Genomic DNA, 142,246 nt, shown 5'->3' on the forward strand with positions numbered 1-142,246 from the left:
CTTTGCTGCTCTAATTGGTTGATAAAATGAACTTTACGCTTTAAAATATATATTTATAAGACAGGTGTTTTTCAGGTGTTTTTAAATTTCCTCTTTGTCTTGCGCATGCGTGAACTCAGCAGGACCGTTGTCATGACAACCAGCGTGTACCGGAAAGTCAAAACTCAAATCTGACTCCTGACAGCTAAAGTTTTACCCTCTGAACACCTCAGCGACGTTAAAGCTAAGCTGCTTTTGTACTCTTATGGATCCAGGTGAGTTATTTTCAGTGAGGATAAGCCCACCCGGTTAAAATGCTGTCGACCTGCCAAGGTGCTGCGGCAGCTCCGAGGGGGCGAAGGGGTGCGGAGCCGGGGGCAGGGAGGCCAAGCAGCGGGCACAGAGGAGCTGAAAGCGGCCAAGAGAGACGACGACGCCCCGGTGTTCAGGAGTGGCCCGACGGCTCCAGGTATGAGGGAGACTTTGTGGACGGGTTCAAACACGGCAGAGGAAAGTACACCTGGAGAAATGGAGAGGTAATGTGAAATTAGCATGAACATGATAGGTGATCAGGCAAAAAAAGAGGCCTTTTTCCAGTTTAGGCTAGCTTAGCAGGCTACTGTTGTGCTGTCAAAAGTCAATAATAGTGAGATTGCTCTGTTATTGTATGTCCTGTGTGAATGGCAGAAAGCTCTTACATAAAACATGATAACATTTTTTTACTGTTTCAGTTTAAGTTAAATAAAGCAAGTGACTGTTTGATTTCTCTGTCTGCTCCTTTGTGCAGTACTATGAGGGCTCCTTCTACAGAGACTACAGACATGGGGAGGGACTGTACTGCTGGCCCACGGGCCACAAATTCACTGGCAAGTTCTACCTAAACAGAAAGGAGGGATATGGACAACAGCTATTCCCTGACGGAGCCTCTTTTCAGGTACGCTGAATGGATGGTAGGTGGTTTCAGCATATAAGTGAATAGCATTGAACCTCTCCCCTTCTCTCAGGGTTTGTACCACTCTGACCAGAGGTTTGGTCCAGGTGTGGTTAGTTATCCAGATGGGCGTCAGGATGTAGGTGTGTGGCTCGGGGAGCGCCTGCTAAGGCTCTGTACTTCTGTAGAGGAGGGCTTTAGCCTGAAGACTTTTCCTGATTATGCTGCCTACATGGACCCAGCGGCCATCACAGATTCCCTGACTCAGGTACGTGAAGACCACTGTCTTACCTACACGTGAATCCGTGTGCCAGGCTGAAACATCTTTCATTTTCATACATGTATATGGTTCAAAATGATAAACACTTTTGTAATCCCAGCCTCAACAAGGTCTGACCCAGCCACACGTATGTAAAACAAGCTAATAAAACTACCCCAAACCATCTCTATAAGACACTGAATCAGTGTATTAGTTGTTTTCTAATGCTTCACAATCCCTGTGCTGGATAATACTGTATAAGCAAAGTATTGTTGTACCAGGAAGTAGAACCTATAAAATATAGTGTGTTAATGCTCACAAATTAAGTAAATTATGTCACTAAAAATGTATAAAAAGATTCTTGACTGACCTCTCTTCTCCTTATCAGCCTCCCACTAGTGGTCCACAGACGGAGACCAGGATAGACTCTGAGGTAAAGTACTGCAATAAAGAATAACTGCTTGATATTTGTGTCTTAACACAAACCATATTAATTCCCCGTCGTCCTCAGGTGGATACAGACAGAGATCTGCTCACAGATGAGAACTTTATTCTTCCTACTGGCATTGAGAGTTACTCGACAGATGGTGACCACTTGCCACTGCCCCCTGGCCGAAGAAGAGCATTGGATCAACTCTTTTATGGTGACCTGTGGGAAGCAGACGCTCATCTGCACCAAGGCTATGAGCGAGACCCACTCTCCAGCCTGCCCTTACAGGCCCGCGTACAGGCTCACATACACAAGCACAGGTCAGACATAAATCCAAAAAGTGCTGTTGGAGTAAATGACAAACACGTCATGGACAGATGTGACTGCAAACTGTTTTACCAATATGTATTTTGTGTGTGTGTCTCAGACTACAGGCTGACAATGTGGGCTGGGACGTGGCAGCTGTTCTCTCTTTGAACAGGGAAAGTTTTGGTCTTAAAGGGCCTTTGGAAGTCAGTTCAGAGTTGTTGATCCAGCACGCCTCTCGAGGGGAACTGCAGGCTGTGTCACAGATCCTCCAGACTGGTTTGGTCCACCCTGATGTGGCGGATTCACAGGGACACACTGCACTAATCGCTGCCACAGTAATACATTAATAATATTATTTTGCTCATTACTTATTGATTCAGTTCTTCATTTATTTGTTCTTTGATAGATAGCCAACCCATGTTTTAAATGGATTTAATTAACAGTGGATAAGAAATATTCAACAGATAAATTCAACAGTTACAAGAAAACAAAAAGATTAGTTAATGAATTATTCTGAGGTTGTGTGTTTGTATCTTTGATTGTTTTCTGTTTGTTTTGTTTTTTCTTCCTGTCAGATAAACTGCCATAATGATGTGATCCAGCTGTTGTTGGATTTGGGTGCCGATATTGACAAGTTGAACTGTGAAGGCATGTCTGCCCTGGCTGTGTGTCATGTCCTCTACTACCCTTTTCAGTGTCTGCACACCACTTTGGCTCAGCCACCTGCCAAAACTCAAGTAAGATTTTACGCAATGTAGTTTTTCCTGTGTTTTATCATCTCCTCCATATCTGTACTTGACATGTATGAAACTCAACTCAAATGAAACAGCTTGCCCTGCAATGTGCCATCAGGTTTTGACATCTCCATCTGCATATGGGAACAGTTCCCAGATCAGCCAAGTGGACGTCACTACAGGCACACCCCAGTGTAACAACAGACCTCAGACCTCGAACTCAACCGTGAGCAACCAGACCACCCAGAGCCACCTCTCTGACCAGTAGGAGTGTAACTCATATCACTGCTGTCTCTCACATATTCCCCAGAAACTGTATATATTCTGTATCCTGGTCTGCACAGCTGATCATTCCCACTTATATGAATTGAGGCAAAGCAAACTCAATGATAATGGTCTTGCAAATGTAATATTTCTAGATTTGTCGCTTCCTGTAGCACACTTTAATCTGCTATGAAGTGTAAACAAGCTGATATATTTATTTAAGTTCCCTATTTATTGTGCTATTTTCAGGACAGCAGAAGAACTGACAGAGCACATCTTACATCGCAGCAGTGAAGTGTCCAATGACAGGGAACTCAGCACCGACACCCCTGCAGACACTGAACACCTAGAAGAGGAGGAGGAGAGAAAACATGAAGACGGAGAAGGAGGGGAAGAAGATCGCAAGGACACAGAAGGAGAGGATACGTTTAGAGAGACAGAAGAAAGGAGCAAAAGGGAGGATGAGAAAGAGAGCAAATGGGAGGATAGAGAGGCCGAGAGCAGATGTGATCAAATGCAGGAAGATGGAGAAAGGGAGGGGAAGGGGAAGGAAAGAGATGAGGAAGATGTTGAGAAGAGAGTCAGGGATGCCCATGAAGAGCGGGGAAGAAAGGATGTGCCTGGTGTGGAGCGCTCCATTCAGGTGTTGGACGGTCACATTGCAGTGGGCACCGTACAGTGGAAGGAATGTCGAGGTATTGTTCAGGTATGAAGCACAGAGATCCCATCCTATAAATGCTTTGATCAGTTGGTACTTTGAACTCACTGTGTACTGTGTCTGCAGCCGGGCAAAGACAAAGAAGTGACCCAAAAACCAGCCTTTGACTCTGCCTGCTCCGTCAGCAGCTATAACATCCAGGTGACAGAGGAAGTCATGCAGCGCTCAGCAGAAGCTCTGAGTCGTGCAGGGATCCCTCAGCACTCTGACACGCAGGAGACTGTACGCAAAATGGCTGCCATGAAAACTGAGTCAGTTCTGTTTCCCTCTCTTTTACTGTGCTGTTTTTATGTCCTGATGACACCGCTTTTGCATGTTTCATTTCTGTTTAATGTCTATGTGCTGTGTCTGAGCAGACACCGTGTTCGTTTGAGCACCCTGAAGCTGCTATTGGAACGAGGAGCTGACCCCAACTTGTCCAGGGTCCCCATGCCTGTCCTCTTTTTAGCCATTATGGCAGCTGACACTGAGGCCGTCAGGAGGCTGCTGCTGAGTGGAGCTCGCACTGACATCCCCCTTCCACCTGAGGTAAGAAATACACGTATGTCGAGCCACAGAGAAAACAAATGAGTGAAAGCTCAAAACCCAAACACACAATAATCCATAAACACACAAAAAACAAAAAGTGAGAGGATCTTTTGCACCCCGCCCTCCCTCTCATAACCCATCATCCATCATTTCCATGAACTATAATGATCCCCTCAACCTCTCATGCCTTCTGTAGAGGAGAGGCCTGTATCCTCTGCATGTAGCTGTAGCACTGCCGGGTCCAGCAGGTCCCAGAATCACAGAGTTGCTGCTGCACGCCGTCACTGATCCGGACGCACAGGCATGTGATGAGAACGAGATTTATGAACCGGACAAGGTGTGTGTGTGTTTTCCTTTAAGCTTTTAAAGTTGTTAGTAGTATTATTGCTAAGGTGAACTGGCAAGAAAAGAGCTTCAGCCTGACTGTTTCTTTACAGATGCCCATGGAGGCCCAGGACCCTCTGAGCACCAAGAAGAACCCACATCTCAAGGAAGGAGGCCGAACGGCGCTGCACGTGGCCTGCCAGAGAGACAGTGACTTCCAGGTTAGTACATACTGTGTATGCAGACACTCACACCATCACAGATGACACACAATGCTGGATAACTTCAAATCTGCAGCATGATCCACGCATGAGAACTGGTCATGTTTAATTTATTAACCCAGTGTCCCATGATGACATGTTAGACACATACACTCTGCAAATACCACATACATATACACTCCTTGTAGACCCCAACATATTTGTTGTATTTATTATATTATGATTACTGAAGTTGTGACCATATAACTTTAATTTATTCCATAAAATATAGTTTTTATATTAATATTTGATTTGGTAGATATGATGTGTTTTTTTTTTGCAGAATGCCAGTAAGGTGGTAGCCCTCCTGCTCTCCCACAGAGCCAGCACAGACTTCCTGTGGAGTGGACACTCACCGCTCTCCCTGGCTATAGCAAGTGGGAATGGCCTGGTGAACCCCCCTCCTATGCACACACACACACACACACACACACACACACACACACACACACACACACACACACTTGTTTATATCCTCACTTTGCCCTGAACGTGTTCCTTTTCCCGGCCCAGGCAGTGGAGGAGCTGTTGAACGGAGGTGCAAATCCCAACATCCCTCTCGGCCGCAGGGTGGGCAGCGCCCTCTGTGCCCTCGCCAACATCAACTACCACTTAGGTGGCAACAGAGCTAAGCTGGTACACACACAGACACACACACACACACACACACACACACCTATAGTCATATATATAGATGAAAATGTCTGACAGATTGCATCCATCTTAAAGGCATCCTGCAGAGAGAAATCTTAATTCCATTATACATGAAAACATCAGAAAAATAAAATAAGCTCCTGCAGGTTTTCAGCACATACAGTTAATTTATTTAATTTATTTCTTCACTTTCAAATTGAAGCCATCTAATAAACTGAAAGCTGTGACAATTTTCAGTTTAGCTGTTTAGCTGTATAACTGTGCTCTTGGTGGCTTCAGAAGAGTCCCATTCAGTTTAACTCAAAAACCATTACTGAGGTGGTTTTATCCCTCAGTGTTACAGTTTTTCTGTTGTTTGTACTGGGATCTCCACTTACTATGTTGAGTCATTTGAAAACATCAGGTTGATGTGTGTGTGTGTGTGTGTGTGTGTGTGTGTGTGTGTGTGTGTGTGTGTGTGTGTGTCTTTGTTGTAGTTGGACATGTTAGCCAAGGCCGGTGCCGACATCCTGATGCCAGTCATGGTGGGTGATGTAGTGGGAACTGCAGTCGACTATGCACACTACTCCTTCAAGCAGGTAACACAGCAGCGGTGAAACCACTGCACACCTTTCAGTCAAATACAAAAGCTTGGCCACAAATCATGTTTTTCTCAACATCACAAGGATTGAACTGTGGTTCTCTCTGAAGCCACAGTTGACGGTAGAGTTGTGCTGGACTGCATTATATTTTCAGGCGTTTCTCTTATTTTGTATATTCTGTATCTCAACAGCTGTGACTGATTTGAATCAACTCCCCTCTGACACATTTACTGCATCATTTCATCTGATTATCTGTCTGTATGTCATATGTTACTATCTAGGATGTGCGTGTTGCCAACACTCCCTTCCATGCTCTAAACATGCACGAGAGGGAAACATTCAAAGCACGGCGCCAGCTGCTGAGCATGATGGGAGATCTGCTCAGACGGACTGCTGGGAGGGAGAGAGAGAATTTAGAGAGTGAACAACAGCTCACATTGAATAGTCAGTACAATGTATTTGTATTTTTTGATGGGCAGAAATTCTGTTTTTGAGTACGGATGTAAATCTTAGTGTGTGTGTGTGTCTGTCCTGTGTTGCAGGTACCAGTAGCACAGGTGCCATATCCTCAAACATGCCCCTCCCCACCTCTGAAAGTCACAGGTACACACACAAATTCATATAAGACACCTGCACATTGTCTCTTTTCTTTTTCTGCTCCCTGTCATTTTAACTTGTGCTTTCTCCAGCTCAGAATCAAATTTCAGTGAAAATAATCAAACATGAATCTTCCACCAGCTTGATTTTTTTTCCCATCCGTGTCTGTATGTGTGATTTTTTTCTTAGAGGACAGGTGTTAAAGTTCTGCTATCACTGCGGTCGCTCTGTGTCCGTGAAGCTGACCGCTTGTAGCCGCTGCCACAAAGTATTCTACTGCTCCAGGAGCTGCAAACTGAAAGCATGGGATGAAAGGCACAAGGAGGAGTGTGTGCGGGTGTCAGGTGGGAGTCAGGCCCTCTAGCTGCAACCCAGAAAACCCAAACAGCACCAGTCCCCATTCTCTTCCCCCGGAGCGCTGAGGCTCAGATCACTACATAAGCTTTAAATAAAATGACAATGTGTAACTTTGTCATAATGTTTTGGATCTGTGATATCAGATAACGTTACTTTGGATAAAAACTGATGATGTGCAATATCAGGAAAATACAAATGAAGTTTTGTCTTCCGGACGAACAGAGCGTGTAAATACTTTGTCTATCTGTCTCTCTCAATCCAGCATCTGCTGATGGCATCCAGAAGAGTGTTGTGTTTAAATCCCAAAGAGGCCCCAAGCCCTTGACTGCCATGTTGAAATCCAAAACAGCCCCAAGGCCCCTGAGTGTCAAGTTGAAATCCCACAGAGTGTCCAAGCCCTTGAGCATGGCAGAGAAGGTCTTGGAGAGCCAAGTCAATCTAAAGGAAAACTACAGCTGCAACTGATGGACACTAACATTTTACACACCGAGTAACTGAAGTACAACTTTATCTACCTAATATTACAATGCACTTCTTATACGTGGTTTCTTTCTCTGATTCTGAGTTTTAACTTTATATATTTTCCTGAACAGTAATGACACTATTTGTGCCATGATCACTTCTCTTACCTGCAGGTTTGCAGTCTATTATTGCTTTATAATAATAGTGTAATAATGTCTATCCCTATTTGTGCCACAAAAATATTAGAAACACTGAATGTCTGCATTTACATATTTACAAAATGAATCCAGTGGGAACCATATTTATATACCAGATGAATATATATTACCATATTTGTATCTAACACTATCTGTTGATCGTTACTTCCATAATATTTGCTGGTTGATTTTTGAATCCATAACTATGACAAAACTGGGGCAAATCTCACCTGAGTGTCCACTCACTAGTTTTTATCCAGTGCTTTTAACCGAATCTCACAGTCTTTTAGGTCCCATGCTTAAATCACGTGATGACAAACTAACGCCCGCAGAAGCAAACACTTATTACTAATGAAGACCTTGAAATGTGTTTGAGAGCTCCAGAAAAGGTTTTTAAGGCCTCCTCGAGGTAAGTTTTTTTTTTTTTTTTTTTTCAAGGTCAAGAGGGAACTTTAAAACTGAAGTTAAATATGTTATGTTTGTTTTCCTCTTTTTCATTCTGGTTTTTATTCTGGTCACTTGTATGATGGCATCTTTTTTTTTTTTTTTTGCTAACATTAGCGCATTAGCATTTAGACTGTTTTTTGTAAATGTGATGAAATGTGTCACCACTTTGCCAAGTGCCCTGTGGCTTTATTTGTCCTTCTAGAGTAGTGAGTAATTAGTCTGTCCAGTGCTTAGATTGATATATCCTGATAACAACTCTCTACATTACAGTGACATTATTTGCTGTGGATAAATATGCTATGTGAATCTTTTCTGGCACCACCATCGAGCCAAGTTTTCCACTCAGACACAACAAATATCCAACTCCAATGTACTGAGCACATTCACTCGTCACATAAGATAAGCAGAATGATGTGACATTTTCATATTTCTAATGGGAACAAGTTAAACCTGATGAGTTTCCTGTAATGGTCTTTCCTGTAGCACCACCTACAGGACAAACACTGCACGGAAATATATTTGTATTACCCTGGTTTGGATTATATCCAAGGGAGTCATGAAAAATATGACTCCATATGAGACTGCAGGCAGGTTTAAAATTTCCAGTCGCATTTTCTACAAGTTGCAGGATATAAGTACTGAATGACTTACCAAACACTGAGCTTGTGTGTGTGTGAATGAAGAGACTGATTCTAAAAGTACAACAGTGTACAACAATGTGAAAGAAGTTCAATAAAGCCTCCATTCAAAATTATACTTCAGTAAAAGTACAGATTAATTATAAGGAAATTACTTCAGGCATCAAAAGTAAATGTTCTTGTTGTGCAGAGTCCCCTGTGACTGATATATTATTATTAATGACATTATTAGACGTGCTAATACTCAAACAGCACTATGTCAGCAGCATTTCCTATAAACTACTTTGGATGTTAGGTATTTTAGTCAAGTGGTTCCTCACCGAGTGGTCGAGACCCTCCAGAGGGACACAAGAAAGGAGGAAAGAAGGGAAAACAGTGTTCTGCTCTGCAAATTTGTATTAATGTTGTTTTTTTCCACTAATCTTTGCCACTAATTTTTTTCTTTTTTGCGAAATATTGGATAAATGTTATTTAAATTTTTCTCTGTTAAGCAGCAAAGTAACTAGTTACTCTTAAATAAATGTAGTAAAGTAAGTACAGTAAGTATAATATAGTAAGTATGATACGTCTTATATGTAAAATTCAAGTAAATATCTCATTAGATTAGATCTCCATAGCAACATCATAATATGTTGGTTATGTGTACACAGTCAGGTGTGTTTAATATGATCACTATGAATGCACATGCTCAGGTGTGCACACTAATAAAAGCAGGCCTGGTTGCTGCTGGCCGCTCAGCCTTGCATCACACCCGGGTGACTCATCAGGGGGGCGGACAGCCACAGACCGGGAAACAACACGAACTCTGGCAGACAGCTGCAGCTCCAGACGTCTAAACGACATTAAACTCGAGTTTCATCGAAGGAGCAGCAGTGAGAGGAGGAGGGGAAGTCTGTTTCGGAGGTATGGGCGCGGACTTGGAGGAGCAGGAAGACGAACTGCTCGCTCTGCAAAGTATCTTCAGTTCGGAGGAGTTCGTCCGGGATGAGTCGAAGTCTTCCGGAAAGATCCGAGTGTCAGCTGACCTGCCTGCAGACTTCAATGTTGTCCTGAGAGAAGGTAAAGAGAAACATTATGTTTACCAAAGTGAAAGTACTAAAACTACAATGTAGAAATACTCCATTACCAGGAAAAGTTGTGTATCTAAAATCCTACTTAGTGAGTTGAGTGCATTTATTTTCTGGACTACTGTGAAATATTAGCAGATCTTATCCTACTGGACCTAAAATACTAATTTGAATTAAATACTTGTGAGAAATTTGAAGGGAAATGTCTCTAATCTTTAACAATGTATGATATTTTATGTGTAAGCTTGATATTCAAAGTAACTAGTAACTATAGCTGTTAAATAAATGTGGTGAAGTAATGACAACAGCATTTCTCATACTCAGGTAAAGTATGTGTATGTGCTTAGTTACATTCCACCACTGGAAGGGTGTGGCATGTTTACATAACTATGAACTATGTCTGTCTGCTTGATTTGAATGGGAAACTAAATGGAAAACACACTGTATGGGCTTTTCTGTAAGCAAAATCATTTTGGAACGTTTTTATTACAATATGATGGACATGTAATCATTTAAAAATGTCAGGAAATCCTCAAAAATATGTCACGAATGTGAGAAAAGAGTAATAGTTGAGACTAAAATAAATGGGTAAGTGTAGATTAGTTCAGTGTCAAAAACAAAGAAGTTTCTTTAAATATAGATTATTTAACACATGTACTTTGATCATGTCTCCTTATTGTTGTTAAGGTGACACGCTGAGGCAGTATGACATATCCTTCCTCCCACCTCTGCTCCTGACCTTTGAACTCCCCGAGGACTACCCGTCCTCCTCCCCTCCCTCCTTCACCCTCACCTGCAGCTGGCTGACACACACACAGGTAACCAGCAGAAGCAATGTGGGTCATTTAAAACACGATTGGTCATTTTTGCAACCTTCCAGCACGATTGAATGAAAGGGTGCAAGATTACATCAGCCTATCTTGTGTCTCCTCCCGCAGCTCTCTGCACTGGGCGCTCAGCTCACTGATCTCTACCAGGCCACTGGAGGCGCTGTGGTGCTCTTCACCTGGGTACAGTTTCTCAAAGAGGAAACCCTCGTGTTCCTGGACATCCATACTTTGCTGGAGCTCCCTTCTTATGAACGCAACGCCCAGGACACATCAAATGCTGCACTCTCAGAGCCAAATAGTGATCCACACACTCCAGAGTCAGAACCCACAGCGAGCCAAAGCTCAAATGTCTCAGATCCATGTGAATCAGACCTCTCTGCACCATCGCTGGAGGTGGAAGGAGCTGTGGTGTTAGACTCTGACCAAAATGCTGAAGCTTCAGATTCAAGAGAGGCTGAAGAGACCCTCCAAACCTCAGAGTTTAAGACAGACTACCACAATGATCTGGCAGACAAATCGAGGCATCCTCCATTCGCTCAGTCTGATCAAAGCAGCGAGGAAGCTCCCTTGAATAAAGGGAATGTTTCAGCCTCAAGCCCACTAGATCATAGTGAGCAAGGAGCTGCTTCTCTGCCAGTCCATCCCAGAGAATCCCCTCATCGTGAAGACCAAACCCTCCCTGGTCTCTCCCTAACTCCGTCACAAGCTCTCCTGTCCCAGCTCTTGATCTACGACGCAGAGCAGAAACAGAGAGAGTTTGCCACCACCGTGTTTGACTGCAGTGTGTGTTTTATGAGTTTGCTCGGCTCTGAGTGCGTGCAGTTGGCTGAGTGTGGCCACATCTTCTGCAAGGCCTGTCTCTCCGAGTTCTGTAAGCTCCAGATAACAGAGGGGAACGTCCGGGGCGTCACCTGTCCTCAGGGAGACTGCACTGCCACCCCGACACCTGCACAGGTACAGTCCTGACCCGTCTGTCTGCTCGGGGTTTTCAGGCTTTCTGATATGGGGCAAGGATACTTAAATTAGTTATTTTAGAGCTGTGCTGAAAAAATCACTTGGATCATTTAATTGTAAAAAAGTACAAATATTACATTTGAATCCATTATTAGTGCAAGCCTGCATTCAAAACTTTACTTTAGTAGAAGTACAGAAGAATTAAATGTACTCAAACTATCAAAAGTCAAAGTACTCAATATGCAGAATTGAGTTAATATTATTATATTATATCACTGGATCCTTATTGTTGATGCACTGACGTGCAAATAGCTTTTTAATGCTGCCCTCTTTTGTATGATGATGTGTTGTGTATAACAGTTTTGAATCTATTCAGTAGCTAGTTATCTATAGCTGTTCAAGTAAGTTTAATGGACCAAAAAACACCATATTTTACTCTAAAGTGTAGTAGAGGAAAAGTATAAAGTAGCATGGAATTGAAATGCTCAAATGTAATATACAGCTCTGGAAAAACTGTATAATGTTGATCCTTTTTCTTAATCTCTTAATCTGACATGCAGTTTACTCACTTTACATGTGGATGTATACACCAACCCCAAACCTCTTGCATTATAATTCAGATTAACTGAGATGATGTGTTCTTTTTTATCGCTCTTTTTATAGGTGAAGAGTCTGGTCGGAGAGGAGCTGTTCAGTCGCTATGACCGTCTCCTGCTGCAGATTACCCTGGACTGTATGGCTGGTGTGTTTCCTTTTCAGTATATTCTTGTAAAACTGACGATGTGTTCAAATCCTTCATAATTTAGAACTTCAAGAGATTAAGTCTATAGCAATTTCTCTGGGAAAGTCAAAGAATTTAGGAGTATATTATTAAATGTTATTAAAATGTATTCATATATAATATTTTATCATAAACATAAGCATAAGATTTTCAGCTCTCTATTCTAAAGCCATCTGTGAAAACAAGACAGATAAAAAAGATCATTTTTAGCACCTTCCTGTTGATAATAACTATATATATAATAATAATTGAATTTTGCATTTGGTTCATGGAAGAGTCCCTGCTCATGTGTCTTCTCATCCTCCCTCCTCGCAGACGTGGTGTACTGTCCTCGGCAATCCTGTGGTTCAGCCGTCATTCTGGAGAAGTCTAGCACCGCGGCGCTCTGCTCCGTGTGCGGCTTCGCCTTCTGCGTCACCTGCAGAAAGACCTACCATGGAGCAGATAAGTGTCCGAAAAAGAAAAACACGGTAAAACAGAAGGAAACAGACACACAGGAAGCCTACGCCGACCTGCCGCAGTCACAAGGTACACAAGCACTCAGTACGTGTGTGTGTATGTGCTTGTCTGTGTATTTTAGACTTATTTAGAGCCATAAAAGTTTTTTTTGAAAGTGGAAAATATGTACTTATACAATTGTGCATTCATGTGAAGTCACCCATGAGTTATTACAACACGGTTATGGCAGTCATCTCTTAGAAACAAGAAAAAAGTCTGAAACAAAGGAAGTGTTAAGTTGACAAATTCAGTAAGGAGTACAACAAGAAGTGTCCTGTGGATATTCTACACCTAAAGTGGACCTTGTTTTGTTTAGAAGAAAATGAAAAACAAGATATTTGTCAGTATTTAGTAGGAGGCAGAAGCAGCAGAGGGAAGATGTCCTGATTCTAAGCTTCATATCAATGTCTTGCTCTATTTTCTTTTGAGCTGTATGAAAGTTTCAACAGTTTTGGAGGATTTTAATAACACTGTAGATGAAATGTTAACAGTATTAATCTTTGGTCAACCGTCCCTCTCCTGAGTGTTCGGTGTGTGTGCATGCAGATGTGTTGCGGTGTGTATCTGAAGCAGTGCTCCTGTGTTGCTATGTGTGTCTCAGACGGGATGATGGCTCTGTGGGACGACTACGCCAGTGGCAACAAGCAGAGGCAGCTCCTCCTGGAGGACAGATACGGCCGCTGGAACCTGTTTAGCACTATGGGGGATTGTCTGAGTGAGCACTGGATAACCCACAACAGCAAGAACTGTCCTCACTGCTTCTGCAGAATAGAGGTATTTCTTTATTCAGCTGTTCACATATTCACATGAGCACCACAGGCACCTTTTTATTACAGTAAAAAGTCACAGAGCTCCTTGCATGCCTGTTACGCTTTCCTGACTGTCTGAGACCGCCGTGCTTTTCCTCACAGATATGTTGTTGTTTTTAATGTTGCAGAAGAACCGCGGATGTAACGTGATGACGTGCTCTCGGTGCAGACGTCTGTTCTGCTGGCTCTGCCTCACCAGTCTGCAATCTCATTCAAGCTCACACTTTCAGGACAGTCCCTGCGCCCAATACTCATACTAAGCAGACCTAGTCCTAGTCCGTCCAGCCACGCAGTCGACAAATTTCGCATGTTTTACACTGTGTTCATGCTAACATGCTAATGCTAACATAAACATAAGGAGAATGTGAACAATAACAATAGTTATCATCAGGTCAGTATGACACTCTAGCACTCATTCATAAAATCTCTCCATGTGTCCTACTGTGTGGTGACCAATAGAGGGCGGTAATGTCACAAGAATGACAGAAACTGCTTGGTCGCTCTCTTTGGCTGCATCAAGAAATCCATGTTACTTCAAAACAAGCTTCATCATTCACTGTAATAAAAAACAATGTAAACTGCTCTGTGACACACACAGTTGCAAAGAAAATAAAAGCAAATCTCCTGATGTGCTTTTTTCAGAACATTTTACACCAAACGCAGGCTTCCTGTCTGGTTGTGATCAGGGTACTAACTGATGATTGTTTGAGTTTTTGATTAATATACAAATTATTGTTGGATTAATTCATTAAACATTTGGTGTATTAAATCAACAAATAATTTAAAAAAAAGCCCATTATTACCATCCTTACGTTCCCAGAGCCTGTGGTAATGTCGCATACATGTCAGACAAAAAAAAACCTGGAAATGTAAAATGATGCTTTAAAAATGACTTAAATGATAAATTGAGAGTCAAAATTGTTGCCATGTACTAATTGATTAAGTGACTAAATGTTGCAGCTGGATGTCACTTTTTACACAATTTCAACTTCAACTTCCTGTAATGAAATAGTATTTTCAAAAGGGATTTTATCTCATAGCCTCCCATGAATTGCTCTACAAGAGTTTTAGTTTAGTGTGCTGCCGGAGTGTCATAAAGCTATGAGATGCTGCAAAATTGTGCAACACAATATAATTAAAGTACAATATACTGAATAAATAGATTAGAATATTATAATTAGCTCCTGAAATAACCTCGATTCACAGTATATACACATAATTAATTCCTCCTGCAGGTAGTTACTGGGCGTTTTGCATCTACTCGCAGATTGACTTCCTGTTTTTGAACCCCTCCCTCCCATCCTCCACTGTTCTGTCATAACAGTCGAACAAAGACCACTGCTGCCTTTCCCCACGCTGTCTGATCAGAAATCTACAGCTGTCTTTCATATTAAGCCAAAGAATACTGGCCCTCTCTAATGCTGTGTGTGTGTGTGGGTGTGTGTGTGGGGAAAAAACCCAGTTTCCACACAGGGGTCATCACTTCCTCATAAATGTCTAAACAACTGTTTGCCTTACTGACCCGCGGTCCCCTAGCGGGTCCTGGGGGACTGGGCATCTGTTTGAAGTTGACACGCCTCTTCAGTAGTAAATGTGAGACACAAAATAGAAATGAAATGAAAAGACACACAAAAAAAGAACAATATCAAGGGACAAAGCACCTATTACCTAACACCTGAATACACGGGGCCACAAAACAAAACAAAAAAGTGTTCATAGCCAATAAACACTGAAGCTTTATCATTTTTAACAAGTCTATGAAGTAGTGCTGTGAAAGGGCTCACTCACAGAGATAAACCTGCAGAGAGTTATCACCTGATCCTGCAGCCCGGCGCTCACCGCTCACATAGCATCATTTCCAGTGCAGCAGCTGTGGTTGTGTGTTGTTATCACCTACAATTGATTTCTTGATCCTGCACACAGGAAGGGGCTAGACTAACAGCCTTTTTTCACAGCAGAGAATTTGACATTGCACAGTAGGAAAAGCGCAGCTACAGATAGCAAAGTGATTGAGTGTGTTTACTTGCTACTGTAGCTTCATTCAGTGCTTAAAACCGAAGATAACAGGTGCTGTATTCTAAACCAGCAGCATGAATTCTGCAGAAGAGTTATCAGTGTTCAAAACTGCCATTGTAGTATGAAGTATTAATAGTAATTCAAACGCAGAAACGCTTTTAAAGTGTACCACTGACAACAGAGCATTTATGAACAAAAGGTTTTGAAGGTGAGAGCAGAAATCTCAGCTTTTATCCAGCAGCTTCGTAACTGAACATGTTGTTCTTCTAACACATTATTGCAGGTTTGAGGAAGAGAAGAACACTTAAAATAATAAGTACACCATTAGTGCCTACATATATTCATTAAAAAGTGGCAATAAAGAAGCTAGACAAACATCTAATGTGCCAGGACTCCATACCTCCACAGAAAAGAATGATCAAGTTTGTGGATAAACTAAACTAAACTTAACTTAAACTGAGGCCAGCACACCACATTTCAGGCAATCTGTTCATGAGGTTCGTGAGATATCCTGCTGACAAGCAAACAAACTACCAGGGGCACAAGCACAGCTTTCTTGGCAGAAGTAATTTCAAGAATAACGAGTAAAGCCTGGCTATCAGTGCAGTGAAAACCAGGCTATGTAGGGCATCTTCTCCCTGTGAGCCAATAACAGCATCGGCTAACAGAACGGTTATTTCCCCCGGAGCGATACGAGCCGAGCCGTGCAAGAGAACACATGAGACACACATTCAATGCAATAATCATCAACACAGCTCTGTTATTAATATCATCTGCACGTTTATTCATCTGTCAGAAAACACACTCACACACACAGCCTCAGAAATCAGTGTATCAGTCGTCCAGGCATCCATACAGTCAGTCAGTGGTGTATTGGCAACATTGTTCAGAGGCACTGAAAGTGTGCTGAGGTTTTCACAGAGGGTACAGGAGGAGATACTGTCTGGCAGGGGCGCTGCCGGGAGGTTCGGGGCCCCTGACGGTAGATGGAGGTGAGGGGTCCTGAATTCTGTCAGTGTACAAGGCTGACACAGTCTGTAGACCAGGACACACGGGCTCTTATGAGGCACACATAACCTGTACCATCTGTATGTTGTGACTGAATAACAAGATTAGAAATCAATGCAGCTGAAGCTGACAGGCACAGACAGCCATTTTCTATTCTGGAGATAGAGAAGGAGTCTGATAGCACTCTCATGTCTGTGCTCTAAGAATGGAGCTGGGGCCAGAAGGCAATTAGCTTAGTGTAGCAGAACAGCTGGAGGCAGGGGGACACAGCTGGCCTGGTTCTCTCTGGAAAGTTAAAAAAGTCTGCCTACCAGCAACTTTAAATCTTACTAATTAATTAATACTTTGTTTCTTGGTTGTTTAATTCACACACAAGCAGAAATGTGGAGATTTATTCCTGACCTTTGGAAGCACACATCTCTGACTACAACACTAAAACTCAAGGCTCCCTTACTTAGTTTCTCCTCAAGCTTATCACAGTTATCCCAAGGCCAAGAAGGAACTTCCACAATCAACTATATGTGGTTTACATGCAGTAATCAGTTCTTAGCAAACAAAAACGGGGACCAGTGACTTCCCCTTATGCTAAGCTAAGCTAATCACCTCCCATCTCCGGCTCCACTCTTAACACACCGACATGAGAGCGAGAGCATCGATCTTCTCATCTAACTCTCAGCAACAAAGTGGAGAAGCTGTCTGTGCCTTCAACAAATGCTTGTTGCAAGTTCAGGGGTACAATGTCTGGAGAAAATCAACATCGCTGGACAAGAGTTTTTTTAATGAAGACACTTCCGCATTCATTCAAACCCTCTTCAGCCCTAATTGTTGTGGGGTTGTCATAGCAACAGAGGGCTCTTACATGCCTTCATTTTAACAATGGATGGTTCTCTAATAACACGTCAGTGAGTCAATGGGTTTTTGAATGGGTATTTAGTGTGATGGTTAACAGAAGCTTATGACATTTTCATGTCGGTAAATACCCCACTCTTAAATTGTGAAGCTTTTATGTGTCTTAAAAAAGGCGGTTGCTAGACTACGGAGGTTGTCGGGGACATTACGCTGAACACAGACACTGATCTACTCACTAGTCCACCTTTACAGCCTCTAGTTTAGCTCTTGCAGACTTCTCTGACTCAAACTTTCCAACCTGTTGATTTATCTATTCATCATAATTAAAAATCTTACTTTTTTCAACTTGTGGTTTAACTTAGTGGTGGTGACAGTGAAGTCATATGACTGTGGCGTAGTTTGTTTGTTTTTTACAGCCAGATAGTGGCTTTTTACTCGTGGTGATTGCATCTATGCTTCAAAAATCATAAAGTGGTCTTCAAAGCACCATAAACTTTTGTTTGCCACAGAGTTTATTTTCTGTAATATTCCAAAATAATGCAAAATCCCGTTTTCCTTTTGCCAATGCTAAATTACCAGTTGGCCTAAAGAAAAAAAGGATATCTGTACTGCGCTCTATTCCCCACAACAGTTGGACTGAAGAATCCTTTTAGATAAACAGAAAAATGATGACCCAGTAATTTGGTTTCAGCTTTCTCCAGACACAGGACAACTAATCTGGGCACCGAAGTAAAAATCTTTTGACTACTTGTCATTTAATTTCACTGGTAATCTCTTTAAAACAATCCAAGAGCCATTCTACGTTTTGTCAAAATCAATAATTGATAATTGAAGTCATCGATAAACACCCTTTGATATAATAATTTACGTCTCACAGTGTTGCCCATCCAACCTGGTCCGGTCGGTCCAACAGTGCAACACATGGATAAACACACAGAATTATAAATAAGATACACATCCATAACAGCTTCAACTTCTCACCTTGTAAACAGTAGGATACAAATTATTAAGAGGCAAATAATGACAATGGTAGCAAAGTCTTCACTTCAGCTAAACAACATACGGTAGCATCATTTTCTTTATAAACACGTGTCTTCTTATATTCAGTGCAAAATCGTGATTCTTTCCAATGCCCTTTTGTAGAAGCAGCACAGCATACAGACATTTCCAACCATCAGAAATAAACCTCAGAAAAACATTCTTTAACAGCGTCTTCATATTTTCCCTCAATAGTAGAAACATTGCAACAGTTATTAGGTATGACTTTACTCATGCACAAAATAAACCAGATACAATTTATACGGTGCAATATGTAACACTTCTCTTTCATTTACAACGAAGCACTGAAGTTCAACTTATAAGTTATGGTGCTGAAACACATCAGCCTTCAGATAACAGCATTGGTTAATAGCAGTGAAACCAATAATTATCAGTATATTATAGTTACCAACTGTTATAGTCTAACAAGTAAACACAGTTAGAACAAAACAAACAGAAACAGTACCCCAGGTATCTGAACTATTTCAACATATTACCAGACCAAACAACAACTAAACAGTCTTTTTTTTTCTAAGCATTAATGCAATCTAATCAATTTCTGTGAACACGGAGCAAATAAAAGCGTCAGCTGCTAAAATATTAGAACCTGTTAACAGTTAATGGCTGTGTTTAGTTGCCTTTATATACCACAGCTGTGTTTTTATTTTGTTGGCTTTGGACTGCTTAGAACATGTGTGTAACCAGTGAAGATCCTTAAATGCAGGATGGTGTTTCACTGCAACACTTTCCATCCAAAAATACTCTCGTATAAAGGGAGCAGTTTATCAGTGGTTTGGTATGTTTTAGCCCATTAACTACTAATAGCGTTTGTGATTTCCAGCTATGTAATCACTTTTCAATTAGAGCCTGGTGCTTTTTAAGATTTTCTTAAATCAAGTGGGAATACCATTAGATTGACACTTTTTGAGTTGCTCCCTTTGAAACGATGTCAAAGGAATAAGTAGGATTCGGGTGAAATGTTAATTACCATTAATACTTGTAAATTTCATCTTGTGTAAATCCTCCTACACAAGGTTAGATTAAATTAAATTCTACTGTGTCGTGACTCACATAGTGGAGGACCAGTGATATTTTGTGTCCCCAGAAGAAAATACTTCTATGGTTCAGAGCAGTGGCTCCCAACCTGTGGACGATACCCTCTGCCACACAAAATAATGTTTGTTCTGTCTGGTTTTTGAAAGTCTTGTTTCACTTTTCAGAAGTACTGGACACTTTCAAATCAGACTTGTGAAAATTCTTCAGATGCATCGATGAATTAATCTGTTCAGGAGCCCAAGAGCAAGAAATTGTGAAGCCTGGCAGCCGACCTGGTAGTCACATGGTTACAGTCCTGGCCGCATAAGTCTGATATGGTTTGGATGGGGCCAGAGGCCTTTGTTGCATGTTATATTCTTCTCTCTCTCCAATTGTTTTTTCTCATTATCTGTCCAATAAGAGCAAAAAAAGCCAAATAATCTTGCAGGAAAACAAAATACCAGCTGGCCCCTGGTTGTCAGTGTCTCAGTTCATTGATTTGACAAAATAAAACTTGATGTAAAAATATGCAACATGTGAGAGCAATGGACACCTAAAAAAATTATTAAAAGGTTTTCATCTTAGGTTTTGACACGTGGCTCCTCTACAAGACAGAACCACATTAGCCAATGTGCAAAACCTGCCTTAGTTAATTTATTTTAACTGTACAAACAAGTTTTCAATTTATCAGAAAACAAAATCCAATTGACAGGCAGTGAACCTGGGCCTCTGGACTGAAAGAAACATCTAACAAGGAAAAATCAATCTTTGGTTGTCCACACTAAGACCATGATCTGTCCCACGCCACATTTTAAGGGGTCCCAAGCTGAAAGGTTTGGGAACCACTGCTTTAGAGCGTACAAATACATGGCTGTCTTTTCCCTTTAGGGTGTCTGATAGTTTCCTCATTTCCTCCGTTCCTTTGCTGTTTATTATTTCATGCATTTGCTGAGGGTGTTGAGTAGCTGCACTGGAGTGTGACTCTCATTTTAAATCCAGGAGCCTGTCAACATCATAAAAGGTTATGCTACCGATGCTTTCATGTGAGACAAAGCTTGTTATTTCTAGGAGGAGGAGGAGTGCTATTAAGAGACTGCAACTCCATCTAATGTGAAGAATGCCTGTGTCTCACCCACAGCTTTGGGTACAGCTCTGCTTTCATCAGCTCCTCTTTGTTCCTTTTTGATTAAACCATGCAGCACAGTGGGCTAATAAAACAGCCTAGCATTTTATTTTCTCGGTTCTTTTGGTCTCCCCCACTCTGGCTGTCGCTCTCACACATGTTTAAATCCCAAAACACCACAGCGCTCTGTCCTCACAGTGCTTTTCTCCTGAGCGTCCTCATGTGTGTGATCAGGTGTGTGCTTGTGCTCTAGAGACAAATGTAAGATGTGAACAGCTGCCTCTGCCACAGCGAACTGAACCAACCAGAGAGAAAACCAGGATGCTGCTTTCATTCCACTTTATATCACATCTAATCATGTGACCTCATTGGGCCTGTGACTGATTGAATTATGTGGGAGTGTGTGTGCCTGCACTGCTCGTCTGCAGGGAAAGTTGAAAAAGCAAATATTTTGAAGTGAAACTGGAAGGTTTTTCCTCCTATTTTGAACTACAGATCTGCTCTGTTCTTTTGCTGTATAGGTGGAACATGTTGACATGTGAAAATCTAGATAGAAACTGATTTTTGAGGCATTAATAAAACCTTGTTTTCTATTTAAAGAATCAACAATCTTAAAATAACTACTTAAAAGATGAGAGTTTTGTGTAAACAATAAAAATGTAGATTTTTTCTGACCCTGTCACTATCTTCTCTGAATGCAGCGGAGATCATAGCCAACGTAAGAGGCACACGACACACTTTTAGTCATTTAAGGAATGACTGTATAGCTCCAAATGCCTTGAAACTGCCTTGTACAGCTCAGCACCACTGAACTGGAACAGAAAAGCAAATAAACAGATCAAGAAAATCTAATTAGATTCCAATTAAGTAACTGAACACAACTGTTCAGGAGGGTCTTAACACTGAAAAACAGCTGGACTTGGGTCATACAGGGTGTAAAAAAGAAAAAAACAAAAAACAAAGCAGTAATAATAAGAAAAAAAAGATCTGTCTGCAAATCCAGACAAAATCCGTGTCACTCCTCTGCAGCCGATTCACACTCATTATCCCCTCTGGGCATCAAGGCTGATTTAGAAAATCAACTGATACGTCTAACAACCAGACGCATCCGTGAACTCTGCACATGTTCATTTGCAATTTGCAAACTAATTAGAAGTTTGGAGTTAAATGCTTTTGGCTGCACGCACCACTATGAGTTTCCAACGTGTTTGCACATTTCTTTCTCGCGGTGCCAGTTTGGCTGTGGTGTCGAGACAAAGATTCAGTTGGTACTCTGCCTCGAAACAAGCATGTGGCCCTCTAGCACAGTCAAAATGATGAAACTAGCAGCTTTTTACTACAGATGGATGGGACCAGAGTCACTTTACAAATGAACAAGGGCATCATCCAAAGTGGTACGGAGGGCCTACAGTGAAATCCACACACGAACATACAGTGCTGATGGGTAGACATTCAGTCAGTGCACACATTGTACAAGATTCCTGATAATTATTAAATAGATTATGAGTATTTACAATATATGCTAGGCTAACATTAACCAAAGTATGAATAGTATTCATGTCTATTGTTCTATATTTACATCTATAATGTAATTTGCGTATATTTACATAATATTTGTGTGGATTTATACAAGAGAGATGACAAAATATAGAAAAATCCAATTAATACTGTAGAATGGTTTCCACTATATTTCCAAAATGGCTAGCCAAAGCTTACTCTTTCACCTAATTCTCACTAAAGGCACAAACAAGGCTAGCCAAGGCGTAGCCGTCAGCCTGATGCACACCATAGGACCGCTAAGAGGTCGGCTAAGGCTAACAGATACACATAACACTGTTTCTACCAGACGATGTTGTTCATTGTGCTTTTGTTTTTTAAATTAGTGAATAGTGCTTTGGATTTTCTTACCTGTATCAGGTTATGAAAGTGGTTTGTTTACTCTATTGTGTGGCCCTGTGGCCCTGAAGTCCCTGCTGTGGGGCCTGTAAAAGTACCTACACACAAGAATTGAAAGACAAGTCTAAAACTAAAACTTTGTCCTCAGTGATGATTGTTTTTTCCCGAGAATGAGACTTGTTCTCCTTCCTTTTACTTCCATCAACCAGTTTCTCTCTGTTTTCCACATTTTGCATTCCCTCTAAAAGCTTGAACCCTCTTCATGTCCTTACATTACACAGTGCTCTCATACCTCCTATCCTCACTAGTCCTCTCCCTGTAACTTCAATATGCTCAAGATTTTAGTTACAATTCATATGCAATTACCAGTATTCTGAGTCACAATGCAACCCAACCACTTTCCTTGGAGGAAAGTAGAAAAATTGAATTTTTTTCGGTCAATCCACCGTTTTCTCAAGCACACGATTCCTGTTCTCAGCAAATAGCTGCAGCCTGCTTCAATATACAGAATGAATTTCAAGAGTAATACCCAGACCAAATAAATCCATCAAATCCAATTAAAGGTTCATATGGTAGAGCGTTATGTCAAATTTGAGGATTTAAGTGTTTGATCCATATATCAAATGAATTGCAACAAGATCTTGGGGCCATTAGGGCTAATCCCTTCACTAAATATGCCCCTCAAATACAGGGCTGCATCTGCTTTCCTGCACTTTGGTTTTATACCTTCTCTCTACCAATTCTGTCCCACTCCCATCTCTGTCTTTTCTCTTTTCCCCTCCCCCTCGTGTGTCTCTTAGCTGTAGCCGAGGTTCTCCATCTCGTGGCGGTATCTTAACTCGGACACTTTTGCTTTGTGCTGCTTGCTCTCCAGATGCTGCCTGAAGTCTGTCTCCTGCTCGGCTCCGCAGTTGCACATGGAGCAGTAGAACTGTCCACTGGGAGTCACACACATGGCCAAGTCCCTGGGGATGCGCTGCCTCGGTCTGGGGTTATAATACGGTCCTGGAGGGAGAAAAGGGGGAGAGACAACGGAGAAGAGAGTTAGCTACATGAGGTGGCTGATTCATAAAAGATTTATCTACCATAAAAGCTGGGCAGGAGACCTAAATATAGGAGTAATGGTAGGCAAATATTACATGTGATTATGTAACTCCATAGTACTTTTATTTTCTATTGATTCATTAATTGTATTGTATTGTAAAATGTAAGAAAATAGACAGATATTAAATTTACAATCACATAAAACAGAGAAAAGCAAAAAACTCTCACATCTGAGAAACTGGAACCAGCAAATGTTTTGCATTTTTAACCACGTGGCTCTATGGATGGTAATGTTGGTCTGTTGGTCAGACTGTCCACCAGACTGAATTATCTAAAATATTTCAAAAATCACTGGATTTAAATTTGGAACAGATACGTATGGTGTCCAGAAGATGAATCCAAATGACTTGTTGTCATGCTGTTCCCCAGACTTTTCCTCCAGCACCGCCATGAGGTTCACATTTGTGGTTTTGAGTGAAATATTGGATGGATTACCACAAAATTTGTTGCTGGTGCTCATGTTCTTCTCCAGATTAAATGTAGTGACTCTGGTATTCCCTTGACTTCTCATTTCTGATCAATACCTGCAAAACTAACTAATGTTAGCATACTAAAACGCTAAACTATGATGAACATGGCATTATACCTCCTAAACATCAACATAATATTATTGTCATTGTGAGCATAATAACATGCTGGTGTTAGCATTTAGCTAAAGACACCGATGTGCCTAAGAACAGCCTCATAGAGCCATTAGCATGTTTGTAGACTCTCAATTCCAGGACACCACACACTTCATTATAACCTGATATATCACTGATGTGTGTGACAAAGATACACAAGCGTGTACGGGGAGAAAAGCACAAAGTCATCTGGGATTACAACTGGGTGGATCATTGGAAAAAGAGTTGCTTGCTTGTGTATGTGCGTGTTAACACAGCAGAAAAACGAGAAGGAGATGAGGAGAGAGATAAAAAGACAGCGAGAAGGCAACCGCAGGAGAGAGTGCAGCTATTTTTGGGGTTTGTCCATCAAGAAAACTGATTAAATCAGCAGAGAGTTGAGGTGTGGGAGTGTGCGTGTGTGTGTGTGTGTGTGTGTGTGTGTGTGAGTGTGTAAGACAGTGCATGAGAGAGTGAGTGAGGGAGGAAGCGAACTGGCTCCTCTGTATGAGTTATCCTGCTTTAACTTGTGCTGAGGTGCTACTGGTTTTGTCTGTGGAAAGACAGGGACATAGCGAAAGAAGACAAGAAAGAGATAGTTGTTTGACGTCAGCACAAAGTCTGACGTTACCCAATCTGTATCTGTTTTCATGCGCGCACACACACACACACACACACACACTAAGGCGAAAACAGACACTCACACAAACACACAGAAAACATTTAAGAGGCTTTCAGGCTAAAAATGTTTTCTGCTAACTCTTACACCAGATGAAACACTGCTAAAATGCGTGCAACCATGTTCCCCTCAGTAATACAGTGATGCAGCTTTGTGTCAGCTTTTCCAAAACACCAGAGGAGGTCGATAAGTGGGTGCTCCAGAACGTGTAACAAATGAAATCAAATGACAAGTGCTTTGGGGGAAAAAGTCCAACATTTACAACATTATTTCTGACATTTTTTGCACAGTGTCAGCCGTTGCTATAGAGAAAAAAATACTGCCCTCAAAGGCTGCATAAAATAATGTCACTACTAGTAGAGCGTGCTTAAACAAGCCAATAAAGTGTCAAATAAATGACTTAGTTTTTCATGATACCTATTCAATAAAGAAAATGTGCTAGTTGAGCCTTATGATTTGAATGTTTAGTTTTTTCTAGTATTCACCACATCTATTCAGCCAGCTGCAGCAGTTTATTTCACTGATATATATTCAGTGGATGGAAGAAGAAAACAGATGATTTTCTCTCCCCCAGGCAGTGAACTACAGCTCAGAAAGCTGGTGAGGTTGAAGACAGCATTCTAGACAGCTAAACTGACTTACCAGTATATCTATATATATATATATATATATACATATTTATGTATACGCATATATGCAGGGGACATAATGGATTACGTCACTTTTCATGAATAAATTCTGAGCCACTACAGGGCACATTGTTGTACCCAATGCTGCACAATTATAGCGTGAACTATTAATCCTGTAGATGCAACAGGAGCTAAAAAAGAGCCAAAAGAATCAACCGGTGAAACAGTTCAATAGGATCCTGTTAGCTCAGCTGATGGGATTGTCCTTCGTTTCACCAGGAAACAACAGAAATGTGGCCACTGTCATAGTGACATGTAAAAATCATACTGTAGTCTATTTGTATTTCTGCATTTACAGTTTAATTGTACTGAATTAGAGGTTTTAACATTAAGAGTTGAAAATGAAGCTGCTGTAGGTCCACGTCAGTGAGTGCCTCTGTGGTTTTTAATCTCTCTCATGATGTCTTGTAACTGCTTTTAAACATCTCACCTGGCATGGAAGCAGGAAGCTGTGGGCTGCGGCGATTTTTCACCAGTCTGTACTCACTGCCGTCCTTTCGATTTCTTCTTGAGGCTGCCTCATTGTTGCCTTCCCTGGAAGTCAGTGGTGGAGTCAAAATCTTGAGGTGAGTTAAACACACTGTCTGACGATCTGTTTCCACAAGTTGGTGGCTACTTCAGTAATTAACAAAGCCAAAATTAGCTAAATTTAATTATTAAGATAATTTTAAACCAGACTGTTTCCTGGTTAACTTAAATCTGGAGCAAAAATACTGCAAAAATTTAAAGATCATTCACATTTATGTACATGTACATGTATTTTTCTGGGCTGCTTAATTCATTTAAGAATGGCTAAAAAAGGACAAATCTCAATCAAGCAAATACAACCCTACATAAAGATGTGACTACTGCATACTTCAAGAAGTTTCTATACATAAACCTACATGTTATTGGCGTTCTGTTGGGCCTCAGCGAGCCGTAGTTTCTTGGCGTGGTTCTTGCCCTGGTAGTGGGCCTGTGCAACTGCTGGTGAACTGAAGGAGGCGTCACACAGCTTACAATAGTCGTTCTCTGTGGCCAAGATGACCCGGGTCGCCCCTTTATACAGCGCCTGCAGACACAGGACAAAGCAAATCAGTGTTTGTGGTGAGAGGAGTTAGGGAGTAAACAGTGAGGAAGAGAAGAAAGAAATGTTTGGGTCTGGTGGGAGGAAGAAAAGGATTTCTCGCACGACTTATTTTTCAGCAGGAAAATATACACTTATTAAATGAAGAAAGAAATCACATATTTGTATTTAAGCCTGAAACAGCCGTTTTATTACTTTGACATGTTGTTAAAAGATTAGAAGAGGTTAGACAGCCTATCACTGTTACAGCCCATCATATTTACACCTTTAAGGCTTATTGTGTAGTTTCAGTCTTGAGCTGCAGGTATGAAATAGCTCTACAGAAGCTCTGCATCCTTTGCTCTACATTTTCTATTTTTGGAAGATTTCTTATACGCTCATATGTTGTACTTGATGCTTGTATAAGTGAACAATAATGTCACAAACACAAGCTGAGTAGTAACAGCGCTTCAACAATGTTATTTTGGCCACAACACAACACACATCATCATCTTTTAAGTTGATATGTTGAACTTGTTAGCAAACAGTTGCATGTTTACTCCCCCTGAAGTTACGGAGTAATATTATCATTCATTTGAAGGTGTGTTTCTGGCTGCCTGGAGAATATAACTCTCGATTCTAGTTCTCCACCAAGTCCTGGAGGAAATATCTGGCTCTTAAGTTCTTAATGTTTATTCTCTAACTGTGTCTGTCGGCTGTTTCATAGGTAGTGTGCAGAGGTTTTTTAGAGCTTTTTAACTAAAAACAGCTGCCTGCTGTGACAAAAAATGATCCTATGAGAGCAGCAAAAGTGAACAAAAACAACTAAGTTGTGGGTCAGGCAGCAAAACAATGCATATTACATTAATTACTTACAACAATTTCATTTAATTTTATCTCCTAATAGTAAATACACACACTGTCCCTTATTACTTCATCTCTCTTGTCCTTTTCTCATTGTGCTTTTGATCTTTTAGAAATAATTTTCAGTTGTAGTGAAAGTATTTTTTAGCTTTTAATTTGACCTTGGATTTTTTTTTCTTGGTAGCTTGAGTAAATGAGCAAGTATTTTTCTCTTAAACTGCAGCGACAATATGTAGAGACAGTAAATTGTTAAGTGGTGAGTGGATGATGTGAGTTTCCACTTTTCAAATAATCTGCATTTCTCTGTCACCTCCTCAAAGGGAAACAACATCAGCAGGTTGGCCACTTCAGCAGCAGAACACCCACCTCCTCAACTAAAACTGTCACATTTAGGTAGGTTGGTGCTGAGATGCTAAGTTTGGATCTGACCTGCCTGCCTGCGTCACTGTCGTTGGATCCTGAGCTGAGGGCTGTCTGGCCAGCCGCCTCGAGGACTTCTGGGATCCTTATGGCTGGAGGCTGTTGACTGCCAGCGTAGAAATTTCTTAGCTTTTTACTGTGGTTCTTCCCCTAAACAGACAGTAAAGGAGATAGAGATGTGTGTTTATGAATGTATCTTAATTTTTCACATGGTTTGTCCGTGTGGGAAAGTGGATTTCAGCTGACCTGGTAGTGAGCCTGTGCCTGCTGAGCAGAGTTGAGGGTCACGTTGCAGAGTTTACAGTACAGCGGTTTACACAGCTCCCCCAGCCCCAGAGAGTCATCCTGCTCCTCCATCCCCAGTGGAGAGCCCTCATCCTGGGGATGCTCACTGGCTGGGGCTGCCTGACCCGGGAGAGGACCCTGGACGAGGCAGGACCCCGGGGCTGGGATGATGACCGGTCCTGGGGGCCTTGGGGGGAGCTGTGAAGGGTCGGGGCCTGGAGCAGGAAGGGAGGACAGTGGGCTGGGTGGGAGGGGGAATCGCCCAGCCCTGGGTGCCACTACAGGTGGGGGAACCAGTGCTTGTGAAGGGTTCAGAGGTGGAGGCCCCAACGGTTGTGTGAGGTCCATGGTTGGAGGCACTATTGCTTGTGTGTGATCTACGGGTGGGGGCAACAATGTGTGTGGCATTGGTGGTGGTCCCAGAGGTTGAGCTGGGCCCATTGGAGGGGGGCCTAAGCTGTGTGGTGGGGGAGGCCTTAATGTGTGAGTAGCAGTCATGGGAGGGGGCCCTAGTGTCTGGGTGGGAACCATAGTTGGAGGTCCAATTGCCTGAGCAGGGGCAATAGGTGGTGGGCCGAGAGGCTGCGTAGGCGCCATTGGTGGAGGTCCCAGCTGGTGCAGAGAGTCCATGTGATGGAAAGGCTGCTGAGGATGGCTGAAGAGACTCAGAGGAGGCTTCAACATGGTCTGTGGGCCTGTGGACATCAGAGGCAATGCACATACACATGACTTTTAGACATGGACAGATGTCACAGATCATAGAAATTTCTTACAAGGAAATTCAATAACATTGCTGAGGAAGTCAGTGTTGATTCAAAAAGACGAGAGTGTAGAAATACATGAATTAATTACATGTTTATTTGGAATTCATGCCATTTACGACGTTTGAAAGTTTTTTGCACTATTTTGTAATGCAATAATAGAACATATTTAGATGTTTTCAGCTATGTTGGGCTACCACTTTGGTCCAGACTAGTCCACATCTCAACGACTATTAAACAGATTCTCATGAAAATCTTTACAGACATTTATGGTTCACAGAGGATTAATCCTCATGACTCTGATGATCTCCTGACTTTTCATTTAATTTTAGTTTGTCCGGTAAGTTAGTTTACGACCTTATACATAAAAAACTAGTGGCATTCTCATTAGTCTAATCAGCAAATGTTAGCATGCTAAAAGGATAAACTGAGATGGTGAACATGGGTAAACATAAATATCAGCATTTTAAGGTCATTGTGAGCACGTTAGCATGCTGATGTAAGTATTTAGCTCAAAGCACCACTGTGCCTGAGTACAACCTCAAAGGGTGATAGCATGGCTGTTGGCTGGCTTGTTTTTCTGCATCTTGATTTGGGTCTGCACCAAAATACAGACTGGAGAATATAAGGGCTTTGTGCATGAATGAATTGTGCCAGTATTCAATATATCAGAAAAAAAAAATTCTTTTGAGCTCATCTAAGATGGGATTAAATTTGCAGGATGAGAAAACATTAAAATTGATTGAGAATCACTTGAGGTACACATGGGTGTAACATCTTTTGACAGATTTGTCTTAAAGCAAGGAATCCAGAAAATGTACAGTCTATAAAAAGAAAGTGCTTTTCAAATGGTGCCACAAACTGTGCCCACATTGTTCGTCTTGACACCATAATTCATTGAAATCTGTAAATGTATCCTACTGACCGACAGAAAAAAAACCAAACATGAAAGAAAGTAAAGAAAAGATTATGTCACAGCAAAGATACATATGTGATTTGCTTGGATGATAGTAGTGATAACGTTTCAGATATCTCTTGAAAGATCATCAAACGGACACTGAGAAGGAACTCCAGGTCCGATGTACAGTGACACTAGGAGAAGGCATTTATTTCTGGGAGGCCTTAGGCGGGCGAGATGGGCGAATGGAAACACATTCTCGGACAGAGGAGCTTCACACTCCAGTGGGCATCAGAAAGATTAGGCTGAGCCTGCAGCGCCTGCAGTCATGCATACGGGACATTACATACACATGCATCTGTGCACACACACACACACACAAACAGTGACAGTAAACTCCTCAAGCTTCCCTGATCAGACAAGATCACAGCCTGAAGTGTGACTGCTTGAATAGGCAGATTGAGTGTGCGTGTGTGTGTGTGTGTGTGTGGTAGGAATTGGTGTGTATGTTTAAGAAAACAGACAGAAAGTGCATTATATTAGGTACTGTGTTGATTTATGTGTGGGTTTGTGCCACTGTGTGTGTGTGTGTGGGTGTGTATGTCTATATAACTACATATATTGTCAGGTCAGTAACAGGCCAACAGCTGTGTCAAAACTCACTGTGCTGGAAGCTTTTATCTGGAATCCAATTGGACGCCCAATGGCAGTGATTCATGGCCCCAAAATAACACCCCGGGTTGTTTGTGTTTCCGACTGCTGCTTGCTGTCAGTCCGTCTGTCCAGCTGCCTGTCTGTCACCTGGCCTGGCTGACCTCAGGAGAAAGTTATGCTGAACAAGGCACTGACCTTACTATAGGCCTGTCAAGTGCAAGACGACACTATGGAAGATACAGCAGAGCTGGATCCACTGCCTTTAGGTTAATCAAGTGATAGAATGCAGCAGCTGCACATAAGTAAACAGCATTGTGCATGTTGTTTATCCTGCTTATCAAGGCTTTCATATTTGCTCTTTTTCGGGAGTCTCTCAGGAGATATTCTCTGGCACCCGTAGGGAGCAGTCAAAGAAAAGCAGCTCTAAAAGAACCTCGAGCTTCATTAACAGAAAATTTTAAGAAAAAGACGTCACAGCCACACTTAAAGTGCACTGCAGAAGCATCAGCGCAGTGACAGCTTTAGTGCCAAAGATGGAGAAAAAAAAACAGGAAACACATTTGAATGTTACAAAAAACATGCAAAATTAAAATATTGCAGCAATTAAAAGGTTAAAATAAACCCAAAGGAAATCACAAAACGACAAATGTTATTAAGTATGTGCCTCAAATGTCCGTATTTCTCATGTGTGCGGTTGAAGACTTATATGTTGTTGAGTCAGACACATTCTCCACACTTTTAAAACCATCCAGACTCACATCCACCAATCAGGTTCCACATGCTGAGCATCATCATCATCAATCTCATCAGCAGCAGCCTCATGAGAACCCTTCAGCCCTGATTGACAGAGCCAGCACAGCAGGCCAGAAACCTCACTGCAGCAGCAATTATAAGCACAAGCAAAGGACGGCTGACCCTCTTTACTTGATATTATCCAGTAAGCACTTTATTCCTCCACACAACAGATGAACTACAAATGCATTTGTTGTATATCAGTTACAATGTGATGTAATCTCAAACATGTTACAGTCAGCTGTTCACCCAACACTGCCTCCTCCCCTAGTACAGTGTTTTCTCTTTGTGAGCCTGCTCTTCTTTAACTCGTGGTGATAACGACCTCATGTAAAATTACTTTCCACCATGATATCACGTAACCATTACATGCGGCTGAAAACAAAACAGGACACCTGAGAGACCAATGGTGATCAATACAATCTCATTCACCAACATGCTATTCCAAATGAATGTCGCTGAACTACCTCTTTAAGGGTACATTTCCATTGACTTTCTCTAGTGTCACACCTCTCCTGTCAATGTTGAGTCTTAAAATTCATTCAGCATTAACTCCAGTCTTAGTTTCGCTTCATTTCAGACCCTCTGTTAGACTAAACTGACAGACCTCCAACACATTTTATCTACAATCCTGACTTGAAGCTCCACACTTCCAAGGCTCAATCATTAAATTCTTAAAATATGGTCAGATGATGAAACCCTTATGGTAAACATGTTTTTTTTTGCCAATGACTCTTGTGCTTGCTGGCATTTTTTTGATCACTTTTTTGAGCACATTTGCTATTTCTAGCAGGAGAAAAAATGTTGCAGGAGTGGCTCGTAATTGACTAGATATCTTTACTCAGCCTAGGTGACAGTGCAGGAGAGTAAAATGTGCCCTTATTATCCAGGAGGAAACCCAGAAGCAGCCACAAAGACATTAATTAGTAGTTATGAGTGCGCAGAACTCTAGAGGAGCAGAAACCATAAATACTCCCCCCCTATTAGAATACAAGACAAGATCACCACTGCACATAACAAAGAAAAGCCAATACTGTGTCTCTGTTCTTTTATTTTGGATGTTATTTTTCCATAGTTTTAATAAGAGCTAGATAGGCCAAGGTCAGGTTTGTCCTCCTCCTCAGAGACCCAGATCCAGGCCTGCAAAGAACAGTCTAACAGAAGCTGCAGCACATAAGCACAGAAGTGGACCTTGCTGCAAAGTCAATATAAAACGTTATTGTTTAGCAATTGAGTTTTTAGCGAGGACACAAACAAATCTTTAAGTCGAAATCAGGCTTATGTAATATTGCTCTAAAGCACAAGGCAGCAAATGATCAGCGAACTGACAGCACAGTAATGTCCCTCATTGTATTTATGGAGAGATGTTGGACAGAAATAATGAAACTACCTCAGACGTTATTTATTAGTTCATCACTTGTCATATTTTATGGGCTTGAGTTAAGATTTCTTGGTGTGCTGGTTTTCGAACCAAGACACGAAAATCTCCTGTCCCGGAGCCTGATAATCTCATGGCCTCCACTGAGAATCTTTAAATAGGCCAAGTGTTCATTTTCTCTAGAGTTTTTCTTGACACACAGTGTTGTGACACATCAATTATGGAGAAATGAGAAGCGCATGCCTCCTCCACTTATTCCATCTGCTTCACTGGGCACCGGATGAACGCAGAAAGCAACTAATATACATCTTACTGTACTTTGCAATTTACTTATTGTGGCGTTACAGTAAGGTTTGTCATTTTAATAATTAACAGAGAGTGGGTTGTATCCTCATTTACAGACTGTGACAGTGTGACAGCGCTCATCTGGTCTATGCATGAGGCTCCTGTAACTTTATCGATTCATACTTATCCATTCCTGCTTAAAGAAAACAACAAGCACTGAACATTTAGCTTTGTTGAATAATTGATTGACTGACTATATAGAGCCCATCACATGCTACTAAAATTGCTTATTTTGGCCCACAACGAACTGAACAATCAGACAAAAAGAGAAATGCAGGCAAATCGTCAGTTTTGATTGGTTACATCTGTCAAATGTTTGATTCTTTAGAAATATTTTTATGACTGATGGTCTAAAAATGTTGCCATAAATCAAATTTTTGCCTTTTAACGTAACCCACTTTGAATCTACCTGTGCCCTATAAATAAAACTGCCATTGCCACGAAAAATGTACAGTTCAACTACAGTATTTCAGCACTGTATACATTCAACCTCCAATTAACTCCATTAACTTCCACCTGAGACTTGATGCAGGCGTTTTCAACATGACAGAGGCTGAGTGACATCTGTATGGCAGGAATATGACCAGATGAATTGATCTGTCTCAGTCCATGACACATGCTGACATCAAGTCCCTGAAACCAACAGGAAAAGCCCTTTTTTTGACAGCAGCAGTGCAGGTGCAATGAAATGAAGAACACTTACTGTGTAATCGCCACATGCCACCATCAGCTGTGCAGATCAAGCAGTGCAAAAGAGTAAAAGGGAGCAGCAGCGATTCAAATTCAGCTTCTCTGTCTTCACTTGCACTGACAGCAGACCGCCTGGCTGACTGTCATACTCCAGAGATCAAAGTGAGCATTGCATCGAGGCTGCACACTGTTTCAAATTACAGACATCAGCTCAAACCTGGAGTCTCCCTGGAGCACGGGGGCATAGAGCTCTGCTACAGTGCAGGAGACCATTAGAGTATCTACACAACCTCAGATTTTGCATCGCAGCATCCAAGCCGAGCAGAGCACCCCTCTACATGACATAATGATAGTGACAGCAGCATCAGGACAACCGGTTTCCACATCCACCTTCCTCTGTACCATCTGCACATAATCTCTGGATAGATTTTCTCCATCCCTGCACATTTAGCGCATAACACTGCTGACAGTCAGAGGGGGAGATCCTGCATGGCAAGCCTCTCCTTACCTGGCAATCGCGCAAGATAATGGCTGCTGTCACCGTAGCTGACAGGCGGCGAAGTGTAATTTCTGCAGTATTCTGCACTCTGGTAGTAAGCTGCATTCCCGTTCTTCAGCTGCAGCGCCATCATCGCAGTCACATCCCTTTGCCAACTTCTTCTCTCCAAAAAACCGGGCGGCCAGGCAGGATGACAGTCCCTACCACACGCTCACACACTGCGCCTCTCACCGGCGGGGGGGTGTTTCAGGAGGCGAGCTAAACGCGGACGGTGACAGTCAGCAGATGTGCATGTTAATCCGCCTCATGTCAACACGTTGACGACTCTGTTTTTCACATTAAAGATGTTCTCATTCGCCAAACTGGATTTTTAAAGACGCAAACCGAGCCGAGGCTCCTCCAGCATCCCTTTCCGTCTTGGTACGGTCCATTTCCGATGCCACCGCTGCTGATTTGCATGGGTGGCAATCATGACACATTGTATAAATATGTTACACCTCTGTGGTGCACTCAGTCTGCCCTGATGGAGGTTTATCAGTCCCAAATCAGCTGGGAACACAGCCGAATAAATAACATGCTCATAGTCAGTAAGGAATTTAGCCAGTGGAAATATGATGTATGATATTATTATTATTAGTATTATTATTATTAGCATGGTTATTATGATGATGGTTATCATTATTATTATTATGGTTATTATAATGATGATGAGTATCATTATTATTATTAGTAGTAGTATTAGCAGTAGTGGTAGTAGTAATAACATATGTAATTTTATATTTAACCTTTTGTAAAGTGTCTTTTAGTTTCAAGATAAGCAGTCCATAAATAAAATGTATATTATTATCATTATTATTATTAGTAGTATTTAATTATATTTCATATTACCTCTAATATTGGCATTATAAGAAACAGAAACAGAAAAAAAGTCTGTAAGTGTGTTTTGAGTTAATATATGTGTATGTATTACATATTAATGTACTATTTTTATACTGTGTGAAAGTTTTCTATTACACTTCAACATCTTTTTATTATTATGTTTATGCTCATTGTATTCCTTACTTACCTTTATATCTATGTATGATATATATAGCACATACACTGCAGCAGCTCTTCTCTCACAAGTCACTGCACTGCCTTAATCATGATTGCAGAGGTTAAATCTGTTTTTTTGAATTTCTCATTTTACTTTATGGTTAACCATTAAATGGTCATATTTCTATTTCCTTGTTTTTAGTGTGTCTGCTGTAAAGTCTGGATTTCCGTCCCTTGGTAGGATATCAATAATGTTTTCTTATCTCAACAAACTATGGGCTGCAAGTAGGTGTCACGCCCACAAACACTGAGCCATGTTTTTGGTAATTAAATATGTGTGTGATGTGGTGACATTGTGCGGTCCTATGATAATAACAATAATAATGATAATGATAGTATTTTAATTAAAAAATAGCCTGAAGTTAAGTTGCGACATGTTTACCACAAATACATCACACCCATGATTCATACACAGTTTCACTCTGTTTGTGTGTGTGTGTGTGTGTGTGTGTGTGTGTGTGTGTGTGTGTGTGTGTGTGTGTGTGTGTGTGTTAGAGGAAGGGAGGAGGGCCCCAGACAGACAGCGTGGCTGCAGTGCCGCAGAAAGACAACTTGTCCAGTCCTCCTCCTCCACCAGCACCACCACCAGCAGCAGCTGCTCAGCCGCACACAACACCCGCAGGTCGAGCCCTCCTGTCTGGACATTTCGGACACATTCACCGTCACTGTAAACCTCACAACCCACCGCACAGGAGGACTGTGTGTCGGTGCGGGGTAACGCCTGCTGCTGTCACCGATCGCGGACGCAGAGGCTCACAGGCGTCCGGTAGCAGCACTGCCTTGCCCCGGCACCCGGAGCCACCAGCCGGGGCCGCCCGTAGGGAACCGGAGGGGTCGGCTAGCTGGAAGGCACATCTCTGCGTTGACGCCAGCTTAAAGAAAAAGGGTGAGGCGTTGTGCTGAAAATGTTATGTTTTATGCCTCTCTGTTTGGTGGTGGTATGTTTTCCAACCAGGGGATGACAGGCTCAGCGTTAGCCGTTAAGCTAGCTAACGTAGTGAACTAGCTAGCGTCAACCAAGCTCAAACTGCTGGGTATCAGTCAAAACGGATGTTTGTGGGAACATTATTTGAGCTGTTTTTAAGTGATAATCCAGGTTATTTCGTTGTTACACATATAACATCACGTGGGGGAGCTCACAGTGCCCTGCAGCTGTCATCTCCAAACACCTAGCGCTAGCTAACCTGCTGTTAGCCACAGTGAATCAGGCGAGCTGCTGCTGTACATGCAGGGTGTTTATGTGTGTATGTGTGTGTGTGTGTGTGTGAGATATGTTGTTTTGGTTTTAATTCCCTCTCTTCCCAACTCATATTTCTGTGACAGCATGAAGATGGATTGAAACATGAAGGGTGGAACCGTCCCATCATCACAATAGGAGGGCTTCTCTCTAAGGTATGCTTCACAATTTCCTCTCTCTCCACCTGAATCACATGTCTGCTGTTGACTGTCCACCAGAGACATTTCATAACCAATGTTGTCTTCTTTCTTCTACACCACAGTTGAAATAGCAACGCTAATTTAGTAGATGGTGGTTTCACATCCTAACCAGCTTGCTGTGTAATGTGGTGCAACTAGCAAAACCTTGTGTGAACCACAGATATGTTGTGTGCTTAGAGACTGAGAGTATATGCTGGATCTTGCCAACCTGCTGCTGCCGGCCTGCACGATTAGTTGTGCAGTTGTGTTTCAGTATTCAAAGCAAGCTTGTGTCTAGGCCAACGTTTCCCCACTCCCCACATCCTGTGTTGTGAGGAAGCTTCCTCTTTTGTCCTAAAGTGCTTAGCTGCATCCTGATCAGGGTCACAGATCGCAGAACAGCTCAATGGGTTGTTTGTTCTAACTTTTCTGTTTTAGCTTGTTGTTGTACATAATCAGTCCTACATTTCTTTGTAAAAGAAGTTTTCTGTTTTCCTCTCTAAATTTGACCTGGGTGAACAATTGTCCATCAGCTGGAGGATAAAAGGCTGCTATCCCCTTTTTCAGTTTTATGGGGTGTTTCCACCAAACACAAGGTGAATTCTTTGCGCAAGCAAATTACATACATAGTCAATGCAGAGAAGGGAAATTGCGGCAGGCGACGTGAATGACGCAAATCAGGCAGTTTGGAGTTGAAAATATTAAAATGCTCCGGTGTCCCGCAGAGGCGACTTCAGTGAACGTATCCTGGGAGCGAGAAAGTCGGACTAGATGTTAAATTCGGAAAATGTGTGTCTGTAACTTGATTCTAGTGTCCAGTTGTACTTTTCTGTAAAGCAAGTTGGCATACACATTAGCTCCAGTTACCACAAACAGCACAAGCATTAGCTCCGGCTCACCTGTCATTGTGTTTATGATAGTAACACGAAGAAATGAAAATAATCTGGCAAGCAAACTTGTGCGAGTAAGGCGAGGCGAATATTCGCTTCGCGTTTGGTGGAAACACACCTTTATATTTGCAATAACATGAGCAGGGCAGTCCAGGCACCCTTTTTCTTAGCAGCTTCCTCCTCTTAGATGTTGTAAGATTTTTAAGTCAAAGTCAAATAAATATGCAGATTTAACAGTTGCCATTTCTGCATTTTAAGTTAAATACAGTCCCATTTGAACTATAGAAGAAAACTAAAATGTGACTAAAGTGCTCCAAATAGCCTGTAAGGAGATTTAAACCTACCAGTATGTCATGTAGTGTTCTCCCAGTTTGTCAACCCCCCAAAACATTTCCAGAGTCTGGTGCAGGGGGGCATCCTGCCAGGTGCCTTAACCACTCCATCTGATCTGGGAGCCAGGAGCAGTGTTGTTAGGTGCCTATTCTCCTGGTAAATTGAGCTGGGGGATGTGAAAGTAATATTGATATTGTAAAATGAGACAGGATATCATGCAGGATTTTCGACACAGTTAGGTGATGCAATGACCTTAACTTATTTGAGTGCTACAGCAAGTGAAATGAACAGTAAAGGCTTCTACCTGCTTGGCCATTATGTCCTTATACTGCTTGCTAATCATTTGTTTTCTCAGAGAAAGTATCCACTATCCCTAGTTAAAAAGATTAGATGGGATATTGTTCCAGTAGCTTCTTGATCCCTTCATGGAAGTGTTACTGGACTATACAGTACTGTGCTAAAGTCTTGGGCAAGTGTGAAGAAATGCTGTAAAGTAACAATGCTTTCAAAAATATGAAATTTAATTGTTTATTTTTTATTGATTTACTAAATGCAAAGTGAGAAAACTGAAGAAAAATCTAAATCAAATCAATATTTGGTGTGACCATCCTTTGCCTTCAAAACAGCATCAATTGATAACCAGTTACACCAAACAGGTGCTAATGATCATAAGTTTCATATGTAGGTTGCAACACGGTCATTAGCTGACACAGAAACAGACGTGTAGGAGGCTTAAACTGGGTGAGGAACAGCCAAACTCTGGAAGACAGTTTCATGTCACAGGTCATCATGGCAGGACTGAGCACAGCAACAAGACACAAGGTAGTTATACTGCATCAGCGAGGTCTCTCCCAGGAAAAAGATTTCAAAGCAGACTGAGGTTTCAAGATGTGCTGTTCAAGCTCTTTTGAAGAAGCACAAAGAAACGGGCGACGTAGAGGACCGTAGACGCAGTGGCAACCAAGGAAACTTAGTGCAGCAGATTAAAAAAGACACATTCTGCTTACTTCCCTTCGAAATCAGAAGATGTCCAGCAGTGCCATCAGCTCAGAACCAGCAGAAACCAGTGGGACCCAGGTACACCTATCTACTGTCTGGAGGAGTCTAGCCAGAAGTGGTCTTCATGGAAGATTCACGGCCAAAAAGCCAAACCTCTGACGTGGAAACATGGCCAAGCGACTCAACTATGCACGAAAACGTAGGAACTGGGGTGCAGAAAAATGGCAGCAGGTGCTCTGGACTGATGAGTCAAAATTTGAAATATTTGACTGCAGCTGAAGGCAGCTTGTTCACCAAAGGGCTGCAGAACGGTACAATAATGAGTGTCTGCAGGCAGCAGTGAAGCTGGTGGAGGTTCCTTGCAAGTTTGGGTCTACATTTCTGCAAATGGAGTTGGGGGTGGAGTTAATGGAGTCCTCAATGCTGAGAAATACAAGCAGACACTTATCCATCATGCAATACCATCAGGGAGGCATCTGATTGACCCCAAATTTATTCTGCGGCAGGACAACGACCCCGAACATACAGGCACTGTCATTAGGAGCTATCTTCAGTGTAAAGAACCAGGAGTCCTGGGAGTGATTGTATGGCCCCCACAGAGCCCTGATCTCAACATCATGGAGTCTGTCTAGGATTTCATGAGGAGACAGAAGGATCTGAGGCAGAATACATCCACAGAAGATCTGTGGTTAGTTCTCCAAGATGCCCTGTGGTGTTTGGAACAACCTACCTGCCAAGTTCCTTCAAAAGTGTACCTAGAAGAACTGATGCTGTTTTGAAAGCAAAGGGTGGTCACACCAAATATTGATTTGATTTAGATCTGTCTTCTGTTTGCTCACTTTGCATTTTGTAAATCGTTAGAAATAAACTATAAAGTTTAATATTTTTGAAAGCATTATTTCTTTACAGCATTTCTTCACACCTACCTAAAGTGTTTGCATGGTACTGTATGTGAGAGTGAGGAAATGCCAGGAAAGCACATGCCAGTACAGTGCTGTTTTTGGGGTTCTAGATTATTAGTACTGGCTATTTTTGTTCCAAATATCTTGTTGTACTTAGGATGTTAAGCTAATATGGTCTAGACAGCTAAAGTAATCCAGACAGAGTAGCTTCCACAATTGCAAGAAGTGTACTAATGAAGCAGGACAACAAAACGCTGCTTGTACAGCAATGAAATAATGAAAGATATTGGCTTGATAATTGTTGGTTTTCTTCTCATCCTGGTTGCATTTATGAGAACTGCTCATGGCCATAAGTTGTCGGAAGGTTAAATTAAAACTTCATGTTGTAATTTTCTAAGAACAAACACAAACACATTCTTTCCCATCACTGTGTCACAATCCGCAGTTGAGTCACTGTGTTGTTTCTGTGTTTGTGAGTGTTGGACCAGTACAATCTGTCTAAAATAGTTGTGTCAAAGATCAACATGGTCCTGCTATTGCCCAGTACAACATGAGAGAGAATTTGAATGAGTAAAAGTTGACTGACTATGATCGCACCCCCTTTTTTTATGGCTTCAAATAACTAATTAACACAAAATTTATCAGAAAAATTAACATTTGGTCGTACATGCGTGATAAGAGCTACCTTAACTGACAGAAACCATCTTTTGGAAACTTTGTACTTTGATCTTTTTTAGTTTGGCCCATGTCCCATCTGCTTACAAGGAGAAGGTGGGATTTCCAGCCACCAGGGAAGATCGATTGAGATATTTTTGCCTCACTTTTTGGGAGCTGTCATGTCGTCCATCTTTATTTACAATCTATGGTACAGATACAGTACTGAACTCTGTAATGGCTGACATCCTTTTTGTTTGGTGGGTGTGCATCACCTAATATGAATGGCCAAGTAAATTCAGAATAAAAGTTTCATGTTTCAAAAAATATAATTGCCATAAGATAGGCATATCACATCAGAGCTGTTTTTGGCCTGCGTTTGTAGAAAGACTTACTAAAAAGCTTTTGCTAAGGATGGGGAAGCTTTTCATAGTATAATCTGCTTTAAAAGCCGCATTAGTGTATATTCATCTTCTTTAAGTGAAAGCACTTAGCTAAAGTGATAAAAAGTGAATATTTAGAGAGGCTTACTTTTATTTTATCTCCCTCTACAACTACAAAGGTTGTCCTCCATAAATAAGATAAAACTTTCATGCTTTGTATTGATTAGACCCTTCTATCATAAGGTTTAGGTCTCTTTTTCTAGGCATCTATTTTACAACATACTGGTGCCGTGCTCAGCAAAAATACAACTCATGCTGCTATTTATGTGCAAGGCTGCTATAATGACATAATAGCTATTTTTAAGAAAATTACATTCAACCTGTTTCTACTACAACTACTTCTAAAAATCACGAAGGCCTTTTGTACCACTTTAATTTTTCTTTGAATTGCTGAAAAAAGCTCAGAGATGCAGGCAGTGATTAGCTGTGACTGGCAGTGTTAGATATTGTGATGTGTTGTGATTTTAGTGGGAATGGTAAAATAATATAAAATAATAAAATGATGATGATGATTTTTGTCCTGGAGTCTTCGTCAAACGAGCATGTTCCCTTACGTGATTTGTAGGCCGGGAGATTTCTGTAGCATCACAGTGCTTCATTTATAACGCGGGGTTTGTGACACATTTAACCTTTCTCTAAAAATGGATTATTTTGAGTTCAGTTATTTGATCAGTTCTACCATTTATCGCCAAAAGGTAGCTTCTTCTTTTAACTTTGCATTTAGTGTCAAATGTTAAGCAAAGAGTAGATTCACTGACCACGACTGGCAACTTCAAACGAAAGTAGTCCACGCTGAGGCAAAAGACACCAGATTTGTCATTTTCTGATTTTGAAATAACGTTGTTTAATGGAGTTTCTAAAGTCACAGGGCAGTGGCTCAGTTGGCGACACTGTGGGGTGGTTTCATGTACATCTGAACAGACGCATTACACTTTATCTAACAGACAAACTGCACCTCACGTTTCTTACCTTAACTGTCACCACTGGGGCTTAAGTTGAACACAGTCAGTCTGTGCTTTATACTATGAGGGTCAGAACTTGCTTGAAAGTGTTGTTATCTTTCAGGTTGCACTCTGCAGCTTAACTGTGTGACTAAGCTGGGAGACCGAGAGGAAGATGCCTCCCAGGCCGTCCTCAGGGGAGCTATGGGGCATCCACTTGATGCCTCCCAGGTATGACACACTGGACTCATAATGGATACGAACACATTTTAATTTTTTTTAATGGTGTATACATGTTTATAGCAATTATTTATTTATTAATTACATTTTATTGCAAATAAAAAACCTCTAAAATTCACATGCCTTTTGTATTTATTATATTATTTAGTTATTAAGTTGTTTTGTAAGATTCTTATTGAATTTTAAGACATCTTAACAGTATGCAGTGCCAAAAGAAGGCATCAACATTGTGTTATGATGCTGTGTGTGTCCGCAGGATCCTGGTGGACTGCCTGCTGCCCAATGGGATGATTCTGACCCTCGAGTGCCTCCGTGAAGCCACGCTCATCACCATCAAGCATGAGCTGTTCAAGGAGGCCAGGAAATATCCCCTCCATCACCTCCTGCAGGAGGAGACGTCCTACATCTTCGTCAGTGTTACACAGGTGAGAACTCTCAATCTCTCATTTAATATGTGGTGGGTAGAGGTGTTCATCAGAATGAATAAACTTAACGGAAATCTATTTCTGAATATTTGATGGAACGACCCCACACAGCACAGGAATTTCTGTGGTGCTGCCACAGGTGCTAATAAAAAGAAATCCTGTTCTTGACATACAGCCATGTGTTCCTGCTCCTTTGATTATTATTTGAAAACCCTGTGACCACTTCGTTGTGAATGAAAGGCTCACAGAAAGAAGTACTTCACATCTAATTTGCCTCAACAATACTGAACACTTCTTATCTTTAGGAAGTGATTCTTTGTGCTGAAAAACACACTCTACTCTGAACTCTTCCAAAACATTCAGTCTACAACAGGATTGGCTTTCATGAAAAACTAATGTGGGATAGTTTGATCACAGCCACTGTTTTTTTTTCCCTGCCTGCAGGAAGCAGAGCGGGAGGAGTTCTATGATGAGACCCGGAGGCTGTGTGACCTCCGACTCTTCCAGCCCTTCCTCAAGGTCATTGAACCAGTTGGCAACCGAGAGGAAAAAATCCTCAACAGAGAGATTGGTGAGCAGTTCTTGTGTTATTACTTTTGTGAGTTAAGACATGTTCTTGTTTAGTTTAAGATAACTATTTTCATGCTGAACTTGAACTTTGCCAGATGCTTTATTCGTACTTATTTCTAAATAGATGCTATTTTCATTAAATGGAAAAGACAAGAAATGTTACACAGCTTCTGTAAATGACTTACTTAAACATGTTAAGGTGAAGCAAACTGTAGAATATTTTGTGGCTTTATCTACAGGTCAGCCTGCTTGAACTATGTTGTTAAAGCTAATTTTCAGCATATTTTGATGCTATAGCTGAAACGGGTGTACTGAAGCTACTTAGCATTGTTTTTTTATATTACATATGATGAAAAGACTGTTTTATTGAAGCTCCAAATGGAGCAATTTAGCCAGAATGTCTTTAAAAGCCTGAAACACTTTTCTGTCTGTTGTATCAGGTTTTGCCATTGGTATGCCTGTGTGTGAGTTTGACCTTGTGAAGGACCCCGAGGTTCAGGACTTCAGGAGGAACATCCTGAATGTTTGCAAAGACTCTGTGGAGCTGAGAGATGCCAGCGGGCCCCACAGTAGAGCCCTGTATGTTTACCCACCCAATGTTGAATCCTCACAGGAACTTCCCAAACACATCTATAGCAAACTGGACAAAGGTAGGCAACACCTGTAGTCTGTTTGTTTTTTCATTGTGGGATCAAAACAGTGTCGCTCGAAAAGAAGAATAGAAGCATTTTTGGTAAAAGGAAACTAAAATCTTTTTCCTTTTGGTTTCTTTCTTTGGTTGTCTGATCAAGCCAATGATCATCATTTTTAAGACAATAAAAATAGGAACAAGGAACAAAGGAAGCATTGAAATACAACAGGGGGCAAGAAGTGAATATTTTAGCCCGTCATCAATACTTAACTTCTACTAGCCAGCTTCTACAATGGATAGGAACTACAGAAATGAGCACAGCAATCAATTAATTGATTGAAGTGACACTAGTGTGATACAGATCTATTAAAACAATACTTCTATTACAAAATACCCTGAGACCTCAGAATGATTAAAGGTGGCTTATTGTTTCCTGGAAGCTGCTTGAGTAAAATTCAATTAATTGAGTTTTTTTTTGTTTTTTCTCAGCCTATGCATCTATATGCCTATATTTTCTCTGCTTTTCTCTTTTTGTAGGTCAAATTATTGTTGTGATTTGGGTGATTGTTTCTCCAAACAATGACAAACAAAAGTACACGTTGAAGATCAATCACGACTGTGTGCCTGAACAGGTGGGGTGTATATATGTGCTAAAATGAAAATGCACTGAATTAATTAATGATCCACACTATGTACCGCCTTCGTTTTCATGTTCAGCATGATGAAACTGAAGGCTGTCACTACAGGCCTTACCGTAGTCTAATGTAGTCTGCATGTGTCTTATCCTAAAGGTTATTGCTGAGGCCATTCGCAAGAAGACACGCAGCATGCTACTGTCCCCAGAGCAGCTAAAGATGTGCGTTCAGGAATATCAGGGTAAATACATCCTCAAAGTTTGTGGCTGTGACGAGTACCTGCTGGAAAAGTACCCCATCAGCCAGTACAAGGTAAGGGACATATGATTATATAAAGATTCTAAGAAACTTAAATCTGTGAAGACTAAGAACTTAAATGGCATTAAAAAGTCTGAAAAATCATTTCTACAGAAATGAATATTTTCTCTTAATTTCAGTGACTAAACCAAACATTGCTGTCTTACATGGATAAAGGACTTAGTTTAATCACTCAAAGAGAATAAGTAGACATTTGTTTGGGGCTATTTTCCAAGTTATAAAAAGCATATGAAAATTAATAGATCAATACATATGTCAGACTCGGCAGACTTGATACATGCATATGAGCATATAGCTACAGTCTGATCCGTTTCAGATCCGTAAGTTACTGTAACCATCGTGGATTTGTCTAAACAACATCGCCTTTCAAGAAAACACTGGAACCATTTCCTCATTAGTTCATGCTCAGAGTTTCTTGAGGAATTCCTTGTGAGCCAGGTCAAAGTAGAAGGTGCACAAAGCAGTCACTCGGCAGCTGCTGGAAAATGACCAGTTGGCATCATTGATTACATTTACGCACGGTGTAACTCTAGCAGCTCCGTGTGCTTTTGTTCTAACTGTGCTCGTCTGTGTCATTCCCGCTCTCTGTCCCTCTGTCTGTAGTATATTCGTAGTTGCATCATGCTGGGCAGGATGCCAAACCTGATGCTAATGGCTAAGGACAGCTTGTACACCCAGTTGCCTACAGATAACTTTGTCATGCCATCATACTCTCGACGCATCTCCACGGCAACGTCCTATATGAATGGCGAGGCAGCTGCCAAGACACTGTGGACCATCAATGGAACTCTGCGAATACGAATCCTGTGTGCCACCTATGTTAACGTCAATATACGGGACATAGACAAGGTGGGGACAGACATCACTTACCAGGAATATACCAGTGTCTGTGTTAAACAGTCAAATTAAACCACAGATCCTTAAACTTTGATACTCCATACTTAACAGGGATGGGATGAGAAGACTAGAAATTGCATCTTATGATAATAAGTATAGTTGTGAATGGTTTTTAATGTATTTAGGTGGAGTTAAGGATTCCCATCTTTCAGTTCCCTCACTTCTTGTGGAAAGAAACACTCACTATCCAGGTCTCATTTAGACTGAGACCTTTACTAAGGGAGAGTAGTTGTGGTAGCTCATGCTGGCATCCTGTCATGAATCATTTGTGTACATGTACCCAGTCTTTACAAAACTGCCAGACAGCATGCCACCTCAGTGTAATGACTATTTAACATGACAGCTGTTGCACACTATTAACTGTGTACGTCTGAGAAAAGCTGTCCAACAGACCAATCTCTTACAAATGTTATAGTGAAGATATGTCACATTTTTATTGATGTTTTCTTTCTTTGTCTGTGTTGCATTTCGCTTCTGTTGTGTACTCATAGATATATGTGAGAACAGGCATTTACCATGGAGGTGAACAGATGTGTGACAATGTCAACACGCAGAGAGTACCGTGCTCTAACCCCAGGTAATTCTCCACCCTTGATTACAGTGCCTTTTAATTCACTACAGCACCCACAAGTGTGGGACTGTTTAGTTATAATAATACTTACTTTGCATAGTCACAAAGTGCGAATACAAACAATGTGAGAGACGGTGAAAATTGAACCCAGAGGAAAATTAATTAATGGAAATAATTACCACTTTAATTCACTTTCTCTTAATTTCACTGAAATAGTGCTTTAGACAGTTTACTCTGCTAATTTACTTTAAGCTCTCTAAGGCAGGAGGGTAAAGTTAACAGTTTAGTGCTGGCTAGTAACACTAAACTGCTGTATTACATTACATTACCCCAGCCTTGGTCTACTGTTATACCTGTGGGGAGGTAAAAGGGATTCTGTCTGTCTGTCTATATGAATGAATGTGTGGTAGAACAACCTTCATATTAAAATCATTTTGGCATTGAGGTGTCTTTTACCATGTATCACTTTCTAAATTTAATAGTTGAACGCATAGACTCCACTCAGGCCTGTACAATAGTAGTGTAGGGTTTCTGAGCATTCAGTTTCCAATCATTGGGAGCACTTTGATGTACCTCAGGTTGCACAGCTCTCTGTAGGTCCTCTATTTGGTGGTTTCCCTGTTGGCCTATATTTTTGAGATTGTCTCTGGTTCCTTTTTTGGGCCCAGTGTCAAACATTCTGTCTCTTTCATTCTTTATCTACAGGTGGAATGAGTGGCTCACCTATGATATGTACATCCCAGACATACCCCGTGCTGCCAGACTCTGCCTTTCCATCTGCTCTGTCAAGGGCAGGAAGGGAGCAAAGGAGGTAGGATCGAAAGCAGTAAAGGAAATGACTCCGCATTGCAACTTAAGTTGACAGGAAGTGGACATGCAAAAACAGGAAGTGTCTTACTGGGCTATCTGGATATCAACAACTGGAATTACTATGGAAAAGCAAAATACATTGTCCTACGGTTTCACTGAAGGAAAGTGCGTCAGAATAACATTTGAATTAAATGGTATATTTGTGAATAGTGAAAATTGCACTTTGTGATTTAAAACACACAAAGGGCACAACAAATCAAATATGTGCTCATATTAGGAAAACAACAATGATTACTTGACCCTTTAAATGCCAACAGCGGTATATATACTATATTACAGATAGGCAGACAGAGCTACAGTTGTCACGGTCTAAAGATAGCAGAGAGCAGATGACCTTCATGTGTCTAAATCTTTTAACACTGGCATGCTTACCCATCCTGGAGGGACTCATATTGTATAGGTACCTTTTGTTTGTGTGGGGGTGTGCGTTTGTGTGTCAGCATGTGCCGGTGTTGGCACATGAACCTGCCCTGCTCTATGTGTCAGTCTGTCTGAGTATACGTGTCCAAGGTGAATGGGAGCTGTGGTATCGTCTTTGGTTCTGTTTAATTACTAATCAGCCATGGGCACAGTGGTGGCAGAAAACATCAACAGAAATCCAATCACCAGAGGGGACTTTTCCATTCATGCTAGAATATGTTTCGCTCGTGCAACCCGCATTGACGGCATGTTGTGAATGGGGCTAATTGCTCTCTCTCAAATTCAAAAATTCTCTCAAAAATTCAAAGTATTTGAACCAAAGAAATAAAAAAAAAACAAAGCAAAATCAAATTTAGGCCGTAAAGTTATAACATTAGATTTTAAGTGTATTTTAAAACATATAATGCTTTTTTGATGTTATAAAAAAAAGATTTGTGTAGCATAATAATAACATATTCTAGACACTTATATCAGATTTAAAATAAAAAAGAATGTCTGTCCACTTTACTCTGTGTTTAGAAACCATACGGTGTAAAACTGCAGACACTGTGTCTGTGCTTTTTTGCACTGGGTCTGATACTTGTAACACACACCCACACTGATTGATTTTTCTTCCATCTGTCTCTGGAGGAGATGGTGGAAGAGAGAAAGAGGTGTGTGTGTGTGTGTTGTGTGTGAGAGAGAGAGAGTGTGGAGTGTATCAATGAAGGCCAGACATGGATATTGTAACAGGCACCTGGGGTGAGTCCTGTCCCATACCACGCCATGCCAGGTTGAGGTCAGGTTAGCGGATGCTCTTTCATGCCCCACCTGAATTAAAGATAAACACTTCTCTACGGCAGCCTTTTGTTCCAGCACTTACTATAAATAGATGCATTTTGACTGGCTGTCTGCAGGTAACTCTGTCTGCCTCACCATGTTGCCCTTTGTCATCTGGTTCCATCACTGCCCCTTAGTGAAGACTCACTCTGAAGATCAAGATGTTATCTTAAGCATTTCCTTCACCTTTGTCGAGGCTTACATGATAGCTTTAGTAAAATGTGTTCTGCTGTTTGAAGATTGTTTGATAACCTTTAAATCTAAAGATTACATTGTACATATTTACAAGACCATATGACTTTACTGCCCCTTGTGTCATAATCAATAATCTGATAACAGCACTCATAGAAAGGGCAAATTCAGAGTTAATTGAATATTCTGCCGGTGTTATTGCAAGGCTGTCATATACAGCACCAATGTACCACATTTCATGCCTTACCTCCTTAACCTTTCAGGATGGATACATTCAGGCATGCCATTCTAACTATTACTGTAACGGCGCTTCATCTTAAGAAATGTTTAAAAGCCCTGAAAGACAACAAAGATCAGTTATAAGGTGTTAAAATCACTATAACTGACTTAAACCTTTTTAAGACCCTATAAAACCTGTCTGGAACCTGATAATGGAAACTAATTTCTGTCGGAGCCAAACGAACACACTGAAGGGTGACTGCAGCATCTGCCAAAATGGCACTTTCTCTATCTGCCCAACCGAAAATAAAACTTAACCTATGGATTAGGGAAACACCCAGCACCCATGACCAATTGAGTTTGACCACAATGAGCAGTGTATCATCACTTTTAATGGTTTACAGGTTAAAGATTTGGAGTGAGTTTAGCTGGACTGAGCGGGCCCAAAACTGAGCTATAAACATGAACATGTGGACGTGTTGTTTGTGCTTTCACTTGGCTAAAGTACCTCTTTCATTTTTATTATAATTACTGATTATTGCCCGAGTGTGTTTTTGCTTTTAATGTGTCCTTAGCATAAGGAAACCTTACTGAGATCACATACTTCTGCACTCCGAGTCCCAGAATACTTTGGTGTTAAAAGCCTTTTTGATTCCAAATTATTCACTATCTGTGTTTGTGGCTGTTTTTCCCACAAGCTTCTCACATTGAAACAAATATTTTAATTTTTTAATTGCAATCAGTTGATCCCTCTGTCTTTCCCTACTTGTCTCTCTCCCTTTAGGAGCACTGTCCACTAGCTTGGGGTAACATCAACTTGTTTGACTACACTCACACTCTGGTGTCCAACAAGATGGCTCTGAACCTTTGGCCTGTCCCTCATGGCCTTGAAGATCTCCTCAACCCCATAGGAGTCACTGGGTCCAACCCTAATAAGGTATTCAGATTTCAGAATCTCCTCTTCAGAAGTAAAAAAGTCAAAATGTGCTCTACATGTGTGCTGTGTTTCATATATTCTGTACAGACATTGGGCATAAGAAGTAATAGGTTTCCATATTTCATTGGGAGATACTACACTGTCCACAATATGATGATATTCTTTTAATCTCTGTTGTTCAGGAAACCCCATGTCTGGAGCTGGAGTTTGACCATTTTAGTAGTCCAGTCAAATACCCAGATATGAATGCAATAGAGGATCATGCAAACTGGACCATCTCAAGGGAACTGGGGTTTAACTACAACCTCTCTGGACAGGTAATAATCTGACCACTAGACTCTAACCAGGTGGCTGGAAAGGTGGAACAACTCAGTGGGTTCATGGTTGTAAAAATGCATTATTTGTGTTAACCTAGACGCACCTCGATTGCATGTGCAGGGACCCCAGAATCCTGTGTTTTCAACCAAGCTAACTGTTTTATGCCTTCAAACTGTTTAAAGCGAGTAGGGAGGTTGCATGAGTGGCCTGGGAGTAACGCACATGAGTGGGAGCAGTGTGCACTCTTGGAGAACCAAACGAATTAAACACTATTGTACATGTGAGTGTGAAATCATACAACGAGGACTGATGCATCAAGAAACATATTAAAATACATCTTTACCTTCATATTCCCACTTAAAAAGGATATTAATTTAACAAGTAACAGAACTTAAATACTCAATTTTAAATATTTTAGGGTGTGCGAAGCCACTCAGGAAAGATGAGTTAAGTTATCAATGAAGGTGTTTGAATTTAACCTTTCATTAGATCTGTTTGTGGCTTGAGATATTTTGACATTGATTCATGAGGGCCTGATGCAAGGTGTGATTGTATCCTTGCTGTAGACATTACATGTCATGACACAAACTGCTAAATTAGTTATGATGGTGGTGTGCAAGTAATATGATCAAATATGTGTGTTATATAAGATGCCACATGTCAGGTGTTAGGCGAATATATTTTGTGTGTGTATATATATAAATATATAGATGTTGGATGTCATTGAGCTCTTTTAAAATTATTTCTGACATTTTCTGACAGTAGATTTAGATCAATAAGCGAACTAATACTTTGTTAACTGAGTTGATCCCAACAGCACAGCTATTGTTATTCATGATGGTGTTGGTGATGCTGTCTTATCAGATTTCCAGATGATGTGTGGCAGGACAGCCATGACTCCTGATGTGATGTGACATATGGTTGGAGTTACTCCGCTGTGTGGGAGGATGTGAAGAGTGGGAGACGATGTGTTAAGTTATTCATGATGTGTGTGTCAAAATGTGAGGAGTTGCCAACTCTGAATATCATCCGGCTACATTTTGACCAGAAAATAGTTTGATCGAGCACGATTCAAATCTAGATTAATATCATAATTAAACAGCCAGAAAACAGGCCTGGTTTTGTTAAGGAAGATGACAGATATATATATTATGATATGATATTCTTCAAATATTGTTTTCTTTGCTCCTGGCACAATGATGGCCAAAAGGGAGATGCTCAAAAACCAGTGCTGTATATTTTAGCATCATGTTAGCTAAAATGTTGGTGACTTTCTTATGTAAGCAAACGCACATGTAAATACAAGAGGCAGTTATGGAGGTCAGAAGAGCGATGGTCATGTCCATTTATTCCTACGATAAGTGGATAAAGTAATTATCATGACAGGTCTAGTTTTAATGTCCACTGGAGACATTTCTGAACTGGATCTGATGTTCTGAAGCCACATTTATAATATAGTTTAGAGCTGTTTTCTCAACATTTTTCATGTTTACAAGCTGAAATACGCATTTGCAGCATATTTAGATGTGGTAACATATTCTTTTTGCCGGTATTGAATATGACAACCCTTTGTTCCCTCCACACCTTCTCTGTCATGACTCATTTTGTAGTCGATCTCACAGCACAGCTCCACAGTCATGAGATGTAAATGAGAACAACTGCACTTGCTTTTCTCCTCTCCCTCACCACACAAAAAGCTTGTTTTGCTGCGTATCTGTAAAGAGACAAAGGAAATGTATCATTAAAAATGTATTTAAGTCGCTTGCTAGTAAATAGATGCATTAAAATACATTCCCAAGTGACCTTCACACTTCAGTGTCATAAACTCAATTTCTCATTTTGATAGCTATAAACGTGATTCCATATTCAAAGGTGTCCTTAGGTGAAAAAAAAAAAAGTATGGTTAAACCTTTGACCAGAGCTATGGTGGGTATGGCTGAATAAAATACATTATATTACTACAATTGGAACTTGTAAATCACAGGAATTGCAGCATAAGGACATGCTCTAATGTAGTGAGTTGTTACAGGTCCGTCAAACACTGTGTGATGCAGGAGAGCTGGACCATTCAGTGTTGATTTATTTATGAGGACAGTCTAATGTGGTTATTAAGTAATTCCTTTGTCTGTAACTTGAGTTGCTTGAAAAGCTTCCCTAACCGTAATGGGTCTTAATGGGGTCTTAATGGATTACAGTTGTTAAGGTTCCAAGCCATATTTGTTGCTTGTAATGACTGCATGGATGAACACCCAAACAGGCCAGTATTTGTCAGATTACTAGTGATGAGATATAGTAATACAAGAAAAGATGTAACAAATGGAAGTCAGTGATAAATTAAGTAATGTTGCTGGTTAATGCACTTAGTTACAGATAGTTAGAGTTAATTATAGTAGTGGTAGTGTTGTAATAATGCAGTGTTTTAAAGTGGTTTCTATTTATTGTGTTGCAGAGCAACCGTGTGGCCAGAGAGCACGCCCTGACGGAGAGCGACACTGAGCAGCTGAGACAGCTGAGTAACAGAGACCCTCTGTCAGAAATCACTGAGCAGGAGAAGTACTTCCTCTGGAGACACCGGTAACTTCCCACCCAGCAAAGTTAACACCATTATACTTTACTTTGTTACTACAATCACACTAATCCACTGTGTATAAATTCCTGTGCTGTGAAATTTAATGATGTACTGAAATAACACAAATAATGTCCAGAGCAGACTGCGTGCAAATGTTTTTTTATATATAAGAGAGCAAATAAGATCTGAGAGGTATTTGTATTTTGTTACACATGTTAATAATTTACTTATGTATTTATGTTTTTTTTTTTCTGGAGGGTCGCTCTAATTGATATGAATGCAGAAAAAGAATTTTGCCTCTGCCTGAGCCTGCTCATGCACTAGTTAATGCATAGATTGTTTACATGACTTACATGACATACTTATTGTATCATGCATGATAATTTAATAAGATAAATTTTTTTAGCCTTCTATGTAGGATGTACGTCTGCAAAAACAACTGGTTAAAGCTTAAACAGTAGTTGTCACCTTTCTCGTCCTCTGTCAGGCACTACTGCATGAACATCCCGGAGATCCTTCCCAAGATCCTTCTTGCTGTCAAATGGAACTCCAGAGATGAAGTAGCGCAGGTAATACGCCATTTTTTAAAAGCTGCATGTTATATAAACCGCATTAATGTGTACTTCAGTAAAAATGCTTACCCTAACACACACATGCTGTGTTTTGAGGTAGTTTTAGCCACATGAATGTAGCTAACAAAATCACAAACTTGCAATGTGACTGCACAGTAAATAACTTTGTTTCTTTGTGCTCTTATCATTTGTTGATTAAATATGTCTACTCAATTGTCATTCTGTGATATATCTATTGTATATATGCCTGAGTGTCCATTTATATTTCTTGGTTTGTATGTTTCCCAGATGTACTGTCTGTTGAAGGAATGGCCGTCGACCCGTCCTGAGCAGGCCATGGAGCTGCTGGACTGTAACTACCCAGACCCCATGGTCAGGACTTTTGCTGTGCGCTGCCTTGACAAATACCTGACTGATGACAAACTGTCCCAGTACCTCATCCAGCTCGTACAGGTGGGTGTTCTGAGAGTTGAAAGAATGGGGTAAAAAGGAAGACAAGTGCTATAACTCAAGTGGACTGTGGAGTGCCTCTCTCCAGCCTGAGTGGCCTTGTTTTATCTGTTGGAAAGCAGCTTTTGTTTGATGTTTTGGTGTGTTGAAGTCATTCTGGTCTGTGGTGCTTTAGATTGTATTTGCTGCTTGGTGGTCGGGGGAAATGGCTTATCTGAGCCTCCTCTCTGAATCTCCTCTTGTTCTCTTCCTCCAATCTTCCCTCCCTCTTTCTTCTCCTCTTCTAGGTATTAAAATATGAACAGTATCTTGACAATCCCCTGGCCCGTTTCCTCCTCAAAAAGGCTCTGACCAATCAAAGGATAGGACATTTCTTCTTTTGGCATCTCAAGTGAGTCACTGTCAGGAGTGCTTATTCTTCTTTTTTATTTACCTTCCATTCTCTGTCTTTCTAGAAAGCTAAAACCTCATCTTGCCTCCCTGCTTCTCACTCTCCATCTATCCCCTCTCTGTGTGGCTTCCTCACAGGTCAGAAATGCACAATAAAACGGTGAGTCAGAGGTTTGGGCTGCTGTTAGAAGCCTACTGCAGGGCCTGTGGCATGTACCTCAAACACCTGAGCCGGCAGGTAGAGGCCATGGAGAAGCTCATCAACCTCACTGACATCCTTAAACAGGAGAAGAAGGATGAGACGCAGAAGGTAATAAGGCCAAAGGCACACACGCATGCAGACAGGAAAATAATTTTTTGCAGTTTTCTTTTATGTTATCACATTTATGTCTAAATATATGCGTGTATGTGTGTTGTTGTGGTTGTGTGTGTGTCTTGTGGAGGTCCAGATGCGGTTTCTGGTGGACCAGATGAAGAGACCGGACTACATGGATGCTCTGCAGAACTTCACTTCTCCTCTCAACCCTGCGCACCAGCTGGGAAACCTGAGGTTGAAAGCAATAGTGTGCTAGTGTGTGTGTGTGTGTGTGTGTGTGTGTGTGTGTGTGTGTGTGTGTGTGTGTGTTTGTGTGTGTGTGTGGTGTGTATATGCATGAGTAAGGTTGTGGAATCAATATTGACATTGTTTAATAACTTGAATGAATTTGTGCACAGGTTAGATGAGTGCAGGATCATGTCATCAGCGAAGAGACCGTTGTGGCTAAATTGGGAGAATCCTGACATCATGTCCGAGCTGCTCTTTCAGAACAACGAGATCATCTTCAAGAACGGAGATGGTAACACACACACACACACACACACACACACACACAAATGCACACACAGCTTGTTCAACCTCGTCTTTAACTTCTGAATGTTCTGTAAACAGTTCTGAAACTTTTCTGTCCTCTGAACACACCTGCTAGAAATCAGCCTGTAACACCAAATACCACTAAAACAATATGTGCTTAAATTGATAAACATACATTTTGATACTTACCTTTAATTATTAGCTGAAATACTCATTTGATTTGGGGAAAAAAAACATTCTTCCTGATTTGTGCTACAAAGCGATGCAGCATGTTTCCTAATTCCAAACTCCAAAAGTGTAAAGTGCTGTTATGAGGCTGCAGGGCTTCTTGGTAATGGTGGTCACTATAATTGCCCCAACTCATCATTATGGCGTGTTTGTGTATAGTCTGTCAGTATGTAACTGTAACTATCTTCATTGTGTGTGTTTATATTGTAGACTTGCGGCAGGATATGCTGACTTTGCAGATTATTAAAATCATGGAGAATATTTGGCAGAATCAGGGTCTGGACCTGCGGTACTGCTCGCTCCTTCCTATTATCTCAATTTACGATTTCTCTCTCTGTATTTTACAGCTTCATTTCCTTTATTTTCTCTTTCGTGCCTGAGTGCACGTGGTTTAGAAAATCTGTTTTGTGTGCCTCCAGGATGCTTCCCTATGGCTGCCTGTCATTAGGAGACTGTGTGGGTCTCATTGAGGTGGTTCGCAGCTCTCACACCATCATGCAGATTCAGTGTAAAGGAGGCTTGAAAGGAGCCCTGCAGTTCAACTCAAACACTCTGCATCAGTGGCTCAAGGACAAGAACAAGGGCGAGATGTGAGTTCTTCTCTCCTGGTAATGTTTTCTCAGCGTCTTCGCATCATTAGACAGTATAGAGCATCCTGTGGGAGGCTAAAAGGAGTCCTTGGGAAAATCTGGTATCATTTAAAGTTGCAGCCCATTTACTTTACTCTGCTTGTAGTTGTAGTCACAGCGGATGATCTGCTTGTAGATTTTGACCGGATGCCCTTCCTGACGCAACCCTCGCCCATTTTGGTAGCCGGGACTGGGAGGGAGTCGAACCCGGGTTCCCCAGGCCGATGGCATGCGCAATTATCCACTGCGCTACTGGCCGGATGTGTGCTTTGTAATAATGATGTTCTTATTTCTTTTTAAAACAGTGGTGTCACTTGTTGCTGGGGTTTGTGTGTGTTTGTGCAGGTATGACATGGCTGTGGATCTGTTTACGAGGTCCTGCGCTGGCTACTGTGTAGCCACATTTATCCTTGGGATAGGAGACAGGCACAACAGCAACATCATGGTCAAAGATGATGGACAGGTAACTCCTATATGCACGCATAGACCGCATACTATTTTTTTATGTCAAGGGTGAGCACCTTCAAATTTTCACATGTGCAATACATTGACAGATTGAGACATGATTGACATTTAAACACATAGATGCATAACTAACCTGCACCACGTCTCGATCCTCAGCAGATCTTATGAAGGTTAAAAGAAGATCTGACTGGGTTTTAAGTGTTGTTCATTTAAAATGAGCACATTTGGGGTTTAAAGTCAGTGTGCAGCCATTACTCTTTTCACTGACGCTGATTTCCAGTAGCGTTGCACCTACGTGCGATGTGTGTATATAACTAATGCTTCTTCCTATATAAATGTTGCCCGTTTACCTCTGTAATCTTATTCGTGGATATTAATGTTAATGTAAGTTATTACTTTTTAGTTGCTCCAAGAATCTTTATAATTTCCTTGTTTTTCTTGTGTTTCAGTCATTGACATTAATTATATTAGTAAAATGGGTTGATAAATACAGAACTCAGCTCTATAAGATAACTTGGTTTTGAAAGATTGGTATCAGTTCTTTGTGTTTTGCGGTGGGTGGACAGTATATAGGATTAACCTTAGAAAAGGTTTACTTGTTGGAGACTGTTACTAAACATTGACTTCCTGCCTTCCTTCCTTTCCTCTGTGTTCTCTTCCAGTTGTTTCATATAGATTTTGGCCATTTCCTGGATCATAAGAAGAAGAAATTTGGCTACAAGAGAGAGCGAGTGCCCTTTGTTCTGACGCAGGACTTCCTCATTGTCATCAGCAAGGGTTCCCAGGAGTGTGCAAAGACCAAAGAGTTTGAGAGGTACTGCAGCATCTAACCTCGTCTTTTCTCTCCTTTTCTTTTCTGCCTGCTACCTGCGACTGTCCTTCTGTCTGTTGGTTTGTTGGCTGGTCAAACCACAAAACTTGGCTGTTCTTGTCAAATCGTGGGACAAAGCTTTGCTTATAGGTGTGTTTTTCTTGGGTTTAAATGATGACGTTGTTGTTACCATTGTAGTCAAATTGGAGAAAACACAAAATGGTTTTTATATTCACATATTCAAGTTTGAATTTATTTGGTAACAGTACAATTTTTTTTACTCCAGTAGCATTTTGCATTTTTCTTGTCTCACTTCCCTCAATTGCGCAAGTGTCCACTCAACTTGTTCCAATGACTCAAGCATGACCATCTCTTTTAGAACTATGGGATATTTTTGCACCAGTGTCTTATGATGAAATAGTAAAATAGCAGTTTGAGCAAAAATGTGAAGGAGATAGTAGTGCAATGATGCAGAGTGCAAAGATGCTAGAAAAAATATAGGATGATTATGTACAGGTTATGTTATACACATGAGGAGGGTCATTGCTCAACATAGAGCTTTATTCATCAACCTGCGGCCGCTAAACAAATTGTATAAAAATGTTTGTCTTTCTCACATTTCCATCTCCCTCCAGGTTCCAGGAGATGTGTTACAAAGCCTACCTGGCCATCCGGCAGCATGCTAACCTTTTCATCAACCTGTTCTCCATGATGCTGGGCTCTGGCATGCCTGAGCTACAGTCGTTTGACGACATCGCCTACATTAGGAAGACGCTGGCCCTGGATAAAAGTGAACAGGTAATACGGGTTTTCTCCGTGCTCATATCCAGTCTGCTCTGATCTTATTTTGGGGTCTTTTAACAGTCTCAAGCGTCACATTTGGCTTTCTGAAGTCTCTGTAAAATGATTGCATCTAATTATGTATCCCTTTTATTTTTTTCTGCTGCGTGCAGGAGGCGTTGGACTACTTTATGAAACAGATGAATGACGCTCACCATGGAGGATGGACCACCAAGATGGATTGGATATTCCACACAATTAGACAGCATGCACTAAATTGATCTCCTGCACACAAAGCAAAAAAACCCACCGGTCCCACCATGGAGTATTTACTTCTGTCGTCTCATCCACGCAGCATCAGTCCTTCAAGGAATTTCAGTTCTCCATGTTCTCCACGCGCAGCTCACTAATGATGGAAGTTTGCAGCTCGATTTCTTTAAAACACCAGCATCATTTCTATTTAAACGAGGTTCCTGTTTTTCTGCGTTATCTTGCCATTATCATCTGCCTCTTTGTGTGGTCCTGATGATGCCCTCATACCACCCTCTGCCTGTTCTCTGTCTTCAAGAGAACGTCGTCCTCATACCCTGGTGAAGATGTGCCCTACCTGGCCGATGTTTGTATCCTTGGCTGCTTTGCTTCCTCTGTTTTTTTTCCTCATCATGAACAAACTGGGTAGCCAAGGAAATTTGCTCGTGCAGGAAAAACACAAATTAGACAAAACAGTGTAAAGAAGATTTTTCTGCCAGTCTATAAATGTAGCCACAGATTAAGTTCAACTTGCTGCCCCTCTGCTGTATTAGTGCTGCACTGTGGCTCCACCCCAGAAAGGAGGTACTTGGGAGAATCTTTTTTTTTTTTTTTTTTATCTTATCACTGCTGAGAAGAAAGCGGGCACAAGGAACTGTCTAAATGATCTTAAAACAATACAAGTGCTACTCAAGTTTGTGGTACAGTGCAGGATTACTGGAGTCTGGGAGCTTCTATGATGACTACCACTGCACAGTCTGCCGCCATCTTTGTGGTTTCCTTGGTGAGGAAATTTCAAAGCTCAAAAACCGCAGAAGAGTCTCCGGGTTGTTTTGCACAGCTCCACAGTCTCCCACAGCCTCAATGAAAAAGCACTCCGCCCGTGGGAAAATTTGATGGTGGTGCAGCTTTAGACTCTTGCATAAACTTCAGGGTGATGATGCCTCTCCATCGAAAAACAGCACTTAGAAATACCAGAATAATATACAGATTTATTATGACTTTTTAAATTTATTTATGTATCTAGTTTCTTTCAGTTTCTACACAGGCAAAACCCTGACGCAGCCCTCCAGAAACACACCATGGCTTGTGTAAAGATACGTGTTTACCTTTTTGCTTCCTCCTTCTTTTTCTGACTATCATGAGTGCAACAGCTTCTTACTGAGTTTTGCTCATATTCATGAATTTAGACTGCTGATATCTTTTCTTTTTTCTTCCGTCACTTTTAAGTTGAACATCTCATTTGACCTCACCAGTAGTAGCCCAATTAGTTTTATTGTGGCTAGTTTGCAGCCCTACGTGGAATTTTAGAGATTCATTTGTTTGGGGATGCAAATTGGCGAGAGTGAAAGTGCCAGTCTCACATTTTATGAATGATGGGATCTATTTTAAGCCTCTGGTTGTCTGTTTTGACGACGCGCAGAGGCCCAGGGGAATGTCACGTCTTCCTGTTGATAAAATGCCTTGGCGTCACAGCACAACACTCCACAACACTGCTAGGCCCAACAAACTAAACAAGTTGTCGTACGCAAACCAAGACAGCACTATTAACATGAAGAGCATGAAACACTTGCTTTGACCTTCATTATGTATTGTTTGTGTGTCTCACCGCGGTAGGTGGATTAGCATGTCCCCCCATTAAAATGTCGTTAAAATGCAGACCCATAGACAAAGTGCATTTTAACTTGTTTTTAATCACACATTTGTTGGATATTTTTACCCAGAGCACCTTTCACTGAGCCCATGACCCTGGCAGCCTTCGAGCCATATTTTTCCCAACAGAGACAGAGTCTGAGTTTGAGTATGGAGCTTTTTCAACCTTTAAAAGTCACACTGTAATGGCAGTCAGAGCCACTTAAGTGAATAATTTGAAGAAATATTTAAAATGTGGTTGGATTGCATGGCTTAGCAAATACAGAGTATGGACATATGGAGCTGTGGAGGACCATTGGTCTCTACCCCCACCTCTCTCATCTGCTTTGTTAGGTCAGCAGCCAGAGGATGAGGGTGAAATGTATAAACTAGACCTCAGCTACAGGATTTGGAAATGTTAAGAGTTTTGGGGAACAGATTTACAAACTCATATCTCCTAATATTACTGTATATTGTTCTGCTTGCTGCTATGAGCCACTAGCTAACGATCAGGTGTGGTTTTATATGATGGGTGGGTTAGCACATTCACATTTCATTGGATTCGTTTGTGTAAATGCCTCCAGGTTTAAGATGAGTAAAATTTTACAGAAAGAGCAAAGGAAAGGACTTTGATATAAAATGCTAAAAAGCATTTCTGTTTCACTGTGTCTTTAAAAGCAGGCCGCAGCTGGTTTGTCTCTTGAGATGCGTAATTTTGGAATTATCTCAAAAATGATTGTTAAAAAATGTGTTTTGAACCCCGAGTGGCAGTAAATCTCTCAGCGTTGTCAGCTGAATTGAGAAGCTCTCACTCGGTGTGCTTTGCTGAGAAAAGAATGTAGTATTTTGCAAGGAAAAGGTGCCTCTGAGCAGCGTCATGAGCCCCCGACGCCTTCACATGTACCTAGAAGACATTTGGATGTGTGCATACATGTAGCTAAATTATTATCAGTATGAAACTCAATCTGCCAGGGAGAGGAAAGTCTGCACTTTGCCAGTTCAACTGTTGATTGTATTGAAAAGCCAAAGTTGTGGTCCCTTCTGATGTGGCGCATGTGTCTGATGTCATATTACTGCAGCATTAATGGCTAGAATGTATTTAATTGCTAACTTGGACCGTATGTGCACTCATCTTTTTATGTTTTTGCATCATTCATGTTTTCCCTCTATAGTCAGATGCAGTGCCACTAAACATACATTCGCTCATCAGCAGAGAGCTCCTCTCGTGTTGTCTACTCCGTGTCTTTCTTAACGTGCCATCGCTGAGGCTTGTGAAAGCTAACGCTGGGTCTGCTTCATGCAGTGAGGCATATCAGTTACAGACTTTTAAAAAGAGGAAAAAAAGAAAAAAAAAGTTGGGGTATGCACTTCAAAATTGTAGTTCTCAATGCCTTTTTGTCCCAAAGGACTCTGTAAGAAGAAAGTTAGCCTAGTATGCATGTTTCTCAAGCAGCATAACCTGTGTGTATGATGTACATTTTGAAGCAGCATTAAGCAGTATGTATGTACAGTTACATTCAAACCTCTTTTTCTATGGTAGGCTTCATGTGCGACAAACCTGTAGTGATGTTATCTTTACTATCCTTTCCCATATATCCTCTGAATTGATAATGTGTGTATGAGTGTGTTTGTGTGTGCCAATATGCATTAATTGTCTTTCTGTGCAGGTTGCAGAGCTTCATTGGCAGGCCCCAATGAAAAGCCACACTATGTACAGTATGTACTGTATGTACATGTCCATGTGTCTGTGTGTGTGATGACACTTGACTGTTGAAGTGGTGGTGTCTCTAAATGTTTTGTAAGCCTTTTTTCCCCACTGGCTGGTCTGTGCCAGAGAAGGAAAAACAAAAGTTTTTGCATCATTTGTAAGCAAACATACGAGGAGAAATGGAGAAACCTTTTTCATACATAAGTTGTAAATGTTTTACTTGAAATGTCACAAATCGGAACCACAGCTGTATTTAGTTGGTTTAAGGTTGAAATGTAGGGGTGCCGCGTCTGTTAAGTACTGACTGCGAGAGTGCGTGTGTGTATTGTAGTGCGCATAAGCATCGAAGGCTGAAACGTTGTGCGTTTGCTTGATACATGTAGTCCAAGTTATCGATGCCACAGTCCTACATTTCAGCGTGAAGACACGACTACTTTTTGAACTAATGAAGGACTAAAGTCAAAGTCAGAACGCCCAGCTCCTAAGTGATAGTTCTTCTCAGAGCACGCTTGTGTCTTTGAAAGTTCTCCTGGTCCTTAACTTTGAATTCTGCAGTAAGTGTTGCCCCAGTTTTTTCTCCTGCGAGTGAAGGCTTTAGTGGCACCCATGCTTTACCCCTCTTAACGCTCAAAAAGCTAAACATTATAAGGCCCATACTTTCAAATTTGTGTATCACAGGATCGGGTCGTCTGGCTTTGTCTGTTTTTGTTGCCAAGCCAGCTTGTCTTGACTATACGGATCAACAACCTGCAGGCCGAGTATCACGCAGCGATTCATAATCATTGCACCAGCTATGTTAATTTAAATAACTCCAGTATTTTTAAACTTGGGCCCTATTTTGCATATTTGGGGTTTGAAATGACTAGTAGGTGCAAAGACCTCTGGAATTGGTCCAGTCGCCTCAGCCGGCAGCCGAGAGCTGACAGCGACTGAGCTGCAGTGGCTGTAATGTAATCCTTCAGGGCAACGGTGCCAGATCAAAGTACGTCCACTAAAAGTGCTTGTTTTTGCTGCTGACGGGATCAGATTGTCATTCGAACTGTGTGCCAATGTTACAAAAAGGATCCCTAGAGAGACAGAGCTGTAAGATCCTTTTTGTTCAACCAGAAACAGCCACTGTTTCGAGCTATTCAACCCGACCAGACTCCATTGACGAAAACAGTGTTTTCTGCTGATACAATCATGTGATCTGAGCTACGACGGTGGACGTAATAACGTGAACAACCAGAAAACAAAATGCAATTCAATGCAATATTCATGCAGTAGATATTACTTTTGTGAAGCTAATAGTTGTTTTGATTCGAGTCTGTCAAGTCTTTATTCTGAGGTGTTTGTTTCCTTTTTGTTTACCTGATACGGGCGGTGGACACAATAATGTGAACACCTGCCTATGTGTACGTGCCCTGATGTTAATTTAATTCGGCCGCAGATCTTCATCTGTGTTTCTCTCTGCAGTTAAAAACCATCGTTCGGCTGTCCTTGTTTTAACTCGGCGTTCAAGCTCTGATACTTGCAGAAAAAAACATCAGTGTTAAAGAGCAAATATGACTGATCATTTACATTATTGATCATTTATTAGGCTTCTGAAATGTCCTAAATTCTCACTTTAAAGAGGAATGTTGACTAAATGATCTGTTTCATGTCCTTTTCTGTATGCAGTGCGCTTAAGTACATTATAGTGTGTCACTAATATATTTCTATATCACACCATGCTGTCAGAACCTTAACCTGTACTATGAATGAATGTACTACGGGCCAATGTATTGTTTTTCACAGCCTAACTGCATGAGATTGGGAAAAGATGAATATTATTCTTCTTGCTACATCTTTTTGTTGTTGTTTTTTTTTAATATCTAGTCTGCCAAGCAGCCATACAATGTTTGTAAATTAATGCCTTAAGTTTGCTCCATTTAGGAACATTTTCATCCTAACAGAAACCTGCGTTTTTATTTATGAATGTATATTGGGTTTCATTTCCGCTCCCTGGTCAGAGTAAAGGTTCGTACCGTGATTGACTGACTGACTGGTCATCTGGGTGTTCTGTGAAGATGTTCAAATAAATTTGTTAAACATTCACCCAGCTGTGTTTGCTCTTGCGCCCCTCAGCCTTCATGCAGTTAAACTGTAGACGAGACCTCCTCACGAAATCTTTATTAAATAATTAATGTAATGTGTTCTTGACGACTTAAAGTCTTGATTTTGTTGTATTTCCAGGGATTATCTAAGTTTACAAGGTGGATTCCTGAAAAGTATATTTATTGTGGGTTTTTTTTCTATTTTATCTAAATTGCTCCATTTGTTTTTTCAGTCCAAATGTTCGGTGAATCTGATTGTTTATCCCTTTTTGAAACGACAACAGCATTAAAAGCAACTCTGGGTGAATGAGTGCTTATGACTTTGTTAAGGGAAGTCAAGGGGGAATGGTGCCGGGGTGGGGGACCACAGTGTGATCTTCGTCTTGTGAAAAAACAAAGCTGCATGTTGTTCATCCATGCAGAAGTAGGTAATTACTGGAAATGTTTACAGGAGGGAAAACTTTGAGAACAGTTATTGATGAGCTGCATTTATACTCGCACATAAAACCATCACACAGAGCAGAGTTTTGTTTATTTTCTTGCTGATTTTTTTTCCCCCTTCAGAATGACAGATTCCTGATGTACTTTCTTCCATTTTCTCACATCTCTAATAAATGGACACTCATTACTTTGATTTTCTCACAGGAAACTGACATTGGTTTTGTCGCCTAAGCAGCTATTAGTAGCTGTAGAGTATAAAGCTGTCATCGTTCCAGTCCTTTTTTCCAGTGCTTCTGAGGAGTAACACGCCCCAAAAATGGGTTGCTTTCTCTTTCTTTCACCTAAACTGGTTATTTTATTAACTTAACCCTTTTGCCTTTATTGTTTTAAATCTGCATAACGACCCTGAAGATGAAAAAAAAAAAAAAATCCCTGCAATGGAACCCAGTATAACAAAGGACTAGTCTACAAAATAAACATCTGGTGTGAGAGCGTGACAAGTGAGATTATTTTGAATATGAATGTGGTTCCCTTTAGGAGACATTTATAACAGCAGGTCTGAATCACTGAAGGCCCCGTCGACTGAAGGCTGTGGGGAGATCTCCTGTGTGGCAACCTGCGTAGGAGCAGCAGGCATCGCACTGGGGGCTGGATTGAAAGGTTTCCAGGGCTTGGACGGGCAGTGGAACGGGCTGTCAGGGGCGGACGAGGCCTCATCAGGGGAGGCAGACGGTTTGGAGGCTGTGGTGTCCTCCTCAGATGATTCTTCTTTGGGGGAGGCCGTGGAGGGGGCGGCCGATGGGTCCTCAAACAGGATGTTCCTGAGCGGAGACCAGCCAGGAGGACGGCGCCTGGTGTACAACTGAAGAGGAGAAAACAGTGGATGAGTGAGTATCGTCCTCAATGGTGGCTTCTTAAGTGCACCATCACTCTTTAGAGCTGAAAACAACATTTTCTGACTGGAGAATTTTTGATGTTCAACGTACATTTACATAAGGGAAGACACTACAGGTGAGCATGGTCAACATTTTAATATAAAGATATCACCATGAAATCTCCCCAGTGTTTTACCTTTAATAAGATCATTTCTTTTTGCAATATTGGTTTTTGGAAATGTTATGTTTAAATATAATAATGGACAATAACTAATTTGCCTGCTTTTAAGGAAAATGATCTGATGATCTGAACATTGGATGAAGCCAGGTTAGAAATGCTTGTTTCATTTTGTTGACATATTAGAGCCAAATGTTTTTTAAAGAGAATCATTTTGGATATCTTGTTTCATTTCTACATAAATCAGAAAAATACCGTCAACAGTATTAGAAAATATTTTTGGGATTATAATTTTATATAAACTCTAAAAACCTTCTCATCTTGGAAAAACAAGCAGGGAACTTGTGTAAAATTAGTTTTTGGTTAGTCTTGTTTTGCACACGACATAGCCGTTAAAACTTACACACTTCTTGATGCGTTATTACATGATGCATTATTTGTCCAAACTGATAACGTTGCTCAGTGTTTGCTAGATGTCTAAATTGGGAATTGTTTGCTGCCATGTTCACCGTCACAACTTGGATCGTATGTCAGAGCTGTAGGTTTGTCAGCTTGTTGTTGAGTTCCTCTGCCCCCAGGTGGCCAAAAACAAATCCCCCATTGCAGCTTTGAAGTGAATTTTACCCTCACTAAACCTCCCCATCATCCAGCTACTGTCTAATCTCAGCTAAGCAAAGCAAAAAGTAAGGAAGTAAAACTTTATTTATAAAGCAGTTCTTAAGACAGGGTTCACAGGAAGAAAACGATGATGAGAGCATTTGAATAGATAATTAGAAGAAGCATGCAAAAAGTGTTTCAGACATAAGAACAAACCAAAGGAGGCATCAGAGTTATTCATCAGAGTTTAAGGGTAACATTAGCGGCGATCCTGCTCTTCATTGGATTTCTAAAAGATGATGTTTGACTATTCAGTGAAAAGTGGGTCTCACCGTGGTTGGCAGTGCCCCTGGTTCACAGCCTATCTGGGCCTGTGGGGGCTCAAGTCTCCATGGTGCTACGTCCACTGTGGAGTTACAGTACGCAAACTCCTGCACACACAAATACACACAGAGAGACACACACGTCAGGTCGAAGAGGCCTGGACAGCATCACATCATGTCAGCGCTAACATGTATTTTCTTTACCACATCCTGCTCATCAGGGACACACTGGTCGTTGAGGTCTTTGTGCTCAGCCTTGGCGCAGGTGGTCTTCCTCATATCAAATCTCAGCTTGAACCTGAAACCTGCGACCACCTGCAGAGACACACAGACAGCAGGTGGAAAAGACACACCTGACAGTCCTCCCACTTCCTCTCTCCTCATATCACCCCCAGCCTCTGCTGTACCTGTCTGGTGGCGTGGCCGACGCTGTGCAGGGTGAACAGGTGGGTAGAGTCGGAGATGGAGTTAAACTTGGAGATGGAGACGGAGAGAGGACTCTTAAGGTCCTCTGAGTTGTCGTCGATCTCCTCGGGGCAACCCAAGCAGGAAGCTTTCTCTGGAACGATGTAATCATCTGGAAAGGAAGAAGATCAAGAAAAAGTGTGGGGGGAAAAAAGGTCAGATTATGAATGTTGAGCCTTATTTTTATGTTAACCTTGATCCATGCAAGAAAATGACTAAATCTACTGATGGTGCAGCTAATAGAAACAAGATGACCTACCACTGTTACTGCATGATACTGTTAAACATAAGGCTGTAAAGATTTATTACTTGTTTTTCATCAAGTTTAAAGTAATATAGAAGAACACTAAATGAGGTTAAAACTAGCACAATCAAAACACTGATATGTGAATACAATTTAAAATCTCAAAAATGTAATAAAATAAGAGATGTGATGGAGAGACATCAGTTGTGGGCAAAATATCTTTAAAAGTTTATTAAAATGTTAACTAAAAACTCAGACCTGGCTGGGGACAATACTCCATAATGCTAGAGATGAATGGAGGATAACTTTTCTGTACCAAGACGAGTCAAGAGGGGTCGCACTTTGACAAAGAATGTTTTAGAAAGCCGCTGGCGTGATTTTTGAAACAAGAGTCCAATGACCTCTAATGACCTCAGTGTTCAGTGTTGATCCAGGCAAGCGTATTTGTTCATGGGAGAATGTGTCTCACGCTCCAGTAATACTTTCTGATGCACATGACATTTTTTGAAAAACAATCAAAATTGATCGAAGCAGAGATCATCTTTTTTTTTTTTTAATTCCATGCAATCTTCTTCCTTGTCAAAACCTGGTGGTTATGTTAGCCGCGATGCACCTTGACCCATAAACGGCCTTTATGTGTAAAATCAGAGTTCCTCTTTAACTTTAGAAAGCTGTTATTATTTTACAGATAGATACGTTTAAATGTAAAAACGAGTATCATCAGCATATAGGATGATAAGTGATATAACGGCTGCTTCTGGCTAAACAATAGAGATCTTACAGGTCTGTCTCTGTAGGGATCCTTTCCAATAAAGTTGTTAGACACTTTGATTAACAATCAGTCAGTGTCAGTAACAAAAACACTTTGACTGCCCCAAAGAATCACATCGCTGCAATCTACTGGAGAAATGCCAAAACTTTTTGTACCTATTATGTAAAATTGGGCCCAGGTTAAAAAATGTCCTTTAAGGTCAGACCCCAGTCAAGCACGCAAATGCTGCTTTGATACAGAAATAAAATTTCCAGACTGAGCCTTAAAATGTTGCAGAACATTTTAGAAGTTGGATAGTGAAAACATGGAATCTATTTAGTGTAGGCTGACAGTAGGCAAACAGATTAAAGTCTAGACTGTCACTGCCATTTATGGTGCGATTAGTTAATATTGTGCCCTCTCTGTCTGCAGATATTGTTGATATATTACACAACCAGCCCCCCCTCAGATCATCAACGCCCACCAGTGTACATTTTCCTCGATGACTCACTGTGGTCTTAATGAGAAATAAGCTCTCCTCTGATAAACAGAGTCACTGTGGACTGAATCAATACAACAGAGATTTGTGCTGTGAGAAAACTCCCAAATACACAATCGTATCAAGTTTGGAAGACCTAAAAACTTGTGGGTATTTCTTATTATTATAAGTGTATTCTATTAGAATCGCTGACTCCACCTTTAAGTATTATTTCACACTGCAGAAAATACAAGACAAGCAAAGCGAAAAGCTTCGTCTTGTATTCAGAGTTTTGCCTGATGATATTTATAGGAATAGTTTAATGATTTGGTTAATATGGCCAACTTTTTCACTTTCTTTCCAACAGAAGCTCAATACCACTTTCATATCCCCGCGGCACCTATGACACTGTAGCTAGCAGCCAGTTAGCTTAGCATAAAGACAAAGTCCAAAGGCAACAAAAGCTTATTAAAGCCAGGCAGGAATAGTTGCCAGGCAACCAGCAGACACTCCAGGAAGTCACTGCACCAAAGCTTGACTTAAACTTAAACTTAAACTTAAACTTGACATTGATAGGGTTTAGTTTCTGCATGGATTAAACAAGATGCAACATGTTAATCCGTGAGCTTTAGAGATGCTGACAGATTTTGTTACCTTTGGAGTCAGGCTAGCTGTTTCCCTCTGTTTCCAGTCTTTATGCAAAGCTAAGCTAACTGCCCTGCATATCTACTCTACAGACATGACAGGGGCATCGATCTCCTCATATAACCCTCTGCAATGAAGAAAAATAAATGTATTTCTCAAAATATTTCAGATTGCTGTATTTGTATCACAACGTTTAAAAAAACCCGAAATTTTGTGCTGGATTTTTTTCACCCAAATCCTAAAGAGACAATAATTTCCAAATGTTCACTCACCGAGCTGGCAGTCCACCTGCCTCGTGTCTGTTTCGGCCTCTGTCATGTAGACTGTGGCATTGCATGACATTGGCTTCTGGAGGAATGACAGGATTGATGATGGCAGGATTAATATTTGTTATTGACACTGTATATTCCAAACATTTACATTAACTGTTGCTACCAACGTCACCACAGACATGAATGGAGGGCAGTTTTGGAAAGGTTGTGTGCCACCGCTGAGTTTACAGTGATGGAGAACATGGATATCAGCAGCAGTGTTTCTTCATTAATACCTTTTGTCCAGGCTGATAGTCACAGTCTGTCCAGGGTTTGCTGCTTCCAACTGGACAGTCACTCCTCCTGCTGGTGAACTGCAGCGAGTACACAGAGTCCGAGCCATTCTCTGACTGCAGAGAGGACACACACACACACACACACACACACACACACACACACACACACACACACGATCAGTGTGTACCAGAGGTCAAAGTGTCTAAACATGTTTTTCCACAATTTCTTGGTAATCATCCCACAGCTTTAATTCCTCTTGTTTCATCACAGACTAGTTTCAGCTCTGATGTGTGATGTGTAGATTTTTAACTAACGTCCGAATATTTAACACAACACTGGAGGAATTTGGTTTTGAATTCAGTAAACTGATGTTGATTTACTTGTAGAACAAAACTTTTGAAATATTGGCACATTACATGAATTTCATGCAGCTTTATACGTAATATGAGATGGAAATATTCTACTTTTTACACACTACATTTGTCAGACAGTTACTGTAGCTATTAGTTATTATTACTATTACCATTATTATTATTATTATTATTATTATTATTATCATTATTAAGGCCAAAAATATAACAAGCAAATGAAATTGTATGCACTGTTCTAATTATATCCAGTGTAAGAAATAGAAAGAATAGGTATTAAAAATATTTTTTGGTTCATATTTCCTATATGCAGCAAGTAGCCTAGAATGAAAATGTTTAATTTTATACATTAAACCATTAAACCCATATTTCTGTGACTGCCTGAGTCTCCATTGATTGACAGTATTTCCATTAAGGGGATCTTTAGTAACTTGAACTTCCTCACACAGTGAATTGTCAGTGAAAAGAAACACTGTGTAACCTGTGCACTTTCTCAGTGTAACAGTGAGTCAGTGCACCATACTTGCATGCCTGCACCGTAAAAGGTGACCATGCACCAAAAATAGGAACGTCAGGTTGCATTATTTTTTGTTTAAGACCTTGATGATCGTACTCAAAATGCACACTGAGTAGTTGAGGTGAATATGCAGTCACAGCACCTTGCTGGCTGTTAGTATCTGAAAGAGGGCCAGCTTGTGTCCGGTGGTCAGCCTCTCGTTGAACTTGTCCACGGCGCTGCTGACGGCCTTCTCTACAGACGGGTCGTCACAGAAGATCAGGACGCCGGGCTGGACCTCCACTACCTCCTGGAGGAGGAGAATTATGAGGAACACAGAAGCAGAAACAGAAGAAAATGCCCAAAGTTTTATTTAACATTTTGAGAAGGGAAAAGGGCTCTTTGGTTAAAACTGCTGACAGCCCACGAACATGCATGACAGAAGCAGGACTAAGTGATTTTTGTGCTATTTAGACTTTCTATCTGTACTTAATACTTCTCATGTTTTCACTTTTTTACTCCACATTTATCTGACTACCTAGCTATAAATAATTTTACAAACATAACATATGGTCATATTGTGAAATATCACACTTTACCATATAGGTGTGTGAGTCAGTTAAACTTAACCACAACATTAAATCTAATATTATATATGGATGAAGTAAAACAACACTTCTTGAAGCACTTTTTACGAGCAAGTCGACAATTAAACCATTTTAAAAAGTCACAAGACTTGAGAATTACTTAACTGAAGGACACTGCAGGTTTCACACATAATAATAAATAATTTTTATTATCATCATCATCATTATTATCATAATAATAAATCATTTGCAGATTTCACACATAATAAATGATAATAATAAATCTGTTGCCGTCAGATGAATCATGCTTGTAATAAAATTGTGGAAATACGTATCTAAGTACATTTACTCAAATACCAATTCTCATTTGATGCTACTTAATACTTATTCTCTACTAAATTTGAAATTTCTGCTATATTTATCTCATAGCTACAGTTAACAGTAAACTTTTCTCATGACCATTTTCTATACAATAAATACAAATATGATGTACTTTTACTTTTGATACTTCAACTACATTTTGCTGATGGTTCTTGTATTTCACCTTAGTAAAGTTTTAAGTATTTTTTACTTCAGTAAAGGACCTGAATACTTCCACCACTGCTGTGACCCTCTGATAGACTAGTAATCCATCTGTTCTCACAATGTAATCCAGGATTTAATGCTAGAAAACCAATTAGAAGCTGTGATTTCTGATACTTTCTCCTTACCTGCCCAAAGACTGAGCTGTGGAGGCACAGCAGGCCCAGCACACACAGCCCCACTCCGCTCCGCATCGTCTGATCCTGATGGATGTTTGGCTCTGCTCTGCCGCAAGGAAAAGAAACGGCAAACATCTCACCAGCTGACGAACAGGTTGGCAAGTGCACTTTCATGTCCAAATGACCTTCTAACCCTGGCAGTGTCAGCTAAATCAACCCTAAATGCCTTATTTGTGGATGAAAAATAGGTATGTTTGCGATTTTTGTGCTTTCAAAACAAAATGAAAAGTACTTTGATTTAAAGATGAGGTGATGGAGTACTTACAGTTTCTGCAGGTGGAGGCCTGCTGTCGATCCTGCCGGGCTTTTGGAGGAAAAACTCGACTTCTCTCCACACAGGGACGGACGACTGAGCGAAGTTCTCCTGAAACTGTAGGTGGGAACCCTGAGAAAGATGATGACACACTGATGGACGCATACACAGAGGACAGGAGGGCACAGAGGACTCACACACACACATTCGTGCTCAAAGCGCTCAGTCGGTAAAAGGAGAGTAAATGTTTGCTCTTCTGTTTGCCCTCCTGCCTGTCGAGTCAATACAACAGTCAGTATCAGAGAGAGAAGAGAGCACGTAAGATGCACTGACTTCCTTTGTGAGTGACTTTGAAAGAGCAAACACTATATACACATCAACGCACACACATGCCCACAAATGAAAGCACAGAAAGTAAAGTTGGCACTGACTGTATGGAAGCAAAAAAAGTTCCTAACAGTGGGCTTCATGTTTAGGGGCCACTGTGTGTGTGTGTGTGTGTGTTTTGTGTGTTTCAACTGGTACTTTGTCCCTGTCGACCTTTAGCCTATACCACTCTGATTTCCCCACTGCTCCTCTGTGAAACGAGGTGAAATGTGCTCAGATGTTGTGCCGCGTATAGATGCAGCGCACCATACAGACATTGTGTTTGCTTTGTCTGTGTGTAATTACAAGATTACACCAAGTTCACCAAGTGCAACAAGGTTAACTTACCTGTCAGCCACACAACACAACAACATCACAACTTGCACTGTTGCAGTTCATGAAACCCTTTAGCTCTGTCATGACAGATACAAAGTAAGGCCTTACATCCATCGAAGAGACTGGGACAAAGTGATTGTGCTTGGGATGACTGTGAAGAACAGATTTAATAAAGCGTAATTCTGCCCTCTTGTGGTTTCACATGTACCAAGAAATACTGTGTTTTTAAGCTCTAAAGCTCTAAACATAAACTCTGTAAACCAGTGGGGCCTCAAGAGGCAGTTTTTAAAAAAAAAACCAGCCAAATCTGTCTGTTAAATATAAAGCTAGAGTATAGACAACAATCAGTTATCTTATCTTGTCTTAAATTATCTTATCTTAGCTTATCTTAGCTTAGTTTAGTTTAGCTTAGCTTAGCATACATGGAAACAAAGGAAAACAGCTTGTCTCACTCTGTCCAGTAACAAAATCCACCTACTGACAACTCTAGCGTTCACTAAAACTGGCATATATTTGGTTTGTTTCATTTGTGTGTGGTGGAAACGGCATGTTGTGGACTCATTTCTTGGCCGGAGTCTCTGAAGTTAGTGAGCTTCAGAGGGTGTTTGTGGGAGACAGAACCTGGCAAGCTGTTTCTTCCTGTTTTCAGTTTTTGTGCTAATGAACAGAATTATGCAGCATTATGCCAAAAGTTTTCATAGATGCTATTTCTATCCAGTAGAAAGTGGTATCAGTGATTACTCTGCACAGCATTTTTTAGTTTGGGTGAACTGACCCTTTAAAGACAAATGAGACTTAGAAGCCACTTAAAGTTGGACGTGAGCATTGAAGAGGGAAAAAAAGAAATAAGAAGAGACTAAAATATATTAAATGCATTTAATTAAATCAATCTAAACCTCCAGACCTCCAAGAAAATCCAACACTGGACATGATGATTCTTGTATAAGTTCCTCAGAGTTTCAGATGGGTTGAGTGAGGAAAAGTAAGGCGGTTTTCTTTACTGGGGTTAAAATGACAAGTCAAATACAAATATAAAAGGCAGAGCTCATTAAACACAAACTATCTTCATCCCAACATACACCTGAGAGTGATTATGGAGCTCTAAGCAAACAAAAACACAGATATGACAGAAACCACCACATGTAGCTTGTGACTCTGTTCTCTGCTCACAGCTCACTATAAGAAAACCTTCTCCGGCGGGCTGAGCGGCTTCACACTTCGTCAGTTTAACTGCCATGACGTCGCCATCGGAGGTGTCGTTTCAGTGCTGCAGCCTCCTCCCCGCCTCCTGTGACACCCCACTTCCTCTGCACGGCCCGTTTAGGTCTTAAGGTGATCAACAGTTTCACATTCACAAGCCAAACCACAGCTGCACATATCATCCAGCACTGGAGCCTTATTCTACTCTGTTCTTCTCTTCTCTTTACTAACTATGATGCTGAGGGGTCACACAGGTGGATGGGCTCTGCTCCTCCTGGCTGCTATTATTCCAGGTAAGTTTGATCATATTCAAATCTGAGATAATAAACTAAACTCTAAACATCTTTTTTCTGTAATTCAAATAAATCTTTATTTATGTAGATTATTTCTACAGAGGCATCATGAAGGTTTTCACTCCTCTACCACTCAGCAGACAAAGTGAAAAAAAAACCTACATGATGCCATCCAGCACTGAATAATGTTTCATCAAGTGCATCATTCTGTGATTATATGCACACATGCAAGGAGGTCAGTGATGCTGGGCGTGAACCTGTGGTTGGGACATTTTGGGGCATTTTTCATTTATCTCAAATAAAAGGTTGAATGAATGCTCCTTTTTAAAGTGATGTTTCGTTGCCCCGGCCTGGTTTGAGTGTTGTCTGTTGTGTGCCATAAATGAAGCCGCTTCCTCTCACACGCTGAGATCATCGTGGTCTTTAGTGGTCCCACACTGTGTTTTTCAGTCTGTGGTTCAAGCGAATCCATTTTCAGTCATATCTTAACAAGCATGACTTTTCCTTCGGCTTTACACTTTTTAGTCTTTGAATTAAAGCTTTTGCTGATTTAAAAAGTGGCCCCGAATCCTTCAAGGGACCCAAACCACTGGATGTCAACATGTAATTTGATTAATTGCACATTTTTATAGAAATTAAGGACATTAAGTTACAAATATCAACTATGTCCTGCATTATTGCTCAAGCGTGTGGCCCAGCTTTTCTTTTAGAGGGACTCTAATATCATCATAATATCATAATATGTCATATACACTTCAGTTACTGTGGTATTATTCTGGCACCTTCATTCTGGGTCTCTGGGCCACTAATTTAATTGTAATGTGTAGGTTTCTGTGAGCACTGGACTGATGGGAGCTTGGTGACATGTTGGTGAAGCTGATCATTGGTGCATTTGCAACCTCAACTCTACATATTTGGTGGTTGGTAGAAATATAAACTGAGTCTAGAGCCAGAGCAAAAACTACCAAAAGATTGGTAATGATTGGAAGTAATGATTTATTGATTCTGAAATGCCAACTATTCAGAGAGTGACATGTGTCTTCCTCCACCAGGTGTCCACCTCCAGAGAAATGCCTCTGACGCTGAGCTGCCCTCCGAGGCTCTGGTCTACCGGCCGGTGTTGCAGCCCTCTGAGGCCGTTCCTCCAATAGGTACATACACCAGCACAAGACCAGATGTGTCGCAAATATATGAACAGAAGCACTTGTTTCTGTACGCCGTCTATTGTTGTACAACAAAGATGCTGTAAAGCAAAACAGAGTCGAGACAACAGCATTGCTGTCTATGGGCTTTTCCTTTTACATATAACTTTAGTCAACAATAAAAGTTACAAAAGCATTACAGACAATTCAATACATGAAACATCTTGGTAGCATAAAAACGGTGAGGAATAATATAGAAATCCTGTTTTTTTCCCCAGTTGTTCAGCATTACTATATAAAGCTAATTATATTCCCTTTATTATTCATTACAGTAACTGCACCACATCTGGTTTACTTAGATTTTAAGGTTGACTCAGCTGGGTTTAAAGAAGTAGATGGTCTGTATCTGTATAGCGTCTTTCTAGTCATTTCGACCACATCAAAGCGCTTTTACATCACATCCTCATTCACCCGTTCACACATCATTCATTCAAGAGGAATCTAAGTTGAAGGAGACAACAGCTCAGTTTTACTGTAAAAAAAAATAAATAGTGTGAAAGTGAAATATAAGAAAAGTAAGTTGTGGCTGCAACAGGACAATCACATCTGGTGCAGAGAACAATTTCAGGTGTAACAATTAACATTACATCAGGTACTTGTGTGGTGTGTATGTGTGTGTGTGTATGTGTGTGTATGTGTGTGTGTGTGTGTGTGTGTGTGTGTGTGTGTGTGTGTGTGTGTGTGTGTGTGTGTGTGTGTGTGTGTGTATTTGTGTGTGTTTTGTGCACAGGAACCTACGTGCTGAAAAACCTTGGTGGGAAACCCTGCATCAAAGCCACGATGGGAGTAGAGTACATTGTCATCGAAAAGAAGGTGAAAGGCCGCGACTGGCTCAGCACTGTGTGTGTGTGTGTGTGTGTGTGTATGGGGGGGGGGGGTCATTTTCTTGTATTTCAGCACTTCTTGCAGAAAGTGTGTGTTTGTGTCAGCATCTCTTCGTGAGGCGTTACAAGTTGGTTTCACTGCTCAAACTGTAGAAATCTAAAATGACCATCAGCTCTTTTTAGATAAATGAAACGTGTGTGGACTCATGAGTGAGAAGAGACGCTGGTTTGTGTCAGTATCTACTGATATAAAGTAGTTTTTCTCTGCTGTGTGCTTTCAGAAGTCTTGGTATTTCAATCTGGACCCCTCCAGGACTCGGACCAGCGGTTACTGCGGCAAAGAGGCTGCCGTTCTCTCTCTCACGCTGCCAGACAACGCTGCTAGTCTGCAGTTCACCTTCAGAAAGGTACAATACACTTAACAACATCATGAGTACAAATCTGAGGTATTTTCATTCTATGTAACTTATCTCTACGTCTACTCCACTACATCTCAGAGGCAGGGAGATTTTTGTCTAACAGACTGAAGGATGAAGTGTTCCCTCATGGCTTGAGAAGTTTTTCCCACTTCTTTGGCTGAGTAAATGATTTAAAAACTCAATGGAGAAGCTGGAAAATGCGTTGTGACTAAGCTGGAAACTTCTTTAAAAAGATATATGTGAAGTTGACTTGTTAGAGATCTGCGGCTCTTACATGACAGCTGCACTACAAACATATAATGATCTTATAGACCATGATGCATTGCTGTAGATTAAACTACCCAACAATACATAAAGTAGTTGAATTCAGCTACATGTTAAAAGCTACTGCAGTAAAATGCAACGCTAATAAATCATAATAATCCAAAAACATCATAAATAATAGCAAAACACTGACAGGGAAAACTTTTAGGTTTGATACTTTAAGTGAATTGTGCAGATAACGCTTCTCCAAATTTAACAACCAGCTGTCTTGTCATTAACACTACAATTAATTTTGAGGGTACAAAGGCAGAATACTTACAAAATGCTGAGCATCAGCCTGTCACAATTTCAGTTTTAATCAAATGTTAAACTCTTAATGGAAAACAAAACAGGAACATAATCCAGTCACATCTAGATCGAAAGGTTCACAACAAATGATGAAGTATCAAGAATTTGGGGATTTCTGTATCAAACTCAAATTTCTGTGTTCTTGTCTCCAGGAAAAGAATCTTTTCTACGTCACCAAGCTGACTGCTCACGTGTCTCCTCTGCCTGTCTGCAAAGGATGTGCCAGTAAGAGGAAAAAAGAGAGAAGATAGAAAAATGTGTCACTGGTATTTCTGATCTGGAACAATAATGGCTTGTCCTTGTTTTACATCCTCTTCCTCCCAGATAAGAATTACTCAGGTTTGGTGGCACATGAAAAACTGTTCGCAGCAGCTGATGGACTGAGCTTCACGTGCAAATCTGAGAGTCTGCTGCTGACGTCGTCGGAGCTGCAGATCAAGCTGGTTCCTCTGCAGGTGCAGGCCTTCACTCTGCCCAAAGGACAGTACGGAAAAGGTGACTGAGCTGATCGTTTGGGTTTAAATTAAGTCTGCTTGCATGTTTATTGATTTCAAAGGGGCCAGACAATGAAGGCTAAGTGAACATGAGAGAAATATGCCCCCTCTTTTCCAACTCAAAAAAACACATTATCCACATAAACAGCAACAAAAAAGAGGATAAACACCCACTCGGAGTGGTAATAATGGGGTAAAGGGGGTATTTAAAACAATAAATTAATAAATAATTAATTAACATTATTGTTTGGGAAGACAAAAACCAAATTCACAATCAAGTGAATCAACACTAGTACAGTAGATGAGCTGACTGACTTTTTGTTGCACAAATTACTCCCTAAGTAATGGATCTCACCTGTGCTCCCTCACATGGTTACAAATAAATGAACATGAAGCACCAGTTTTCATACATAAAAACACTGATTATCATATCTACGAATGCCTGTTTGCTTTGGCCGTGTTTTCTACAGGTGGGTAAAGTCATCTTCTGTTTTTATAGCTATGGTTTTGAAAAACGTACCACTCAACACAGGCCAATGGGAGCAGCCACTGACAGCAGGGACTGAAAAGGTGTGATAGAGCTCAATTTGTAAGAATGGGACGAATCCATGCTTTCTATCAGGTTCTATTGTCTTTAATTCCCTCAGACATCTGGGGCAGAAGAGGGAAGTTGAATTGAATGAATTGATTCTGATAACAGCCTGGCTGATAACTCTTTTTTATTGCTTGAGTCTGGACATGCTGTGAGCTTCCCATCCCAGTTTTCTGTGGTGGTGGTTCAAGAAGATTTACATCAAAGTGACTGGTGTGTGTTGTAGACTAATGTCTGTATAAATTGATGACATGATGCAGAGTTTCTTTTGACGCTCTCCACCTGTCTGATGTTTCAGAGGTGGAGTGTTGGGCCGACTTCAACAAGCGAGTTATTCCCATCATCATCGGGGCCACAGTGGTGTGTCTCATTCTGATCGCTGTGCTGTCCTTCCTCTTCATCAAAGACCGCCGCAGACAAGGATACGACAGCCTCTGAGCTGGTTCTGATACTTCAGACTCAGTTGCTGTTACTAAAAAATCGCAAAGTTGCTTCCTTTGACTTAAATGTACCTTTTTTTGCTTCCAATAATAAAAAAAAGATCAGATATTTAATATTCAAATTATAAATACAAACAGTGTTGTTACTTTTATTTATTTTCTAGCTTACATTCTCTTACTACTATGTACCAGAATCACATTTCATTTCATTCTGCTGTCAGTGGTAACTTTTTCTCAGTGTTTTTTTGTTGTAATACTCTGATTTGTTGCATATTGAACAATTATTCAATTTAAAAGTGGACCGGAAATTCTATTATAAAGACTTTAGTTACACTAGTAATATAAATGAACCAGACTACTGTATAATGTGATTTTGTTTTGGTTGGCTGCAGAAAAAGATGTTTATGTAAACATGTTTTCAACTGCAAATGTGAAACTTAACTAAAAAATATTATCGTTTACATATTATAGATGTCGAATTTTTTCCGGCTGATACCAGATTCAGGATTTCTGTATTGCATCACAAACAATTCTTCTTGTTTTTGAAATAAAATACATTTTTAAAAAGTGTGACTGTGTGATTTATATTAACTCTGATTCACCACCATTTTGACAGAGAAACGTCGCCATCTGCTGGTGACTTTTAGTAACTGCGGCTCCTCCCCGCCTCCACTTCCGCCTTTCTCATTGGCTGTCGACGCTACGAGTCCTTGGAAAGGTCATAAATGATAAAAACAGAAATTTAATAGCGTGTGACAGTGTTTGCAAATGCGAGCGTTGCATTTTTAGGCCTCGAACATTTCTCTTTCCTTTGACGCTAAAGGTTTTTGCTGTTAAAAGTGAACCAAATTGTGTATGAGCGGTTTAATAAATTACCACTTCGCCTTTTCCTGCGGTGCTAGCTAGCTAGCTAGCAGCTGGTGGCTAACTATGGCTGCAGTTATCCTGAGTTTCCCAACTCTGCAGGGTCTGAGGATATTCACACAGTGAGTACACTGACACGTTAAATGACTGCTGGGATCTTGTCTTAAAACAAGCTGCTCCCTGCAACGTTATCTCGCACCAAGCTTTTTATTTTTTTACCTTCTTTTTAACGTTAGCTTCGTTAGCGAGCTGCCCAATGTTAACTCTGTTATCTTACGCCTGAGCTAACCTGACAGAAGTACTTAGTAAATTATCTGCTGCTGCTCATGATTGATGACTTTGATAAAAATCACGGTATTTAACTCCTAAACATCAGCGTTTTTATACTAATGCTTTTCATTACGTGAGCTAGAGAATCAGATAAGAGCTGAGCAAGGTTAAATAAAGGTAGCAAACAGTCAGCTAGCTAGGTTAGCTTCACTGAGTATCACATTCAGCCCAGTTATTTAGGCTTTATAGTTATTGTACGTTTTATTTAATATTTTATTATTATTATTATTATTATTATTATTATTAATATTTTATTGTTATCCAGTCTGGTAGAGTATTTCGTCCGTGTGGTGTCTCCTCTGTCTGGTACAGTAGAGACTTGAATGGTACTGAAGTTGTTGTTTCTCTCCTCAGAAAACTGTCATGGACCAAAAGAGGCGTGAGGCTTGTTTCAGGAGGTGAGTGAAGGAAAAGCTTCCTGGCATCAAAGCAGGAATCACTGTGTTTTATCTGAAGCTGACTGAACACACGAGTCACAGGTTGTCTTCGTTATTTGTTTGGGATTCAAACTTTAGTCGGGCTCATTCAAACATTCAAACCAGTGCTGAAGTGTTGGGAGCAAAGCAAAGTCTAGTGTTGTTTAATGACCTGTTTGGTTATTAACTGTGTGGCCTATAAGATGTCTGAAAACAGAGAAAAAAGGGCCCAGCACAAGTTTCTTGGAGATTGCTTGTCTTGTTCAATCTGCAGTCCAAAAATATTCAGATTTCAATTCTCTAAAAGAGGAAAAAAAGAAAAGAAATGGAAGCAGAGAGTATTTGGTACTTTTGCCTCATCAGAATTGTTGTTGACTAATCCTTTATTTGGTCAGTTGTTTCAGCTCTGAATATTATCCGGCGCACACTGTGTGCTGTGATCATTATGGTTGTGTTGCACCTAAACAAGTACAACATTATTCCAGCAGAGTCTGGATTTAATCAGTATCAACTATTATGTAGTTAATTTGAAGTATGTGGCAGAAAAAGCAGAACACTGCTGTGTCTTCTCCAGGGGTGGGAAGGATAGAGAAGGTGCTGATTGCCAATCGAGGAGAGATTGCGTGTCGTGTGATGCGCACGGCGAAGAAGATGGGCGTCCGCTCCGTGGCCGTGTACAGTGATGCAGACAGACACTCCATGCATGTAGCCATGGTGAGATACTGCAAAGAGCTGAGTCCTTTAGTATTTGCAATCATCGTTCTCTGTGTTCTTCTCAACTTTCTGAAGCTGCTTTAACACACACTATATTACTATAGTGGTATTTTCTTACATTGTCAAATTCTAGTTTTCAAACTTGCATTAGCTTCGTTCAGCTGGAAACGGTTTTTGCTTTGTTTTGTTTTTGTAGGCAGATGAAGCCTACCACATCGGCCCTCCACCCTCCCAGCAGAGCTACCTCTCTATGGAGAAAGTTCTGGAAGTGGCCAAGAAGTCTGGATCACATGTGAGTTAATCTCCACTTGTTGTGAACAGTTTTTTTTAGAGAGGAGAATGTTTACAATGATGCTGTCGTTTCCCTTTAGTGTTCCTTAACGGAGCTACTTTAAAAGAAAGAGTAGATTACGATGCTCAGATCTTTTCAGTCCCTGTAAGTGATCATGTTGAACTGTTCTTCTCTGACAGTGAACCACTAAAGGGCTTTGTTAAATGTAAAAGGTGTTTGTGTGTGTGTAGGCAGTCCACCCTGGGTACGGCTTTCTGTCAGAAAACACAGAGTTTGCAGAGGCGTGTAAACAAGAGGGCATCATCTTCATAGGGCCGCCTTCCTCTGCCATCCGAGACATGGGCATTAAAAGGTACCACACCTGTAGATACAAACAATAAACATTTGTATTCTCTCTGCAGGTGTCTCTAATTAACATTTAGTAAAATAATTTGAATTTTAATGTGTTTTGGTACCTAAAAGGACTCGTTTGAAATGAGGAGGAATTTGTGTCATTGCAGGAGCAAACATTTACAGGATTAGTGCTGGAAATCCTTAGAAATGTTTGAATGTTAATTTGCTGTTATCAAGGTTTGAAAAGTGCTTGAAATTTCCATTCCATTAATATAATCAACTGCTTTCTGACTGAATAGTTTTAAGGTGAAGAAGGTATTGGAAATCTTGAAAATGCTTGAATTGGAAAACATGTAGGGACGCTGAATTTATGGAACAGTTGAACAGAAACATAAATACATGGGTTTTAAAAAAAAAAAAAAAAGCCAATTGACTTTTCTTGCTTTGTCCCTCTTTTCAGCACATCCAAACACATCATGTCAGCCGCTGGGGTGCCGATCATTGGTGGTTACCATGGAGAAGACCAATCAGATGAAAGGCTGCAAGCAGAGGCTGCCCAGATAGGATACCCTGTGATGATTAAGGCAGTCCGTGGAGGAGGAGGGAAGGTGAGAGCACGTGAAGACGCCTGAGGAACTTTGCCAAAGTAACTTGATGAAACATGATGTAACCGTGTGTGTGTGTGTGTGTGTGTGTTTAGGGGATGCGTATCGCACGGTCAGACTCAGACTTCTTGGAGCAGTTGGAGTCGGCGAGACGAGAAGCCAGAAAATCCTTCAACGATGACGTCATGCTGGTGGAGAAGTTTGTGGAAGATCCCAGGTAACATTCATTCGCTCCCTCAGAAGCAGCCACCTCTACCACCTTGTTGTGTTTGTTATTTTTTATTCCTCTGTCTGTTCTCCTGTAGACATGTGGAGGTTCAGGTGTTCGGGGACATGCACGGTAACGCCGTCTATCTGTTCGAGAGAGACTGCAGTGTCCAGAGGAGACATCAGAAGATCATAGAGGAGGCGCCGGGGGTGAGTGAGCAGTGGCCCCCCACATATTGACTCATTAGAAATGGTAAATGTTGCTGTGTGTGTGCACAAATCAACCAAACCTATAGTATCTAAGCTTGAGTGAATTTAAATTCTGGCATTCAGGACATGTTGAGCCACTTTCTAGAGGAACTGTTTCAGTTATTTCCAAAGAGAAAAGTATTAGTAATGAAAATGTTGTGTAAAATAACATGTTTAAAACTTTGGTTACCAAACTTCCACTCATGAAGGAAGTCAAATAAAGAAAAACAGGGAATCTGTTTCTTTAAAGACCATAAATGTCTGTTCAACAAAAGCTTTGAATTTAGCTTTTAGATGCCGCAACTATTTTTTGGAAAAGTTGACATATCAACGTCTTTCCATTATGACTGTTGTGTCTAAAAACACCAGTCCACCTGCTTTGGTAGATTTCACTGCTGCAATAGTGTTAAATGAGGAGGATTTTCTTTTCTGGCCACCAGTGTGAACATGACGTCTCACATGGATCTGTGGTGTGAAACTGGATATTAGGGCTGTGACCACTTAAATGTTTTACTGTATTTTCACTCTGTTTGCATTTTTTTCAGCCTGGTATTAGTCCTGAGGTTCGGAGGAAACTCGGAGAGGCAGCAGTCAAAGCTGCCAAGGCTGTCAACTATGTAGGGGCAGGTGAGACACACACACACACACACATCACCACAGTGCCTCACACTCAGAGCACAGAGTTAACTGACTTCCTATTGTTGGTCGTCTTGTGTAGGTACAGTGGAGTTCATAATGGACGCCCAGCATAACTTTTACTTCATGGAGATGAACACCAGGCTGCAGGTGGAGCATCCCGTCTCTGAGATGATCACTGACACTGACCTGGTGGAGTGGCAGCTCAGGGTGAGTGAGTGATGGATGGATGGATGGAGGGAGAGAGAGGAAATAAACAAAAGCTGTTTTGATTTCAGCCGCACTGATCACTCTTGGTGTAACTCTCCTCCAGGTGGCAGCAGGGGAGCGCCTGCCTCTCCTCCAGGATGACATCATTTTAAGAGGACACTCTTTCGAGGCTCGCATCTACGCAGAGGACCCGAACAACGACTTCCTTCCAGGGGCGGGGCCTCTGCTGCATCTCTCCACCCCTCCACCAGACCAACACACCCGCATAGAGACTGGAGTCAGGGACGGTAGGCAGCCATAGACTTAACTTGTTGTGTTTTACAGTTACAGGACTAAGTGTCCTACTTTCTGTCATGATACAGTGAATCACAACAGCTGGGTCGGCTGATTACACACAAATCAAATAGATCAAGAAAGACATTATATTAAAAAGCAAAAACAGACTTCTGGGAAATGCAGTGCAGAAATCACAGCCAAGAAAACTGACGGGTCTCTCTCCATTTTTTAAAATTCTCCACCTGCTCTTTTTGAGAACTTCTTGATCAGTGACGACAGAAAGTGCATCTATGCTTTAGTCTGTCTAGATAGTGAAGAATCAGCTGGAACAAAGTTTTATTCCTGTTTTTAGGGGACGAGGTGTCGGCACATTATGACCCAATGATCGCCAAGCTGGTGGTGTGGGGAGAGGACAGATCTGCTGCCTTAAAGAAGCTGCGGTATTGCCTGCGACAGTACAATGTAAGACACACACACGTACAAATGATGCTTGGCGTGTCATACAGCTGACAGTATTTACCAAACCTAAAGATTCCACGTGGAGCATTTGATTTAAATTGTACAGTACATGTAAAAATGCCTGTAATTCATCCTTTGCGTCCTCTCTGCTGCTCAGATCGTGGGACTGAACACTAACATCGACTTTTTGCTGAGTCTTTCGGGTCACCCGGAGTTCGAGGCCGGAAACGTGACCACCAGCTTCATCCCTCAGCACTACGCCGACCTCTTTCCCGCTCCGAAGGCTCCCTCCGGGGCCACGATCTGCCAGGCGGCCCTGGGCCTGGTGCTCCAGGAGAGGAAGCACACACAGGAGTTCACACAGACCTCCACTGGTGAGCCGCCAACGTTTGCTCTGTCAGGGCGGTCGATTTATAGCAAATTTAATCTGAAAAAGCTAAATTATACTAAGTGGATGTGATGTGTGTGATTTTTCAGACCCCTTCTCTCCATTTGGCTCGAGCAGCGGCTGGAGAAGCAACATTCAGTTCAACAGAAACATGACGCTACAGCTGGGAGACAAAAGTAAGTAACAGCCTTTACTGCCCCCTAGTGTGTAGGAAGGGAGGAGGATCGTTAGAGGGTGAGGAAAGATGAATAGAGACCCAGATGTTTGATCAACAGGTGGTGGGACTGCTGGGGCAGTATGTTTATTAGTTTGATTTGGGGCTCTTGTTGCTCTAAATGCACCACAGACTTGTCGGCCTTTGACCGGAGACTGTAGATCGCAGACAGGGCTGCAACAAATGTAGATTTTTATCACTTTATCTCTTAATCAGATGTTCTTCAAGATACCAGAAAATAGCGGTTGGTCTCTCCAGCACACCACAACCAGAGTTTACAAGATATAAACAAAGAAAAGCAGCAAATGTGTGACACATTCACTCTCCTGCATAGTTTGGAACGAGTCAAACAAAATACAATAGAGGGGGATGATTCATAAATATGTACATGGATTATCGTTGGGTCAAAAACGTGGTATATTTTTTTAATGTTTGGGTGTTTTAGAGGTTTAGAATGACGGTTAAATCGCGCTAAATTAATCAAAGAGGGTCATCTCATAACTGTGGACCTGGTTTCTTTAATGACCGTTTGAATAATTAAGTTTAGAGCCGGTCTGCTCTGTGACAGTTAGTTAATGAGCTCATATTCATGGATTATTCAACGCTTCTATTAAAAATGTCACTGCGAGGCCTAAAATAAATCCCTCGGCCACCGCTGTGTCAGTGATGATGATGATGATGATGATGATGATGTTTAACTAAAACAAAAGCTGTTTGACTGCTCTTAGCACATTTCATCACGTGTGTTTGTGTCTTTAGAAGTTGATTTGGTGGTCGTGTACAACAAAGATGGAAGCTACACAATGCAGGTGAGCAGGAATCAGTCCTGTGTGTATATACTGTACATCATTACTGTTTTTGGTTTTAATTCTTTCTCACAGAAAAGTACCAAATATAGTTTTTGTTTTTTTTCTATAATCCAATTTTTAAGCCATTTTAATGTTTAAAACAAACACCAATGAATTCCTCTATCTATCTATCTAGTAATATTCTAAAATGATTTTAATTCAAGGTCCACTTACTAGGTTTTTCCGGAGCTTTCAGCCACATATCACAGTCTTTAGCAGTGATTAGTAATAATCCTAAAGCTGTGTGGACCTTTTGAGTTGAGATTATTTTGCCAAAGTCAGGAATTTAAACGTGGTCTTTAACAGTAGGTCTTCCTCCGTCACGCTCATCACAGCCGTGTTTCCTCCTCTAGATTGGTGAGGACGTGTACCAAGTTACCGGGGAGGTGGAGACGGAAGGTGGAGCATCATTCCTGCACTGCTCCGTCAACGGCGTGAAGTCTCGTCCCAAACTGGTGATCCTGGACAACACGGTGCACCTGTTCTCCACGGTGTGTTACTACCTCCGCCGCAGAGACACAAGCTGAAGGGTGTCGGTGTGAACTTTTCTACTGGTGGTTCAGCTGCAGTCTGTCATCTTGGTTCCATAGAGATTTATTTAAACTAACAAGAATCAAACTTGTGATTCGTTGGTGGCTTAAATGTAAACACATATTTTATTTTTTTTATTATTGAATAAGTTAAATGAAGAAGCAGTTTTTAAAGATTTAGGGTTGCAACTAACGATTAATTTAATATCTAAATCTACTGATTATTGTCTTAGTTAATGGTTGGTTTCTGAAAACTGTGGAAAACGATCATCAAAATATTCATCATCAAATTGATTGTTTTTGCCTGACAAACTGTCCAAAACCCCAAATATTTAATGTAGCATCACAGCAGACGAGCGAAATGGTAAATGCTCAAATTTAAAAAGGTGGAACCTGGAAAGGTGGAAGAATATTTCACAGATTTGCTCGTTTATTCCTTAAACGTTTCAGTAGATGGGATTTAACTGCGTGAGCTCATCTAAGTGTGAAAACGTGTTGTCCTAAAGTGGAATAACAACTAAACTCCCTCAAACAGGTACGTGTATGAGTAATTGTAGCTCCTTACAGGTTCATTTTATCAAATATCTGATAACATAAAAGCTGAAAATCCTTGCTTTCCCCGGTCAGTTTAACGAGAACTTCACTTCACCGTCTCTGCAGAAACTTGACGTCCGACATCAGGGGAAACTAAAGACGGTTCACGTCCTCATACCTCAGCTGCCAGTTAAATGTCACTTCTCTTTCTGACGTCTCTACTTCACATTTGTCTGCAGGAGGGAAGCTCCGAGGTGTCCGCTCCAGTGCCGAAGTATCTGGCTGGTGTGAGCAGCTCCGGGGCTCAGGGAGGAGCCGTGGCCCCCATGACTGGAACCATAGAGAAGGTGGGTTTGGTTGACGGACGGCTAGAGGACCTCAGGCAGATATTTGTAGACGTAGTCGGGGATAAAACACTCGTAGGTGCCCTGATGTGTAACCAGTGTTACACAAGGTGTCCTATTTTATTCCTGCATGCACAGAGTTAACTCTTCTGTTTATTTGACAAGCACTTAAACCATCACAGCTTATATACTTGTGTTGATTACCTGTCTGTATGTATGTAACCGCTACATTTACTACACTGCTGCACAACCTGTCGACATAACCGTTCATTTGCATTGACTTTTAATTCTCTTCCTGTTCGATGGAAACACACTTGGCTGAATTAGGATGTAATGTAAATACAAATACAGACCATTTAACAAGAACAAATAAAGCACTTAGAGGTTAAACCTTAAGAAAATAAGGGACTAGCTGCAGATTTGCTCAGTTAAATGACACAGTTGCAGGTGGACTTAAAGTAAAAGTTCAACATTTTTAGCACACACTGATTTGCTTTCCTGTCGGGGGGGCGATTGATCTCACCCTGGTGTGTGTGTATGCTACATATGAGGCTGCAGCTAGCAGACAGTTAGCTTAGCATTACAAAAACAGTGGAAGCAAAGGGAAACCGCTAGCATGGTTTTTTCCAAAGCTCTTAAAGTCACCTACTGTACCTGCACTTTTAAAGCTAACTAGTTAATTAAATTAAAGCTAACTAGTTAATTAACAAGACTTATCAATCAATCTTATCTTGTTGTCAACAATAAAACAAATAATATTTCCCAAAATGCTGATTTTAAACTGTAGGTGACCTTTGCAGCAACACTTGTCTGTCTCACCATCCAGTTAACTCACTTGTTAAACTAAGCTAAGAATTGCTTCATAACAAAACCTGATAGAGTAAATGATGACACCTCTTTTAGTTGTGGTGGTATAAACACTATAATAAAGTCCTGCTGCTCCAGAAAACAATTGGCCCGGTGAAAGAAATACAATTCTTTGCCTCCACCTTGTCTGTTATTTATATTTATGGGGGCATATTTATGGTGGTGTGTTACTGTTTACCTTAAGTGAACCGGCAGCCAGCGTGTAATGAGGTGATTAGAGCAGAGCAGCTGAACATCAATTTAAAGATGAGCCACAGTGAGAAAGACATAAGTTACTTCCTCATTATCCTGCAGTGACATTAAAGTTCTGATCTTTATTGTTGAGACTGAATCAGGTACAAATAAACAGTGTGTTGTGTTCAGGTGCTGGTGAAGGCCGGGGACAAAGTGGCTGTAGGAGACCCGCTGATGGTCATGATCGCCATGAAGATGGAGGTGAGAGGGACTCCTGCCGGCTTTGCTTCTCCTACAAATTCACCTTTACGTATCACACACACACACACACACTCTCTGCTGCATGTGTAATGAAGTTGCTTTTGTCTCTGCAGCATACGATCCGCGCGCCCAAGTCAGGCGTGATCAAGAAGGTTTTCTTCAGCGAGGGCTCTCAGGCCAACCGCCACGCCCCTCTGGTCGAACTGGAAGAGGAGGAGGCGGCGGAGGAGTAAACAGAAACGCAACCACACCCACAAACACACACCGACAGGTAGGAGAGAACGGGTTACTGTGACAGCCGGAGGGACAGCGAGTCGATCCGAGTCGACCAGCGCTCGATTGATATTTCTTTTTAAATGCAAGTCAGGACCTGAATCGTCAGCTGGGGGTCGAGTCTGGCTCAGTCTGGAATGGATGAGACCAAAACCTTCACCCTGGGGACCCACAATGCATTTAGGAAGGTGTGAAAGCAGTGAAAAGACTCATCCTGAGTGTATAAACACTACAGCAAACATCCCTGATGATTAGCTGCCACACACACACACCACCACACCTCTGTGTAGACTGAAGAACTTTTGTGTTGTTTATGTTTGCAGTAATCCGTGAATCTCTGATCAATCTTTATTTCTATGTTTCCCCCCACGTCTCCCCTTTCTCTCTGTTGATGGTGTCGGTCTAAGGGTTGGGTTTTCTCTACGTCAGTACAGTTTAATGCACTTCCTCTCTATGCACTCGCCGTGTACTTCTTATTCTTTACACGGTGAAAGAAAAAGTAGCCTGAAAGCCTTTCTGAGGCGAAGATAATAATTAGATGGGATGACAAGTGAGAAATCAGAGAAAACACTTGGTGGAAAAGTTACTGATGACTGAGGGGGGAAAGTTTTTCATCCTCATGAAATTAAAAGACCATGAAGTTAGTGTCACTGTCTGCTGAGAACCATGTATATCAATTCTTCTTCTTCTTCAGGCTTCTTTTCTAAGTTAAGAAATGTGTCCCATCACTTGTAGATATCAGATAACCTGACAGTATTTAAACATCCATCGTCACTAAACTTAACGCAGTTAAAGAATTGACTTTAAAGATACACGGCTTCCAGTGGACAGTGATTTTAAGAGGAGTTTCTGGATGTAAACTCGTTGTAAAACTGAAAATATTTTGTATTTAACGTCCCTCCAGACTGATTCCAGACTCTTCATCATTCAGCCCTGCAATGTGTTTGCCTTTTTATAAAACAGCAGGTCACATTATAACGTTGCACTCGAAGAGAGAGGCCTCTTTACAGTCAGGAGGCAGAAAAACACTCCAGAATTATCAAACCATTCTCCAACTTTTTGTGACCAGATTTGCCTCAGATGTGAAAATAACCCTTTAAGGATGAAATGTCGGTCACTGCGGGCTTTAAAGTGACAGATGGGTTGTTTCTGTGTAAATCCGCCATCAGTCGAGTGATTTCACTCACAGACGACATGTGAACTTGACCCGTTTCTGCTGATCTCTCTCTCTTCTTACTAACTGGTGTGTTAATGAGGCCTTTGTAGACTAACACTGAGAAACACCTGTGTTCATTTTGTAGATGTGTGACAGATGATTTGTTTTTTTAAAGAAATGATATTGGACTGGTCAGATACTGTAATAAAAATGTTTAAAAGTGTGCACAGCCTCATGTCATACTTAGAAAACAAGCAGATTGTCAAGTGATTCTCAGTCTGCTGCATTAATTGCTGCTATCTGGATCCAAAGTTTTCTCTCCGTCCTTAACCACCAGTCGCTGTTTTTCTTGAATGTCAGTCAGCGTCGACTTCTCACGTCATAATTTATACATTTAAATGAAAAAGTCGCACTCTGCAGACCCGTTTTCTTAAAAATGTATTTATTTCGTAAATAGAACCGCATCTTCATAAACATCAGCTATGAGACAGATTTACAGACGGGAGGAGGAGAGACCGACACAGCAACAGATATGTGTCAACAGAAGAGTGATGATGGTGGTTTATTAATCGTCTGGTGATTAACTCACGAGAGGAGACGCTTAAAAAAAAAAAAAAAAAGACTTCAGCGAACCGTTCAGCACTGAAATGATCTGCAGCCTCGTGCTGAGTCACAGGACATTCTGCTGCAGAAAACTCATCGGCTGACATTTTAATTTGGATTCCTCTTTTTAGCTGATTTGATCAAGGGGACGTTAATTTGATTCAAGTCTGCAAACCGTGGCGGAGTCTTCCAGCAGCTTCTCTGCACTGACGTCATCTGTCTGCATTTCCAAACTACTTCTGCTGAACTTCCTGACTTTTGTTTGATCCTCGAATAAAATTTGTGGCGTAAATTGAATAGCGCAGGATCGTTTCTCCAAGACAAATATCACAGGCAGGAAGTCTGGACACGGGATAATGATGCTATTTGTATGTACAGAGACCGAACAACAGCGACTGATTTCCATTTTTATGATTCTCGAGTGAAGGACACAGACGACTGATGTTGGTTTTTACACGTAGTCAGTCGGTACTTTAACGGCTTTCCGTGTCCAGTTGAACTCTGATGGATGATCTTCATCTGTAGTCGAGGCTTGATAAAATATTAAATGACCATCTTTTGAATGATGTGGCAGAGTAATCTCCTGCTTCTAGAAATAGAAGAGTGTCCAAACCCTGCTGCTCTATTGTAATGAAGCTTCGATGACGTCAGTGCTGTGAAGCTTCGGGGAATCAGGACTCGCTTGTTACTAATGTCACATCACAGCATCTGTTTAAGAAATCACTCCAGTGCCCCAAATACATGTGAGACAGCAAAACAGAAGACACCTGTACCTGGATTAAATGTAATGACACAACTGTGTATGCTGCCTCTAATCCAGACTGTGGCTGGACAACGCTTTTGTTTTCACTGGCAACACAGGAGACTACAGGAGACCCAAAGTGTCCAACATGATGAATATATAAATTGTCCTGTTGAATTTAAAAGCTCTGCTCATCATTACCAACCATGACTTCATCCTGCTTCTTTTCTCAGTGAGTTTTATTGCAGGGTATTTTTTATTTTTCTACAAAAGTTTTTATTTCAATCTATCTTTTTTTTAAATTTATTTCACTTTTGTTTGCTCACTTTCGTCTGTGTGGGTGAAAATGAGCTTTTAGCCAGATCTCTGTATGATGCATCTGCTTTCAAGTATTAAAATATATTAATAGAAATGGTCCCTGTCAAAAAAAGTACATTTTATCATTAACGTTTCCTGTCAGTCAAGATGAGCTACTGGCTTTTGTTTGACCTTTAACTCTTGGTAGAAAGTGTTTTTTTTAATCATCTACTACTTCTTCTTTATCTATTTCCCTGTAAACAACTGTTATGTTTGGTTTATTTATCCATATTATTGTCATTTTTATATCTTTTGAACACTTTGGGTCTCCATACGGGAGCACAAGGGGGCATCAGAACTGCACTGACACTGCAGATGTTTCTGCCTTATTTGCCAGAGAGGATTCGTCTCCCTCCTCTGCCGTCTGCTCTGATAATAACTGAACAGGGTCACAGCACTGAAGGCCCCAAATCCTCCTGAGTTTATTGCTGATTACAAAGAGGAGGGATGTCCCGTTCTGTTTTTTACTCCGACTGGGAACGTCACACCATGAAGGCTCGACGATGATCCAATATCTTCATCTATCATATGTGTGTCAATTTTTTAAACACTGTACTTGTCACAAGGAAGCACTTCTCAGTTTGTGATGAACAGTCTTCTGTGCCTCTGGAGGAGCTTTTCACAGTAAAACAAAAAAAAAAAGAACACTGGTATTTTCTTGTGACCTTATTAAAAAGTGCAGGATCCATCCCAAACATTAAAGGGGTACTCCTGGATTTAGTATTGCATTTGCAGCAGGGGCCAAGATTAAGTCCCTCATATGTCCAAAAACACTGGATCCTAAAATAACACAACTGAGTAGTGCTCTCCATGACGAGTACGCTGCATAAAACTGGTGAAGTGCCCCTTTAAAACAGCGTGACAGTATTTCACCTAATCCAGGTACAGATTACAGGTCTCATAGGTGTATCCAGGTAGACAATGTAACAGCAGATATGAGCTCAAATGGTTAAAATGAACCGCAGGGTTGTTGCATGGTGGAGTGATCTAACCGGAAGTTTCCAAGTGTCCTTTTAAATGTCCTGCAACAAACTAACATTCAGGCCTGCAGCTGACAGCTCCCAGCTGCACGGCCTGCTTCAGGTCAAAGAACAACAACAACAACAACAAAAAAAAAGACCTTCGGTGGAGGTTCAGCCTCGTGATGACGCGTCTCAGATCAAGTAAAACATCTTGGGAAGTTGCTGCATTCAGGCCATGAACAGGACACACACACATTTATATTGATATGTAAGAAAAGCTCAAGACAAACACAGAAAAAAAGTACTGCAATAATAAATAGACACTTTCATTGTCACCTGCATCAACAGAAAGGATACAACAGGCCGAGGTATGCGTCAAACAACAGGTACCCAACTGAAAATAATATTCAAGGAACTGACAATAACATTATCGACTCTGATTTCAAGCTGCTGAGGAACACCCGAACGCCTTAAAACCGTAACCATAGCAACAGAGACATCCCACGACTCCGTGTGTTCCCTGTGTGAGCCGAGGCTCGTACCGCTCGTCGTTCTGTAGTCCGATTTAAAACGGTTGTCTTGACAGGTTTCTACAGTTCAAACCAAACATCAGAGGAACATCTGACCTACAGACGGGCAGCGAGTGGCTGCTGAGAACAAGGCTGCGTACCGTACTTCTTTAAACCAGAGTGGCTGCCATACAAGAAACACACACACACACACACACACACACACACACACACACACACACACACACACACACACACACACACACACACACACACACACACACACACACACACACACACACTAACCATCAACAGGTGGACAGAAGCACACATGGCAAGAACAACGTAACAGCAAAAACATGATTCAGATGATTTCAATGGTGAGAGACGAGCAATGATCTGAGAAAACAACAAAAGAAGAAACCAAAAGTGATTTTGTTGTGACTTGTGCAAACGCTCTGCTTTTCTTTTCACCTCTACTGAAGCTGAATCCTGTTTATCCGATACGACTCCCTCTCTGAAGATAGAGACATTCGTCTGTCTGGGTCGACGCGCATCAGCCGAGATTTGGAAAAAGCATCTCGCCATTAAAGACATTTCTCTCTCGCTGAAATCAAAATGATACCGTTATCTGGTCTCTGATACTCTGGGAATATGTCTGAGTAACTCTTCCTCCAGCACTCCTTAAATATTCCCCAAGCGTCGTGGTCTTTAATGCTGAGACGCCTCTGCTAATCCGGGCTGAATGAGAAAAAGGCATTCAAGGGGAACACGTTTCCAAACAGGGAGTAACAGCAACAACAGGCTCAAACAGCTTCAGTCTGCAGTACCTTCAATAATCTATCAATAATATAACCTCTGGAAAATGTATGGCTTATTTATCAGACCCCATCCGGGCTCCTTCGGAGCAACGCACCAGGGAGACAGAGGCCTGAAAGGTCAGACGAGAAAGCAGCACGAACAATAAGAATAAGTCCTCTTTACTATATAGGCTTCTGTACAATCAGGCACAAAAATAAACTTTATCTTTTAAACTCCAGTCTAAGTCCTTTGGTCTTTGGTTCCACAGTAAAGATGTCTTTGTATCGAGGGAAACGACATAAAGTCTAGACGTCGACAGAACCGGCGTGGCTCTGAAAGCTACAGGAGGGAGGGCGGCCGAGCTTTTTCCCTTTCCATCTGAATGGGAAACAAAAGGTGCAGCTGTTTATGTAGCAGTTTATGGAAGAAACATGATGTTGGGCTTCAGCTGCGAGCCGACACCTCTGAGACGCACTCTTAATCTAATCTGAGTTTGTAGAGCTTTCGCACTAGCGCTACATGAAATCTCCCGGGGGCTGGTGTCTACCACCTCAGTCCTGTGTCGAGGTTCGTCAACACATCCAAATCAGCTCGGGTAGGTTACAGTCCTCAGGCTGCGGTGGCTGATGCCTGACGTTAGCCAGTGTTCATCCAGATCATCATAAATCTCCACTGTGTGCAAGGTTGTTTTTATGCCAGCTGCAAAACAAAAAAGAAGTTTGGCAACTGTACTGGAGAGGAATAAATAGCTGCGTGAGAGTTCGGGTACCTGGGCTGATCCCAGAGGGCAGCAAGAAGGTACTGGTGTGGTGTGTTCAGGGGCTTTTGCAGGACTTGCAGACACAGTACGCAGCAGGAATCTGATATGTTGCTGCTCACATGTTGGCTGGATGTTTCTACAGCAGCTGCTCCAAAGATGCCGTTTTCCTGCCATGCAGATTTACTCCGCACTCCATGTTATATCTCTCGTTTGTCGTCCTTCTCAACCTTTCTTCTAAGAGCCGATTCACTCGGGGACACAAGCGGATGAAGGGTGAAGCGGCCTGCTGCACCGAGCCCAGTCCCTTAGCTTCACATAATGCGACGGCTCCCATCTGTGTCCGCTTTGCATCCAGCTCGTAACGCATTGATTTTAGACTGAAGTAGGTTTTTAAAACTCTGGCTGGGGGGGGTGGGGGTGTGATTATGATTCAGAGCGGAGTCGCAGCTCTCCCCCAGCTCTGTGTGTTTACAGGCAGTGGCCCTGGGAGTCAGCAGTGGGTGGCCTCGATGGGCGACAGCGTCAGAATGCTGCGATCGTTGGAGTAGAAGTTCTCCGTGTCGCTCCAAGACCTGAAAACAGGCAGCAGTGAGTGTGGGTTAGGAGACTGACGGAGTGAGTGTGTGTGTGTGTGTGTGTGTGTGTGTGTGTGTGGTGGGGGCACAGTGGGCTCGGACGTTCGGAGGTTTTGTGATTACAATCTACACAACCAGGCTGGAAGAAGCAGAGGAGAGTGAGAGATGGAGGGTGAGGTGTTAGTGATGGGTGGGACGGCGACGAGTATCAGAAGTCTCTCCTCACTGACTCACACTAATCCAGGCCCACAATGTCTATCAAACGGTAAAAGGGGAATGGTGGGAAAATGCGACGTCACCTTGTCGTTAGAGATTAGTGACATTTGAAACCACACCTACACCGTCCTGATGAAGCGGACACGCTGCACTGTCGACTGTCTTAGGCTTAATTAAGAATAACTGGAAATGTTTTATTTCTACTAAACTAAGAACTAAAACTATGAAGCCGTGAAAATCATTTTTAAGAGGCTGTTTAAAGTCTGTCTTTACTACCAACACAGTTCTGAAAGACAGACTTATATATAAAAATCTGGTCTTTAAGTCTTAAATGTCCAACTTTGGGACCTCCTCATATCTTTTATCAGGATCAAACTAAACCCAGTCTGGGAAAGGAAAAAGATTTATCAACTACAACCTCTTAACTGCTCCATCGTTGAAAGAGCAGCAGTGAGGAGTCGTGGTGGATCCATGACCTCAGTGTCCTCAGAGACAGCTCATTAGCCCTTAAGTGCCGTGATGGTTAAAGTTAAAGTTTTCCTGTAAACAACTAGAACACAAATCTATCCCATTACATTTCTAAGTTGTTGACTGTGACTGGTTTGTTGTTGGAGCAGGTGAGATGAGACTTGAGCTACTCGGCACGTGGAATAAAAATCAACATAATCATCAGAACGGGAAAGAAATCATGATGAACAAGCGTCAGCAGCATCCTTCCCTCATGTATTCACTCTCAGTACAACCAGGACTAGTATCTGATTTCCTACAGGTAAAATAGACATCCATATGTTTAGCTGTATTTATTTAAATATCTTAAATGTTACTAGAAAAATAGGCACCATTCTATCTTCCACGGCATTAAATATATATGCTTATAGTATAAAATCTATGATATACTCTGTATTTTTATTTAGAGACACAGAGGCACAGTCCCTTTCTGTTGTTAGCTTAACAAGCTGGATCTCCTTTGGAAATGTCTAACAGAGAATGATCTCGCACACACTCTCAAACACTCCAAACACTTTCAAACTAAACAGCCAAAAGAGGAAAAGAATACAACTTGGACACATCATGAAAGTCACAGCTCGCCACTGTTTGAATCGTAAAGGTCACAACAAACTGACGAGCGCCACCACGCTGACTCGCATCAAAGCTGAACCAGAGTCGGTGTTCACAGCTTCTCTCTCAAAGCACCAGCAGGGAGGAGCAGAGCGACTGTGGTTCAACATCCTCTCAGATCAAACTGTGCCTCCATTCTGGCTGCTGAACCTGATCCTCACATGACTGCACGGGCAACACCAGAAATATGTGTGTGTGTGTGTGTGTGTGTGTTTTACATGCTGAATAGATTTGTAGCTGAATGTATGACGAGGAATGCTGCTCCTCAATCACTGCCAATGTCCATCCGCATCTTCGGATAATACTTGCTTTCTAAATACCAGCTGCTCTGCTTGGGACAGTTCTCCTGACCTTTAGTGTAGCGCTGCTCTCTGAAGACGAAGACAACCGTTTTAAGACCTGGTAGACGGGAAAACAGGGCCACCCAGGGACTTTAAATAGGATGATGACTCATATGGTGGTTTGACTGGAGGCTCTCTCACGTGCTACATCACCAGCATGGCTGTCTACCAGGGCTGGGGTCAAAATGAAACATCTCAGTGCTAAAACCATCTTTGCTCCGCGGGTTACGGCGGAACAAAGAGGACGTTAGCACCAAAACACTTGTGGGATGAGCCGGTGGGAACACGAACCCAAGAAAAGAACAGAACAGGCAGGTTTCTGACAAGACGGAGCTCACGGGGGACGTCAACAGCACATGAATAATTAATCTGGAAGGTCGAACAACATTATGCAGATTTCAGACACAGAAGGACGAGGACACAGAGACAGAAAAACGTCAAGTGCAAGAGGAAGAGTGTGTGAGGGGGCACAAATACATACAAGTTTATATTGTATATAAAATACCAAAGGCAACAGCAGCCCCCATGCAACAAGACAGAGTCCAGGCATTCTTGTTTTGTAGCCGGTAGTGGACAGACAGGTGGGGTTATGCACTGTAATCTAAACCTGTGGAGCAGGTCAACTCCACCCGGCTGGAAAACACCCCTGGTTATAAAACAAGCATGCCCTCAAAGTTGGCCTCTTCTCAGAAGCACATATAAGGCTTCAGGATCCAGTAGAAAAAGACAAAGAGATACAGGAAGTAGGAAAAGAAAGACTCTCTGAGACTACATTTCCCAGCAGCCTCTCTGGTTTAGGGGTGTGGTCCCCTTGTTCTAGGAGAAGAGGAGGAGGAGGAGGAGGAGGAGCAAGGGGTGTCAGACAGCAGCTGAGTTTCCATCCAAGGATTGTTTTTCAAATTAAAGTGCATTAAATTAGAGAAGATTAACAGACATTTAGTCAAATTTCCAACAAATTGGTTTTAATGCAGACTTGAAGAATTAAGTTTGTTGATGAAATAATCTCGTTGGACGCTTCAACCTCTCAACTGCCTTTATACGTTTGGATTTTGCGGATGTGCGTGCCTGTTAATTGGTGCATCCAAGTGCAACCAATCTCTCCTAAAAGCCTTCCCAATCTGTACTCTTTTTGTTTGAGTAAAGTCTGATCTGGATGGAGACGCAGCTGCTGAATCTGGACAACTACACACAGGCATGTATTTCATTCATTATGAAAAACATCTTCGACTCCTGACATCCGCGTTCGTTCCTGCATTGTCGCCCCGAGCCGTGATCCAGTAGTGGTCAGCATTCAACGCTGCGACAACAGGCCAAGTCAAGAAGAGCCAGCTACAGTTGGGCTCCCAATATATAATAGATACACACTTCATGTATTATATATGCTTGTAAATACGCTTGTTATATGTCTCTTTAGTCATTTTGCATGTTATATATGACTAGGTGGATATATTCCCTTTCCCCTATGGCAGTATTATAGCATTAAGGCCAAATTTGGGCTGGGGTGGGGGGGTGGACTGACAAAGGTGTGTTTAAAGCAGAGGAGAGGGGAGGAGGTGGGAAGGGGTGAGAAGAAGAAGAAGAAGAGAGGAAAAGGAGATATGGAAAAAAGGAAGGAGATGAGGAATAGAAACTAAACCTGCACATTAAGCTCCAGTTCTATTAGAGAACGGTGCTGTTTTTGTATTTGCAGTAGAAAGCATTTTACTTCATTGTTTAGGTTTATCCTTCTGGGAGTACAAACTGGCTGCTGTTTGCTCAGTTGGAAGAATCCAATTGGCTTCTTTGTGCCAAGGTCAGAAAACAAATCAATCATTCCCACAGGAAGAAATTCATCTAAATCGAATCAAGCATTTAGTGGTAATTTGACCCTGAAGCATTGGGAATAGTTTTCTTTCTTCCAGTGAAACGACACTGACAACAAATTAAATAGATAATGCCACATCACACTCTCCGCTGTCTGAGGAATAATGAAAGGTATAAAACATAAAGCGAAGGACCCATTTTATGCTCCTGACTGACCGCATCAAAGTTTAACATGATCAGATGAGGCCGAAGATGTTAATTATTTGCACACAGGCCTGGCGCAGGAGAAGAATTAAATACAAAGAGATGTCGTTAAAGCCAGTCACAATTTTATGTCTCGACTACGAGATCGCTCATAAGACTGCTGCATCCCCAGACCTGACTGGGGCCTGACCGGGGGGGGGGGGGGACACAGTCCTCTACCCGACCACAGAGAGTCTGCAGGTTGCTGTCCAGAGGGGCTGGATGGAGGGTGGAAAGGAAGAGTGCATCCCTTATTTGACCTGCATGCTGTCATAACCTTTACAAACACACACGAACAGACATGCATGCCACGCCACCCAGCTGTGTGCAAGGTCCACAGCAAAAGGTCTCACACACAAAGAACAAGAATGCTACATCTTCATTACCGGTGTAATCAATACTGAGTGTCCCAAGTTGTTTTTGGGAGTATTGATTGCTCAGCAGAAAGAGCTGATCAGGTCAATGAATCGATGACCTGAAAAGACACAATAACACTGACACGGCAGATTGGGCAGCCCAGCGAACTGTGAAGTCAGCTTACTCGTCTTCAAAGCTGCACGGGGCAAATTTTTTTTTATGGGAAAAAAAATAATAAAGTAATCAAAGTTGTTTTATTCTCCTTTATCCCAAAGTGGAACTGTAGCAGAGAAGAAAGTTTTATCTGCACTCAGAGCACACTCTACACTGTGCAGTAAACTGACACCATGTTTCATCATTTATGCATCTCTCTGCACCAAACTGCAAAATTGCCAAGTGCAGCTTGAAAGATAAGTTGCCACAAACCGTGTCACTTTCACATCCCTCTTAACCCTACGCTGATCATGGAGATGTGCACATAAAAATTTGGTGTTCATATATGATTCAGCCAGCTTACGTTTATCTGGCCTCATCTCATCTAGTGGAGAAGCCCTCCAATGAGCAAGAGGACATACACAGGCGTCAACCTGAAGCTTAATAATGGACATATAGACATCTGTTAAAGTGCATTACAGATTAGGCAGTTTTCAAGGAAAACTTCCTAATCAGGCTAACTCCCTCTTGGACACCAAGCTTTGATTTTAAGGGAGCATTGAACAGAACAGAAACAGGAGGCAGACAGGACAGAGAGCAACAGATCATAGCATAGATGATTAGGACACAGACACATGAGCCAATAGACAGAGCCACCCTAATGTAGGGGCAAGACAAGACAGGTTACATAGTGTAATATAGAGACCTGTTGGGTGCCTGTATATCGCAGCAGGTCTCCTTTGTGAGGGGCTTAATAAAAATGTTGGAATCCAGATTCTCTCTGGCTAATCTGCCCAACACCCACATCTGCATGCTATATAGAGGGCAGAGCCATCACAACCTATTCAGTCACTGGTCTCCAGGATTTTGGTTACAAGGTGTAGTGATATATTTGTGATAGTACACTAATGTGGATATGAGATTAAGCACACCTCTCTGTCTGGTTAATCGAAATGTTCGGGCTCCAGACTTGAACTGACACTATGATGGAAATAGACTCATGACAGTGCAGTCCACACATCTTCAGCAACTAACTCCTTGTTTGGCTGTTGTCCCAAAGTTATGCTAAGCCGCAACCCTTGACCCAGTCTCTTTGACCGTCTAAAACACCGCTCCCCCACAACTGTGTGCTCAACTACGGATCGGAACAAGAAAGACTTACAGTAGAGTCGTAGCCACATTATGGGCTAACACAGTCAGGACTGCAGCCCAAATTTTTGACACCAAGAGGTGGAGACGATTCATCGGGATTCATTATCATAGTTTCTTGCCGTCGTCGCCCTCCCCACCTGTTGCTGCGGCTGGATGCGTGGCAATGGTTGGCGCTGGTCTGGCACTGCCCGGTCATTTGCTCCAGGAAGCGGGCCAGGCGGGAACAGCCGCTCTGCCCATGTTGGTAGCAGCACAGGGACTCCACACAGCTGAGGGCCTGCGCCTGGGAGGCTGATAGAGACTGGAGGAAGGGGTGGGATGGTCGAAGGTCAGAGAAAGAGCAGCAGAGGGAACAGCAAACATGAAAAGTTGGACAGAGACACAGAGAAGGTAAGAAAAATGACAGGAAAGTGAGGAGAATAGAGGACAAAAAGCAAAGTGTGTGGAGAGAGAGAGAGAGAGGAGAAGAGAGAGGGAATTAATACCAACACAATGCAGGTGCACTTTCACATCCTGACAGGACAATAAGGGCAAATGGAGGATGACATATTGCATGCCGTCACAGGTACGATGATGTACAGGGAAAATATTCAACACATGCTACACAAGGGAATGAACTTTTACAAATAAATACATAAAGTCATAAAACCTGTAAATAAAGACATTTTTTGCGAAAACGGACTAAAAAAAAAACGAAAAATGATCTGTATTTTAGTGTGCTTGTAAAGCAGATTAAGACTGGGAATGTTTGGAAATTACAACAGACTGAGGAGCTGAACATCATTCTGCTGCTTTATTCAAGGTTTCTACTCTAAAACCAGTGTCAGACTTTTTAATGAGCCAGTGATGCATTGGTAGACGAAGCTGAATGAAGTTGCTGCCTAGAAACCTGCAGGATCAGGTGGCTCTGTTAACCTGAGTCAGCGCCTGAGAGAGACGGTGTGTGATGGAAAAGAGAGGAGGTGAAGAGCAGAGAGACAAAGAGGAAGCAGAGTGAAAGGTTACACTCCTGTGGTTTGCAGCCTGTCCCTTCCTTTTCTACAGCATAACAGGACAATATAATAAATAGATTAACCTCAGAATAACTTTAGTGACCCAACTGGTTCTTTTCATCAGTTACAGGGGTTCTTTGTGAAGCTGTTTCTTAAGATTCAAAATTCAACTCTGGGTTACAGCAACTTTTTTGACTATTAAGTTTTAAAACCTCGGGTTTCTTTCAGCAGTTGGGGAGTTAAATAACCACCAAGACGTGTGGTTATGATCTAGAATCAGCAACACAGGGTATTTTGTCTCATGTGATTTAGCCCTAAACTGTCCTACTTTGTCGCTGTGAGTGTGACCCATGTGGTCCAGTGCTTTGGGCTGTGATGTTGCCGATGTAACATTTCTCTGCGGCAGTAATTGGAGATGTTGTTGGCATGAAACCAAACTTCTGCTTCTTGGCTGGCAACAGCAAAACACAGACAGGACAGACTCAGTATGATTTATTCTGGCAGTATCGGGTGTCGCTGGATAACAAACATATGGTACTGCTATTATATCAGAACATATTGTTTATTTTCCGCTTCCCCTTTTCTTTCCTTCGCTTCCTTTTGAAAAAGCTTTGTTCTTGTTACTGTAACACAACAGTCACCTCTTACATCCTGCCGTAGCTGACAGAAAAGCTGAGGCTGTAGAACCAGATTATTCACACATACCAGTAAAGGCAGTGACAGCAGCCACAGCTGCAGCCCTGGATGGTAACGTGTCCTAGACTTGTGTTTATCGGTTGGAGAGGTGTCCTTGGTGTATATATGTTGGTACGACCATATGAGTAATCAACACTGTCAGCTTTTCATTAAATCTAAGATGCCACTGATGACACTGACACTGCTCACATTAATCTACCAGTAACCAAACATATCAAACTGTGAGACAGCAATCAGTCGTCACAGGGCTTGTAAACCAGACGTAATATCGTAGGCAGAGATGAGATACTGCAGTTTTCAGTGTAAAATTTGTTCTCACATGCTGTTTAGGAGAGAGATGAAGAAGAAAAAAAAATATGAACTGAACCAGCCGTTTCACCTTTGCGCAATATCAGAGGAACTGTTTGTAATTCTTTATTCTGTGGGAAGGATTCTTTGGAGCAGTATTATTCCCGGAATAAACCCTATGATTAATAGTTCTCTTGTAAACTGAGGTTTTCTGAGAAAACGACGCCTGAATTGAGGGTTTTGTCGTAAAATGACCAAGGCCTCAGTGACAGCTATATGAGTGGCATCATGCCCTGGCTGATTTACTGTATTAGCCATGGAGTTCAGTTGAAGTTCATGTTTGCCGTCTCAGCTGTGTAAAACCAACATTATGTGGTGCCAAATAAAAGAAGAGCAGAGTGTCTCTGGTAAGATCTTTTTGGGACTGCATAAGAAAATGTGATGATCTCAGGTTTATAGTATGATATATGGCGCTCACAATGCACACTCTGTATGTAAAGAAAACAAAACAGTCTGAAATTATAGAACAAAAGATCATACTTAAAATCATACTTAAAATCTTACTTGAAATGCAAAAGGAATTTATCAAAGACAAATACTTACAAGTAGACAATGATACTTATAATGATATATCATTCAGGCTTCAATATGGAGTAATATTGTTGAGTATGGTGGGATTTGATGGTTGAACAAAAATACAGCAAAAACAATGGAGTCAGCATGCCAACAGCATTCTCTCTCTCTAAACCCTGAACCCAGATCTGATCAGTAACACTGACGGGTGAATTGAGACCGGAGGAGGGAAGGATGGGGACAATGATGGTTGGGTGAGGGAGGACGAGGTCAGTCATATACAGTGTGTGTAGGGGAGGATGAGAGTATTCATGGAAGGGTAGGGATGGATGGAGGTAGGTGGGAGGGGATGCGTTCATTCATATGGGAAGTGACAGCGACAGGGAGACTTACAGAAATAGCATTCTTACATATGAAATAAAAGGGCAGAGCAGGGGCAATGACTGAAGGTGCAGGCTGTTTTAACCAAATACAAGGACTGTAGCACTTAGGGGGTACACAGAGAGTCAGTTGGCCCTCAGGCGGAGCCATAATGCCGGGGCAGTGACAGTGCAAGGGGACGATGGGAGTGAAGTATGGTACTACCTAGGGGAGCAGGGGTCTGGGCCGGGGGCAGCAGGGGGAGGATAAGCAGCTAGCAGGTGCCAATTGTCCTCCCCTGGGCTCCGCTGGGCTTTAACAGGGTCATATTCTGGGCCGACTGAACCCTCACCCTCTTCCATCTGAAGGACACAAGATGCTTACAGTGAGCCCCGCTGGCAAGTCAAACAGCTCATCAGTCAGCCAGGTAGACTGTTGGTAGGTCAGACGTCGACATAGCAACATAACCAGTAAAGCCAGCCTGTTAACTAACCCATCGCACTGCAAAAACATCTACAGCAGTCATTTTGTCTCCTATTTACTCAAAACAAGCAACTGAGATAACTCCTGGTTTCAAATGCAGTTTTACTTTTTCTGAATTTTCAGAGTTTTCAAAACACGCAAGTATCAAAAAAAGAATATCTGGGTAATAAAATGCTATTTTTTAGGTGATTATCATTTGTTTAGGATTTGAAAGTATCTCATGTCATGCACATTATTTTCCATTTTGTTTCATCCATCTATGGACTCAATACAAGACAAAATGACTGTGGATATTGTGGATGTGTTTTTCAGTGCTGCTTCTTAACCAACCGGCTGATTAATGAGTCAGTTAGTAAGCGAGCAGTGCGTCAGTCAGCGAGTCGGTCCAGGCTGCACTGTAGGGGGCAGTTCATTCGATATCTGACCCTCTCTACAGTGCGCTCTAACAGACTTTTACATACTCTTACACATTGACCAAATCGATGAGGTCTCCTTTTTAAAGCCCTTCACAAGTGACCTCACCATCAATCATTAACATAACAACAACAAATTTTTGCCTTACAGGGCAAAAAAAAACAGCCACTTCCTGCTTTTTGACACAATGTGCATCCCAGGTTTTATCCCCCTGTGACTGATCTGAACCTCACTGTGAGGTAATCATACATCACTGCCTGACAAGAGGTCCTTCAGAAAATTTGAGTGGGACGATGAGGTCACTGGATGAGGGCTTTAATTTCTCACAAAAGCACCGAGTACTGAAGACACTGGTGAGAACATCAGTAAGATCGGAAATAGCTGTAAAATTGAGCGACAAATGAGCAGAAAGAAGCTTCAGGCACAAGAAAGACGTCTTGTGGGAAAATGATCCTTCTAGTGCAGATTAGAGCAAATCTATTAGCATCTGAACCAATTAACCTGCTGCTTAATCTATCAGGGCTGCAGAGTAGGCAAACAACAGAAAACCCAGGAGAGCCCTCTGGGTTCTTTTGTGATTACCTCCCTCTAATCAAATTAGGAAAAGACTGTCAAAGATACTGGAATTCTTTCAACAGAACTGAATAAATTGCATTACACAGCACATTAACATAAATACATCCTTTGAGTTTGAAGCCAGCGAGAGCATCTGTGTTGTTCTACCAATTCAACAAACAAATTACTCAAACAGTAGAAATGTGCTTTGTGCCCTCCCTTACCATAATGCACACAACACTGATCAGTCAGTCTGCAGTTTCTTTCTGCTCATTATGTTTATGGGATGGGACCTGCATTGGCTATACGGTTAGAGACTCATATATACACTCAGCTGCCAGTTTTTTTTTGATACACCTAGCTAAAACTACGACGATTAATCCGGCCTTTATGAAGGTTACAGTGCTAAGTTGATGTTGAGACTGTTTTTGACTTGTTTCTAGTCTACCCTTATTGCTAGAAAGGGGGTGACAAGATATTAGAAATATTTCTCAGTGTAATACAAAACAGATCAACAGCACCATAAACTACAGCTTCCAAACTGTTTTAGAGAGGCTGTAATGGTCATACCACCTCTTTAAAACGAAGGTAAGCACTAAAACCTTTGTGAAGGTAGGATTCCTTGCTCTATTCGACTGCATTAGTGTTAGCAATGTGTATATCCAAGCATGTCAGTGTAACGTGAACAGCTATAAACATAAAACAGGCTGTTTTTATAAATACAGAGTAGCATCAGAGTTAACATGCAGTAGAGCTGTAAGGATAAAGATATGCATGCAGCAAACAGTGGCCTTAAAAAGAAATTAACCATAGTAGAGCTGCAACTAAAGCTTATTTTTATTATTATTAACTAAAGATAATTTTCATTATCAGTTATTGTTTGAAGGTTTTTCACTATATGGCATTTTATAGAGAAAACAAAGCCCAGGATATTCAATTTACTTAAAAAATTTGGGAACCAGAGAATATTTTGAAACAATTTATCAATTACCTTAACAGTAGCTGATTTATTGTCTATCAACTAGCTGATTAGTTGATGAACTGATGCATTTCTAACTGATATTATACATTTATAATAATATTAACACTATATTTATACACATGGTTTATTCACTTGATTTGACAGTGTTAAAATTAAAATTAAAACCTTCAGAACCTTAGTTTATGTTTACTAGTCAAGACAGAGCTGTCCAAGATCGAGAATTATTTTTAGCTTGCGGTCTTTTCCCTTCACCAAAGACAGCTCACACTACTGCTCGCAGTTCCCTTGCAGGCTGTTTATAGTGATATCTGCTATGACAGAAGTCATCAGTCTAAACTAGCTGTGACAACAACACAGCAGTCATGCTTCTGACAGGACAGCATCATGCTGCTGTAACAAGGCGGCCCAGAGCAGTCCCAGAGTCTGTCATGCAGCTGTAGTGGGGTGTCAGTCTTATTGTGTGGGTCAGCTACAACCATGCATGTAGACAACTCTGAGGTAAGGAGGGTATCTCCAGTCTGAGGGTGTCTGGCTGGGCATATATCACGAGGACGGAGCGTGCTATAGGTATAAGGGGTGGTTTGATGGGCTGCACCATGCGACTGTATGATGAATCACTTTAACATGAGCATGGCATGCCAGACTGAGGTTGTATGACAAGGCCACTGGCTGATGGTCAGGAGGCGGGTCTGACCAGTCGGATTTGGAACTAATGCAGATGCAGGAGGTCGCAGTCAGAAAGATGCTTCATAGATTATGACTGAGGACCCCAAATAGGGTCCCTGTATGACAACCTTGATATCACACTGTAATGAGTTCTGGACGAAGAGTCAAAACTTAAATCAATGAGGATTCCCAGGTGATTTGACATTAATCAATTCACTCGTTCATTCATCGGTTCATGCAGTGGGGGAAGTAATGACAGTACCATGCAGTGACAGGCAGGAGGGGTGGAGGTCTCAGAACACATTCCCTATGCCACTAAAATGCAACACATGCAGCGGCTGAAAAACTCTGATACATTCTTTTGCATTATCTCCAGAATCTGGTTGTATCCCCTCTATCCCAATCACGGAGAATGCTGATTGGCTTGTCCAGGGCATGCAGTCACAGACATGACACAAAAGAAACTGTTCCAACATTGACAGCACACATCTCTGCGATCATTGCACCGCCAGTGTTAGAAACAGGCCTCGGTAGGACTAAATCAAGTCCAGACCTGGGAAACAGAACATTTCAGTCTCGCATGAATGATCATAAACAGGAGCGTTTGTTTCATAAAGCAATCTTTCTATTTTTTATAGGCTGTCCATTTAATCTTAAGCACAGGGTCAATATTTCTGAAAGTTTAATATCTGACAAAACTTTTTAAAGTAAGTATACTTTTGGCCATACATAGTTAATGAAAAAGAATGGCAATTAATTGTCGAGGGACGTCATGTTAAGCTGAGTGTATTTTGGTAGATGTAACTAAGAAAGGTACGTAACATGCTTCAAGTGGTCCAATCATATTCGGTTATTTTTTGTGAACAAGTATTGCAAACACACACATCACTGAATAAAAGATTTCGACCACTAATAACTTGAACAGATCATGTGTTATGACTTATTGCATATTTCTTTCCTGGAAAAGATAAGAAATCATAAAGACAAGAAAAAACCCTGTGGTGGTTTTCTAAAGTGTTTAACCCTTTATAGGGCACTCACTGAAATACTTAGAAATTGAAAATTTCAACCCTAGACCATAACTGGTGGTCATAACAAGACTTTTTTTTTTACTTTTGTGAGTTTTTTTAAAAAAAAAAGTAAGTTTATGGTGAAAACCAAGGTCAGTGAAGTTACCATATGTGGTTTCTTGCCGCTCTGTCATGTAGCCTGATTGTCGCTGATTGGCTTGGAGAAATCTCGTAGCTCTACTGCCTCATGGTGAGGCAAAGGGCGGCATTTTGAACTCCCACTTAAGTTACCAAATATGGTCCCTTGCCCGATAAAGGGTTAAATATTAGAAATACATTTTTTAGAATACTGGAGGTGAAATTAAATTTAGAGAGGGCAGCATCAATACAGGGAAACAGGACAAGCCAGTAATGATGACTGACTATTCACAAAAATATACAGATGCATTCCAAAAACTACCAATATAGAAATATTGCTTGTGAATAAAGCACTCCTGGGATGTTTGTTTTATTTGAATGGATTTTTTCGATGCATTTTGAGCCCAGGGCTGAATCAGTCTCATCTCCTCTACCTAATTTTGCCCAGCTGGCTCTTGGCTCTGGACAGAGGCTGCAGAGCGATGAAGTCATCACCTATCGCCACACGGTTGGAATACATCTACACCAGGAGGGTACACAGAGAGGACAGGAGGAAGAAGACACACAGACACACAGAGGTTAGATAATAAGCATACTAAACCCTGGGGCTGTAGGCAACCACAGGCAGTCTTGGTCGATTGAAATTCTACCTTCTCTTTAAGCAATCAATTGGGGGCAGAAAAAAAAGCTTTGGGGGGTTAGATAGGGGATGGGGCACGAACAGACGGACATTTATTCTACTGCTACTCGTTCACTGCACTGTCAGCGCAATGCTTTATATTTTCATCTTCTGATCTGTGTTCTGCTTCTTGCACTCTCAATCACTCCCTTCAATCCAGCAGCAGTCTTCCAACAGTGGTGGATTACACAATAAATACAGCAGAATAATGGATTAAAAAGGCTTTTCTCCTCATGAAAGTAACACCAGCGATTGTCAAACCAGTGAGAACTTGGCAGGACAAGAGCATGTCGACCAACCGACCAGAGGGTGCCAGCCCCGCTAAACAGCATCTCACTCACACAGACAGAACGGACAAAGGTTAGAGCAGAAACAACAAACGCTGCATAGGATCTGAAAAGGCCCTTTCCCTTTTTTTTTCTTCTGAGAAACAGGAGGAGAGTTTAGAAAGGAGGATGGTAGAAGCATAAAGAGTCTCCAGCTGGACAAATCAATACAGCAACAGCAGGGGTCTGCTGAGAGGTGACCATGCATACTGAGTGTGCGTGTGTCTCAGTGTGTGTGTATTGGATAAAAAAAAGAAGAAGTCATGCGGTGTGTGTGTGTGTGTGTGTGTGTGTGTGTGTGTGTGTGTATAAAAGTGAACTCCATGCTGTTCCTGTAAAGAAGTGGGTAACTCATGACCAGAGACCGCAGAGGCTAAAAACATAATGACCCATTTAAACAATGAGACACGCAGAACATTTCCTCTGTCAGTCTAGAATTTGAGTTACGTTGACATTTTAGTTTATTTTCTCCCTCCAGGCTCTTGTCACATTGAAGGAAATATAATTTCCATTTTTGTGATACAAGTAGGAATAAGTATTAATCTAGAACTGCACACACACGGCATTTTAACTACTGGACTGTGTTTGGCCTTCCCTGTTCCATTTCATTACTTTCAAAAATGAGTTGTATTTTTGAGCCTGGCCCATCAGACCTCAACAGAAAAACCACAGTACTCTGCATCTAAACCAACTGGTATTACTACCTCACAACTGCAGAAAGGAACTAGCTGGTATCCTATTGGCCTTATTGATTTAAGTAAAAAAAGCTAACAAAATTAGGATTAATTTAAGAGGCTGCTGCAGACAGACATTGATTTCGCTGCTAAATTTGACTTTTTGTACAAAGCTTGTTCTCCATGCCCAATATTACATTGTCTGTTTGATGTCTTAATGTCTTAATACAATCTGAGTGAAAGCTACTCACACACAAAGAAAAAAATCACTCAAGAACAGCTACAACAAAGTGGACGACCAGGACAAACAACACAAAAAAGTGTCTCACTGAAAACCTGTTAAATCAGTGATCTGAGAACTGCTGTGACCAAGAGTGACTACACTGCACCTTGGAGTCAGGCCAGCAGTGTGCGGGGCATGTGAAACCCAAGGAAACCTCTGGGAAATAAACAGCTAAATGCTGGATGAGCCTCTTTAAATCCCAGCCAATCTGAAATAGAAGCTGTACCTTTTTACTAAAAGTATAATCCACTTTAGAGGAATGGATGGAGTTCCCAGACAACGACCTGTAGAAGTCTTCTCTGATCACACATTGTGACTTTCCACCCCTCCTCCCCATGTTACCTGACTCTTCTGTGTGCTGGTGGGCTGCAGATGTCTGTAGAAGACCTTCTTCACCACATCAGGAAAGAGGCATGTTATGACTATGATGATGATGGCGAACCAGGCCGAACCACTGGACAGCAGCTGCACGAATACAAAGTACATGTCCTGGGTGTGAAGGAAAGGCCTGGAGGGAGGAAGGGACACGAAATGAGTTAATACTGTAGAAGAAATGGAAAAAAATTACCACTTTTTATGCTTTGAGAAAAGTTTGTCTGAAAGTTATAGTAACATTTTGGCTAACTGGGGTAGCAAGCTAAGGCTGTGGACAATACTGAAGAGGAGAGCATTCAGGCTCGGCACTCCTCAGCGTAAATTCAGGTGTCACTGGCAGTTACGAGCCAGGCTATTAGGGATTAATGAAATCATATATTGCTTTCCTCGTCTGGGACTTTTAAGTTAGATGGAACTCCAGGCAGAGAAAGAGCTCAGAGAAAATGTGATGGTAGACCAATGTCCCATTATATACTCTGCTGTCCACTTACTTTTATCATCCTGCATTATTTTCCTTTACTATTGAAGTAGTTACTCCTGGCATGAACGCACGTGGAACAATGCAAATGTGATGATTTAACAGTTTAAATTTCACTCTGTTTTTCTTTTGCAAGACACCCACAGTGTGAGAGGTGTTATGTTGGGCCTACACACAGTAGACTGAAACAAGAGACAATGTGACAACACGGAAAAACATTTATTTTCTTGTTTGTGTTTTGTAAGAACCTCTCCTTACCAGATAATGCCTCCGTAGAAGAGAGAGAAGATGAAGTAGAAGGCAATTGAACCCCACGTCACAAAATGGTTCATCCAGGTCCAGAAATTAGTCTCTAAAGCAAGCTGTCATCACACACACACACACACACACACACACAGGAGGGGGAGGAAATGAAAGCAAGGTGTAAAACACTGCGACAAGTAGGGCCTCAATAAACTACAGCAATTTCATCTGTGCTGTAAAAGAGACCTTGACCCCAACCAGTGATGAATAATCTCCTCTAGTTAATGTCCACTGGCATCATCCTAATACTTTACTACATACTGTAGTTCATATTGGGACTGCAGAAATACAAGTGTGTCCCTGTGGACCTCAAGATGCTACACAGACCTCAGCTAAGGCACACAGTAACCATCATCTTAAAGCTGCATTCAACCATTTGTGACCAGGAGAGGGTGCAAAGACTCAAAATTAAAATAGATACAAACATATAAAATATACTGATGAAACATGGTGTTCATCAATTTGCTATAAAAAGACATGTTTGCAAACAACTGATTTTAAGCCCAATATTCAACTGTGTGTCGTGAGAAAATCAGAAATGTACTGTAGGACATCAGGAATAAAAATAATAATGTGAAATTAGATTTGGGCGCCACCTATTTGTTTGTTCACCACACCTTCCACCGAGGTGTATAGTATATGACAGTATTGTGTCATTACTTGGTGAGGGAGTGAGGCCGTGTAACCCAGTCTTCTCTATATTTGTATTTCCATGTTTTTTTTACGTGTGATGTCTTTAACTTTTGTGTCTTGATCACCCTGTCTGTGTTTACTTTGACAGTACCAGCTGGTGGTTGTTTAGTAACTTTCATTCTTTTTACATTCTGTGGACTGTAGATGTTAACTTATTTCATATTTCGCAAGCTTAGTGAAAAAGTTTCACAGCACTGTACTGAGTCCAGAAGCACAATCCCAAAACGTAAGCTCACCTTCTTTTTCTGCCTGTGACTCATACAACCCTTCCCTGTATGTGAGCTGCAAGTGTGCCTATTAAAGAAATTACATTCCTCTGCACATCTCCTCCTGGAAGGGTCTCCAACTGTTTCAGTGAAGCCAATATATTTTCATGATACCATTCCCCACCTTTCGTGGTTGCCATCTTTCTCCTCTTGTCTGCCTGTTACCGTTGGGATTTCTGGTATATCATGATATTGGCCAAGCTCACGTTAACTATTAAAACACTGGCTTTTTAGATTCTTGTTATGACGGCATAGGGTTGGGTGTAATTTACCTTTAATGTGACGGTGATGACCATGACCGTAAAGACAAGTGTTCCAAATGTCCAGTTTCCAAACATCTATAAAACAGACATACAACTATTAATGAATGATCAACACTTAGTGGTTTACATTGACATGCATGGACTCAGTTACCAGCAATATAACAGATGTGTAAGATCTTTATCTGGTCAACCTGTTCATATGCAGCATTGATACCTTGCAATTACTTCTTTCCTGTTGAAGCGTGAACTAATAAACATAATGTTTCTTTGACTCAGCACTATTACAATGGGTTAGTACAGGGCTGCCAGTTCTTCAAACATAAATCTACGACTCTTTATTGGCATTTCATTACAATGAATAATGAACACTAAAACATCAGTCAAAGCTGTTGTATTTAATAGTTACTGAGTATGTTGCCAGGATGCTATTAATATAAACTATTCATATCAAACCTCAAATCTGGATAGAAGTTGAGAGTCAGGTGGGAGAAGGTGAGCAGTGTTGTGCTTCAGTTGTGGAAGTTAACAAGCTAAGTGGCATTACGGTGTCTATAATGAGGCCTTGCCCTCCAACTGTGTGATAACTGTCTGTAGCTCCACCACTCGGTATGAGAAGCACTCTACTTATAGGCTGAGAGCTCTGGGGGGGGCATTGTTTTGTTGCCAGCCAATTCAGGACCCTGCTGGAGTCTGAACATTGAAAACCAATAGTGAAATGACTGAGACGTATCCATAGAAACACTCAACAGAGAAGACAACAGTTCTGAGCCCCTTAAAGGAATATTGTGTAAGTTCTAGCTGTCCCAATCAAAAACTACATTACGTTTTTTTTTTTTAAGTTACAAACACTAACCTGTGGGCTCCCTTTGTTGGTAAAATAACATGTCATTTTATGATCTGCTTATATGGGCCATCTTCAGCTATGGCCTCTTTATCCATCAACACCTTTCAACTGGTGACACTTTTGATAAACCCTGTTCAAGTTCAGATTTGTCATAATCTAAGTACAAACTGGCACTTGTTAATGTAATTATTCTTGTGATAAAATACTTGGAAGCATAATCAGGTTAGTGGATGCAGCAAAGTGGGAAATTCTCTCTCACCTGTTGGTCTATGAGACAAATCTACAGTATATAACTGCAAAGGATGAGCATGCATTTGAAGCTTGTGCACTTTATTTTTATGGGTAATGATGAATCTATGTGTGGATTACACATTGCATTACTTTATCTCCGGCTCATTACAGTCTGTAAGTCTATTGTACAACAGAAATTGCTTTTGCGTTACTAATATTGTATTTGAGCAAGAGAGATGAAACTGAGCATTGAACATATAAATAACCTCAAAAGAAAATGTAGGATTCAAACCTGATTAATATTTACCAGAATCATCAGGGTTCAATGAGCCACTGCATGTTTAATAACTACCATCATACTGCTCATTTCAATGTTCGACATGGAGGGAACACAATCTGAACTGTGTTTTGTGAGGCAACATGTAAATATATTATAGAGCATATGTACGAAAATTAATTGTTTTCGGCATCGTCGTTAGCAAGACAAAAACGCGTCGACGAATCATCCTGATAGTCCTCTCATTAACCCCCCAAGGAGACTGTAGAGCAGACTCTTACCAGCTGCCTGTTAGCTCGCAAGATCTGAAGACATGCACAGCGTGAAGGCAGAAGGAAAAAAAAAAGAGTAATCAACAAAAGACAGAAGAAAACGACAAAGCAAGGGGAGTGAGTGCTTTCTGATATACCAAACTTCAGAGAGACAGAAGGCAAAGATGTGCAGCAGGCAAGAAAGGAGAAGAAAACAGATATTATAAAGATCCAGAGGCAGAGAGGAAATGACCAGAAGAAACGGTAAAATTACTGGAACTTCATGATTAACAAGTGCATGGCATACAGTACATGCTGGCACAGTAATAGAGACTATAAAAGGCTGTTTAACAAAAAGACAGAACGAGGAGGAGAGAGATTAAGGGAAGCAGTGACTGAAGAGAAAACAGCAGGCAACCAGCCCATCAATAACTCATCATAACACACACACTTACACACACTGCTGCTGTCCTGCACTTCTTTCTAAGCTACTATTCATTTTATCAACTTTTTCCTCATATGGTTTGGAAATTTCTTGTCTTTTCTACTTGTAGCATAAGAGTATAAACATCCTGTACACCATACACTAACACACACAGTCAGTGACACACCTGTCCATTGCCCATAAGTGTGGTGTCCTCTCCCATCAGTATGTAGGATCCGAAGAAGAAGACGAAGGCGTGACAGAAGCCCAACAGGGTCCAGTACAGGAACGTGCGGAAAGACAGCAGAGAGTTCTTGCTGATGTCTCTGTAGGAAGCAAACATGATTTCAGAGGATATACATTAATGTTTCAACTAGAACAGTGAACTCAAGATGATCTCTGCAATGCCTAAACATGAACTAACCTAAATCTAACCTCACCTGTGGAGAGGACAACAGACTTCGACACAAAACCTGCTAAGATTGGCTCACTTACAGTTACGACGGCAGCAAAGATAACAGAGAAGGGGATTCATTCATGTCCTATCGTGCATCATCAGGTATGGAATTAACCTGCAGATTCTCTGGTTCAAAATGACATCAAATTTTCTACAGATGTCGGTTTTTGAGCCACTACAAAGGCTAAACTGTTGCCTGAAACAGACTCGGTACTGTTTGTTTTTTTCGGTACTGAGAACTGGAAATGCTTTTTGCTCTGTGATGTCAAACTGAAGCAGTTGCTGATGACTTGTGGCTCCTATCAGCCGGTTAAGAGGAGTCAGCAGTAAATGACATATAAAACAGTCGATAAAATAGGTTTTTCAAAAGAATTATGAATCACCACAACCAGGAGAAGCTTTTCAGCATACAAGCTCAAATGTGCACAAATAATATTAGGCTGATGTGCCCAGTAGTTTTAGAGATTAGCAGTGGACAGACGAGTATATATGTATGATCCCCTGCAGGCTTATGCTTTCCGAGTGATCAGTTTAATACAAATACTACAAACTCAAACTAGTTTTTGGTTGATCTTACCTAAAATGTTAAGAACAATCCTAATAGCTGTACTGTATAGTCATATTAGAAGATGGAGATGTGGTGCTCTTCAGCTGTGTTGCACCATATGGGGAGGTGTTTCTTTTTAGCCTACAGTACAGTTCAACTGCACCTTCACAATAGAGTACACTACATTGGTTTTAGCTAGGCGTACCTAGCTAACTTAGTATCTGTGTGTGCCATACATTTATAAAAACAAAGCATACTGACTTGTGAAATTTATGATAAGTGACCATATCAGTTTCATACAGATTACATGTTGACTTACCTGTACAGGCCAGGTTTGTTCTGCAGTACGTGTGGATGGACCAGCTGTTCAAACAGACTGTAGACCAGGATGGGCAGCGAGGTGAAGCAGATGTTGTACAGTGTCAGATAAACACTGTCATACAGAGTCTGGGGTGGACAGAGACAGCATTTCATTTAACACCAAGCTATTAGTGGACAGCGACATACAGAAGCCATCGAACCCAACTTCAATTCAGACCCCCCTGTCAGACCCTCACTGATCTGACTTTAGAAATAGTATAGACTTATCACAGGTTATAACGTGGCATGGCCTACCTTTGAATCAAGTAATAACCTTAATAACAGGTGAAAGCTTTCGTAACAGACTTAATGTCGATAACAGTTCTAAAGCTATGCTGCATAAATACTTGAAGAGTTTAAATGCAAACGATGAGATTCACTGTTTAAATGTTACAACAGCTTTTAATGACTTCAGGCTTGAGCAGAAGTCTTGACTGAATCTCAGTGAAGCTTTTGTCTGTTAAGCCTTTTAAATCTCATTATGATATCAAATTAAAAATGAAAATCAAACTGCCTCATCCCAAGATGAGTTTCAAAAGAAACTTGATATCTCAGCAACTTCTCGTTCATTCTGTGCACAACTGCAGAGTAATAACCTCTCTGAGATTCTGTGCTACTGTGTTAGCTCAGTAGCTTAGCCAAGTCTGTTTCTGGGCAGCAGCTCTGACTCGGTTTCACCTTGCCATAGGTTCAATTTACAGACTCACGTACAGTCCACTAACATGCATGTTAGCTGCCACCCACATTGACAAAAACAAAAGGAAAGACAACCTTGGATTACAACACACACAGAGTGAGAGTGACTTCATTCTCTGCTCAGATCAACATTAACTGACTGTATCTTTACATAGCAAATAGTCATATAATGTTCTAAATCTTGTACATGTAACTTTTAAGAATGCACTCTATGAATTCAGCAAGAGACTGTGCAACACTAAAACCACAAACAAATCTACAATGATATATGAGAGGACGGAGAGATGGAGAGATAAAGAGACTTACTTGTTGTGAAAACAGACAGAAGAACTGGTATAAAAACTGGGGCGTGATAAAACACACATTCTAGAAAAGACAGAGTGAAGCAAAGAAACATTAACAACATTGCAGTGCAAGCAGACATGGTGGCAGACAGCTGATGTAAAATACAATATCTGTGATTTAGAGTGTATTCCATAATTGAGTCAGTGACAGCAAATGATTTATTAATACTAATTACTGCTATTTTAAAAAGCTTGTGTAGATAAAGAGATTTGTAATCAAGCTGAAGTCTTACCTTGTAGAAAAAGTACTGTACAAGCGTAGCTATACGAATGTAGTAGAAGTGACCGTGGACCAGCAGGAGTTTAGCCAGGAACTTAAACCTGGCAATTGCATAGTCACTGTTTCTCACGGCCTGACGACCCTCCTTCCCCATGATACCTGGAAACACATGCACCCATACATGTTGGAGAACACACTGCAGAATACAACTGAAGACCATATTGTGAGTGGTGACTGTTTACCTATGCCCACGTGAGCTTCCTGTATCATACTGACATCATTGGCTCCATCCCCAATAGCTAGAGTGATGGGTTTCTCTGGAGATGTTTTTAAAAGACGCACCACCTGCACAGAACAAAGCAACATTAACTTTGGGCTGAGTTTAAGTATGTTTTCTGAAGTTCAATCACATGAACACACAATGAGCTTTACGTCATTAACACAATAACTCTATAATAATGGCGGGACCATCCATTCAGTCATTTCAAGCATGAGGGTAATGGCTTTGGGTGGGTGCTAAGTGTGTGTGTGTGTATGGCAGAGGACCTGTACCTTAGCTTTCTGCAGTGGGGCCATGCGGCAGCACAGCACAGCTGAACAGTTTTTACACACTTCCATAAAGAGCTTCTCATGTTCTCTCAAAGCTAAAGACAGACTGGCCCCATCCACGACCAGTCCGTGCTGTATGACATGATCCTCCTTTATCCTGGATAAAAAAAACAGAGAGAAAGGGTCAGAAAAGAACACAGTATGAGAGGAGACTGATAAGACGAGGAAGAACTACTACCAACTACGCCCATCTAATGCCATATTAGATTTTACTGTTCACCAGAATGTTTTGTTACACAGACAAACAAATTGAAGTCCAGACAGTTTTACACTGAAGCAGACAACAACAACAATGAACAATCAATCTAATGAACTGAATCCAAATACAGTCCAACCCTTTATCTAATAGTTAAAGGGCTCCAATGTTATCAGGATAATGACCTTTACGATGCATTTTAAGATACACTGTGTATATTCTACTGTCAAAGGTATCATACTCACCTCCTGGCCAGTCTGCGGAGCTGCTCAGCACACTCGTTATCAGAGCGTTGTTGCAGAAGCTCCAGGATGTTCATTGTTCTGTGGAAGTGGCCACAGGACAAGCTGACACTGACTGCCGTCTCATGTTTGTCCCCCGTCAGCACCCATACTTTGATCCCTGCTAGCCGGAGAGCCTCGATGGTCTCCTGGACTTTGTCTTGGAGCCTGACAGAGACAAGGGAGATATATGTATATATATATATGTATACTGTGGAGTCATGTTACATGTATTTTATATACAAAGCATCCAGTGATTCCTATCCTTACATATATCTTACATTAGGTCAATCTGTGGTTAACATAACCCTAAAGAATATTAAGATTAAGTCTGTTAATATGGACAAACCTGCTTCAAACCAAACACGGAACTATATTATAGTTAGACAAACAGGTAGTTGTTTAAACAGACTTCTTCCCCAGCAACACATGAAAATAAAAGCTCTTTGTGTTCATAGTTGCTTTCATGTTATTCATGTCTGCTGAGAGAAGGAGGGTGAAAACTGGCCCTGAAAATGGGCAGCATAGATGTTCTTTCAAAAGTATCCTTTTTATTATCTTCCCAAAGAGGTTAATAGACAATTAATATGATCTAATATTATCAAACTTATCAGCGTTACATTTTTCACATCAGCCTCAAAACAGAGAGAAATTCTTGTCTCATCTTGCATAATAGAGGAGATCATTTGATTGTGACCATGTGTGCCTGAGGAGGAATTCATTCCAGATACAGAAAAGAGCAGTCAGGGAAAAGAAGAGAGAACAGAGGGATAAATGGAGTGGGGAGGCTTATATGAGGAGCAGATGGTAAGCGGATGCAAACACATATCAGCATTCATTTCCAGAGAGGCTCAGTGAGGTGACGTTTCTATCTTTCTGCTGACTATACATCGTTTGTTTATTGGAGATTCTCTCGCCCACTGGCTGTATCTGTGTTTCTATGTTTCTCTCACTGGTTTATACTGCTCTAGTTTTTTTCTTTCATGTCAAACTATTTTAGTTCACATTGCTTTAACACTTATTGACTTTATAAAATGATAGTCTTTAATTTGGTTATCTATTCTTTAGGTCTCTAGCTCCCTGTAACTCCCTTCTTTATCGAGTGTACCGTCAGGAAGCGGATTTCTAGATCTTTTAGTAACACAGAAACGGTTCATAAGCCTAAGAGTGCAAAGTCAAGCTACAGACAGTGCTTTAAACTGAATGCCAACATCTTTGCAATGACAATGCTAGCATGCTGATGTTTAGCAGGTATGTTTCCCATGTAGCACATTTTAGTTTAGCGTACGAGCGTGCTGCTGATCAGCACTGAACACTAAATGCAGCTGAGGCAGATGAGAATGCCAGTAGTTTAGCAAGTTTGATCAAAAGCATCAGACAGACTCGGTAATGGGGACCATAAATGTCTGTACCAAAGATCCATCTACTGTCCATCCAATAGTTGTTGAGATATGACCAACAGTTAGACCATCACTGCTACCCATGTAAGCCTGCTGCTAGCATGGCTAAAAATGCACATATTATACAGATAGTTTTAAAGCTAACTATGAAATTAAACATGTTTTATCCAATCACTGCCAGCTGCAAGACACGATAAAATGCATGTATGTTACATTTTACATCAGATTGTATCTCAGATCACCATTCAGTGGCTTTATGTCAATGCTAGCAGCCATACTGTTTTCATTTGCATTTTTTTAAAAGCCAGCAACTCTTGATTCAGAGTCAACGTCTTCCTACGCATGCACAAATTAATATACACACACGGCTATACTAGTTTTCTTCCTGGCATGAAAGACTCATAATTTATGATCATATGTATGAAGGGATGAGAACTGTTTTTTTTTAGCAGGGTCAACATAAATGTATTCCAATGAACTTGTTAGTCTCCATACTTGTCCTCAACCCCCGTTGCTCCGAGCAGCTGCAGGTCTCTCTCAATGTAGCTGAAGGCCTCCTGCAGTCTCTCCTCCCTCTGCTGCAGTGCTGTACGGGCAGCGTTCAGACGCCTGTCCACATCAATGTACTCCTCCGGGCTGAAGTGGCGACATGCTACCACCAAGGTCCGCAAACCTTTCTACAGTGGGAGGGGGATGGGTGATGGATAGAGAAAAAACAAGAAAAATGAGTCGAAAAGAAGATAGGACAACAAAAAAGAAAGGAAGAGAAATATAATGATATAAAATGTTGAATAATAATATGAAAGAAGACGTTTTTGTGGAGAAGATGGGTGAGCATGAGGAAGTCAAGAAAATGTGGACAGAAGAAGAAAAGAAAAGGAAGCAAATGGAAGCGGAGAGAAAGAACAGAAAAACAAATTATCAAAGCCAAGCATTAAATCACAGAACCAGCCTGAGGGTTAGACGACCACAAATCAACCCAGTCCAGAGCACCGACTCCTGGGCACTGACGTCCAATGACATGATGTGGGAGCCAGATATGCGTGTGTGTGTGTGTGTTTGTGTATGTGGCTGTTATGGTGAAGAATTTACAGTCTAATGAGAACAGAGAGAGAACAGAGCCAAAAGTAATCACTAAAAAGTCTGGAAATGCCAGGCCTATGCACTCAGAGACACACAACTGTGAACATATGGATCAAGAGATTTTTGAGGGTTATAAGGTTGATGAGGGATTTTTTTGTGAGGAAATATTCTGAGTGTGGTATTCAAGTTTATTCAATGTGTCTCAAAGAGTAGAAAACTTCTGCTTCTCCACCGTCCTTGGTATGGGGAGAAGATGAACATTACCAGTGATAGCTTGGGTAGTTTGAGCCACCATAACATAAAGAACATAAGATATGCACTGATGATCAAGTGTAGGGAACAGATCAGCATAACTCCTTTGACTGATTTCTGCTGGTTATTACCCACTGAAAGGATGTGTAGCATATTAGTAATAGCACAAGCTAAGAGAAGCTACTGAGACAACAAACAGGTCATTTTTTCTTTTATTTTTGTAAAAAAAATGCATTTCTCACCAAGGCAAACTCGTCAACGTGCAGTCTTGTTTTTTCTATTTCACCACTGGTAGTGAAAGGCAAGATGGCCGACTCTGCACCCTTAGTGAACAGCACTTTGCCTCCTTAAAAACCAAGACGGCGAGAAGAAGGCATAGTAGGTAAACATATACAAATATACACACCATTGTCAAATACACCTCGTGAAAATACTATGAACAGAATGAAAAACGACATTTGGATACAGTATTAACTCATGAAGAACATATTCATCTCAACTTTCTTAGACAGTTTTAATGTTTTCTAATAGCTTTTTTAATTTGCCTTTGTTTTTTTTTTTATCACTGATCTGCTAGACCATATGATTACAGTCAATATTTTCTAAATAGATTAAGGTGGGGATACCTGAGGGAGTCTGCAGTATGACGCTCATCCTCCTGCGGTCGGCATCAAACTCTAATACATGGAGCAGTTTATATCTGAGAGAGCAAAGAGAGACCTCACTTCATTTCTTTCCCACAGGTAGATTACATAACCGTTTTTTTGTCTGCAGTCCAAATGGCATGTTTTGATTGCATGAGTGTTTGTCATTTAAGAGATGCACAGGTTTAGACGTACCTCTCTGACTTGCCGAATGTTTTGATCTCCATGGTTTCTCCACTGCTGCCAGTGAACGCCACTCCAATCCTGAGAAAAAAAGACGACAGTTAAAGCTCTAATTCTTTGGAGAACGGACATTTTGACCTTTAAAATACTGTCTGGAAATCCAATTTAGAGTTTGGAAGGTTTTGAAGGCAACTGGCCCTTTAATAGATAAGAAATGTAACTTGTAGCTGTAAAATTTCCCCCAGGCAATTCAGGGTGCTATCTTAATTGCATTAAGTACAATGTTAAGAGCGAAATGGTAGGTCTAGGACGCACAGACTATGTGGGCCAACTCCAAGTACACCTGCTATTTTGGTTCATGTATGTGCAGCAGCCCAAAATGCAAAAGGATTGGTGGGGTGGAATATAGAGAGGGTGGGTCATATAATATGCTCTCAGCCAGTCACATCACAGGACCACAAATCTACAGCAAAAGTAAGACTTTTTTTATTTACTTTGTAAACTAATGATGAAAAATGTTGATGAAGCCATTTATGTGATGATTTATATGACTGCCATGTTATTGCAGTTGCAATTCTATTATATTTCATGTGGTTAATAGCAAGATCATATCTTAAAAACATCTTCTTGTGAAGAGAATGAACACGAAGCCGCTGTAACAATCTAAGCAAAACTAGAATATAGTGCCAAGATATGTAATCACTACATGTTTTGGGTGATCTCACCAGTAGTGTCACATTTCAGTAAGAAATACAAGGACAATCAATGTACACTGCTAATTAAGAGTTAAGGTTGAGGTTACTCCTTTTATGGTACTGTAACGTTCAGCGAATGTTATATTTACCAGTAATTATTGAGGTTATGGTTCCAACTGTGTCTCCTTTTGGTTTAAATCCACAAAGATACAGTGTCTGTGGCTCAATGGAGCATGGAGGCACTTGGTCATGGGCACAGCCTCTCCCTGCTCGACATAATTGAATTTGATGGTGTGAGAACTACATTGGTCAGGATTACTAACTTCACGCATCATGAGCCTTGAACATTTTGTAAAACCCTGTCCGACTATTTAGATGCCACATTTCTTAATAGTCATTCTCCATTGTTTCCTTGAAGAGCTGAAGGAGTTTTATGGCTTCAAATTCTTCAGCTACCCTTTAGCTAACTGGTGTGTTACATTCAAGTCACTTTCTATTCATGTTTTTTCCCCCTGTAAGCCATTTCACACAGAGCTTGTGCTTGAGGGTTTTTCTACCACTCCCTGGACACTAAAAATGGTTTCTACTTCTATAACAATAAAATGAACAAGTGAGTAAGAAAAACTGCCTCTTTCTATTCGGCCCTCACGTATTTCACTGTTCCTTTGCAGCTGACCCTGTCAGAACAGGTGGTTGGGCAAAGACAATTCAAAATCATGTCAACAGCCACGATCTATGGTCAAGAAATGGCGTATAGATAATGACCAGTGCTTTTTGGTTGAACTAAGCCAAAGCTATGTAATTAAGTTTTAGCTTTAATATGTTTTGTTCTCTTGCATCATTGGACTGGAACTGACACATTTCCTGAGCTGTAACAATCATACACCCAAGCAGTCTTGTGCAACCACAAGCTCTTAAGGAAGTACTGACACCATTATACACATGACAACAGGGGCCGTATATCTCACACTTTCCTTAGTTCCTTCTCCCAACATGAACTTTCACTGACTTCTGTATTTCTAGGTTCCACTCAAATTTCAGCTGTTGAATTGTTTAAGCCACAGATGTGAACCCGACCTTGCTTTCAGTCATTGAAGTAACAATAGCTGTCATTGCTGGATAAATTGACAGATTTGAGTCCCCAATTCTACCATTTTTCAAACCAATCAGTGCCATCGTTACAAAGTAGGGACACAATCCAGGCTTGAAAATCAACTGTGACCGTACCCATGTACAAAACAATGGTAATACAAGGCATGTGTCACATGGGTCTGTACTTCTGTTTTAGGGGTGGTGGTTGGTGGACACAGCTGGGATAAAAGCGGGATGGAGCACCTTTCCTGAATCAAATCAGGGAGCTTAGCTGGTGCTTATGCAAAAAGCTACTGATTTTAAGTGTACAGAAGACGAGAAGTGTCGCTCTCCTGTAACCTTACCGCTTTGCTGCCTCTACTAAAGCTTTCTCATCTGGTGAAGAGGCGTAGTATTCCATGTGACTGGAAGAGAAACCGTTTGCATGGGAGAATGGGTCTCCTCCCCCGACCAGGCAATCTGGCTGATCATAGCTGATCTGAACCGTGTGACACAGTGACACCGCCTTGAGAAATAACAATTCCTCGCCAATCTGGATGGAGAGACGACAGGGAAAGATGAAAGCGAGAAACACCATCAATTCTTATTCTAGACAGTGACACACTGCATGTCATTGAAAACTTAAGTGAGATATGATTTCCTATATTTACAAAGAGCAACCTCTACCAGAGTAGCAGAGATTCATTTTGATGAATAGCTTATAATGCACATACTTTATGCTTGCACATTTTGTGCATATGCTGCTTACAATAATACACATTTCAAGCATTTTTCCTTCGTAGCACAAATGCATTGAAGCAATTATCTACTGTTAATTAGAAGAATGGCCCGGGGCAAATAAACATACTTAACATTTGAGGGTAATTTCATATGCTATGGTTGTTCTTGTTTGATAGCAGCATATGTGTCTGCCAAAAGTAAATTAATGTAATTCGTATATTGTATGTGAGAGTTACCAGGTGAGGCGTAGAGCCATCTGGCGAATCGTCAGTCATTCCCTCTGGTACCAATTTGCCGTTAACTTCCCGGTACTTGGTTCCATTAATTGAACACTCACGGAACTGCATCTCATTTTCTGTTAGTGTACCCGTCTTATCTGTAAACACATACTCCACCTAGGAAATAGAAACACACTGAGTTCAAGTGCATTTAAATACAGCCACTCAAATTATGAATGAATTATGTCTGTTTTATAAGTAGGAGTCTCGCTATCTGCACGTGTCCCTACACTTCTACTCCGTACCTGCCCCAGCTCCTCATTGAGGTCAGAGGTGTTGACCTGAGCTTTCTGGTCGCTCTCCTCATGGTAAAGGTCCAAATCCCAGCCGATGAAAAAGGAGCCCAGAAACTTCTGCATCTCCACAGTAACGTAGAGCGAGATAGGGATGATGAAGTTATAGAGGACCAGAAATGCCAGGAAGTCTGAGATGAACTTCAAAATCTAAAGAAGGAAGACAATGAGCTTTATTAGGGTGACACACACGAGGGGGGGGCGACACATCGTTTGCAACTCATCATTTAAGTTAATGAAGAAGTGAATGGAAAGAATTGAGACTGCAAAAAAAATAGCTTAATACACATCCAGGCCAGACATAGACTGATGGTGCTTCAGCACTGATCCTTCTAAATCAAAGCAGGCAGCGTAATTCATTCCCATTAAGGAGTTAACTACTTTATGTGACAGGGAAGGAGAGTGAGAGAGGACCACAGACTCAGAGACTGAGTATCTGCAGCTATACAGAAGCCTAGTTTATGACATATTAGACATGAAATTGAACTCTGACTGACGAAATGAGGAAATGAAACTAATAAAATTCTATTTCTGATGTCTAGCATCGGTCAGGACCTGCAACAAAAAAACCTGCATCTGCTTTTACTAGTCATCCTATTTGGACTTGTCAGACTTTTGAAGGACCGGTTTATTTCTTGGAGAGAGGAGGCAGCTGTGATGTTGAGACATGCAGTCATTGGTAAAGGGTATACGCTGTAATGGGGCCAGCGGGTTTCTGGAGCACCTGTTATATTAAATCTAAAAACACAGCCAATTCTGTTGCTGATATTCCTCTCTCTGTCCCAAGGGAGAAGAGAGGCCAGTGCACAACTGAGATTTTTTCCCCCTCCGTCTCAATACACAGAGGATGCTTTTCTCTCTGACTGATTAGTGTTGGCAGGTAGGCTGATAGGCTGGCAGACTGGCCCCATGAAAGGCACTTTCTCTCTGATGCCTTGTCACAAAATCTTGAGACACTAAAACAGCCCAACCAGCACCCTTGTAGGACTCTGAAGTATGGTCTTATCTTTATGTCTTCAATAAATCTCTCTTAATTTATATCTACAATGGAGAAAAAAGGGCCATTATTATTTGAAGAGATGAAAGTGCAAGCGGAATGTCATCTAAAATCTTACCTCATCTCATCTCTGGGGCGGACAGCCTGCAGTACTTAATAACACAAATCAATAAGAACGCTTTCTTCTGACGCATAATGTCAAGCAGACTAACCGGACTGCTGTTCCTCTCTTGTTCAGTCTTTTGGTTGTAGAAAGGCTCGTCCCATTTCTCCTCAGCCTGCCAGGCATACTTCAGGATGGTGCTCAGGACAGCCTCGAACAGCAAGATGCCCAGGTAGATGATTAGGAAGGTATTCATGGACCTGACACATGGAAATAGTTTAAAGTTTGAGTGTTTTAACCAAGCATATCCCATGACAGCAACATTTTCTAACTCAGAAGGGCAACTGAAAGTGCTCACTTCTCCACTGCAGAGCGCTTCTGGGACTTGCACTTATAGTTGAGGGCCATCTTGGACTCCATCCCTGTGTAAACTGCCACACCTGCAACAGCATGGTTGGGTTAAGTATTACACCAGATCATTAGACTACTGATTTGGCTTGTGCTCAAAAACATGAGAACATAAAACACTGAAATTATCCATGTGTCCATTACAGATCATTGGTTCTGGTTTCCATGCCAAAGAATTACAACAGTGTACGTAAACACAGTAGTGACGCATCACTGAAGCCTATTCTAAGATTTAGCTTGCAAGTTAACATAATCAGACCTCATTCATTTGATGGTAAGTGGCCTGTCCTTCCCAAAATGTCCACTGAGCTTGATTTGTTTCACACAAACGTGGCTGTGTCACCTCTCTGTCAGGCTTCTAATATTCACTAAAAGCATTTCAGAGTTCTTGAGCAGCTGTGTTTTGTCTTTCTTTCTCTCTCAATTCAAGTGGAAATTTCCAGTTGTAGGAAACACCCCCCTTTCTGCCTCGGTCTACGGTGGACGTCTGGCTTTTGCAGGACCTCTTGATTTGATTTGAACTGTACTGACTCACCAAAAATCTCTTTGGTATTTTTCAACCTGGCGCCTCGCAGCAGCAAATTCTCCGGACCCAGCGGTCTGGCATGCAAACAGAAAAAACATAAATACAGAGATAGATGGATGTGGCTAAAGGATTTTGGTACTAACAAGACACAGTCGGACCTTGATGTGAACTAAAACACTCAACAACAGTCCATGAGGCTCATTCATCTTCTGTATATGTCATCAATCATCTTCATTTGGCTGCCCATTTTTTTCTTTCAGTGGCATACGCAGCCCACTGCTGAATATTTATGTGAAACAGCTTAGTCTCTGTAGACCAGTAGTTAGTCATTTAGTAACATTTTATAACACTCTGCTAAAAGCCTAGTCCCACAGACATGCTTTCATGTTTCAACCCTTAACTACCGTTGCATGCTATTTGTCTGATGGTGGAACTGTGGTAACATTAATCAGAAGGCCGTTTATCCAGTGGCCTTCTTACTGGGGATGTCTGTTTAGTAATGTCTTTAGCTTGTGTACCCCACATATAATTGTTCATTTAATTAGCCATCAAAGCAGCTGGATAAATCTGGTCTCACCTGACTATCTCCTCTCCATGCTGAGTCACCGTGATCCGACCAACAAACCTGAAAAGCACCAAAGGCATTTTAGGTGTGTGGTGTCATCGAGATAGTAACGCATACAGATTTGTTCACATGCACACAGGAAACCAGGTTACGGGTGGAAATCTGAGGAAAGCTTTTCATGCACTTGAATAACCTGGTTACTGTAAACACTCCCGTCTTCTGACATATTTTACATTCATTAGATTAAGGCCTTCTTTGTAGCATTTGAACTGACAGAGTACAGAGGAGAATATGCTCCGTGCGAATATGTCTAAATATTTACAAAAAAACAACGGTTCAGCAGAGAAAACAGACACATTATTATTATTGCAACATGTTTAGATCTATCAATTTCAGTTATACTTTGGATTTAATTTTTAAAACAAAGATGCATTACGACAAGTACAGATCTTCCCACTGATCCTGCTGCACAGCGATACTTTCCCTATCTGGAGTGTCAGTGATGTACACATGTAATAATCCCACAAAAAACCTGGGAACGATCACGTTCTTCCAACAGGAGGAAAAACAGGGGTTATCTTAATCCCTTAACTTGATTAAGGAAACCAGGTTTCTGGTTAATAAGATGTTGAAGAAATGAGATTACATTAATAGCTGGGTTAGTAGTTAAGTGCATTTAGACGCAGAGAGTGTCAAGAGAGACAGCGACCATGAGAGGGGGATGGGAGAAAACTGCCACTGAAACAAACTGCCTGATCTAAAAAGAGGAGGACAGGTTGTTGAAGAGGTGATGAAGCAATCGCACCCCATGACCCACTTAATAAGACATCTCTGGCAGGGCATTTTTTGGGGTATCCTTTGTGTATTGTTTGTGACTCCACACTGGACTTTCCATGCTATCACCCTGAAGGACACACACACACACACACAGGTGCAGTTTACCTGTACAGGTCAGATTCTGGTTGCTGACACTCCACCACAGCCTGCAGAGCCTCCAGTTGGGACACCGACTGACACACTGATGTCTCCGCCACAGAGTAGTGAGTCTACACACACAAACACACACACACACACACACACACACGAAGTTAAAAACTGGACAAAGATACCTTTTCATTTTATAAGAGAGACATTTTCATAAAAAGACAGCAAACTCATGAACAAACAGACCTACAATTAGAATAAAAAGCTTTCTATTTATAAAGCAACTGGTTCAGTCAGTTGCTGCTGCCCTGCAGTGGAGGAGGCTGCACCTCATCCGTTGACCTGGTCATATACGCATGAGGGAGACTGTCAGGGTAGGGAGAAAGTAAGGATAAGACAGACAGATGGACTGACTTTATTTGACGTTTCATCGTTCCATCTCTTCACCCACTCAAACAAACTTACATCTGAACAAATCGCTGAATGTTTGAGTAGCACATAGACGAGCATACGTGCAGTGCCTCTTCCATAAAATCTGTATTGCTATGAAAAGTATCATGGTGCAGTGATGAGATGCACCAAAGCCATCAGGTTCCATCAGGATATGATCATCAGCCTTGAATAGGGGACACTTTCACTCCTATCAGGGGGAACCTCCATGAATGGATCTCAGCGATGACTCCATTTAGGACCACTATTAGCTTTCTAACCTTCCAACGTTCTTACTAACATATTCTGCCCCTTCTCAAAACAGTTAAGCTCTTTTTTCCCCCAAACTTGTCCAATAAATTTGATCAGATGAACCTGATCCAATAATACAGGAAAGACAGTATTTTTGGCAGGCTGGCTTGAGACAATCTACAAGCAGCTGCAGCTGACAGCAATTTGTGAGGATATGAAAAGGTACAAAGATTGTACAAACATGGTTCTAGGCCAAGCCTAAACACCCACCACGCTGTGTAAATAAACTGTAACAGATGCAGCAGGAAGTCGTTACAGAGACAATTAAGCAACATAGCCTCTTGCGAGACTGGGGGGGGGATCAGCACGTTTGCCTTAAAGATAAACACAGTGTGTTTGATAGAAAAACACTCAATGTAAACCTTTTTATCACCCAACGGTGCACACTTATTCTTAACATTCTGTGGGTTCACATTATGTCCATCTGTATTTAAATCAGAAAATTCAAATTATGATCCAAGCATGTAAGTTCTAACAACAAAAAGCCATTTTCCTAAGCCCCATGACCTGACTTGTTTCTGCATGGTGATGCTGCTACATATAAACCCCTTAGATTGCTTCCTCTTCACTTTGTGTCTGAGCCAAGGGTTATCATTGTGTTACTGTGCTTATCTTTTATCTCCCCAACAGTTACTCTTTGTTCTCCTCTCTCCCATAACCAAGTTTTGTTTAGCCCTCCACCGGGGATGCACAGGAAGTGGAGGTATCGCAAAGCGCTGTGATTCTCTTTATACATCCATTGATATCTTGAGTCAGCAGCAGCCTGGCTGCCGATGGCTGGCATCATGGCACTTTGTGATGCCTCCACTTCCTGTGCGTCCCCCCTGTCAGCGAACAGCTTTCATGACTGTCTGGGGTTGAGGGAGCAGAGAGTATCAGCGCTGTAACCTATGTAACTGTTTTATCTAACGATTGAGTGGGCATTTCTATTTGAAAAACCCAGAAAGGAATGCAGGTGGAGTCGCCCTTTATGGTGGAGCAGCTGGCTTGTGCAATTTTAAATCCCAGGATTTGTTGTGGATATGCAGCTACCTTGTTCTCACTCTAGTATCACTAAAATAGTTGTTTGTGATGCAAGCAAAGTTTGATAGCAGTCTGTTTTCACACCACAGATATTCTCTCATATGCTCCCTAAGCGCGCACACACACACACACACACACAGACACACACACACACACACACCTTAAGGTTGGTCTCTCCATCGAGGCTGGCTGTGGTGATGTGACAGGTACCATCTGCACGATCTGACGACAGCAGCACCAGATCAGCTGGGAACGTCTCATCTTTGGCCACACGAACAATGTCTCCCACCTGGTCAGAGACACACACACACACACACACACACACACACACACACACAGGTCAACATTTAGCTTAGATTTCTTGTTGTTTTTTGACAAGGACATTGACTTTTATTCTTATGCTGAACTTTTGTGCAAGACCAAAAACTTAGGAAAGTTTGTCTGGATTGAAAGATAAAGGACTAAAAAGTCAAATAATGCCAGCCAGTCCAAGACAGTCCAATAATATGGACGTGAAAACAGTGGAGAGACATGAATGCCCCAGTTTTTTTGCAATCCTAACATATGAAACAGTTCTGTTTTCAGTAACATGTTTTTATATTACCTGTCTATACCAGGTGTACTTGGTCTACAGAAACACCACAAGCTCCAGGAATTTAACAGCCAAGCTTTAGTTAGTTTTGGCTGTTGGCTATGAGCTGCAAAAAGCTATTTAAGGTACTTTTAAATACAAGTTTTCCCCATAACAAAAATAAAGCCTCACATTGCTTGAAGTGATGCCCTCTTCCAAAATAAAAATAAAGCTTTGAATTGGAATAATAAAGTTCGTCTGGGGTGAGTTTTTGGTCATTTTACCCTGATGTTCTTGGATCTTGTCTGGACCAGACTTCCACTGCGAACCACAAACACTGGAGCCCCATTCACCTCGTTGTCCGCCTTGTGTCTCAGCCAGTCCTCGTAGCCCTGTGACAAAATCATTTCAATAACTGATCAGGCACAAGATCCAACTTCACAGTGGAGTAGAGGATTATTGATTACTGGTTCGCGAACAAAGCATGCTGAATCAACTATGCTTTGTCACATTTTCATTTACTTAACACAGTGACTGATTAAATTCACAAGTTTTCTTCATCAATTTGAATTCAACTGGACACTGAAACAAGCTGGATATCACAAGCCACTGACTATAATTAATCTCACTTTAATAAAACCATAGCTATGTTAGTTCCCCATTTTCAGCCCGACAAAGCGGAAGCTTTCATGTGCTTGTGTTCTCACCTGTTTTATGGCAGTTACTGTGATCACAAAGAAGAGAGGCAGGCCGCTGGTGACTGGGGAGGTTGGGGTGTCTATCATTAACTGCAAAGACAAATACAGAGGTGGGGGTGAGAGGTTTCATCAAACTGAAAGTGCAGTGGGGAAAAATAAAAAAAAAAATAAAAAATCATGCCAGAGACTCAGTGAGAGTGGGTGTAGTCTGTTAGAGTGAACTAGAAAGACGACAGAGAGAAGTAGTGGCTGATGTGTCAAACAGGAAACCCCTGTAGCTTCCCTCAAAGGTTAACTGTCAGTTCAGGAGTACTCACAAACACACTTAAAAGCTTCAAAAACAACATTTACTGGAGCAGCCAGACCTGAGCTTTCCCAGCCTCACTTGAATCAGTGAAGAACCGTTTCACCAAAATTGAAATCCAGGACAAATATTTAAATAAGTATTCTACTTTTTTAAGCTTACTACTTATTAATTTATCAATTTACAAACATGCTTTCAGGTATTTTAGTATTTATTGGACGGTTGACAGCAGCATAGAGAGGCAGGAAATGGGGGGAGTGTGAGAGAAAGGGGGGGATGATATGCAACAAAGGCTGGCTGGACTTAAACCAGTAACATTGCTGATATGTGGTTATTTGGTGCCACTCAGCCAACAGGACGTATCCTATATAGAACATTTTTTGCAGACTAGCTTATATTAATTTAGGAGCAGCACAGACCATGGAAGCAACGTGATACAGTATGTCCTGTTAGTGTTTCTGTCATTACTTCCTGAATTACATTTTAACATTTTGTTGCTTATCATTACACCAAGAGTGTATTTATTGGCTAGAACTGGCTTGAAGGTCACTTTTAAAGGCCCCGACAAACCAGGCCGACATCAAAGAAGCAGCCCTGAAAGCTGACTGTTGCACCAACTCACATCACCTGTGCACAGCAGTCTGTAATTGTTACTGAAAAATGGAGGCTGGAAGACCTTCTAGAGGACTTCCTGACCATTTTATTTCTTACCACTGTTACTCATCACAGATGCTCACTGGCACTGAAGCCACACAAAATGGGTGAAATCATTCTTACCCCAGCAACAGGCTCAAGGGCCTTTCCCAAACCTATGCTGAAAACATGAAATTGGCTAAATGTCAAAGGCTTAACATTGGCTGACAAGTTAATTTTTATCCATATGATTATGTGTACAACACAAAAAAATAAGAATTTGGTTTGGTTTGGGCTACTCATCATGAATCAAAAATTACACCCATTAAATCTACAGGTGGCACCAAAAAAGAGATGCTACAGTGGGGAAGAAGACTGTTAGAGAGTAAATACAGATGTAAAAATGTATGCTAAAATGTTTGCACTCAGCAAGACCATTAGGCCTCAAGGACACACACAACAGGTTTAGATGAGTGATGTTGAAACTCTGTTTACAAGAAAACTCCTCAGGGTACCTTTAAACAAGACACACCAAAGATGCATCTGAGCCTTTCCACCAAGAGCAACAACAAATATTGTAGCACAAGATTTTACATAAACAATGAGACCAAAACTTTCCTTTACTTGGTTTTGACAAGGTAAATAAGAGTTCACAACAGCTATCTAGGAATCCATCAAAAGCTGCCCAAAAAGTGGTTAAATTGGCCATCTATGTCACAATGTTCACAGTGCCAAGATGAAAAGAAGCCCTCTTTTCAGTGACTTGAGACTAAGCTGACTTCAGCTTTACTGACAAGTTGAGTGGGTGAAAAGAGAGCCTTTCTAGACAGAATCAAGTCGATTGCTTTGGCTTCACTACACAGGTCCAAATAAATCGGGAGAAGCCTGAAAATTTGAAAGCCAAATCCTACGTCAGCACAGGCTGACTGATGCGTAGCGAAGGCCTAACACCTAGGGCTGGCTGAAAAGACACACATATAACTTAATGCGTGGGTGTAATGTTTTAATACACAGGCAGACCTGTCTCTCTAGAGGTCGATGAGTCACTCACTCACACACACACAAACACACTCACGAACACAAATACACACACGCACATTTGTATTTAGGGCAGGAAAATTGAGGTCACACTTGACTTATCAGCCTCTGACTGAGGAGAAAATGTACATTACAAACAAAAAGAAGTGTGTGTGTGTAAATGTGTGCGTGTTATTACCTGTACAAGGAAAATAATGAGGAAATAAAAGTTGGCTATCCTTCTGAACTGCTCGAACAGATTCTTTGGGACGAAATTCCAAATTGTGTACTGAAAGAGACAAAAGACAACATTGAGGACAAAGATTAAGGAATAGTTACTCAAACATCTGTATCTGAGGGTTAGAATATTAGCTGGAACTGCATTGAAGTAAAATGTACACATATACAAAAAGGCAGGTACTGTAAAACTACCCTATTTCAAACACTGCCAGTATCAGGCATATTGAGAAAACAAATACTATGAATTAGTTGTTAGGATAGGATAGTAAAGTATAGTAAGATATAGTAAAATTTGACTGTTTAGTATAGCAGTATAACTAAAAGTCAAATAACAAAAGATTCATTTATCATTTTCAGATCTTCTCCTCACTTTATTTTCACATTTTGTAGGCTGCCTTTGTCGATGTCTAACATTGGCAGCTCCAAATAAGCGTATGTAACATGGCATTAGTAAATTGTGATTGTGACGTGAAAAGTCCTTTGGTAAGTTTAAGTGGTACACTACAGCGTCCTCCTGAACATGGCTGCTCAGTTTCACACCTACGTTTCCATTTCTCACTTCCTCTGCAGCATGGTCTAGTGGGGCTGCGGTTTATTGTGCACTTCTTGGACTAAAAAGTCCAAGAAGCATTGAGCTTTAATGTCCTGCTTGTACCTTATTAAGGTGAAAGTCATCACATTAGTACACAGCTCCACCCAGAATAACCTTGTTTTGGTCTGAGCTGTTTCTGTCTCTTACAAAGCACAGCTTAAAATCAATTTCATTCTGATCCAGGTGACTTAACACACCCGTCAATCATTTAATCAACTGTCCAATCAATGACTGCCGTCAGAGCTGGTCTTTGGATTATCATCCTTTTGTCCAGACTATCTTCCAGCTGACCTACTAATCCTCTAACCGACAGAAATGTTTTTTGTGTGATTTGATCCTGTTATCAACAAATCATGCTTCACCCCTTATCTCGGGGCCACCACACCAGAGCGCCACGAGTTTCTTAACATTAGTCAAGCTGGAGCCAGAAATCAGTTTTTTAAGTTTAAAGTTTCTGTAGTTGACACTTTTTTTTTTACTTTTTCTTCCACTATGGTTGCTGTCTTAGTGCTCAGACTGATGTAAAGTGTCATGGTTGGGGAAGTAAATAATTAACCGTTTAACCATTAACCAACAATAAGAATTTTGACTGATATAATACTGAAGATATTAATGTGGCTTATAAGAGTGCTTGTATAGAGTCTCCAAACAATATAAAGCAGCAAAAGTATAGTGTTAACTAGCATGAGGTAAATTAACACTTGCCCCTCTCCGCACACACTGGTGCTGGAAAGCAGACCATTTTGCTGCAGTAGTAGATGGAGCTCACACCCTGAACAGTGTGTACCCCTGGTAGCCCAAGCAGCTGAATAGCACTTCAGTATGGCCTTTGCAGCAAGGGGGTGCACCCTTGGCCGCATTTATGACTACAGCTGGTCGGGACTTGAGGCAGACAGTAGGTTGGAGATCATTAACAGAATAACTGCTAACATCAACCAGTGAGGAGCTCAAAAAAAAACCTTTATGTAAAAAACAGCATCTGAAAATATCTGCTGGATGGTTACATTTTAATGGGTCACATTTGTCCAGAGTTATAGATTTTAATGCTGTTGGTTAATGGTTAATAATCCGGTAACAAGGATCAGCTATCTGTCAGGAAAAAAATTCTAACCAACATCTTCAGTCATAGTGTCTGTCAAGTGTTTCAAACTACCTAATAACTGCTTCCATTACACTTGTGGCTTAAAATTCACAGTCCCAACATGGTGGTTTGATGGTGATGACAAAGAATTTGAGAACTTGATTGTGGCAGTTATGTGAAAAGAATACAGAAAAGATCTGAAGATTCATAGTATTAGTTGTCTCCCTTTATTAAGTAGATGTAAAATCACACATTGGCTCATTGTGGCTGAAGAACATGAAGTCCGCCATGGGGAAAACTCCAATACTGGCTTGAACAGTATTTGGTACCTTAGAGGAGATGATCCTGTTGTCAGCAAAGCGTTGTGGTATGTAGTGGCCATGCTGGGGGAAACGGTTTGCCACATAAACCGTCCTGGTATCACTCTGATGAGGGGGGTCAAAGCCCTGAGGGACGGGAGGATACATGAGAAGAGAGAGGGAGAGAGAGAAAAAGTGGGACAAACAGAGAAAGAGGGAAAAAAGGAGACAACTGGTTACTTACATAATAACCCCAAGTGCATCCCTTTTAGTAGACATCACACTTATTTTTTCTTTGCACAATCATAATATCATTATATTAATAATAATTGAAATATATAATAAAGATGAGAAGACATTGTCAGCATAACTATTACTATTTATGATTAATAGTAATAGAGAACAAATATTTGTATTGCAGTTGTGGTAACTTGAAAGGCAATCATTATTAAAATTAAAATCATTACAAGTTTGGGCAAAAACATGCAGAGCACAAATAACTGCCAGGAAGTTGAATTTTCTTTCGCTGGAAGGTTACTAAAATAAATGCAAAAATATATGCATAGATGTCACAAAATATATGCAAAGAAGTGAAATGAAGCTACAACCTTATTTTAAAGCAAGCCAATTTACTTTGTTGGCATTGAGCACAAGCATGACTAACCCCTGAAACTCTACACCACACTATCATCAACCTGGGGCAACATTTGGTGCCTCTGTTCAATGTGGTTTCACTTACTGTATAGTTGGGCTTGTAAAGTCATATCTCTATGGGTGCAACAGAGGCTTGTTCGAGACTTAAGGATGGAGGAAACAAAAAGAGAAATAATACCAAACACTGCTCTAGTGATGGCAAATGATGGCATATACTTACAGTGCAAGAGTGAGAACGTAGTAAACATGTCCTGCTCTACTGCTGTACATTTCCATTCAAACTCAAGTTGTCAAGCAGCCAGACAGATAAGATATGTAGCTGCTTAAAACACGTTTAACCAGCAAGACACATTTTATTCTACCGGTAGACAAAACTTAAATAGCTTATGTGTTTATGAAAGCAAGGCAGCTTCTGAAAGACACATTTTTAGGCACAGCGCTGAATTCAAACCAGAACAAAATAGAGGCCCGACTCCAAAACATGTAATATGTGTACAATAAAAAAAAAAAAGGATGGAAGTATGTTAGACTATGAAAATTACATAACAATACTTGCAAAGCAACTTCCAATAAGTGCACATGGATACAACACAAATGCAAGAATTTGATCAACTTCATCAAATATGCTTCCAGTGCTACTTCTAGAAACAATAAAGGGTTGAGAAGGGGTTTGATTTTCAGGCCAGGGTGCATCTGAATGGATGAGTTTTCAGTCTACAATAGATGGTGTGTAGAGTTTCTGTGGTAGATCAGAATGTCAACATCAGGCGGAAATCAACACCTTCGTCATCACAGTTTAGCAGGCTATGCAAACACTCAAACACTCAAACTGTCCTTTAAAACTTAAACGGAAAGCATGTGTGGTTTTATCAGAATAGTCGAGTCACATTTCTCGGATGTCAAAATCATAAAAATGTACTGTCTTAAGCACAGGTTGAAACTATAAGTCAGTGTGTCTGTCACTGTTTATCCCATAATTTTTCTGCAAACTTTGCATAAAAACAACGCTTACAATCATTTGCAAATGTTATATGACGTAGGTCTAACACACACACACACACACACACACACACCCATACGCACACACAGAGGAATGTATCCGGGCCACGTCACTCGCTCCCACACAGACTCACGTCTGTTCAGGGACACATGTAAACTATTACTGCCTTTCTGTTTCACGCTCTGAAGATCTCCATCTGCTTCTGTTTTCTTTTAATTCTCTAAATAAATGCACCAAACCTAACACTAAGACTGAATGTCAATGGCATTCAATGGCAAGGTTTGTTAGGCTAATACAAAGAAGAATTTATCAACGTAGCAATACCTAGAAAGTCTTTCTTTATACTGATATCATGTGATAAAATCTTGTGAATATTTTTACCCTTTCATTTCCAGGGTCCCTTAAACACTCTACATCAGAAATACATCATCTGATTGCGCTTCCTACTCTACCTGTGGTTTCTAGCTCCGCATCTCTGACCTATATTTGGCCGCTTTTCTTGAATTTAGTCAGACTCAGAGCTGATAACTGATATTAGCTTCACACCGTCGTGACCAATTCTGCTGTCAAGAATAACATTACGGGAAGATGTCGTAGCAATGCTACATGAAGAGGAACCTTTTTTTTTCTGGGGCAGCAAACACATCACACAGCATGTCAGTAACTATTATACTGCAACTAGAGCTTATCCAAGTAAAGTAACTAACGCTACTAGCATGAATGTGGCAATGTGCTCATAGCCGACACACCAGAGACTCGCTTTCACAACAATCCTGCTAAACTCTGTCTCTCTTTCACAAACACACACACACATAAACCCCAAGGTAACACACTGGAGCAGTCAGATGGTGGGTGTGTTGACCAGAGGAGCAAGAAGTATTCATTTACTTAGGCAAACGTACTAATAACCTATTGTGAAAATACTCTGCATTCTACACTTTACAAAGGTAAATGTAAGTATTATAGCAAAATGAAATGGTCCCTGTCAGTGTTTTTCTTCTATATCTGATGTTTCTGGGTTAATATTGTTGCTGCATTAATATGCATCTTGCATTTTAGTGCGACAGATGTTTAACACTGTGGTAAATGTAACCCCTTTATCTACTGTTGGGTAGTTTAATCTACAGCAATGCATTATGGTCTACAAGATCATTATATGCACATTGTTACATTGCTGCGAGAACCACAGATCACTAAGTCCACTTTTCATGAGCTCAGAAACACTGCCTGTTTTCAGCTTTGTGAAGACGCATTTTCCAGGAGGATTCTATAAACTGTTTATCTGACTTGAGGAGAAAGAGAATTTTCTCAACCCAGAGAGGAACACATCATCCTTTAGTTTACCACAAACGCTCACAATCAACACATCAAAAACTGTTATCTATAAAAGTAACTAAAGCTGTCAGACAAATGTAGTGCAGTAAAAAAAAACAACAACAATATTTCCCTCTGAGATATAGTTGAGTAGAAGTAAAGCACAAGCACGAGTAAACCAGTGGTGCCTACCTAGCTTACCGTTTAGTTACTGTGGTACTTAGTGTAAGTACTTAGTGTTTATTTACCTTTATAGGGTTGCAAAAAGGAAGAAAATGCAGATATATCACAACATAGCCTAAAAATATTGACATACTATTCATAAGCCATATCGCCACGCCCTACAAAAAAAAACACATCTTATTGGGGACCCACTCAAATGACTACCTGGAGACACACTACACTGAAAAACTATCGCTGACAACAGTGCAAACAGTGTCCTTTCTGCCATCACGTGACATAAAATCAGTGATCCACTTTGGAATGATAACAATACGTTCAGGATTTTCTACTTCCACTGATCCATGCTTTCTCTCAGCTTTCAGAAGATGGCCCATGTGAGATTTCTTTACCCTTATCTTTAGACAACAGACTCGTTTTCTCCTCATATTCTTCTTCCTCACAGACACCTGCCATTTACATTATCCACAATGCTATGCTAGCTCCAACGCTAGCATCACAAGGCAATGTATCTGATTTAGCGCAGCTCCCTATGGAGCGCTATTTTTTTTGGTTTGTTTAATTTCACTTGTGCAGTGGTATTCGCTAAAGCCAGTAAACACACTTTGATATGTCAAATCGTTTGACTTCCTCTTTGACGTGCAGAGACTGAGCAGGAAAGTTCAATTAAAAACAACATAAACATCCTTGAACCAGTCCTGTCTAACCAGTGCAGCCAACAAAAGGAAGTTCTCAAAAATATGGAATAAATGATTGAGCCCTGGTTAAAACTTCTCAGTGTATTAAACTGAGTTAAATAAAAACCTAAGATGTTGTTCAATAGTAGCCTTAACATTCCTAAACATTTAATCGGAAGTTATGGAGAGTCTCATGCAACTGTCTGTGTAACAGTTTGAAGAATGCCAGTTTATCAGCCTTTAAACACAACTCTAATATTTCGACTGAGGGAAAGTCAACTGAGCATGTAAACCATGAAAACCTTTTTAAATCAACATCCTGCATCACAGTCATCTAGTATTTGTCGTTCAGAGTTGCCCTGTCCGACCACAAAACCCACCCAATGCACTTCCCCATGAGGCAGTTACATCTAAACAGACATTTAGAAATACAGGATTGTCAACCAGTCTATACAATCCAGCAACTGCAGCCACTGGCAGGGCAGGAAGCAAGTTTTGTAAGCCAAAAGTCACCACATCTAACAAAGTAATCGTTGAGTCACCGGCATTGATCAACAAGCTACAACATCCCTTCAGATAGATTACAGTAATCTTGTGCTTTAGGACGGTAAACATCTTACTTAATGCACCTTTTACATGATTACTGTAAGGATCTTGACAGTGGCTGTTGGGAGGAGAATGTGTCTCGTTCCCTTCATCCACCCAGTTTTTCAGACAGTGTGAGGAGTCATGAGATTCCAGCTCACCGCCATCACTCGGCTATCAGTTAAGTTGCTTAATCATTAATATCTTTGCACACTGTGGCTGAAAGTAGCTCGACGGCTGGCTGAGAACAAAACGGCCCTGTGTATCTGTGACAAAGATGTGGCCTTGTGAAATAAAGGGAAGCAGCTCACTCAGTGGTTGTGAAGGCATCCAAATACAGCTCTAATACAGTAACTGTTGTCCTTGCCTTTGTGTATGGCTACTGACACTTTACACTGGAATGATCTGAGTGAATTATCAGTAAAGGATAACAATGGTATGGAAGTCAGATATATATATATATATATATATATATATATATATATATATATATATATCTATCTCCATGGTCATTCAAAATTTATAGAGCTACAAACCATGAAGTTGTTCTGTTTTTCAAATGCACAATGGAGAATCTGCACATTAACATTTTTCTTCACATAGTTTTGATTGCAAGCGCTCAAACAGGATCAGAAAAAGGTAAATTGTTGTTGTTATTCAACCAAGGATGGCTTGTTGTGAGCACACACACACACTTCACCACCCACAAACGTTCAGAATGGTCTGCTAACACCAATCTGTCGGTCACAACAACAGTAACAAGTAATTTCTACTCCAGATAATAAATTATACAAATGTGCAGCGATTTCAGACAAGCAATATCTTAGGGCTGAGACATGAATGTCAATTTTTATTAGGCAGAAACAGCCAGAAATATTTTCAAGTCAAGACCAACAAGATCATTTATTGTCCCTATATTGTGGTCTATACTGAAAAAACTGCCTGAGCTTCATGCTCCTCTTCAGGTAGCATATATTAAAAAGAAACAATGGCCCACAATATCTCAGCTATGTCATTGTGTATGTATACAATACCAATACAAGACAAGCTTTAGGGGGTAAACTATTCACTTTGCAATTTACATCTTCAATGTTTGAGGAGGAATTACATTTAAATTACCAATATGAAAGACTTTGAGTTGTGAAAAATGAAAAAAAAAGACATTGATGATGGCAAAGACATACATCCCATCATTTAACTCTGACTTTCATTTAACTTTAACTGGATCGTATACATGTAGATGATGACATTCAGATGCTCTTGAACAGATTTAAGGAGCATCAACAATGACGAATGACGTGGTTTAGTTATTTGGAACTGGCTCTAGTTTGAAATAACCGATTGAGTAAAAATGTCTGAAAATTGCATAGAGATGTCAGATCATGCTGATGGAGATGTATGAATGGCACATAACAGAGGCCCTTAACAGTTTCATTAAGTGCACCAATGGGGGGAATCCAAGTAGCAGCTAATTTCCACTTTTTATTTTCTCCAATTAAGTTTAGATTAATCACAAAAGAGAAGATGGATATAAAAAGTAGCACAGGAGGTAAAAGGGGAATGTTTTTGAAGGCTGATTAAAACTGGACATTAGCCATGTCCTAAAACAAAATAACAGGCATCATTCCCATTTTTAATGGCATTATAGCAATGTACATATAAATAAATAATACTAACATATAGCAGCAACTGCAATGTAACACTCTCACAGTGTTACAGCTCAAAATCAGACTTTTATTTTGTCCCCCGCTTCTCTTACCTCCATGAATTTGTAGACTGAATGTAATCATTCCCTGCATAAAGCATACATGTCCCACATTGCCTTGGGGGAATCATTGCCCTGAACAATGGCTGAGGGCGACAAGCTAATGCATCACAACTAAGGCAACGCACTGAGTCGTATTATAGACTAAGAGGCTTTTAATCAAATGGGATGAGCTAATCAGAGATGGAGAGAGGGAGTGGGGGAGTCACATACAGAGCAAGAGGCAAAGACACGAAGAGGAAGACAAAGAGAGGAATGGCCTGTCTGAAGTCAGATGAAGAAGATGGTGCTGCTGTAGACAATATGACAACAGAAATACTAACATGTCTACAGGCGTGCCAAACAGATCAAACAACATGTGGCATTACATTAATAGCCTGAAACACAGCTACAGATGATAAGAAACTTAAAGCTGGGGCAGGCAATCAATTTTTTGTGTCATTGGGCATAAATTCAACAATAACCTTTCAGCATGTTGTAATTCAAGAGGTCTGAGAGAAAACAAGACTACTGCACCTCCTCTTGGCTCTGTTTTCAGCTTTAGAAAATCTAGCTTGTGATGGGAGACTTTGGCCACTCACTGGTCCTTTCAGGGAGACAGCGTTCGCATTGGCTGTTCCACAAATGCAGATGCTCTTGTATGTCCCTTCTGCCTGATTCAGTGGCGGAATATCTTGCAGAAAAAGTTGCTATTCCAGCATTGGCAACAACCATCTATGCTGCTGAGCAACATAAACAATGATGGATTGACTTAAAAGAAAGTCTATGGAGAAGGGAGGACGATGAACACAATAAAACACAAGTCAGTGCTGCAGAAGCATTTCAGAACTTCAAGGTGAAGCTGCAAACTTCATTTTCCTGTAATACCTGAATGAGTAGCAGTGATAGTTAGCTTGAGTACATACATTTACCATGAAAGCAAGCAATGAGCAGCTATGTTGAATGTTGCTAATAGTTTAGCCCTCTGTTCACTGTAACATTGGCGAAAGGCGGTGGCTAATTCCAGTTCATGTTTCTGTAGCTAGCTAAGGTTACAGCCTCGAATCACAGTATCTCAAAGGGCTTTACAGGAACACAAATTTTCAAAGAAAATGGGATGGTAATACTGAAAGAGTAGCTGCTATACAGTACAAGTGGATTGGGATCACATTCACGGTGCGATCAGAGATGCATGTTCCTGTGCGTGTGAAGCGCTGCATATGTCTGTGCTCAACTGGTGGGAAGGGCTGAAGGACGAGTGGAGGAGGGACTTTTTATGATTTCAAGATAAAGGCCTACCCCAGCTTTAACAGCTGTATGAGAAGCAGCATGGGCTAGTTATCCATCACATGATTATATATATTAATATATATATTATCACAAGACTGAGAAAGTAGGACATTCTGTCAGCTCA

General features: G+C 41.1%; 8 protein-coding genes across 9 annotated transcripts in view; 5 read left to right on the plus strand and 3 right to left on the minus strand.

Annotated features, from left to right (window-relative positions):
* The first annotated feature begins 293 nt into the window (after window positions 1–293).
* On the plus strand, window positions 294–7,394 carry ankmy1 (ankyrin repeat and MYND domain containing 1). Its single transcript, XM_070832282.1, has 19 exons — window positions 294–515; window positions 767–913; window positions 984–1,178; window positions 1,681–1,919; window positions 2,027–2,243; window positions 2,484–2,645; window positions 2,761–2,906; window positions 3,156–3,579; window positions 3,691–3,875; window positions 3,981–4,152; window positions 4,349–4,489; window positions 4,590–4,697; window positions 5,020–5,127; window positions 5,250–5,372; window positions 5,867–5,968; window positions 6,253–6,415; window positions 6,514–6,574; window positions 6,758–6,912; window positions 7,188–7,394. The coding sequence occupies exons 1-19, from the start codon at window positions 294–296 to the stop codon at window positions 7,388–7,390; spliced, it is 3,273 nt and encodes a 1,090-aa protein (XP_070688383.1). The 3' UTR covers window positions 7,391–7,394.
* Window positions 7,395–9,574: 2,180 nt separating this feature from the next.
* On the plus strand, window positions 9,575–14,191 carry LOC139202947 (E3 ubiquitin-protein ligase RNF14-like). The gene is made up of 7 exons (XM_070832562.1): window positions 9,575–9,728; window positions 10,424–10,554; window positions 10,675–11,520; window positions 12,184–12,262; window positions 12,617–12,829; window positions 13,401–13,573; window positions 13,737–14,191. Exons 1-7 carry the CDS (start codon window positions 9,575–9,577, stop codon window positions 13,866–13,868), a joined length of 1,728 nt encoding a protein of 575 aa, XP_070688663.1. The 3' UTR covers window positions 13,869–14,191.
* A 9,178-nt stretch (window positions 14,192–23,369) lies between these two features.
* Window positions 23,370–34,411, minus strand: zmat3 (zinc finger, matrin-type 3). Its single transcript, XM_070832283.1, has 6 exons — window positions 34,288–34,411; window positions 28,223–28,956; window positions 27,986–28,126; window positions 26,532–26,698; window positions 26,078–26,181; window positions 23,370–23,578 (listed from the first exon to the last, which is right to left on the minus strand). The coding sequence occupies exons 1-6, from the start codon at window positions 34,409–34,411 to the stop codon at window positions 23,370–23,372; spliced, it is 1,479 nt and encodes a 492-aa protein (XP_070688384.1).
* A 2,319-nt stretch (window positions 34,412–36,730) lies between these two features.
* On the plus strand, window positions 36,731–58,053 carry pik3ca (phosphatidylinositol-4,5-bisphosphate 3-kinase, catalytic subunit alpha). Its single transcript, XM_070831796.1, has 25 exons — window positions 36,731–36,765; window positions 42,076–42,182; window positions 42,448–42,616; window positions 43,061–43,187; window positions 43,627–43,836; window positions 44,355–44,449; window positions 44,609–44,764; window positions 45,374–45,619; window positions 46,159–46,244; window positions 46,944–47,049; window positions 49,543–49,695; window positions 49,878–50,012; window positions 52,463–52,587; window positions 53,070–53,151; window positions 53,443–53,607; window positions 53,892–53,995; window positions 54,133–54,304; window positions 54,438–54,544; window positions 54,709–54,830; window positions 55,283–55,361; window positions 55,492–55,662; window positions 56,047–56,164; window positions 56,829–56,980; window positions 57,613–57,775; window positions 57,931–58,053. The coding sequence occupies exons 2-25, from the start codon at window positions 42,127–42,129 to the stop codon at window positions 58,036–58,038; spliced, it is 3,207 nt and encodes a 1,068-aa protein (XP_070687897.1). The 5' UTR covers window positions 36,731–36,765; window positions 42,076–42,126; the 3' UTR covers window positions 58,039–58,053.
* Window positions 58,054–64,406: 6,353 nt separating this feature from the next.
* kng1 (kininogen 1) lies at window positions 64,407–71,517 on the minus strand. The gene is made up of 9 exons (XM_070832286.1): window positions 71,444–71,517; window positions 71,128–71,224; window positions 69,994–70,137; window positions 68,966–69,079; window positions 68,691–68,766; window positions 66,243–66,412; window positions 66,040–66,150; window positions 65,845–65,943; window positions 64,407–64,724 (listed from the first exon to the last, which is right to left on the minus strand). Exons 2-9 carry the CDS (start codon window positions 71,191–71,193, stop codon window positions 64,407–64,409), a joined length of 1,098 nt encoding a protein of 365 aa, XP_070688387.1. The 5' UTR covers window positions 71,194–71,224; window positions 71,444–71,517.
* A 2,005-nt stretch (window positions 71,518–73,522) lies between these two features.
* lamp3 (lysosomal associated membrane protein 3) lies at window positions 73,523–78,722 on the plus strand. Its single transcript, XM_070832837.1, has 7 exons — window positions 73,523–73,626; window positions 74,679–74,777; window positions 75,559–75,641; window positions 75,934–76,059; window positions 76,836–76,908; window positions 77,008–77,178; window positions 78,068–78,722. The coding sequence occupies exons 1-7, from the start codon at window positions 73,566–73,568 to the stop codon at window positions 78,205–78,207; spliced, it is 753 nt and encodes a 250-aa protein (XP_070688938.1). The 5' UTR covers window positions 73,523–73,565; the 3' UTR covers window positions 78,208–78,722.
* Window positions 78,723–78,952: 230 nt separating this feature from the next.
* Window positions 78,953–89,604, plus strand: mccc1 (methylcrotonyl-CoA carboxylase subunit). Its single transcript, XM_070832818.1, has 19 exons — window positions 78,953–79,195; window positions 79,758–79,801; window positions 80,394–80,533; window positions 80,730–80,825; window positions 81,056–81,177; window positions 81,619–81,766; window positions 81,859–81,980; window positions 82,069–82,180; window positions 82,765–82,846; window positions 82,938–83,065; window positions 83,169–83,352; window positions 83,694–83,803; window positions 83,958–84,174; window positions 84,278–84,364; window positions 85,162–85,211; window positions 85,604–85,741; window positions 86,554–86,661; window positions 87,889–87,960; window positions 88,074–89,604. Exons 1-19 carry the CDS (start codon window positions 79,140–79,142, stop codon window positions 88,191–88,193), a joined length of 2,136 nt encoding a protein of 711 aa, XP_070688919.1. The 5' UTR covers window positions 78,953–79,139; the 3' UTR covers window positions 88,194–89,604.
* Window positions 89,605–94,574: 4,970 nt separating this feature from the next.
* Window positions 94,575–142,246, minus strand: part of atp11b (ATPase phospholipid transporting 11B) — a 50,693-nt gene continuing 3,021 nt past the window's right edge. The window contains exons 2-30 of one of the 2 annotated variants that reach the window (XM_070832816.1): window positions 134,709–134,825; window positions 132,666–132,755; window positions 130,522–130,602; window positions 130,099–130,206; window positions 129,404–129,532; window positions 127,498–127,601; window positions 126,568–126,615; window positions 126,000–126,064; window positions 125,415–125,496; window positions 125,166–125,316; window positions 123,909–124,106; window positions 123,622–123,780; window positions 123,010–123,197; window positions 120,891–120,959; window positions 120,678–120,751; window positions 120,294–120,397; window positions 119,212–119,393; window positions 117,281–117,484; window positions 116,783–116,936; window positions 116,473–116,575; window positions 116,244–116,389; window positions 115,973–116,032; window positions 114,930–115,057; window positions 113,794–113,932; window positions 111,589–111,654; window positions 110,313–110,416; window positions 109,544–109,709; window positions 100,093–100,383; window positions 94,575–94,695 (exon numbers count right to left, since the gene is read on the minus strand). In XM_070832816.1, coding sequence (XP_070688917.1) covers window positions 100,111–100,383; window positions 109,544–109,709; window positions 110,313–110,416; window positions 111,589–111,654; window positions 113,794–113,932; window positions 114,930–115,057; window positions 115,973–116,032; window positions 116,244–116,389; window positions 116,473–116,575; window positions 116,783–116,936; window positions 117,281–117,484; window positions 119,212–119,393; window positions 120,294–120,397; window positions 120,678–120,751; window positions 120,891–120,959; window positions 123,010–123,197; window positions 123,622–123,780; window positions 123,909–124,106; window positions 125,166–125,316; window positions 125,415–125,496; window positions 126,000–126,064; window positions 126,568–126,615; window positions 127,498–127,601; window positions 129,404–129,532; window positions 130,099–130,206; window positions 130,522–130,602; window positions 132,666–132,755; window positions 134,709–134,825 — 3,492 coding nt within the window. In that variant the 3' untranslated portion in view covers window positions 94,575–94,695; window positions 100,093–100,110. The remainder of the gene's footprint in view (window positions 94,696–100,092; window positions 100,384–109,543; window positions 109,710–110,312; window positions 110,417–111,588; window positions 111,655–113,793; window positions 113,933–114,929; window positions 115,058–115,972; window positions 116,033–116,243; window positions 116,390–116,472; window positions 116,576–116,782; window positions 116,937–117,280; window positions 117,485–119,211; window positions 119,394–120,293; window positions 120,398–120,677; window positions 120,752–120,890; window positions 120,960–123,009; window positions 123,198–123,621; window positions 123,781–123,908; window positions 124,107–125,165; window positions 125,317–125,414; window positions 125,497–125,999; window positions 126,065–126,567; window positions 126,616–127,497; window positions 127,602–129,403; window positions 129,533–130,098; window positions 130,207–130,521; window positions 130,603–132,665; window positions 132,756–134,708; window positions 134,826–142,246) is intronic. The other variant, XM_070832817.1, reaches the window with a different exon arrangement.

The sequence above is a fragment of the Pempheris klunzingeri genome, chromosome 6, assembly GCF_042242105.1.
Source record: "Pempheris klunzingeri isolate RE-2024b chromosome 6, fPemKlu1.hap1, whole genome shotgun sequence".
Lineage (NCBI taxonomy): Eukaryota > Metazoa > Chordata > Actinopteri > Acropomatiformes > Pempheridae > Pempheris > Pempheris klunzingeri.

What these genes read in the sequence shown, in the direction of transcription:
- ankmy1 (XM_070832282.1), top strand. Translation starts at nt 294, where the DNA reads ATGCTGTCGACCTGCCAAGGTGCTGCGGCAGCTCCGAGGGGGCGAAGG. An exon ending in GTCACATTGCAGTGGGCACC is followed by an intron (nt 3,580 to 3,690) that starts GTACAGTGGAAG and finishes CTGTGTCTGCAG; the next exon opens with CCGGGCAAAGACAAAGAAGT. An exon ending in ACAACAGCTCACATTGAATA is followed by an intron (nt 6,416 to 6,513) that starts GTCAGTACAATG and finishes CCTGTGTTGCAG; the next exon opens with GTACCAGTAGCACAGGTGCC.
- LOC139202947 (XM_070832562.1), top strand. Translation starts at nt 9,575, where the DNA reads ATGGGCGCGGACTTGGAGGAGCAGGAAGACGAACTGCTCGCTCTGCAA. An exon ending in TACCCTGGACTGTATGGCTG is followed by an intron (nt 12,263 to 12,616) that starts GTGTGTTTCCTT and finishes CCCTCCTCGCAG; the next exon opens with ACGTGGTGTACTGTCCTCGG. An exon ending in CGACCTGCCGCAGTCACAAG is followed by an intron (nt 12,830 to 13,400) that starts GTACACAAGCAC and finishes TGTGTGTCTCAG; the next exon opens with ACGGGATGATGGCTCTGTGG.
- zmat3 (XM_070832283.1), bottom strand. Translation starts at nt 34,411, where the DNA reads ATGATGGCGCTGCAGCTGAAGAACGGGAATGCAGCTTACTACCAGAGT. An exon ending in TTATCTTGCGCGATTGCCAG is followed by an intron (nt 28,957 to 34,287) that starts GTAAGGAGAGGC and finishes TGATGTCCACAG; the next exon opens with GCCCACAGACCATGTTGAAG. An exon ending in AGGCACAGGCTCACTACCAG is followed by an intron (nt 28,127 to 28,222) that starts GTCAGCTGAAAT and finishes CTGTCTGTTTAG; the next exon opens with GGGAAGAACCACAGTAAAAA.
- pik3ca (XM_070831796.1), top strand. Translation starts at nt 42,127, where the DNA reads ATGCCTCCCAGGCCGTCCTCAGGGGAGCTATGGGGCATCCACTTGATG. An exon ending in ATCCACTTGATGCCTCCCAG is followed by an intron (nt 42,183 to 42,447) that starts GTATGACACACT and finishes GTGTGTCCGCAG; the next exon opens with GATCCTGGTGGACTGCCTGC. An exon ending in CCAGAGATGAAGTAGCGCAG is followed by an intron (nt 53,152 to 53,442) that starts GTAATACGCCAT and finishes TATGTTTCCCAG; the next exon opens with ATGTACTGTCTGTTGAAGGA.
- kng1 (XM_070832286.1), bottom strand. Translation starts at nt 71,193, where the DNA reads ATGCGGAGCGGAGTGGGGCTGTGTGTGCTGGGCCTGCTGTGCCTCCAC. An exon ending in ACAGCTCAGTCTTTGGGCAG is followed by an intron (nt 70,138 to 71,127) that starts GTAAGGAGAAAG and finishes CTCCTCCAGGAG; the next exon opens with GTAGTGGAGGTCCAGCCCGG. An exon ending in TCGGCCACGCCACCAGACAG is followed by an intron (nt 66,151 to 66,242) that starts GTACAGCAGAGG and finishes GTGTCTCTGCAG; the next exon opens with GTGGTCGCAGGTTTCAGGTT.
- lamp3 (XM_070832837.1), top strand. Translation starts at nt 73,566, where the DNA reads ATGATGCTGAGGGGTCACACAGGTGGATGGGCTCTGCTCCTCCTGGCT. An exon ending in ACATTGTCATCGAAAAGAAG is followed by an intron (nt 75,642 to 75,933) that starts GTGAAAGGCCGC and finishes GTGTGCTTTCAG; the next exon opens with AAGTCTTGGTATTTCAATCT. An exon ending in CAAAGGACAGTACGGAAAAG is followed by an intron (nt 77,179 to 78,067) that starts GTGACTGAGCTG and finishes CTGATGTTTCAG; the next exon opens with AGGTGGAGTGTTGGGCCGAC.
- mccc1 (XM_070832818.1), top strand. Translation starts at nt 79,140, where the DNA reads ATGGCTGCAGTTATCCTGAGTTTCCCAACTCTGCAGGGTCTGAGGATA. An exon ending in ACTCCATGCATGTAGCCATG is followed by an intron (nt 80,534 to 80,729) that starts GTGAGATACTGC and finishes TTGTTTTTGTAG; the next exon opens with GCAGATGAAGCCTACCACAT. An exon ending in ATGGAAGCTACACAATGCAG is followed by an intron (nt 85,212 to 85,603) that starts GTGAGCAGGAAT and finishes TTCCTCCTCTAG; the next exon opens with ATTGGTGAGGACGTGTACCA.